The sequence below is a fragment of the Mobula hypostoma genome (assembly GCF_963921235.1).
Source record: "Mobula hypostoma chromosome 22 unlocalized genomic scaffold, sMobHyp1.1 SUPER_22_unloc_1, whole genome shotgun sequence".
NCBI classification, from domain to species: Eukaryota; Metazoa; Chordata; class Chondrichthyes; order Myliobatiformes; family Myliobatidae; genus Mobula; species Mobula hypostoma.
The window spans coordinates 13,145-157,323 of record NW_026948152.1 but is presented as its reverse complement, the minus strand read 5'-3'; the positions used below and the strand labels follow the sequence as shown (position 1 = coordinate 157,323).

The following is a 144,179-nucleotide window of genomic DNA, read 5'->3' as shown; positions in this document are numbered from 1 at the left end:
AATTGGAGCAGGGGCAGGGATTCTGAATTCTGGATAATTGGGACCTCTACTGGGGCAGGTGGGACCTGTACGAAAGGGATGGGTTGGACTTGAGTCCGAGGGGAACAAATATTCTTGTGGGCAGGTTTACAAGAGCTGTTGGGAGTGGTTTAAACTAATATGGTGAGGGATGGGAACCAGTATGATGGAGCTGAGGGTGAGCCAGCAGATTTACAAGTAGATAATGGGTGTGACATGAATGTAAGGAAGGACAAGCCATTGATTGGGTACAAATGCAGCCAGAGCAAAGAGTTAAATTGTACCACAGAGGCAAAGTTCGAAAGGACGAAGAATGTGGGACTGAAGGTGCTGTATTTAAATGCATGTAGCATTCAGAAGAAGGTGGACGAAATTGTGGCACAATGAGGGATTAGTTGAAATGACATAGTGGGCATCACTGATTCATGGCTGAAAAAAGAATGTGGTGAGGAGCTTAACCTCAAATGATAGACTTTGTATTGAAAGGACAGGCAGGAATGCATAGGCGGTAGTGTGGCTCTGTTGGTAAGGACATAGAACATAGAAAACCTACAGCACAATACAGGCCCTTCAGCCCACAATGCTGTACCAAACATGTACTTACTTTAGAAACTACCTAGGGTTACCCATAGTCCTCCATTTTTCTAAGCTCCATGTACCTATCCAGGAATCTCTTAAAATACCCTATCGTATCCACCTCCACCACCGTCACCAGCAGCCCATTCCATGCACTCACCAGTCTGCATAAAATAGTTACCCCTGACAGCTCCTCTGGATCTACTTCCAAGCACGTTAAAACTGTGCCCTCTCATGCTAGCCATTTCAGCCCTGGGAAAAAGCCTCTGACTGTCCACATGATCCATGTCTCTCACCATCTTACACACCTCTATCAGATCACCTCTCATCTTCCGTCGCTCCAAGGAGAAAAGGCCAAGTTCACTCAATCTATTTTCTTACGGCATGCTCCCCAATCCGGGCAACATCCTTGTAAATCTCCTCTGCACGCTATCTATAGTTTCCACATCCTTCCTGTAGCGAAGTGACCAGAAATGAGCACAGTACTCCAAGTGGGGTCTGACCAGGATCCTATATAGCTGCAACATTACCTCTCGGTTCTTAAACTCAATCCCACGATTAATGAAGGCCAATGCACCGTATGCCTTCTTAGCCACACAGTCAACCTGCACAGCAGCTTTGAGTGTCCTATGGACTCGGATCCCAAGATCCCTCTGATCCTCGACACTGCCAAGAGTCATACCATTAATTCTATATCCTGCCATTATATTTGACCAACCAAAATGAACCACCTCACACTTATCTGGGTTGAACTCCATCTGCCACTTCTCAGCCCAGTTTTGCACCCTACCGATGTCCCGCTGTAACCTGTGACAGCCCTCCACACTATCCACAACACCCCCAAACTTTGTGTCATCAGCAAATTTACTAACCCATCCCTCCACTTCCTCATCCAGGTCATTTATAAAACTCATGAACAGAAGAGGTCCCAGAACAGATCCCTGAGGCACACCACTGGTCACCGACCTCCATGCAAAACTACAACCACTCTTTGCCTTCTGTGGGCAAGCCAGTTCTGGATCCACAAAGCAAGGTCCGCTTGTATCCCATGCCTCCTTACTTTCTCAATAAGCCTTGCATGGGGTATCTTATCAAATGCCTTGCTGAAATCCATATACACTACATCTACAGCTCTACCTTCATCAGTGTGTTTAGTCACATCCTCAAAAAATTCAATCAGGCTCGTAAGCCACAACCTGCCTTTGACAAAGTCATGCTGAGTATTCCTAATCATATTATGCCTCTCCAAATGTTCATAAATCCTGCCTCTCAGGATCTTCTCCATTAACTTACCAACCACTGAAGTAAGACTCACTGGTCTATAATTTCCAGGGCTAACTCTGCTCCCTTTCTTGAATAAGGGAACAACATCCGCAACCCTCCAGTCCTCTGGAACCTTTCCTATCCCCATTGATGATGCAAAGATCATCACAAGAGGCTCAGCAATTTCCTCCCTCACCTCCCATGGTAGCCTGGGGAACATCTCGTCCAGTCCCGGTGACATCCAACTTGATGCTCCGGCACATCCTCTTTCTTAACATGTATATGTTCAAGCTTTTCTGTCTGCTGTAAGTCATCAATTGCCAAGATCTTTTTCCGTAGTGAGTACTGAAGCAAAGTACTCATGAAGTATTTCTGCTATCTCCTCCGGTTCCATGCACACTTTTCCAGTGTCACACTTGATTGGTCCTATTCTCCCACGTCTTATCCTCTTGATCTTCACATGCTTGTAGAATGCATTGGGGTTTTCCTTAATCCTGTCCGCCAAGGCCTTCTCATGGCCCCTTCTGGCTCTCCTAGTTTCATTCTTAAACTCCCTCCTGCTAGCCTTATACTCTTCTAGACCTCTATTATTACCTAGTTTTTTGAACCTTTTGTAAGCTTTTCTTTTCTCCTTGACTAGATTTACAACAGCCTTTGTACACCACAGTTCCTGCACCCTGCATGCAAATATCCCCTGAACATTTGCCACATTTCTTTCGTACATTTCCCTGAGAATATCTGTTCCCAATTTATGTTTCCAAATTCCTGCCTGATAGCCTCTTATTTCCCCTTACTCCAATTAAAAGCTTTCCAAACTTGTCTGTTCCTATCCCTCTCCAATGTTATGGTAAAGGAGGTGGAATTGTGATCACTATCTCCAAAATGCTCTCCCACTGAGAAACCTGACCAGGTTCATTTCCCAATACCAGATCAAGTACAGCCACTTGTCTTGTAGGCTTATCTACATATTGTGTCAAGAACCTTCCTGAACACACCTAACACACTCCACACCTTCTAAACCCCTTGCTCTAAGGAGATGCCAATCAATATTTGGAAAATTAAAATCTTCCACCATGTCAACCCTGTTATTATTATACCTTTCCAGAATCTGTCTCTCCATCTGCTCCTTGATGTCCCTGTTACTATTGGAAGGTCTATAAAAAAAACACCCAGTAGAGTTATGGACTCCTTCCTGTTCCTAACTTCCTCCCGCAGAGACTCTGTAGACAACACCTCCATGATTTCCTCCTTTTCTGCAACCGTGACACTATCTCTGATCAACAGTGCCACACCCCCACCTCTTCTGCCTCCCTCCCTGTCCTTTCTGAAACATCTAAAGCCTGGCTCTCAAAGTAACCACTCCTGCTTCTGAGACATCCAAGTCTCTGTAATGGCCACAACATCATAGCTCTAAGTACTGATCCAGGCTTTAAGCTCATCTGCTTTGCTCATAATGCTCCTTGCATTAAAATAGACACATCTAAAACCATTGGTCTGAGTGCGTCCCTTCTCTATCACCTGCCTATCCTCCCTCTCGCACTGTCTCCAAGCTTTCTCTATTTGTGAGCCAATCATCTCTTCCTCCGCCTCTTCAGTTCAGTTCCCACCCCCCAGCAATTCTAGTTTAAACTCTCCCCAATAGCCTTAGCAAACCTCCCCGCCAGGATATTGGTCCCCCTCAGATTCAAGTGAAAACCCGTCCTTTTTGTACAGGGCACACTGCCCCAGAAGAGGTCCCAATGATCCAGAAATCTGAATCCCTGCCCCCCGCTCCAATCCATCAGCCACACATTTATCCTCCACCTCACTCTATTCCTATACTCACTGTCACGTGGCACAGGCAGTAATCCTGAGATGACTGCCTTTGAGGTCCTGCTTCTCAATGTCCTTCCTAACTCCCTGTAGTCTGTTTTCAGGACCTCCTCCCTTTTTCTACCCATGTCGTTGGCACCAATATGGACCACGACCTCTGGCTGTTCTCCTTCCTACTTCAGGATATCGTGGACGCGATCAGAAACATCATGGACCCTGGCACCTGGGAGGCAAACTGCCATCTGTGTTTATTTCCTGCGTCCACAGGATCACCTGTCTGACCCCCTAACTATAGAGTCCCCTATTACTGCTGCCATCCTTTTCCTTTCCCTACCCTTCTGAGCCACAGAGCCGGACTCTGTGCCGGAGGCACGACCACTGTTGCTTCCCCCAGGTAGGCCGTCTCCCCCCAGCAGTACTAAAACAGGAGTACTTATTGTTCAGGGGGATAGCCACAGGGGTACTCTCTAGTATCTGACTCTTGCCCTTCCATCTCCTGACTGTTACCCACTTGTCTGTCTCCTGAGGCCCTGGTGTGACCACCTGCCTATAGCTCCTCTCTATCACCTCCTCAGTCTCCCTGACCAGATGAAGGTCATCGAGCTGCATCTCCAGTTCCCTAATGCGGTCCCTAAGGAGCTGCAGCTTGAAGCACCTGGCACAGATGTGGCCGTCCGGGAGGCTGGGAGTCTCCAGGACTTCCCACATCTGACACCGAGTACAGAATACCGGCCTCACATACATTCTTCCTGTCTGTATTCTACACAGGCAACCTACCTGCCTCAAATCGTTATCGCCGAAGCCCCGTTGAGCCAAAGCCCTCCTACTCTGTCTCCCGCTACCCTTTCACCCGCTCTATAAAGCTGCCTCCTTTAAACTCTTTTCGCTGCTCTAACTGGCTGACATCCCTGCACTTGTACAGTCGTGCCTCAAACAAACCGCTGAATTAAATACCCTGTGCATTGGAGTTTCCATACTAGACTGCAATGGAACCAGTCAAAATGCTTTCTATTGTATATCTGTAGAAGTTCATCAGTGTTTGATGACCTGTCAAATCTCCTTAAACTTCTAAGATAGCAGAAACACTGGTGCATTTTCTTCATGGTTTCATTGATGTGTCAGGCCCAGAACAGATCTTCAGAGATGATGATACGCAGGAACTTGAAACTGCTCAATCTTTGATGAGACTTGGTAGGTGTTCACTCGACTTTCCCTATTGACCCTCACTCAGATTTGATGCTTCCTTCCACATACATACGTTGGAGACCCTGCGCGCATACACCCACACACACACAGAAGATCCTGCATTTGTCTTTAGAGTATCATGGCAACGAGTGAAAGGAACCCAGCAGTTGTCACATACACACACCCCCACCCCAAACAAACAAACAAACAAACACACACACACACACACAATTCCATCACCAGTTTCTGGTTCCTGAGGAAAAGGAACATGATTCTACCTGCCTATTGTAGTCATGAGCGCCTTCCCAAAGAGCCTCAGAACATGTGTTCTCATAAAACCCCTGGCTTACCTCATTGTCAGACTGTTTCGATGATCGCAGCTTTGTCTGGACACTCATTGTTCTCTGGAACGTGGACAATGCAGGATGAAGTTAATATTCAGCACACATGCTCCAAACAGGGAAAAGCTGAGAACATACCCTACAGGAACAAACTGAGCCTGGGTTGGCTTTCGTGTCTCACACAGAGCAGGAAACTGAAGAACATGCTTCCCCCAGAAGCGACTAGAAAGATAAGGGAATCCAAAGAGGAAGTTTGCCACAGCTGACAAGCTTCCGGCAGTGACAGATCACCAGCTGAAAGCAACAGTAAGTCCCCAGGTCGTGCTGCTCTACCATCAGTCCACCAGAGCACCTGCTGAACCACGTGGACTCCAGACACTCCCATCTCTAGCAGACACCCTACAACTAAGCAGTGAGCAACATTGGGACCCAGGACTGAGTACCTACACCTGGGAATTTTAAAAAGATGTTGATTGAACCAAGTTCTTCCCTGACTTTCTCCATCCACCAAGTTCATTAGCCAGCACTAACATTACACTGAAGTGACTGGAAAGATCCTCCATCCCAGGGGCAGTGGTCCTCAGTCACAGGATATCACAACCCACACTCTGAGGTCAGGCTAGCATTGTCCTCAGGGAAAGCAAAACTCACTGCATCAACTCCAGAGCAAATGGCCACAGGAGGAGTCTAAGAGAACACTTCTTTCCTGAGCACTCTCCACCCAACTCTTCTTACTCAACTCTGCTGTTGCTGTTCACAAAGGAAGTTACAGCATCAGAACTTTCAACAGAATCTACATTGCCCAACACATCCAGTGGCCCACAGTTCATTCACCCTTTGATACCTCTAATCAGGTTTGTTGAGCTGGAAGAGGCTGTTACTGGACTGTATCTCTAAATAACAGGGTTGTCAGAAGTTACAGCGGGACACTGATAGGATGCAAGACTGGACTGAGAAGTGGCAGATGGAGTTCAACCCAGTTAAGTGTGAGGTGGTTCATTTTGGTAGGTCAAATATGATGGCAGAATATAGTATTAATGGTATGACTCTTGGCAGTGTCAAGGATCAGAGGTATCTTGGGGTCCGAGTCCATAGGATACTCAAAGCTGCTGCGCAGGTTGACTCTATGGTTAAGAAGGCATACGGTGCATTGGCCTTTATCAACCGTGGAATTGAGATTAAGAACCAATAGGTAATGTTGGAGCTATATAGGACCCTGGTCAGACCCCACTTGGAGTACTGTGCTCAGTTCTGGTCACCTCACTACAGGAAGGATATGGAAACCATAGAAAGAGTGCAGAGGAGATTTACATGGATGTTGCCTGTATTGGGGAGCACACCTTATGAGAATAGGTTGAGTGAACTTGGCCTTTTTTCCCTTGGGGCAACAGAGGATGAGAGGCGACCTGATAGAGGTGTACAAGATGATGAGAGGCATTGATCATGTGGATAGAACGTAGAATAGTACAGCACAGTACAGGCCCTTTGGCCCACAATGTTGTGCCAACCCTTAAACCCTGCCTCCCATATAACCCCCCACCTTAAATTCCTCTATAAATCTGTCTAGTAGTCTCTTAAATTTCACTAGTGTATCTGCCTCCACCACTGACTCAGGCCAAACTTCCCTGGATCCCATGCCTTCTGGCTTTCTGAATAAGCCTACCATGTGGAACCTTGTCAAATGCCTTACTAAAATCCATGTAGATCATATCCACTACACTACCCTCATCTATATGCCTGGTCACCTCCTCAAAGAACTCTGTCTGGCTTGTTAGACATGATCTGCCCTTCACAAAGCCATGCTGACTGTCCCTGATCAGTCAGAGGCTTTTTTCCCGGGGCTGAGATGGCTAGCACGAGAGGGCACAGTTTTGAGGTGCTTGGAAGTAGGTACAGAGGAAATGTCAGGGGTAATTTTTTTTATGCAGAGAGTGGTGAGTGCGTGGAATGGGCTGCCGGTGACGGTGGTGGAGGAGGATATGATAGGGTCTTTTAAGAGACTCCTGGATAGGTACATGGAGCTCGGAAAAATAGAGGGCTATGGGTAAGCCGAGGTAATTTCTAAGGTAAGGACATGTTCAACACAGCTTTGTGGGCCGAAGAGCCTGTATTGTGCAAACAACAGGAATTCTGCAGATGCTGGAAATTCAAGCAACACACCTGTATTGTGCTGTAGGTTTTCTGTGTTTCTATGTTTCTAACATTTTGGAAAATAAATAAATGTTCATATGATTCTCTGGGTCTACTTAGCATTGCAATCCAACTTCAAAGCTATCTTCACAATAACTAAACAAGAACCTGAATGATCAATGCAATGGAATGGACGTTCCTTAGATTAATACTAACTATTAGAAAGCGTTGGGAATGGCCAGTCCTCCAACTCTTTCTCCATTTCAGCGCTCATTCTCTCCTCATTTTGATATTCAATATAATCAGATCAATAGTAATCATGGAATTAAAGTTTTCAATTATTCAGGTGAGGGAGAGCAAGAAGAGGCAAAGGGAGGAAAACAAGTCCAACTGCCCAACTACAAGGAAATTTTCTAATATCAGCCTCAAACAAGAGGGAAGCGATTCTGAAAACCTGCTTCCTTCAAACAGAGGAAACACAGGTACTATTCTATACACTGAGATTAAACATACTGTTCCCATATAAGCATTGTTCTCAGCAACAAGCGAGGCTAGGGTTGATTTTCCCTCCTTTCTACCACTTGAGAAGGTTCAAAGCTAATTTATTATCATACACAACCCTGAGATTCACTTTCTTGCAGGCATACTCAATAAATCCAAGAAACACAATAGAATCAATGAAACCCCACACCCGACAGCACAATCAGTGTGCAAAAGGCAAAAAACAGTGCAAATACAAAAGGAAAAATGAAAAATAATGATAATAATAATAAATATTGAGAACATGAGATGAAGAATCCTTGAAAGTGAGTCCATTGGTCGTGGGAACAGTTCAGTGATGGTGTGAGTGAAATTGAATGAAGTTATCCTCTCTGGTTTAAGAGCCTGATGGTAGAGGGATAATAACTGTTCCTGAATCAAGTAGTTTGGGTCCTGAAGCTCCTGTACCTACTTCCTGATTACAGCAGTGAGACAAGAGCATGTCCTGGCTGGTCCTTGATGAAGGTGGTCAACTTCCTCCTTGATGTGCTAATTTTATCCTAAGCACCTGATTAAGATGCTCCCATCTGGTCCTTCAGCTTCACTCCTCTGTTGGAACATGCAGCAGGACAGCACTCACCGGCACTTAAGACATAGGAGCAGATTTAGGCTATTCGGCCTACATTGAGCCTACACCTCCAATCCATCATGGCTGATTTATCAGAAACATGAGAAAAACTGCAGTTTCTGGAGATGCAAAGGAACACACAAAATGCTGGATGAACAGGCAGCATCTATGGAAAAAGAGTATAAACAGTTGACCTTTCAGACAGAGATTCTTCATCAGGACTGGAAAGGATCGGGTTAAGGTGGGAAGAAATTAGAATAAGAAGGTGGGGGAGGGGAGATGTACGAGGCAATGAGTGAAACCAGGAGAGGGGGAAGGGTGAAATAAAGAGCTGGGAAGTTGATTGGTGAAAGAGATAAAGTAAGCTGCATAGGGAGAAATCCCTGCAGAAAGGGGACAGTGGGGGAGGAGGGAAAGATGTGCATGGTGTTGGGACTCCGCCGGAGATGGTGGAAATTATGGAGAATTATGCACTGGATGCGGAGGCTAATGGGGTGGTAGGTGAGACAAGAGAAATCCTTTCCTTAGTTTGGCGGCGGAAGGATGGGGTGAGGGCAGATTTGCGCAAAATGGAAGGAATGCAGGTGAGAGCAGTGTTGATGGTGGAGGAAGGGAAACTCCTTCATTTGAAGGAGGAAGACACCTCCTTAGTTCTGAAATGAAAAGCCTTATCCTGAGAATGGAGGTGGCGCAGATGGAGGATCTAAGGGAAAAGGATGGCATTTTCACAAGTGACGGGGTAGGAAGAGATATAGTCCAGATAGCTGTGAGAATCAGTGGGTTTATAAAAGATATTAGCAGGTAGACTGTCTCCATCTCTGGAGACAGAAACATCAAGAAAGGGGAGAGAAACGTCGGAAAAGGACCAAGTAAATTTGAGAGCAGGGTGGAAGTTGGAGGCAAAGTGGATGAAATCAATGAGCTCACCATGGGTGCAGGAAGCAGGACCAATGCCGTCGTTGATGTAGCGTAGGAAGAGTTGGGGAGCAATGCCAGTGTAGGCTTGGAACATGACTGTTTCACGCAGCCAGTGGAAAGGCAGGCATAGCTGGGACCCATGTGAGTGATCTTTTGTTTGAAGTAGGAGGAGCGAAAGGAGAAAATATTGAGAGTGAGAACAAGTTCCACCAGATGGAGGAGAAAGATGGTGGAGGGAACTGGTTGGGTCTGGTGTCCAGAAAGAAATGGAAAGCTTTGAAGCCTTCCTGGTGGGGGATGACGGTGTAGAGAGACCGAACATCCATAATGAAAATGAGATGATTGGGGCCAGGAAACTTTTAAAGTCATTGAAAAGATCAAGAGCATGTGAAGTGTCACAGATGTAGGTAGGAAAAGACTGAACCAGAGGGAGTAACACAGAGTTAAGGTCTGCAGACTCAAATTCAGTGGGGCAGGAGCAGGCAGAAACAAGGTCTATCTGGACAGGCAAATTTATGAATCTTGGATAGGAGGTAGAAACAAGAGCTGTGGGTTCAGGGAACTATGGGGTTGGTGGCAGTGGATGGGAGATCCCCAGAGTTAATAAGGTCATTGATGGTGTGGGAGACAATGGCCTGGTGCTCCTCAGTGGGATCCTGTACAAGGGGCAAGTAAGAAGAGGTGGCTTGAGAGTTGCCGCCTGGCCTCAGCAAGGTAGAGGTCAGTCCGTCAGACTACTACATCACCCCCTCTTATCTGCTGGTCTGTTGGTGAGGCTAGGATTAGTGTGGAGAGAGTGGAGAGCACTGCATCTGGGGGGGTGGGGGATGAGCTTAGAATTGGAGAGAGGAGTAGTAAAGTCGAGAAGGTTGAGTCAGCTGTTAGTGATAAAAAGATCCACGGCAGGTAGAAGACCAGAGTAGGTTGTCCAGGAAGAGGAGGAGGTTTGAAGATGGGAGAAAGGGGTCATCGGTGTGGGTTGGAGAGTTCTTACCAAAGAAGTAGGCTGGGAGATGGGGCGACAGAAGAAGAGCTTGGTGTCATGGTGGGTGTGGAACTCACTGAGGTGTGGGCAAAGCGGTGCAGGATTTATTATCTCCCTCAAACCCATTCTCCCCATAACCTTGGATGCCCTGATAAATCAAGAGCTTATCAACCTCTGCCTTAAACATATCCAATGGCTTGGCCTGTACAGTTGTCTGTGGCAATGAATTCCACAGATTTACCACCCTCTAGCTAAAGAAATAATTCTTCATCTCTGTTCTAAGTGATGTCCCTCAATTCTGAGGCTGTGCTCTCTGGTGCTAGACTCCCCCAATTTAGGAAACATCCACTCTATCTGTATAGGCCTTTCCATTTCGACGGGTTCCCCTCATTCTTCTAAACTCCAGCAAGTACAGGCCCAAAGACATCAAATAGTGAAGAAGGTGAATGCAATGTTGGCATTCATTTCTAGAGGAATAGAGTATAGGAGCAGGGATGTGATGTTGAGGCTCTATAAGGTGCTGGTGAGACCTCACTTGGAGTACTGTGGGCAGTTTTGGTCTCCTTATGTAAGAAAGGATGTGCTGACGTTGGAGAGGGTACAGAGAAGATTCACTAGAATGATTCCGGGAATGAAAGGGTTAACATATGAGGAACGTTTGTCCGCTCTTGGACTGTATTCCTTGGAGTTTAGAAGAATGAGGGGAGACCTCAGAAACATTTCGAATGTTAAAAGGCATGGACAGATTGGATGTGGCAAAGTTGTTTCCCATGATGGGGGAGTCTAGTACGAGAGGGCATGACTTCAGGATTGAAGGGCGCCCTTTCAGAACAGAAATGCGAAAAAATTTTTTTAGTCAGAGGGTGGTGAATCTATGGAATTTGTTGCCACGGGCAGCAGTGGAGGCCAAGTCATTGGGTGTCTTTAAGGCAGAGATTGATAGGTATCTGAGTAGCCAGGGCATCAAAGGTTATGGTGAGAAGGCGGGGCAGTGGGACTAAATAGGATAAAATGGATCAGCTCATGATAAAATGGCGGAGCAGACTCGATGGGCCGAATGGCCTACTTCTGCTCCTTTGTCTTATGGTCTTATGGTCTAAATGTTTCTCACATGTTAACCCCTTTATTCCTGGGATCATTCTCGTGAACTTCCTTTGAACCCTCTCCAATGCCAGCACATCTTTTCTTACATAAGGGGCCCAAACCTGCTCACAATACTCTAAGTGTAGTGTGACAAATGCCTTGCGAAGCCTCAGCATTATATCCTTGCTCTTGTATTCTAGCCCTCTCAAAATAAATGCTAACATTGTATTTGTCTTCCGTACTTGCAAATTAACCTTTAGGGAATCCTGCACAAGGGCTCCTTTTTGCTCACAACATCTGGAACCCAGGTGATTTCTACCTTGTCCTCGTTTTCCTACATTATCACCACACAAGGGACTTCGGAGTCCTCATGCAGGATTCCCTAAAGGTTACTTTGCAAGTTGAGTCGGGTGAGGAAGACAAATGTAATGTTAGCATTAATTTTGAGAGGACTAGAATATAAAAGCAAGGATGTAATGTTGAGGCTTGATAAGGCATTGGTTAGGCACTTAGAATGTTGTGAGCAGTTTAAGGCCTCTTATCTAAGAAAGGATGTGCTGACATTCGAGAGGGTCCAAAGGAAGTTCACAAAAATGATTCCGGGATTGAAAAGCTTATTTTATGAGGAGCATTTGATGGTTCTGGGCCTGTACTCACTGGAATTCAGAAGAATGAGGGGCGATCTCATTGAAACCTATTGAATGGTGAAAGGCCTGGATAAAGTGGATGTGGAGAGGATGTTTCCTATGGTGGGGAAGTCTGGACCAGAGGACACAACTTCAGACTAGAGAGATCTCTATTTAAAATGGAGTTGAGGAGGAATTTCTTTAGCCAGGAAGTGGTGAATTCATGGAATTCGTTCCCATAGGCAGCTGTGAAGGCTAAATCATTGGGCACATTTAATGCAGAGATTGATAGATTCTTGATTGGTCAGGACATGAAGGGATTTGGGGAGATTGTGGCTGAGAGGGAAATGGATCAGCCATGATGAAATGGCGGAGCAGACTAGATGGGCCAAATGGCCTAATTTGGCTCCTATCTCTTATAGTCTTATACCTGATTAAATATTACAGTCTTATACCTGATTAAATATTATTACAGGAAGGTTTTGTTTAACTAACAATTGAATTATTTGAGAAGGTGACAAAATAAGTTAATTAGAGCATTTTATTGGACAAAATCTATAGATGTCAGCATGGTCCCATGGGGGAGGGGGAGGGTCAAAAAGTGAAAGTGCACGGGATCTTACAGAGAGCAGGATATGGGATCCTAAACTATTCTGTGGGAATATTTGATGGGTGTTTCTGCAACTGGGATCCTCAGGCCTTAGCTCCTAGCCTCTCATTTCTTGTGAAAAAGTTTGAGCTGGATTTTGTGAACATAATACGGAAGTTTGTTGATCATGCAAAAATTGTCTGACTGGTTGACAGTGAATTGCACTGGATTTGCTACAGGGAGGTATTGATGGCTTTGGACAGTTGGGTAAATATAGAATTTGAACAAGAGACATGCAAGGTTTGGAGAGGTGAAGCAAGGCACAAACAAGAGATGTTGAGAGGTGTGAAGGGACACAGCATGTCCACAGATCCAGGACAAGCTACCGGGTGACAGAAAGTTACTTGAGATACTTCCCTCTAATAATCAAACCACAGAGCACAGGGGCAGGGAGGTTATACAGGAAGTCTACACAACACTAGGTAGACCACAGATTGAACACCGTGTATAGCTCTGGTCACCTCATTATAGGAGAGATGTGTCTGCACTGGGCAGGATAAAGTTGTAATTTATAGAGAATCATTATTGACATGTATAAAATAATTAGGGGCCCAAAAAGATATTTTTATTAACAAAGCAATCCAAAACCAGGAGAAATACATTTCAAGTAAAAACAGAAAAGTCTGGAAATACTGAACGTCATCTACAGCAGGACCATCAAACTAAACCCAACCCTGACCCTAATGCTAATACAAACCATAGAATGTGTGTTGTAATGAAGGATCTTCAGACTCCCCATCTCTATTCTAAAAGGACTTCCTTCTGTTCTGAGACAGTGCCCTCTGGTCCTAGATTCTCCCACTATCAAAAACATTCTCTCCATGTCCACTCCATCTAGGCTTTTCAACATTCAATAGGTTTCAATGAGATTCCCTCCATCTCATTCTCCTGAACTGCAGCGGGTACAGGAAGGCATACAAGGGCAAGATATAACAGCTAGTTAAGTGGTGTCACAACAACTTTGCATTCAACATCAGTAAGACTAAAGAACTGATTGTGGACTTCAGAAAGGGTAAGGTGAGGGAACATACAGCAGTCCTCACAGAGGGAACAGAAGTGGAAAGGGTGAGCAATTTCAAGACCCTGTGTGTTAACATCTCTAAGGATCTATCCTGGGCCCAAAATATTGATGCAATTACATAGAAGGCATGACAGTGGCTATACTGCATTAGGAATTTGATGAAATTTGGTATATCACCAAGGACACTCAAGTTTCTACAGATGTACTGTTAGAGAGCATTTTGTATGGGGGGGGCACTACACAGGGTCAAAATGAACTGCAGAAAGTTGTAAACTCCACAGCATCCAGGTCATCTTCAAGCAGTGATGTCTCAAAAAGCCACCATCGATCCTTAAGGACCCCCATCACTCAGGACATGTCCTTGTTTCATTGCTACTATCAAGGAGGTACAAGAGCCTGAAGGCACACACTCAACAATTCAGAAATAGCTTCTTCCTCTCTGCCATCAGATTTCTGAATGGACATTGAACCCGTGAACACTACCTCACTATTCTTTCTCTTTTTGCACTACTTATTTAAGTTTTTAAATAAATATAGAGTATATATACTTCCTGCTGTAATTTCATTTTCTCTATGTATTGCAAAGCACTGCTGCTACAAAACAACACATTTCACATTTACCAGTGACATCAAACCCGATTCTGAATACAAAAAAAAACTCCCCAGATGTTAACCTTTCATTTCCAGCATTATTTTCTTAGTCTTTTTCATCGCAGCATATCCTTTCTGGGGACCTAAAACTGCTCACAATACTCCAATTGTGGTCTGGCCAATGCCTTATAAAGCCTCAGCATTACATCTTTGCTTTTATATTCAAGTGCCAACATCACATTTGCCTTCCTTACTACCAACTCGACCTTTAGGGCATTAGGGCACACAGTCCTAACATGTCCAGATATGCCACAGCATTATTCCACACCAGCCCCCTCACCCAGAATACCAAATTGTATTCATCCAGTTTTTGGTCAGATTATCTTAAAATGCAAATGTTTGTCTACATATTTCTTATTCGTAAAATCAGAAAGCATCAAGTGCTTCTGAAGGCAAATGGAAATTCAGCCTTCATTGCAAGAGGTGGAGATTATAAAAGAGGAGGAATCTGATGAAGGTGTACAGGTCACCATGGAGGTAACAGGGAGATGGGCTAAGGAATGGCAAATGGATTTCAATTTGGCTGAGTGTGATGTGATGCACGCTGGACAGCCAAATCAGGCTAGGATGTATATAGAGAATGGAAAGGCACTGATAAGTGTTGTGAAATAGAAGGATCTGCAATACAAATGCACACTTTGCTAAAAGCAATTGTACCAGTATACAGTATGGTGAAGATGACATTTATCATTTTGGTCTTCATCAGTCGGGGCTTTGAGATTAGGAGCAGGGAGATTACACCAGTCGTTGGAGTATTTTGTACAGATATGATCACCCTGTTATAAGCTACAGTATTATGTATCAACTGACTGGACTGTTGGCAACGCTGTTTCCTTATTCCCTGGTGTGCAGGAGAAAGACAGGTGTCTTCACAGAAGGTTATAAAATCATGAGGGCTATAGATAGGGTGAATAGTCGTAGTTTTTTTCCCAGGGTTGGAGAGTCCAAAACTCAAGAGCACAGATACAAGAAGAAGGAGATTTAGAGGAGCCTCGAGAGGTTTTTTTACACTGAGGGCAATGAGTACCTGGAATGTGCTACTAAAGAAGTGCTTGGAAAGTTATGAGCTGAACATGGAGGGCAAGTAGGACGAGCAGGGAAGATGCTGTGGTCAGCATGGAGCAGTTGGGCCAATAGAGCTGCTGCCATGCTGCATTACTGTGACCTGCTCTGGTCTCCACACGTCATTTCACATCAGTTGACAGAGATATCACCGGATGTGGGTGTGTGTTCTGTGTGTCACTGGGTCTTTCTGGTTGTCACTGAGTATCGCTGGGTGTCTAAAGCTGTTCCGGACATGACTGATATGACTGGTTATCAGCGAGCACCGTCAGGTACCTCCAGGGTTGCAGATGTTACAAGGTGTTGTAGGGTGGTCCCATGTTTCACTTGGCAATGCTTCGGAGGCTGCCTTGACTCGTTTTCTTTTTAAATCGGCCTTTATCCCTGGAGCTTGTTTTGCTTTAAACTTAAAATTTAATCAATTTTTTTGCTTTAAATTTAAAATTTAATCAATTTTAAAGTTTAACAATTTGAAACATTATACTGGTGTTCATGACGCACTCCAGTCTCTGAATGCTGAGAACAATGTGTTTAGAACATAAAACAGTATAGCACAGGAACAGGACATTCGGCCCACAATGTCATACTGAACCAGTTAGAAAGGAAATCAAAACACCCAAACGCTAATCCCTCTACTGACACCATGTCCCTATCCCTCCATCGTCCTTACATCCATGTGCCTATCCAAACGTCTCTTAAAACTCTCCAATGTATTTGCCTCCACCACTGCACCAGGCAGCACATTCCAGGCATCCACAACTCTCTGAGTAAAAAACTTATCCCTCACATCCCCCTTGAACCTACCCCTCTCACTTTCAATGCGTGCCCTCTGGTATTAGACATTTCAACCCTGGGAGACAGAAACTCTCTGTCCACTTGATCTATGCCTCTCATAATCTTGTAAACTCTCAGGACAGTGCAGCAGGGATCCAATCGCAGACCGAGTACTGTGATGTTTACTGAGTAGCAAATCCAGAGGGGCAACAAAGTCAGTGTCAAAGTTCAGGCGGAGATCAAAAATTCCAGAGAAATCCAAAAATCAGAATCAGGAAACAGGCAGAGTGGATATTCGGACGGACAGAGTTCAGATATAAATGCTGGAAAGGCTCAGGAAAATTCACTGGCACAATCTGGCAACAAACAGGTGGAAACACAGGACTGAAATACACTGAGCAATTAACAGAGAGGCAGATGATAGGGGGAGCACAATGAGACAGAAGTGGCAGTAAAACAGGAAATAATGAGAAACAGGCGAGGGGCAGAGTACTCAGTAATACAGGGGCTGGAGTAGAGCAGGAGCGGGGACAGAGGCCGGAGTAGAGCAGGAGCACGTGGGGCATGAAAACAAACAACAGCACATGGCAATACAAAACCACAGAATGACGGCTTGGGGAAAACACACACAAAAAGACAAAGTTCAACTGGAGGTACTGACAATACCCCACCCCCATCCCACGGACGCCTTCCGGTGTCACGGCAGGTAGAGCTGGGTGCTGGCAATGAAAGTCCCTGATGAGAGAGGGGTGCAAGATATTACGGGCAGGGAGCCAGCATCTCTCCTCAGGACCGTAGCCCTCCCAGTCCACAGGGTACTGGAGGCCACGGCCCTGGTGACGAACGTCCAGCAGTTGCAGTTGACGCACCGTGAAGGCCTCTGACCCATTGATGAGCTGTGGAGGAGGGGGGTTTTGGGGACAGGACACAGGGGGTGGCTCATGAAAGGCTTGATGCTGGACACATGGAAGGTGGGATGAAAGTGGCAGAGAGCTGAGGGGAGCTTGAGATGAACGGCAGCAGGGCTGATGACTTTAGCAATGGGAAAGGGGCCAATAAAACGGGGGGGGCGAGCTTGCGAGAATCCACCTTGAGGGGCAGGTCTCGTATTGAAAGCCACGCACGCTGTCACTGGCGGTCACGTGGAGCCTTGGAGCGATGGTGGTCAGCTTGACGCTTGATCCTAGCAGAGGCACGGAGAAGAACAGAGCGAGTCCGCCTCCACGTCCGTTGACAACGGCAGGTGGAACACTAGCCTCCTCCTCCTGGGCAGGAAACAGTGGAGGTTGATAGCCAAGGCAGCACTCGAAGTGGGACAGACCGGTGGACGAGAATTTATGGCGTACTTGGCCCAGGGTAGCTGCTGACTCCACACGGAGGGGTTCTGGGAGACCGGACACCGCAATACAGTCTCTAGCCATTAGTTGGCCCGCTCGGTCTGGCCATTGGTCTGTGGGTGCAATCCTGAAGACAGACTCATAGAGGCACCCAGAAGACTACAGAATACCCTCCAGAAGTTGGATGTGATTTGACAGCCCCTGTCTGTCGCAACATCAACAGGTAAACCATGTAATTTAAAAACATGCAGTACTAGTAATTTGGCTGTTTCTTTGGCTGAGGGGAGTTTAGGTAAAGGAATGAAGTGTACAGACTTGAAGAAACGATCAACTACTGTGAGAATGGTGGTATTACCATCTGATGGGGGAAGACCGGTGACAAAATCCAAGGCAATGTGGGACCAGGGTCTCTTGGGAATAGACAGGGGTTGTAACAGACCAGCGGGTGACCAGTTAGAGTTCTTGCCTGAGTACAGACCAAGCAGGCTGAGATGAAGTTGCGGATGTCATCTCCCATGGAGGGCCACCAGAACCGCCGACTGATGAAGGCCTGAGTATGCTTGGTTCCAGGGTGACAGGATAACTGGGAAGAATGACCCCACTGCAATACCTGTGAGCGGACAGAGTTGGGAACATAAACACGGTTACTGGGGCATTGACCGGGGGCTGCCTCGCTCTGTTGAGCAGCTTGCACAATGGATTCAATGTCCCATTGCGCTGCACCCACGACACAGTGAGCAGGGAGGATGACATCGGGGACCTCAGGGGTCTCAGAGGAGGAAAATCTTCAGGAGAGGGCATCAGGTTTTCTATTCTTGGAACTGGGACAGAAGGACAGAGTAAAATTGAATCTTGAGAAAAACAGGGACCAACGACTGGGACGGGAGCTGAGATGCTTGGCAGTACGGATATATTCCAGATTCTTGTGATCTGTCCAGACTAAGAATGGCACCTTTGCTCCCTCCAGCCAGTGCCTCCACTCCTCCAAAGCTAGCTTCACAGCCAGCAGCTCCCAGTTTCCAGCATCGTAATTCCATTCTGTGGGAGTGAGGCAGCGAGAGAAGGCAGCACAGGGGTGTACCTTCTCATCCTTGGCCAAGTGCTGAGAGAGGACAGTTCCTACGCCAATGTCAGATGCATCCGCCTCCACAATGAACTGCCAGTCCGTGTCGGGTTGAATCAGGATGGGGGCAGAGGTGAAACATTCCTTCGGGTCAGAGAATGCTTTTTCAGCAGCAGGGGACCAGAAGAATATGACAGCAGATGAGGTGAGAGCAGTGAGTGGTGCAGCCAGTGTACTGTAATTGCTGATGAAGGGGTGATAGAATTTAGCAAAGCCCACGAAGCGTTACAACTCCTGACAAGTCAAAGGTTGGGGCCATTCGACCACCGCCTGGACCTTCTGTTGGTCCATCTGAATGGAATCGCCCGAAATTACATACCCCAAGAAAGAGACTGTATTGCAATGAAACTCATATTTCTCAACCTTCACAAAGAGCTGGTTCTCCAGAAGGTGCTGAAGAACTCTGCGGACGTGACCTGTGCGTTCAGCAAGGGACTTGGAAAAAAAAATCAAAATGTCATCAAGATACACAAAAACAAATTGGTTCAGCATGTCCCTGAGAACGTCATTTACCGGGGCTTGGAAGACAGCGGGGGCATTGGTGAGACTGAAGGGCATGACCAGATACTCATAATGGCCTGAGGTGGTGTTGACGATGGAAGCTTGAGGAGAGTCAATAACAAAGGGTTAACTGTTCATGATGGTTGCTGGATAAACTGAGATTCACTGGGTCCGTGACATGGGTGATGTTAGCCAGTCTCTGACCATGCAAGGCATTGGCCAACAATGGTGACTGGAGAGCAGATGAGGGTAATCCCCACTGGGCAGTCAAGCCGGAATCGATAAAACACCACTCCGCACCAGAATCGACCAAGACAGAGACTGCTCACCGTTGGACGCCCCACTCCAGAGAAGCAGGTATGAGAGTGAGTGGTGTCGAGGAGGGCCAGACAGGGGTCATGCTCACCAGTACCCCTCGTCCTACTGGTGAGCGCTTGGCTTTTACTGGGCAGGTGGGGATGAAGTGGTCTGGTTGGCCACAGTACAGACAGGAACGGGTGCTGATTCTCCTTTATCTTTCAGTTGGCGTCAGGCAGGTACAGTCAACCTTCAGAGCTTTGGGCTCTGGAACTGGAACTGTAGATGGGGGCAAACGGCAGGGCAATGTAGACTGACGAGGAGCTTGGAACTCACCCAGTGCTCCCAGGGACCCTCTGGAACCCCTCCCTCTGCGGCGCTGCTGAAGGCGAGCATCAATACAGATGGCCAAATCCACCAGGGCTTCAAAGGTGGCAGGAAGGCCCTGGGTGACCAGCTCATCTTTGATGTCCTTGGAGAGGCCGTTCAGGAAGGTGTTGTACTGTGCCCCCGAGTTCCGGCTGCTGGAGGTGCCTAGGGTCTAGAACTCTATGGCGTAACTTGATACAGATCTGCACCCCTGGTGCACGGGCAACATTTCAAGGGCAGCCTCTCTCCCGTGTTTGGAGCGAACAAACACTTTTCTCACCTCCTCAGAAAATAACTGAAAACTACTGCAGAAAGGTGAACCTGCCTCCCAGACGGCTGTTCCCCATTCTCTCACCCAACCGGACAGTTCAGTGATGACGTAGGCCACCTTGGCTCAATCAGTCAGAAAGGTTGTTGGTTGTAAATCAAAAATGAGGGTGCACTGGGAAACAAAAGAGCGGCAGGTACCGGGCTCACCTGAGTACTTTTCTGGAGGAAGCAGACGGGTCTCTCGGACTGGAGGAGCAAGTGAGAACGCAGAGGGTGGGGCGGAAGATGCAGTCGCAGAACGTTGATGGGCGCTCTGGGACAGCTGGAGTGACCGAGTCTGGGCCACCAAGATCGACTCCATTGGTAGAAAGCCACTCCACTGCCCTGTACATGGAGCTCAGCTGGTTCTGGTGTCTCCCCAGCATCACTCCCTGTCGTTCCAGGGCAGCTCTCAGACAACCAGGGTCTGCTGGATCCATTTTGGCCAGATTGTACTGTCAGGACACTGAAGCAAGGATCCAATCACAGACCGAGTACTGTGTGCACTGTGATATTTACTGAGTAGCAAATCCAGAGAGGCAACAAAGTCGGCGTCAAGGTTCAGGCAGGGATCAAAAATTCCAGAGAAATCCAAAAACCAGTATCGGGAAACAGGCAGAGTCGATATTCGGACGGACAGAGTTCAGATATGAAAGCTCGAAAGGCTCCAGAAAACTCACTGGCACAATCTGTCTGCCTGTCCCCATTCCAACCTCACTCCTTCGGAACGCTCTGCTCTCCACTCCCTCCGCACTAATCCTAACCTTATTATTAAACCCGCCGATAAGGGGGGTGCTGTTGTAGTCTGGCGTACTGACCTCTACCTTGCCGAGGCACAGCGACAACTCGCGGATACCTCCTCTTATTTACCCCTCGATCGTGACCCCACTAAGGAGCACCAGGCCATTGTCTCCCACACCATCACCGACTTTATCCGTTCAGGGGATCTCCCATCCACTGCTACCAACCTTATAGTTCACACACCTCGCACTTCCCGTTTCTACCTCCTACCTAACATCCACAAACCTGCCTGTCCTGGCCGACCTATTGTCTCAGCTTGCTCCTGCCCCACCGAACTCGTTTCTGCATACCTCGACACGGTTTTATCCCCCCTTGTTCAATCCCTTCCGACCTATGTTCGTGACACTTCTCACGCTCTTAAACTTTTCGATGATTTTAAGTTCCCTGGCCCCCACCGCTTTATTTTCACCATGGATGTCCAGTCCCTATATACTTCCATCCCCCATCAGGAAGGTCTCAAAGCTCTCCGCTTCTTTTTGGATTCCAGACCTAATCAGTTCCCCTCTACCACCACTCTGCTCCGTCTAGCGGAATTAGTCCTTACTCTTAATAATTTCTCCTTTGGCTCCTCCCACTTCCTCCAAACTAAAGGTGTAGCCATGGGCACCCGTATGGGTCCTAGCTATGCCTGCCTTTTTGTTGGCTTTGTGGAACAATCTATGTTCCGTGCCTATTCTGGTATCTGTCCCCCACTTTTCCTTCGCTACATCGACGACTGCATTGGCGCTGCTTCCTGCACGCATGCAGAGCTCGTTGACTTTATTAACTTTGCCTCCAACTTTCACCCTGCCCTCAAGTTTACCTGGTCCATTTCCGACACCTTCCTCCCCTTTCTAGATCTTTCTGTCTCTGTCTCTGGAGACAGCTTATCCACTGATGTCTACTATAAGCCCACTGACTCTCACAGCTATCTGGACTATTCCTCTTCTCACCCTGTCTCTTGCAAAAACGCCACCCCCTTCTCGCAATTCCTCCGTCTCCGCCGCATCTGCTCTCAGGATGAAGCTTTTCATTCTAGGACGAGGGAGATGTGTTCTTTTTTTAAAGAAAGGGGCTTCCCTTCCTCCACTATCAACTCTGCTCTTAAACGCATCTCCCCCATTTCACGTACATCTGCTCTCACTCCATCCTCCCGCCAACCCACTAGGAATAGGGTTCCCCTGGTCCTCACCTACCACCCCACCAGCCTCCGGGTCCAACATATTATTCTCCGTAACTTCCGCCACCTCCAACGGGATCCCACAACTAAGCACATCCTTCCCTCCCCCCCCCCCTGCATTCCGCAGGGATCGCTCCCTACGCAACTCCCTTGTCCATTCGTCCCCCCCCATCCCTCCCCACTGATCTCCCTCCTGGCACTTATCCGTGTAAGCGGAACAAGTGCTACACATGCCCTTACAATTCCTCCCTTACCACCATTCAGGGTCCCAAACAGTCCTTACAGGTGAGGCGACACTTCACCTGTGAGTCGACTGGGGTGATATACTGCGTCCGGTGCTCCCGATGTGGCCTTTTATATATTGGCGAGACCCGACGCAGACTGGGAGACCGCTTTGCTGAACACCTACGCTCTGTCCGCCAGACAAAGCAGGATCTCCCAGCGGCCACACATTTTAATTCCACATCCCATTCCCATTCTGACATGTCTATCCACGGCCTCCTCTACTGTAAAGGTGAAGCCACACTCAGGTTGGAGGAACAACACCTTATATTCCATCTGGGTAGCCTCCAACCTGATGGCATGAACATCGACTTCTCTAACTTCCGCTAAGGCCCCACCTCCCCTTCGTACCCCATCTGTTACTTATTTTTATACACACATTCTTTCTCTCACTCTCCTTTTTCTCCCTTTGTCCCTCTGAATATACCCCTTGCCCATCCTCTGGGTCCCCCCGCCCCTGTCTTTCTTCCCAAACCTCCTGTCCCATGATCGTCTCATATCCCTTTTGCCTATCACCTGTCCAGCTCTTGGCTCCATCCCTCCCCCTCCTGTCTTCTCCTATCATTTTGGATCTCCCCCTCCCCCTCCAACTTTCAAATCCCTTACTCACTCTTCCTTCAGTTAGTCCTGACGAAGGGTCTCGGCCTGAAACGTCGACTGCACCTCTTCCTACAGATGCTGCCTGGCCAGCTGCATTCACCAGCAACTTTTATGTGTGTTGCTGTCTGTCTGTGTCTTGTTTTACGGCGGTTGGCACCCAGCTTAATGGTGCATTACCACCACCTTCTGCTCCAGAATGTGCAATAGACGTACATTCTAAATCCCTTCATCCAATCACACACACACACCCTAACCTACACTTTACCCTCCCATCTTTGGCCATCCTAGTACCCTATTCCTGTTTATCTGTCATATTCTATAAAAACCCCTGTACCCCTTAAGAAAGCTAAAAATACCCTGACCTGTGCACTGGCACAATCTGGCAACAAGCAGGACTAAAATACACTGAGCAATAAACAGAGAGGCAGATGATAGGTGGAGCACAATGAGACAGAAATGGCAGCAAAACAAGTAATACATAATGAGAAACAGGCGAGAGGCAGAGTACTCAATAATACAAGGGCCAGAGTAGAGCAGGAGCGGGGACAGGGGCCAGAGTAGAGCAGGAGCACGTGGGGCATGGAAACAAACAACAGCACATGGCAATACTAAACCACAGACTGATGGCTAGGGGGAAAACACACAAAAAGACAAAGTTCAACTGGAGGTACTGACATAAACCTCGATCAGATCTCCCCACAGACTCCGACACTCCAGTGAAAACAACACAAGTTTATCCAACCTCTCATGAAAGCACATGCCCCTCAAACCAGGCAGCATCCTGGTGAACCTCTCCTGCACCTTCTCCAAAGCCTAGAGCAGAGCTATCAGAACTGTGTGTAATACTCTAGATGTGGCCTAACTAGAGCTTTATAAAGTTGCAACAAAACTTCTTGACTTTTGAACTCAATGCATTAATTTTTTTTTATTAAAGTATAAATGACAATCATAAAGTTATTTTAAAACATGTTCTGCTACATGTCACTGGGCATCACGGGACAGTGTAGGATGTCACAAGGAGTTGTAACTGGGCATCACCTTGAACTCCTGTGCCACGGAACTGCCTGCCTAGAGCATTGAGATATCTCCCAGCTAGCCAAGCCTCAGCGCACCTGCTGTGGAAGGTCCTGTACGGTCCCTCTGGACCTGACTAAAGGTAGACCATTCTCAGAAATTGTGCCACACGAGGGCTCAGTCACTCCCCCCACCCCCAGCCTGGTGAGCAACGTTCAAGCTCCACAGATTGCTTTGAATGCTCCCCTGGCACTTCCACTCGATCTCTGTAGGTCTGTTGCACTCCCTCCCTCATTCTCACGTGCCCTCCCTTCCCCCCCAGCTCCTCACATGCCAGTTCTTCCCATCCCCTCACGTGCCCTCCTTTCCCCCTCCTGTCCCTCACATGCCCTCCCTTCCCCACCGTCCCCTCACTTGCCCTCCCTCCTCACGTGACCCCTCCCCCCCCCCACCCCCGGCCTTGTCTGCCTCTCTTCCCCTCCCTTTCTGTCTCTGGTGTCATTAACTGGATTTGGATCCACTAAGATGTCATTAAGTGCACTTCTGCCTGGAATAGAAAGCATTAGCTTGTAATCCAATGCATCACGGCATCAGTTCAGAGGAAATCACACCAGGGTCACCTTCATTCTCTTTAGAACAACACTGAACATCATTCAGAACCAGGTGAAGAGCAGCTAGAGTCTGAGGCTGACAATCCAGGACCCTGCATAAGATTATCAGACATAGGAGCAGAATTAGGCCATTCAGCCCATTAAGTCTGCTCCGCTATTCTATTATGGCTGATCTCAGATCCCATTCTGCCCCATACACCTGCCTTCTTGCCGTATCCTTTGATGCCCTGAACGATCAGGAACCTATGAACTTCTGCCTTATATATACCCACGGACTTGGCCTCCACCACAGTCTGTGGCAGAGCATTCCACAGATTCACTGCTCTCTGGCTAAAAAAAATTCTCATTACCTCTGTTCTAAAAGGTTGCCTTCAATTCTGAGGCTGTGCCCTCTAGTTCTGGATACCCCCAACATAGGAAACACCCTCTCCACATCCACCCTATCAAGTCCTTTCAACATTCGGTAGCTTTCAATGAGTTTCCCCCCTCCCCCCGCATTCTTCTAAATTCCTGTAGTACAAGCCCAAAGCTGTCAAATGCTCCTCATATGTTAAACCCTTCATCCCCAGAATCATCCTCATTAACCTCCTCCCGACTCTCTCCAATGAGAGTACATCCTTTCTGAGATACGAGGCCCAAAACTGTTGACAGTAGTCCAAGTGCAGCTTGACCAATGTCTTATAAAGGCTCAGCATTATCTTCTTGCTTATATATTCAATTCCCTTCAAAATAAATGCCAACATTGCATTTGCCTTCTTTACCACAGACTCAACCTGTGAATTAACCTTCTGGGAGTCTTGCACAAGTCCCTCTGCACCTTTGATCTTTGAACCTTCTCCCAACTTAGATAATAGTCTGCACTATTGTTTCTTTTATCAAAATGCATGATGTACATTTTCCAACAATGCATTCCATCTGCCACATTTTTGCCCATTCTTTCAATTTGTCTAAGTCCTGTTGCAATCGCATTGCTTCCTCAGCACTACCTACCCCTCCACCTATCTTCATATCATCCGCAAACTTTGCCTCAAAGCCATCAGTTCCATTAACCAAATCACTGACAAACAATGTGAAAAGTAGCAGTTCTGATACTGACCCCTGGGAACACCACTAGTCACAGACAGCCAACCAGGAAAGGCCCCCTTTATTCCCACTCACTACCTCCTGCCTGTCAGCCATTCCTCTATCCATGTATCTTTCCTGTGCTATAGGATTTTATCTTGTTAACAGCTTCGTGTTAACACCTTATCAAATCCCTTCTGAAAATCCAAGTAATGACATCCACTGCCTCTCCTTTGTCCACCTCGTCTGTTACTTCCTCGAATAACAGAATTGTCAGGCAAGATTTCTTTTGCCTTCCTCCCTTCTTAAAGAAGAGAGTGACACTTGCAATCTTCCAGTCTTCCGAAACCATGCCAGAATCAAGAGATTCTTGAAAGATCATGACCAATGCATCCGTTATCTCTTCAGCAACCTCTCTCAGGACTCTGGGATGTAGTCCATCTGGTCTTAGTGACTTCTTCACCTTAAGATCTTTGAACTTACCTGGAACATTTTTCTTTGTAATAGCAATGGCACTCACTCCTGCTCCCTGACACTCATAGACCTCTGACACTACTAGTGTCTTCCACAGTGAAGAGTGATGCAAAGTACCCATTAAGTTCGTCTGCCATTTTTTTGACTGCCATTACTACCTCACCAGCATCCTTTTCCAGTGGTGCAATATCAACTCTCATGTCCCTTTTATTCTTTATATAACTGAAAAAATGTTTAGTATTCTACTTTATATTATTGGCTAGTTTGCCCTCATATTTCATCTTTTCCTTTCTTATGGCTTTTTTTTAGTTGCCTTCTACCCAATCATCCAACTTTCCACTCACTTTTGCTACCTTATATGCCCTTTCCTTGGCTTTTATGCAGTTCTTAACTTCCATTCTTAGCCATGCTTGCCTACTCCTGCCATTTGAGAACTATTTCCTCTGTGGGACACATCTATCCTGCGTCTTGTGTACTATTCCCAGAAACTTCAGCCATCTCTGCTGTGCCATCATCCCCCACCAGTATCCACCTGGGCAAGCTCCTCTCTCATGCCTCTGTAATTCCCTTTATTGCATTGCAATACTGATACATGTGACTTTAACCATTTCCCCCCAGGATCAATAAAGTATGACTATGACTATTATGCTTCTCCCTCTCAAACTGCAGTATGAATTTAATTTTTTATAAACCCAACCCACCCCTCACCCATGGTAGGTTGCAGACAGATCTGTCCACATTAACAATGGCGGAAGTAACACCAGCACAATCCCAGTGACAGCCAAGTCCAGGGTGTCAGAACACAGTACAGGCCCTTCTGTCCATTATATCTGCATCAACCATTGTCACGAATATTAGTTTTTTATTCTCACAGGTACCGAGATACAGTCAAAGCTTGTGTTACATACTGTTTATACTGATCAAATCATTTCACAGTGCATTGAGCTAGAATAAGGCAAACCAATAAAGTGTAAAAGCTAAAGAGAAAGTGCAGTGCAGGTAAACTATGAAGTGCAAGATCCTAGATTGTGAGGCCCAATCCATTTTATCATACAGTAAGTCTGTTCAAGAATCTGATTACAGTGCCATAGAAGTGCCTTGACCAGGAAGCCAATCCAATCTAACCTACTGCCACGTGCCTGCACATGGTCCAAATCACACGTTCCCTGCCTGTTCACATCTCTGGAAATGCTTATTAGATGTTGTTATTGTAATACAGTGTGAAGATCATGCGACATGAGACGGATACTGCACAGAGCTGGCAGCTGAGAACTGAGTGTCCACATAGGCCAGCAGCAATGTCCACTGCCATGAACAGAGTCTGTGACCCCCCTCACTGGAACGCTGGCCAGGCCGCCAACTACTCAACTGCCAAGGGTGAGTGGAGTCAACCTATCATCTGGATCCACCCACAGCTGAGAAATTCCACAAGCCACAACTCCCACAAAGTTCTAGAACCTTCCCACATCTAATCATAAATGGTCCTCACATTTAAATGGCTAATACAATACAGGTACATGAGTATCCTCATCCTTATCAAGGATTACAAAGGGAAATAGAAAAGCTGTATCAAAAGGCAATGTTATGATAGTCGTAGGGGAGTTCAACATGCAAGTCAATTGGGAAAATCAGGTTGGTAATGGATCTCAAGAGGGTGAATTTGTTGAATGCCTACAAGATGTCTTTTTAGAGCAGTTTGATGTTTATCAGCTATACTGAATTGGGTGTTATGTAATGAACCTGAGGTGATTAAGGTAAAAGAACCCTTAGGAGACAGTGATCACAATATGATTGAATTCAACTTGAAATTTGATAAGGAGGAAGTAAAGTCTGATGTAGCAGTATTTCAGTGGAGTAAAGGAAATTACAGTGGTATGAGAGAGGAGCTGGCCAAAGTAAATTGGAAGGAGCTACTGGCAGGGATGTCAGCAGAGCAGCAATGGTGTGTGTTTCTGGGAAAATTGAGGAAGGTGCAGGATAGATGTATTCCAGAATCAAAAAGATACTCAAATAGCAAAAAAGTACAACTGTGGCTGAGAAGGGAAGTCAAGGCTAATGTAAATGTAAAAGCAAAAGAGCACAAAAGAGCAAAAAAGCAAAATACGGCAAAGCAAACAGTAGTGGTAAGACAGAGGATTGGGAAGCTTTTAAAAACCTAGAGAGCAATCAATAGGAGGGATAAGATGAAATATGAAAGCAAGCTAGCAAATATCAAAGAGGATAGTAAAAGCCTGTTCAAGAATGTAAAAAAATAAAAGAATGATGAGAGTGGATATAGGACCGCTAGAAAATTAGCTGGAGAAATAATAATGGGGACAAGGAGACGGCAGATTAACTAAATTATTTTTCTTCAGTCTTCATTGTGGAAGACACTAGCAGTGTGCCAGATGTTGAAAGGTGTGAGGGAAGAGAAGTAAATGCAGTTACTGTTACAAAGGAGAAGGTGCTCAAAATGCTGAAAGACTTAAGGGCACATAGGTCACCCAGACCAGACGAACTGCAGCCTAGGGTTCTGAAAGAGGTACTGGTAGAAATTGTGGAGGTATTCGTAACGATCTTTCAGAAATCAGTGGACTCTGGCATGGTGCCAGAGGATTGGAAAATTACAAATGTCACTCCACTATTTAAGAAAGGAGGAAAGTAGCAGAAAGGAAATTATAGACCAGTTAGCCTGACCTCAGCGGTTGGGAAGATGTTGGAGTCAATTATTAAGGATGAGGTTATGGAGTACTTGGTGACACAGGACAAGATAGGGCAAAGGTAACATGGTTTCATTAAGGGAAAATCTTGCCTGACAAACCTGTTGGAATTCTTTGAGATTGACAGAGTTGTTGTGATGGGAGATTTTAATTTCCCAAATATCGATTGGCATCTCCTGAGAGAAAGGGGTTTAGATGGGGTGGAGTTTGTTAGGTGTGTTCAGGAAGGTTTCCTGACACAATATGTAGATAAGCCTACAAGAGGAGAGACTGTACTTGATTTGGTATTGGGAAATGAACCTGGTCAGGTGTCAGATCTCTCAGTGGGAGAGCATTTTGGAGAATATCATAATTCTATCTCCTTTACAATAGCATTGGAGAGAGATAGGAACAGACAAGTTAGAAAAGCGTTTAATTGGAGTAAGGGGAATTATGAGCCTATCAGGCAGGAAATTGGAAGCTTAAATTGGGAACAGATGTTCTCAGGGAAAAGTACAGAAGAAATGTGGCAAATGTTCAGGGGATATTTGTGAGGAGTTCTGCACAGGTACGTTCCAATGAGACAGGGAAGTTATGGTAGGATACAGGAATGGTGGTGTACAGAGGCTGTAATAAATCTAGTCAAGAAGAAAAGCTTACAAAAGATTCAAAGAGCTAGGTAATGTTAGAGATCTAGAAGATTATAAGGCTAACAGGAAGGAGATCAAAAGGAAATTAGGAGAGCCAGAAGGGGCCATGAGAAGGCCTTGGCAGGCAGGATTAAGGAAAACCCCAAAGCATTCTACAAGTATGTGAAGAGCAAGAGGATAAGATGTGAAAGAATAAGACCTATCAAGTGTGATAGTGGGAAAGTGTGCATGGAACCAGAGGAAATAGCAGAGGTACTTAATGAATACTTTGCTTCAGTATTCACTATGGAAAAGGATCTTGGTGATTGTGGTGCTAACTTGCAGCGGACTGAAAAGCTTGAGCATGTAGATATTAAGAAAGAGATGTGCTTGAGCTTTTGGAAAGCATCAAGTTGGATAAGTCTGGACTGGATGAGATGTACCCCAGGTTACTGTGGGAGGCGAGGGAGGAGATTGCTGAGCCTCTGGTGATGATCTTTGAATCATCAATGGGGACAGGAGAAGTTCCGGAGGATGGTTGGGTTGCAGATGTTGTTCCTTTATTCAAGAAAGGGAGTACAGATAGCCCAGGAAATTATAGACCAGTGAATCTTACTTCAGTGGTTGGTAAGCTGATGGAGAAGATCCTGAGAGGCTGGATTTATGAACATTTGGAGAGGTATAATATGATTAGGAGTAGTCAGTATGGCTTTGTCAAGGGCAGGTTGTGCCTTACGAGCCTGATTGAATTTTTTGAGGATGTGACTAAACACATTTGTGAAGGAAGAGCAGTAGATGTAGTGTATATGGATTTCAGCAGGCATTTGATAAGGTACCCTATGCAAGGCTTATTGAGAAAGTAAGGAGGCATGGGATCCAAGGGGACATTGCTTTGTGGATCCAGAACTGGCTTGCCCATGGAAAGCAAAGAGTGGTTGTAAATGGGTCATATTCTGCATGGAGGTTGGTGACCAGTGGTGTGCCTCAGAGATCTGTTCTGGGAGCCTTACTCTTCATGATTTTTATAAATGACCTGGATGAAGAAGTGGAGGGATGGGTTAGTAAGTTTGTTGATAACACAAACGTTGGAGGTGTTGTGGATAGTGTGGAGGGCTGTCAGGGGTTACAGTGGGACATTGATAGGATGCAAAACTGGGCTGAGAAGTGGCAGATGGAGTTCAACCCAGATAAGTCTGAAGTGGTTCATTTTGGTCTGTCAAATATGATGACAGATATAGTATTAATGGTAAGATTCTTGGCAATGTGGAGGATCAGAGGGATCTTGGGGTCCGAGTCCATAGAATACTCAAAGCAGCTACGCAGGTTGACTCTGGTTTAGAAGGCATACAGTATATTGGCCTTCAACCGTGGGATTGAGTTTAGGAGCCGAGAGGTAATGTTGCAGCTATATAGGACCCTGGTCAGACCCCACTTGGAGTACTGTGCTCAGTTCTGGTCACCTCACTACAGGAAGGTTGTGGAAGCCATAGAAAGGGTGCAGAGGAGATTTACAAGAATGTTGCCTGGATTGGGGAGCATGCCTTATGAAAACAGGTTGAGTGAACTCTGCCTTGTCTCCTTGGAGTGACGGAGGAAGAGAGGTGACCTGATAGAGGTGTATAAGATGATAAGAGGCATTGATCGTGTGGATCATCAGAGGCTTTTCCCAGGACTGGAATGGCTGCCACAAGAGGGCACAGGTTTAAGGTGCTTGGGAGTAGGTACAGAGGAGAGTCAGGGTAAGTTTTTTTATGCAGAGAGTGGTGAGTGCGTGGAATGGGCTCCCGGCAACGGTGGTGGAGGTGAATACGATACGGTCTTTTAAGAGACTTTTTGATAGGTACGTGGAGCTTAGAAAAATAGAGGGCTATGGGTAATCCTAGTAATTTCTAAGGTAGGGACAAGTTCGGCACAACTTTGTGGGCCAAAGGGCCTGTATTGTGCTGCAAGTTTTCTATGTTGCTATGAGATTATAAGTAGGATAGATAAAGGGGATGCAGTGGATGTTGTACATTTGGACTTTCAGAAGTCCCTTGACAAGGTGCCACTCAAGAGGCTGCTTACCAAGTTAAGAGCCCATTGTATTACTGGAAAGTTATTGGCATGGTTACAGCACTGGAAATAAAAGGATCCTTTTCTGGTTGGCTTCCAATGACTAGTGATGTTCGGCAAGGGTCGGTGTTGGGATTGCTTCTTTTTATGTTGTATATCAATGACTTAGATGATGCAATAGATGGCTTTGTTGCAAGTTTGCAGGTGATACGATGATTGGTGGAGGGACAGGTAGTGTTGAGGAAACAGGCAGGATGCAGAAGGACTTAGACAGATTAGGAGAATGGGCAAGAAAATGGCGAATGAAATACTATGCTGGAAAATGCACGGTCATGCACTTTGGTGGAAGAAATAAATGTGCAGGCAATTTTCTAAATGGGGAGAAAAACAAACATCTGAGATGCAAAGGGACTTGGGAACCCTTGTGCAGAAACCCTAAAGGTTAACTTGCAGGTAGAGCTGGTGGTGAGGAAGGCAAATGCAATGTTAGCATTCATTTCCAAGAGGTCTAGAATACAAGACCAGGTTTGTGATGCTGAGGCTTTATAAGGCACTGGTGAAGACTCACCTGGAGTATTGCAAAGAATTCTACGCTCCTCATCCAAGAATAGACATGCTGTGATTGGACAGGGTTCACAGGAGCTTCACAAGGATGATTTCGAGAATGAGAGGGTCATCATATGAGGAACTTTTGATAGATCTGGGTCTGTACTCACTGGAATTTAGAAGGATGAAACATTGAAACCTTTCAAATGTTGAAAGGCCAAGACAGGTTAAATGTGGAAAGGATGCTTCCATGGTGGGGAAGTCTTGGACAAAAGGGCACAGCCTCAGGATAGAGGGCTGTCCATTTAAAACAGGGATGTGGAGAAATTTCTTTAACTAGAGGGTGGTGAATTTGTGGAACTTATTAACACAGCCAGCTGTAGAGGCCAGGTCATTGGGTGTATTTAAGACAGAGCTTGATAGATTCTTGATTGGATATGGCATCGAAGGTTACAGGGTGAAGGCCAGGGAGGGAAAAAATAGGATCAGCCATGATTGAATGGTGGAGCAGACTCGATGGGCCAAATGGCCTAATTCTGCTCCTATGTCTTATGGAGTCACTTTACCATCATAGACAGCAACACCACCACCACAATTATTCTCAACTCTGATGCTGCTCAAAGCTGAATCCCCAGCATCCTACTCTTATTACCTGCACATTCATGACGATGTGTCCAGATTCTAAGACCATAACACATCGGAGCAGATTTAAGCCATTTGGCCCATAGAGTCTGCTCCTCCATTTCATCACAAGTGACCAATTTCCGTCTCAGCCCTAATCTCCTGCCTTCTCCCCGTATCCCTTCATGCTCTGACAAATCAAGAACCTATCAACCTCTACTTTAAATATGTATCCAATGACTTGGCCTCCATAGCCGCCTGTAGAAAAGAATTCTACGGATTCACCATTCTCTAGCTAAAGAAATTCCTCCTCACCTCCTTTCTAAATGGACATCACTCTATTCCGAGGCTGCCATCTCGTCCTAGACTCACCCACCATGGGAAACGTCCTCTCCACATCCACTCTATCAAGGCCTTTCAACATTTTTCTGGATTCCAGTGAGTAGAAGCCCAGAAGCACCAATGCTCTTCATACGATACGCCTTTCAATCACGGAATCATTTTTGTGAACGTCCTTTGAACCGTTTCCAATATCAGCACATCCTTTCTTAGATCAGGTGCCCAAAACTGCAATCAATATTCCAAGTGCGGCCACTCTAGTGTCTTATTAAGCCTCAACATTACATTGTTGATTTTATATTCTAGTTCTCTTGAAATGAATGCATTGCATTTGCCTTCCTCACCATCAACTCAACCTGCAAATTAACCTTTAGGGAGTCCTCATGCAGGCTTCCCAAGTCCTTTTGCACCTCAGAGTTTTGTATTCTCTCTCAATTTAAAAAATAGTCTATGCTTTTATTTCTTATACCGAAGTGCATGACCATACATTTCCCGACACTATTCCATCCGTCATTTCTTTGCCCATTCCTAATCTGTCCAAATCCTTCTTTAGCCTCACTTCTTCTAACTCCATCTACAATTTTGCAGAAGGTACCTCTATGGTGAATTGCATCACAAATAACAATGAGTCGGAGTACAGAAAGCAGATAGAGAGCTAAGTGAAATGGTGAAATGACAAAAAACCTTTCCAAGGTTAGCAAGAGAGTTGCTGATTGACTTCAGGAATGGGGGCTAGTGCACATACAGTACTCCTGTTTACATCAATAGTGTTAAGGTTCAAAGGGTTGAGAGCTTCAAGTTCTTAGGAATGAACATCACCAATAATCTGTCCTAGATATGATGGCCAAGCAAGCTAATCATTGCCTCTACATCCACAGATGGTTAAAGAAATTTGGCATGTCTCTGTTGACCCTTACCATTTTTGTATCAATGCACCATAGAACGGCATCTGCTCTGCACGTGTCCATGAGGAACTGCACATCATGGAAACCAGCCTCCCCTCCATGGACTCTATCTAACTTCTTGCTGCCTCGGTAAAGCCAACAGCAGATTCAAATATCCTAGACATTCTCTTGTCTTCTCTCTTCCATCAGACAAAATATACTAAAGCCTGAATGCACGTTCCACCGGGCTCAAGGACAGCTTCTGCCCCACTGTTATAAGACTATTGCATTGTTCTCTGGTACAATTAGATGGACTCTTGACCTCACAATCTACCTTGTTATGATCTTGCACCTTATTGTCTATCTGCACTACACTTCCTCTGTCACTGTTATACCTTATTCTGCATTGTTATTGTTTTACCTTGCTCGTACTCAATATACTGTGTAATGATCTGATCTGGATGAGCAGTATGCAAGACAAGCTTCTCATTCTATCGCAGTACATGTGACAATAATAAAGCCAAACACGAGGAAATCTGCAGATGCTGGAAATTCAAGCAACACACATCAAAGTTGCTGGTGAACGCAGCAGGCCAGGCATCCTGATAAAAGGTCTCGGCCCGAAAAGTCGACTGTACCTCTTCCTTGAGATGCTGCCTGGCCTGCTGCGTTCACCAGCAACTTTGATAATAAAGCCAGTTCTATTCACTCCACAATGAACAAATGGTTGAAAGTGCTGTATATAGTAAAGGTCACAGAACATAGCAACACACAGCAGTAGTACTGATGACCTGCACTTCAGAGTTAGTTCTGGCTCATGCCAAGATGTTCAAGGTCAGTTACAAAACTAGCATCTACCCGATACTGGGGAAAATTGCCCTGGCATACCCTGTCCATCTGCCCAATTATCCAAGTCCCTGGACATCACTGCAGGAATTTCTCAGGGCTGTGTCCTGGTCTGTCATTTGATCATAGATCTTCATAAGGACAGAAGCTGGAATGTTCTGTACAATATTCAATGTAATCTGTGATTCCTCGGTAAATGCAGCAGCAAAACAGCTTTGTGCAAGTCAGACACATCTGCCACCCAACTGCCAAGCAATGAGGGAGCCATGAGCCATCGTTCACATTCAACGGCATCACCATCAACATCTGGGAACAAAATCTGACCACAAACCTGAGTGAAGCAGCCACAGAAATTCAGACAATGAGGAAGAGGCAAAAGAGACAGGTGGCTGAATGTGAAGACAGAAAATACTGGAAACATTCAGCAGGTGAGGCCACAATTTGGGGGAAGTGAAAGAGTTGACAAAGTGCTTTCAACCTGCAACATGAACTTTGTCTCGCTTCCCATCCAGTGTTTCCGGCATTTTAGGATTTTATTTTCATTCATGCACTGGAGTTTGTATACGTGACGATAGGACCAAGCTGGACAACACAGTTGGGGTGAACATTAAGTAAGGGAATCACCGAGTGTACAATTAACGAAAATGTAGAAAACCACAATGGCTGCCTTTACCTGAAGCATAGAACCAGATATGCAAATTTGTCAACTGCAGCATGCAGGGAAGCAGATGCTGATTAAAAACCTTCTGAAATCCACTCAAGGGAGCTTAAAGGATAAAGAATTATGAAATGCAAGTTAGTAATGGGAGAGATTGATGCACTGTTTCTGACCTCAGAGTTAGCCTGCAGAGGGGAAAAAAGTTGAGCCTGTGAGGTTTAAATAGATGTGGGACTGATGTGTACCATTAAACTGGGTGAGATCTGTGGGGGGAGCGAATACTTCCCCAGTTGCACCAATGGAATTCTGCGTTTCTGATGCACATAATTATAGATTGTTGTCAACTGCTGAGAGCTTCCTCCACGGATATCGTTAATAGACATCTTTGAGTCCAGTTTAATGCGGAACAATGGCATTAAGAGGGTCCAGGAAAAGAGTCGTAGCAACAGCACTGATTGAAACCCAGGCCGTGCACACTCCACCTTCAGGATCACAACCGCACAAAGTCAATGAAGATGTATTAAATGGAGCAAAGCATTTAATTCACAGCATTGTTATTAGACAAGGAGAACATACTAGGTTTTGAGAAATTAATTGTAGAGAAATTCATTTCCCAGAGCAAGATGTGATAACTTAAGAAACCATCCTGTGTGGAGCTTCAGTCCAGATCAGTGAGGGCCACGAGGTTCTAGTCCAACTCTAGCTCTGACTCCTGATCTTTCCAGTGGCCTTCTTGGACTCAGTCAGGTTTCCGGTAGCAATTTGAAAGTTGTTCTGTAACATGAATAATATTCCTAGGATTACCTCATATGCAGCGGAGTCAAGCTTGTAATATCAACCCCTCCTGTTTCCTTTGTCTTTTACGAAAGAGATTTATTCAGTGATTCTAGCATCACTTTATTACAATACATCAGAAGGCCCGCCACTAGGCAGGGTAACAGACTATGGTCAATATTCCACGATTCACACTATTTACAGCCAAAAGCTTCAAACTACAACAGATTTATCTCCATCCCGAGTACATTCAACCCCCCTGTGGCACCCAGCAGACCCACAAAGCCTCCAGTGTAGCCGTAGGAAGCCCTCCCCCACCGGTACACATTATACAATTGTAGAATTACATAGTAGAGAAACATGGCCTTTCAGCCCAGCTAGTCTATCCTGTTCCCAATACCCATCTGCACTAATTCCATTTGCCTGCTTGAGCAGTATCACTGCACACCTTTCCAGCTCAGGCTCATGCCAATGAGCAGCATTGTCATCAACTTTATTCCATCTGCCTTGATCCATCCACGTCCATTCTCTGTCCCACCTACCCGCACACCCCATCCCACACACGCTCACGCCCATGTTATGTCATTGCCAGCCCCATTTATCTACAACTGGATCAGAACATTGCAAGTCCCAGCAATAACTTTAATGTATTGATAGGACAGAACTTTGCCCCTCAAACTAACCGAAGGTCTGACTCAGAGTTAATCCCACAAGTCAGTAATTACCATCAGCTGGTTATATCAGTGATTGTAAGTGACTAACTGTTCAGATATTAACATCGAAAACTTAGCTCAATATATTCACTCATCCGCTTCACCCTCAAACTTCTGCACACAGTCACTTAGAGAGAGGGGGTGGTGGCAAACAGCACTCGACATTAACATACTGTTCAAAATCCATGGGCAACACGGTGATGCAGACACAGCACAGCACGGCGACCCAGTTCAAAGCTGACCTCAGCAACTGGCTGTGTGGAGCTTCCCCACTTCTCTGTGGCTCGTTGGGTTTCGGAATCCCACACATATTGCAGATTGGGAGGCTAACGGCCACTGAGACAGTATAGGGGAGGGGTGGAATCTCATGGGGAATGAGGGAAGAATAAAATAGGCTGGCATTGGATTGGTCAGGGAAAGGTAGGGTGGGGCCATGTTAGCCAGGATGGATTGATGGTGTGGGTGTGACAGAGTGGCGCCTGTCAGTGGGCTGAAAAGTCTGTCTCTCTGCTATTTGAAGCTGCAACTCTCTTTTCAACATCAAGCTGTTCAACACCATTTCATTTTGGATAACTTCTATCAATACTGCCTCGGAGACAGGCTCGACCGGCTGCGATACTGTACTGGATCCTCAAAGGGAGAGGTGATACTGACCCTGGAAATTGGAGGGTGATCTCTCAGAGAGCTGAACGGTTGCTTCTGTGCTGCATGGGTGTCGGACGGCGTAGGTCACCTTCCATCCTGATCAAAGCATGCTATGGCCTAGTCCACCCCGACAGATCACAACCACCAACTTCTCAGTGTCCTCCTGAAAAAAATGCAAGAGTGTGAAATATTCCAAGTTATTTGAAAATGAGAAAACTAAGTTCCTGTCCTCTAGGTGGGTCTTAAAAAGACCATCTCCTTCAGAGTGAGGCACAAGAGAATGAAAATCCGTGGTAGTGAAGGGTGGGCTGCTTGGCACAGAACAGCACTGGGATGGGATGGCGCGGTAGGATCCGGAAAATCAATTTAAAGGTCATAGGTGAAGCCAGGTGGGTAATTTCCAAATGCAAGGAGCACCAGTGACAAGTGTCTCCCAGCGTGAGGGGCACTGCTGACAAGTTCATTTCGAAAGGTCCAGGATATTAGAGCAGGGATGTGATGCTCAGACTTTATGAGGCATTGGTGATGCTTCACCTTGAGTACTGTGAACAGTTTTGGACTCCTCATCTAAGAAAAGATATGCTGATAGTGGAGAGGGTTCGGAGGAGGTTCACAGGGATAATTCCGGGAATGAAAGGATTATCATACGAGGAACGTTTGATGGCTCCGGGGTCTGTACTCACTGGAATTTAGAAGGATGAGGGGAACTCTCATTGAAACCTTTTGAATGTTGAAAGGCTGAGACAGAGTAGATGTGAAAAGGGTGTTTCCCATGGTGGGGGAATCTAGGATAAGACAGCACAGCCTCAGAATAGAGGGCATCCATTTAAAACAGAGATGAGGAGAAATTTCTTTAGTTTGAGGGTGGTGAATCCGTGGAATTTATTACCACAGACAGCTGTGCAGAGCAGGTTGCCAAGTGTATTTAAGGCACAGCTTGATAGGGTCTCGATTGGACGCAGCATCAAATGTTACACGGAGAAGGCCGAGGAGGGGAGAAAAGGATCAGCCCTGATTGAATGGCAGAGCAGACTTAACGGGCCAGATGGCCTGGTCCTGCTCCCTTGTCTTGTGGTCTTAAGCACCTCCGAGCGCAAGGGGCAGACACCGCCGACAGGCACCTCTGAGCGCAAGGGGCAGACACCGCCGACAGGCGTCTCCGAGCGCAAAGGGCAGACACCGCCGACAGGCGTCTCTGAGCGCAAGGGGCAGACACCGCCGACAGGCGTCTCCGAGCGCAAGGGGCAGACACCGCCGACAGGCGTCTCCGAGCGCAAGGGGCAGACACCGCCAAGCGTCTCCGAGCGCAAGGGGCAGACACCGCCAAGCGTCTCCGAGCGCAAGGGGCAGACACTGCCAAGCGTCTCCGAGCGCAAGGGGCAGACACCGCCGACAGGCAGCTCCGAGCGCAAGGGGCAGACACCGCCAAGCGTCTCCGAGCACAAGGAGCAGACACCGCCGACAGGCAGCTCCGAGCGCAAGGGGCAGACACCGCCGACAGGCGTCTCCGAGCGCAAGGGGCAGACACCGCCGACAGGCAGCTCCGAGCGCAAGGGGCAGACACCGCCGACAGGCAGCTCCGAGCGCAAGGGGCAGACACCGCCGACAGGCGTCTCCGAGCGCAAGGGGCAGACACCGCCGACAGGCAGCTCCGAGCGCAAGGGGCAGACACCGCCGACAGGCGTCTCCGAGCGCAAGGGGCAGACACCGCCGACAGGCAGCTCCGAGCGCAAGGGGCAGACACCGCCGACAGGCAGCTCCGAGCGCAAGGGGCAGACACCGCCGACAGGCGTCTCCGAGCGCAAGGGGCAGACACCGCCGACAGGCGTCTCCGAGCGCAAGGGGCAGACACCGCCGACAGGCGTCTCCGAGCGCAAGGGGCAGACACCGCCGAAGCGTCTCCGAGCGCAAGGGGCAGACACCGCCAAGCGTCTCCGAGCGCAAGGGGCAGACACCGCCGACAGGCGTCTCCGAGCGCAAGGGGCAGACACCGCCGACAGGCAGCTCCGAGCGCAAGGGGCAGACACCGCCGACAGGCGTCTCCGAGCGCAAGGGGCAGACACCGCCGACAGGCGTCTCCGAGCGCAAGGGGCAGACACCGCCGACAGGCGTCTCCGAGCGCAAGGGGCAGACACCGCCGACAGGCGTCTCCGAGTGCAAGGGGCAGACACTGCCGACAGGCATCTCCAAGCGCAAGGGGCAGACACCGCCGACAGGCACCTCCGAGCGCAAGGGGCAGACACCGCCAACAGGCACCTCCGAGCGCAAGGGACACTGGTGGTAAGATGGTGTATTAATGTAGAGATGCACAGAATTGGAATTATGGAGACATAGCTGCAGCTGGGGTCAAGGGAGGGAAAGGAAGATCTGGGAATACTCCGTATTTATATTCTGGGAATATAAAGTGTTGTTCCTCCAACCTAGGTGTGGCCTCATCACAACGGAGGCCATGGATAGACATATCAGAATGGGAATGGGAAGTGGAATTAAAATGGGTGGCCACTGGGAGCCACCTTATATCCTGCTTGCATTTCATTTGAGTAGCCTCCAACCTGATGGCATAAACATCGATTTCTCGAACTTCCAATAATCCCCCCACCCCTCCATCTCCTTTACCGCTTCCCATCCCCTTTTCCCCCTCTCACCTATCTCCTTGCCCACCCATCACCTCCCTCTGGTGCGCCTCCCCTCTTTTTCTTTCTTCCATGGCTTTCTGCCTCTTTAACCAATTTATTTCCCAGCTCTTTACTTCATCCCCTCCCCCTTCAGGTTTATCTATCACTCTGCGTTTTTCTCTCTCCCCTCCTCCCACCTTTTAAATCTACTCCTCGGCTTGTTTTTTGGTCCAGTCCTGCTGAAGTGTTTCAGCCAGAAACATTGTCTGTACTCTTTTTCCTAGATGCTGCCTGGCCTGCTAAGTTCCTCCAGCATTTTGTATGTGTTGCTCGGATTTCTAGCATTTGCAGATTTTCTCGTTTGTCACAAGGGCATCTTAGACTGGGAAGGAACTAATTAGTAAACCTTCTTCCTCACTTTGGAAAGAAGCACCCACGTTATAGTTGCTCAGCAGGACTGAGAGTGGCATAGTGGGATCTGAGACTAGAATCCTGAATCTCAGTGAAGGAACACACGATGGAATGAGGAAACAGGTAGCTCAGAGATTAGGAAACATCAAAGTACTTCAGGATTGATGGTGGATCAGCAGTGGCAAACATTTCAGACCCATGTAAGACCTATAATTGTTGACCTCCAGCCAGCACAACAACTAAATGGGAAGACTGGCACCATGATGACTGATCAAATAGAGATAGTATTAGATCCAGGGAGAAGTCATAGATTAGCTCCAAACCGAATGCAAGAGTGAACGTGCAGGGAATATACTATTCATTGTATAAGCTTCTATTAAATGTGAAGAAAGAAAGATTGATGGTGAATGCAAGTCCTCACAGTCAGAACAGGGGAAGTTAAACTGACACACAAAGAATCTGAGTATTTGTAGTCTGTCTTCACAAAGGAGGAACTAAAGTGTTTGTGAAAAGGTCTAGTAGGAGGCTTGACAAGTTTGCAGATAAGAAATATGATAATGAAGATTCTTTAAGGCTATAGCATATTCTAAATCAGCTGGCTGGAGTAATAGCAAATTGAATTTAATTCGAGGCAATGCACTTTAATGGAAACAAAGGTAAATAGTCACAGTAAATGGTAGGGTCTGAAAGAACAGGGAACCCTTGGGATACAAGTCCACAGATCCCAAACAGTGGAGAAGGTAGAGTTGGTGGCATATGTGATGCCTGACACCAATGGACATCAAGGAGTAGATATGATCAGGAATGAGATTGGTTACACCACACTTGGAGTAATGTGGTTCTACACCAATGTCTGGTTGCCTCACTCTCCTAACATGAGACAGCAATGGACAGGGTGCAGAGGATGTTGCCTGGATTAGAGCAATTCAGATTGCAGATACTGGATAGGATAGTTTGTTTTTTCTTCCTGGAGAGGCGAAGAGCAAGGCATGACCTAGTAGAGGGAGGAAGATGATAGAAATCTTTTGCCCCTTGATGGGGCTGTCTAACACAAGGCGAGTCAGGTCTACAGATGTTAATTCCAGGCAATACTGTGGTGAATCTCTGCTGCATTCTCTCTACTGCTAGCACATCATTTCAGTAGTGTGGCAATAACAAATAGTTCTTCAAGTATGCCGCAACTAATGTTTTCTACAGCTCCAACACATACTTAATGCCTCATCCTACAAAGGCAAACAGAGCAAATGCTCATTTCACTACCTTATCCATCAGAGTCACCATTTTCAGACAGCTATTACCTTGCATCCCAAACTCTCTCTGTACATCAAAACGTCCAAGGTTCCTGTGGCTTGCTCTACACACCTTACCAGGATTTATTTTCCAGAAATATATTACCCACAGCTGTCTGTATTAAATGCCATCTGCCACTGCTCATCTCATCTTTCCAGCTGGACATTGTCGATAAAGAACTAGCTAACCTACCAGAAACGGAGGGTGGCAATACATGGGTATTTCTTAGGGTGGCAGGGATCAGTGCTGGCATCCAGCTACTTACAATGGATTTCAGGTGAGGGAATTAAATGCTGAAACCAGTCAATTTGCATAGATGCACCTTCATCAACGTCCAATGTTCTATTCTTGTGTTCAGTAACCAAATACAGTCCAGACCCAACCTACACATTTATTCAAATTTTGCCATTATTTTCACACCCTGAGCTGACAGATACCATCTGACCAAAGCACAGACTCATTCATGTGCCCTTTGATGTATTAGCATGGATAGAGGATTGGTTAGCTAATAGGAAACAGAGTTGGGATACATGGGTGTTACTCTGGTTGGCAATCAGCAGTGAGTGGTGTGCTGAGGGGCCGGTGCTAGGCCCGCAACTGATCACGATACACGTTAACAATCTGGAAGAGGGGACTGCGTATAGTGTATCTTGTTTTGCTGATGATATTAAATTGAGTGGAAAAGCAAATTGTGCAGAAGATACAGAGAGTCTTCAGAGAGATATAGATAGACTAAGTGAGTGGGCAAGGGTCTGGCAGATGGAGTACAATGTTGATAAAAGCAAGGTCATCCAATTTGGAAGGAAAAATGATTTAAATAGTAAAAAATTACAGCATGCCGCTGTACAGAGGGACTTGGGAGTGCTTGTGCATGAATCAGAAAAGGTTGGTATGCAGGTGCAGCAGACTATCAAGAACACAAATGGGATGTTGCCCTTCATTACTAGAGGGATTGAATTTAAGAGCAGGGAGGTTACGCTGCAACTACATGGGGTACTGGTGAGACGGCATCTGGAGTACTGTGTGCAGTTCTGGTCTCCATACTGGAGGAAGGATATACTGGCTTTGGAGGCAGAGCAGAGGAGGTTCACCAGGTTGATTGCTGAGATGAAGGAGAGAGACTATGAGGAGAGAGTGAGTCGCCTGGGATTGTACTCGCTGGAATTCAGAAGAAAGAGAGGAGATCTTATAGAAACATAAAAGGGATAGATAAGATAGAGGCAGGAAAGTTGTTTCCACTATTAAGTGAGACTAGAACTTAATGAACATAGCCTTAAGATTCGGGGAGTAGATTCAGTACGGAGATGCTTTTCCCAGAGAGTGGTGAATCTGTGGAATTCTGTCGATTGAAGCTACCCCAGTAAATATAGCTAAAACAAGGTTGGATAGATTTTTGCATAGTAAAGGAATTAAGGGTCATGGGGGAAAAGCAGATTGGTGGAGATGAGTCCATGGCCAGGTCAGCCAGTATCCTATTGAATGGCGACTCCTGTTCCTATTTGTTATGTTCTTGCCCCCCCCCACCCACCTGTCCTATCCTGCACCCTACCACACCCACCCAACCCTACAATGACCCCAAGTCAGCCCACCCAGCTCAGACTCCAGCCACCACTTACCACACAGCACCCAGCACCCAGCACCCAACCCTCAGCCCAGACGCAGGGGGTTACCTGCTCGTTGAAGACCCTGTTGTACTCCCCTCTGTGCCTCGGTCGCAGTTCTCTCGACATCATCGGCGAACCTGCAGAGAATCAGCAAACCCCGTCAGGAACGGGCGCGATAGGAGGACCGTAGGGGACGGGGTGCGTGCGCGGAGAGTCGGAGGGCCGGGATCGTTGTGACACGCTGTGAATCTGGGGTTAGAGGAGAGATGGGGGTGAGAATCTCCTTACACCGGCTGCACCCGATTGAAGAAGCGCCTCCGCAGCAGGACGGCGAGCGTACCGAGCACCACCACCGTCGTGCACATCCCGCTCTGGCCGGATTAGCAAATCACAGAGCCTCAAACCGGGGAGGCGGGACCAAGCGGCAGCCAATCACAGTCCGCGCCCGCCACATGGCCACCAATCCCGTTGCTCGCCTCTTCTCCAGTGCCGACATGGGGTTGGGGACCTTTAATCTAGACTGCCCGGTTGAGTTCAGTTTCAAGGTTAGTATATCGAGGAACCTGCCAAGAAACTGGTTCCTTTAGATCTGGAGACACAGGAGATTCTGCAGATGCTGGAAATCCAGAGCAACACACCCAAAGTGCTGGAGAAACACAGCAGGTCAGGTAGCATCCATGGATGAAGAAGCTTCAATGGATCCCTTCATAGATGCTGCCTGACTCACTGAGTTCCCAGGTTGATTGCAGAGATGAAGGAGTGAGACTATGAGGAGAGAGTGAGTCACTGAGTTCCCCCAGCAATCCACCTGTTCTGGAGGCAAACAATGAAAAAGGATTAATCAATAATCATCTTGTAAAGGGCACCTGGGAAGATAGAAACTATGATCATAAAATGATAGAATTTCATTTGAAGATTGAAAGTGACTTATTTCAACTGGAAACCAGGGTCCAGACAAGGCAAATGTGAAGAATGGGGGCTGGTGGGAGGAGATAGACTGCGAAATGACATTAAAGAGTTTGACAGTGGTTAGGCATTAGTGCTATGTAAACAAAAAAACAAAATATGGCATGCAACAAAGATACATTTCTTTATGGATTAATGGCACATCAGGAAAATTGTCCAACACACATTATGGGAGAAATTAGAGGTAGTGCCACATCTGAGGAAAAAGGCTAAATAGTTGTTGAGACAGTAAGTAATCTGCAGTTTGGGAACATTTTAGAAATCAGAACAGTGAAATGAAGAGATGGAACTATCAGGTGGAAATAAGTCTTTAAGACCATCAGGTAGAACTATCAGGTGGAAATGATTCTCTCAGACCTTTCACAGATGTGTAAAATGGAAAGGAACAGAGACAAATATTGTGCCCCTCAGAGACAGGAAAATTAATAATTCAGAAAATAAGAAGATTTCAACAAATACTGGTAAGACACTATGCAAATTGGGGAACCACTTTGTTGAGCGCTTCTGTCCCATCTGTCAAAAGCATAAATTCCTGGTGGCCCGCCATTCTCATTCCTGTTCTGACATGTGGCCATGCAACACCTTATCTGGGTAGCCTCTAACCTGATGGCATGAACATGGATTCCTCCTTTGCTAATTTTTTCCTCCCCCTTCCTTCTTCTTCTATTCTCCACTCTAGCTCCTTACCTCTTTCCCCTCACCTGCCTATCACCTCCTCCTGTTGCCCTTCCTTCTTCCCTTTCTCCCTCGGTACACTCTCCTTTCCTAACAGATTTCTCCCTCTCGAGCACTTTACCTTTTCCACCCACCTGGCTTCACCCATCACCTTCCAGCTGGTCCTCCTTCCCCTCCCCTATGTTTTTATTCTGGCATCTTCCCCCTTCCTTTCCAGTCCTAAAGAAAGGTCTCAGCCTTTTACTCCTCTCCATAGATGCTGCCTGACCTGCTGAGTTCCTCCAGCATTTTGTGTGTGTTACTGTGTGTCAGTCTTCACAGAGGCACAAAAACATTTCCAGAGGTGATAGAAAGCCAAGGATCCATGTCAAATGAAAAAGAGAAAGATTAGTAAAAGTATATGTTAATGAGCCTGGAAACTGATAAATCCCAAAGACCTAATAATCCACATCTAAACTGTTTTGAGTCATATTCTCTTAGAACACTACAGCACAGAAACAGGCATTATAGCCCATCTAGTCTGTACAGAACTAGTCCCATCAACCTGTACTTAGACCACAGCCCTCCTTACCCCTCCCATCCACGTTTCTATCCAAATTTCTCTTAAATGTTGAAACCCACATTCACCACTTCTGCTGACAGCTCATTCAACACTCTCAAAACCCTCTCAGTGAAGAAGTTCCTTCTCATATTCCCTTTAAACATTTTACCTTTCCCCCTTAACCTATGACCTCTATTTCGTGGTCACACCCAGCCTCGGTGGACAAAGCCTGCTTGCATTTACTCTAACTATACCCCTCATAATTTTGTATATCGCTATCAAATCTCCCCTCATTCTTCTACATTCTAGGGAATAAAGTCCCAACCTATTCAATCTTTCTCATGTCAAGTCCTACCCAGACACCACACGACACTCCCATACCGGGCGCGAAGCAAACACATGAGGGATTACCAATGCCTAACGAGCTGGCACCTCAAGTCAGGCCGGAGCCAGCACAACCGCCATCGCCGGTGCAGTCACCACTGGTGCTACGTAGATCACAGCGACGGACTCGACCGCCTGATAGACTTAACCTGTAAATATACTTCTTGTAAATATTGTCAGTCACTTCACCCCGCGGGACTCTTTTTTAAAAAAAAGGAGGGGTGAATGTGGTAAACCATATATATATATGTTGTAATTGGGTTAACTGTCTGGACACGCCCCTCTGCTGACTGCCCCTGTGGCTCCTCCCACAGACCCCTGAATAAAGGTGTTCGCCTTGCCCCTCCCCCTCAGTCCAGGGGCAGACACTCACCGTGGAAGTCGTATTGTACGGCAAATAAAAGCCTTTCAGTATTCTACCAAACCTCAGTCTTTTGGAGTTATTGAAGGTACTTCAATTTTATTCGCTGTACAATACAACCTCCACGGTGAGTGTCTGCCCCCGGACTGAGGGGGAGGGGCAAGGTGAAACACTTTTATACAGGACTCTGTGGGAGGAGCCACAGGGGCAGTCAGCAGAGGGGCGTGTCCAGACAGTTAACCCAGTTACAACATATATATATGGTTTACCACAGAGTCCCAAAATTCGTTTGATGGGGAGAAGTCCGTCATAATCTTCACAAATAGCACAGCATTTCAAAGGGCTGATTGGCCTACTCCAATTTCATACTTACATCAGAACTGGGAAGAGTTAGGCTGCTGGGTGAGCTGTTAGATAGAGAACTTTGTAAAACCTTGGTGGTCTCTTTCCTGTTCTTTGATGGGTTAGTTTTGTTACAGCACAGAACTCCCTAATTCCAGCTTCTGGCATGTTCTCTGCAGCCTTGCAAATTTTCTTCACCATATTTATCCAATTTACTTTTGAAGTCCACAGTGCACATTTTCCTCCTCCACATATGAAGGGAATGCATTGCACATTCCAACTATTCTATGTAAAAAGGTTATTCCTCATGTTTATCTTAAGCTTAGTGCTTGGTATGAAATCTTGATCTTCAAACATTGCCCGTACACTGGAGGCAGTGTGAATTCCGTAATCTTGAGGAGAGTAGTGGTAACAGATATGTTTTTGTTGAGAAGAATGGTAAATTATTGACTCAACACACACAGAATGCTGGAGGAACTCAGCAGGCCAGGCAGCATCTATGGAAAAGAGCGAGCAGTCAACGTTTCAGTCCGAGACCCTTCATCAGAACTGGTTGAAATTCTGATGAAGGGTCTCAGCCCAAAACATCCATTATACTCTTTTCCATAGGTGCTGCCTGGCCTGCTGAATTCCTCCAGCATTGTGTGTGTGTCACTTGGATTTCCAGCATCTGCGGATTTTCTCGTTTGTAAATTATTGACTTTTTATTTAGGTAGCGTGGTAGAGATTAGTATAGATCTGGGTGGGATTTATGACAAAAATTCCTGGGAATAAGGGATGACAGTTACAAAAATACAGGCTGGAAATGATAGATGGGAGATTTGATAAATGTGCCTAATATAATGTGGGGTTTTGAACAGAATGGATATTGATAACTGTTCCCTTTCGAAAAGTAGTTCCCAACCTTTTTTTATACCATGGACCCCTACCATTAATAGAGAGGTCCTTGGACCCCAGGTTGGGAACTCCTGCTTTATAGAGTCTAGTATTAGAAGTCACAGGTATATTAGATTAGATTAGATTAGATTATGAGGACACGCAGTCCTCTTTTATTGTCATTTAGTAATGCATGCATTAAGCATATAGAAAAGGAAGCGACTTAAGAGTGATATAAAGATTCTTTTTATTTTAAAGTGCAGTGTGTAGTTGTAATCCAAAATACACTGCCCGCAGATGTACCAAAGACATTCCAATGTGACCTTCGCTAATTATATTGTGAAGAAAAAACCACTGGTGTGCCATGGGGATCGGTGGTGAATCCTTTGTTGTACAAACAATTTAACAAGAACTTAGGTGTCAGGATTGGTATATCCACAATGATACAAAATTGGTGATAGAATGGACAGTGAAGGAGGTTGTCTAAAGTTACAACAGGATCTCTATCAATTGGGAAAATGGTCATGGGAATGGTCGATGTAATTAAACTCAGACACATGCAAAGTGAAGCATTTTAGGAAGTTAAATATGGCCAGAACACACATAGTGAGTAGCAGAGTCCTGGAAAGTATAATTGAACTGTGAGACCTTGGCGGAAGAGTCAGAGCATTACAGCACAGAAACAGGTCCTTCAGCCCGTGCCGCTTCCGGACCATGGCCATCCATACCCCCTCCCCTCGCATCCACCAACGTACAGTTTCTTGAAAGTGACAATACAGGTAGAGAGGGCTTGAAGAAGATTCGGCCTGAAACGTTGAATGTTTAAACCACTCCACAGACGCTGCCTGATCATCCAGCATTTTCTATGTGTAACTCTGCACTGCAATCAATATATGACTCAAAGGGAGTAGACTATTGAATGTTATCATAAATTATATATTACAGCTTATTCAGCGGTGTGTGGTTTCCAAAACTAATTACATCAGGCGTCTGTTGCTCCAAATCCCAAACAACAACAGAATTTCTCCATTTTTAGCCACTGCGGTTCGCATTCACACCGGAAGCAGACCGCGAGAGGAAGTGTCGTCACCAGCCTTTCCGCGGCGAGTCCAGATGCTCATTGGTTCCATTTGCTGCCACTCAGGGAAGACGGGCTGCTGGGTCGGTCATCGGTGGAGCGACTGACGGAGCGGAGACGGAGGTGGGTCCGGGGTGGAGAGAGAGGGAGAGGGGGGGATCCCGGGGGTGTGAGGGGTAGAGGGGAGGGTGAGATCCCGGAGGGGGTGAGGGTAGAGGGGAGGGTGAGATCCCGGAGGGGGTGAGGGTAGAGGGGAGGGAGGGTGGGATCCCGGGGGTGTGAGGGGTAGAGGGGAGGGTGGGATCCGGGGGGGCGTGAGGGGTAGAGGGGAGGGAGGGTGGGATCCCGGGGGTGTGAGGGGTAGAGGGGAGGGTGAGATCCCGGAGGGGGTGAGGGTAGAGGGGAGGGAGGGTGGGATCCCGGGGGTGTGAGGGGTAGAGGGGAGGGTGGGATCCCGGGGGTGTGAGGGGTAGAGGGGAGGGTGGGATCCGGGGGGGGCGTGAGGGGTAGAGGGGAGGGTGGGATCCCGGGGGGGAGGAATCAGAGGAGAGAGAAGGGTTGGGAGGGGAGAGAGGAGGGGAATCAAAGTGGAGAGAGGTGGGTGATCCGGGGTCTGGAACCCAAGGCAAGGGAGGGGAGGTGATAGGAGAGGGGAACCGGGATCCAGAGCTTGGGAGAGGATGGGAAGTACAGGAGTGTGAAAAAGTTCGGGGACCCAGGAGAGGGTCCGGGCCCGGGGACTTGGTGCCCAGGGCCAGGGAGAGGGTTGGGTAGTAGGGGTATGTTTGCATTTCTGCCCCCACCGTTTCCCCTCCGGCCCCAAACTCCTGCCCATTGATCAGCCCTCAGCTCGGTCTTCTCCTTGGCCCTCATGCCCATATATCAGCCTCTAGGCTCACCTGCCCATATATCGGCCCACGTGCCCACGTCTGCCCCCTTGGCCCACCTGCCCATTGATCCTTCCCATTGGGCTAAATTCCCCATCTCAAAATGGCTAACTCTCTTTTTTCCCGCAGGATTAAATTTCAAAATGAATGTGGCAAAGGGTGGCTACCGCGTATTCTCGGCAAATTCAAATGCTGCTTGCACAGAGTTAGCCAAACGCATCACTGAGTAAGTGTCCCTGATGATATTGGGGTTGTTGTCACAAAGTTAATTCACATTTAGCAGCTTCTGAGCTTTCAACTGGCCGAGCTGCTTTTCTGTGTGTTGTGACAGTGTCTTACTTCACAGTCACTAAAGATCAATTGTTGTAGTTGTGGTTTGGAAGTTGAAGGGAGTTTAGTTTGAATTTTCCTGAGTGCAATGTGTACTCAACATGGAAAGTGATAGTTTATTTTATGTTGAACAGAATGTTCACTACGCTTTATAAAATTCAGAGGTAAGATATGGGCATTTAACAACATAAGAAATTTCAAACAATTGATTTTCCTCCCGAATAATATTTGCTGAATTAATTGTAGATCGGTGACCTGCAACTTGCCTAACCAGATGCCAATCAAAGTGCCCACACCAAACCCACAGTGATGAAATCTTTCCTGACACAACCTGAAGGCATCTCAGAAACTGCCCATAATGTAAATACTTTACCACTGATCAAGAACAACATAGTGTTTGGCAACTAATCATAACACAGATAACCTTCTGAGCAGGCATGACCTGATTTGGGGAAATGGGACTGAGACTGATCTGGCATAAACTCATTGTGTGTGCAAAACTGCAGTCATTTCCAAGGGGTTTAAAACCTTTGGAATTCTTTACCTTAGGGATCTATGACTGGTGATTCCACATCTGTAGATTTTCGACCTGAAAAGAATTAAGAGCCATGGGCTCAGACACACAACAGGGCAGCTCAATTTTCTTATGGGAGCATTCCCACCTCCTGAAGGATCCATTCAATTTCATTACATTTGCTTTCCCTGCAGCTTTTTTTAATATATTTTTCTGCTTCAAGGAGTTCTACATTTGCTTTGAAATATCATGAAGTGAACTGACCCTTCTGGATCATGAATGACACAGGCTGAAACTTCCTCTGTACTGTATCATCAGAGGGATTTTCCCTCCTCTTTTTGCTTGGTTAATGTCTTTGGTTAATAAACAGTAAGAGATATCTTTATGACACACCCTTCTTTGTTTGTACTCTGACACATGGTACCATCTCACAACAATAAATTTCCGTCTGCCAGTTTCTCGATTCTTTGTTTTTTCACAACACTGATGCTGCTATGATTTCATTCCTATTTCGTCCCTCTCTACCTACCTACCCAGAGTGATGATAGGATTCCGGTTGCCCTCAGCTTCCAGCCACCAGCCTCCCCATTCAATGGATCACCCTCCTTCACTAACGGCACCTTCAGTATAATGGCACCACCAGACATCCTCTTGCCGTCTTCCCCTAGTACTGTTAAAACATGAGTGATTTAGTTACACTAGGTGCTTTGTTCTTTTTAACTCTGTAAGTTAAAATGTTTGACTCCAAATTTTCCTTTTTATGATAGGATCATGACCCTAAAACACTAGTCCAGTTTGTCTGTAGATTTCAATAATTTTCTGCTTTTAATGTTTGTCATTTCTCCCGTTCATTCCTGAGTTTCAAAATAACAAAAAACTGTAGATGCTAGAAATCTAAACTTAAAACATAACACATTGAAAAGCACTGCAGATCAGGCAGTACGGACAAAAAGAGAAACAGGTGCAAGATCTTCCATCGGGTCTAACATATTTTCAGATTTCACACACACTGTCTGGCCAGCTGAGTATTTTCAGCACTGATGTTGTGTGTCAGTGGCCAAGCAAAGCAAGTTTTTGTGCAAGGGGAATAAATAATGAATTCTAGAGCTCTTCCTTGTCCAGTGTATAACACGGTGGTGTCTGAAAAGAGGATGCTGTCCAAGTTGCATGCCATCTTGGACACTGTCTCCCATCCACTACATAATGTACTGGGTGGGCACAGGAGTACATTCAGCCAGAGACTCATTCCACTGAGATGCAGCACAGAGCGTCATAGGAAGTCATTCCTGCCTGTGGCCATCAAACTTTACAACTCCTCCCTGGGAGGGTCAGACACCCTGAGCCAATAGGCTGGTCCTGGACTTATTTCCTGGCATAATGTACATATTACTATTTAACTATTTATGGTTTTATTACTATTTATTATTTATGGTGCAACTGTAACGAAAGCCAATTTCCCCCGGGATCAATAAAGTGTGGCTATGACTGTGAAGCCTCTCTTTACATTGTTTGGGTACATACCACTACAGGGCTGTGCCCTTGTTGATTCCACACTGCAGAGAATCGCAGGCTGTCAATGATCAACTTCAGTTGCTCTGTTACGTAGATCTCACCCACTGGTGTGTTCATATCTTTAGAGCAATTAAACCTTTCAACAAATATGACTGAACAGTGGAAAATCATTTCTGTTAGCAAGACAACACAGAAACAGGCTATTAAGCCCACCTATCCTATTAATCTGCCGAATCCTATTGACCTGAATCCAGAATATAGCCATCCATACGCCCCCCCATACACTGTTAATTCAGTGCAATTGACTCTGTAAAGGAAAATGTGCAACTTTATCCACTTGTGCACACTCAAAACTTAATGTAGCCATTACCTGGAAGTTGATTTGAAAGAGCTGTTTGTTCTTGTAGCTGGGATTTTCTGCTTGCCTTTAATCAACTGCTGAGTTACAGTGGATTGCCTATTGAGGTAATTATGTACATGTGGCAACTTTGAGGCAGTATTTTACATTCATTAGCATCCATTCCTCTTTCTTCAGGCGTCTTGGAGTTGAACTTGGGAAAGCTGTGGTTTACCAGGAACCAAACCGTGGTAAGTGACTGCATCAGAGTTGTAAATTGGGATGAAGGTCCATGTTCGGAGTATGTGACAGTGGATAGGCGTTACCATTCTGAGATAAGGGTCTATGCCTGGAGTATGTGACAGTGGGACAGGTGTTGTGAATGCGGGAAGGGAGATGCATTTCGAAATAGCGTGCTGCTTGTGATTATGAAAATAATGTTTACTAAATTTTTGGATATTGGTGCAAGCAATTATCCAGGAAAGGGAGTTCCTCAGCTGGAATTGAATTCCTCTTCCCTCCCCTCCCATCACTGATAATGAGCGTCTTCTAGACCTTTAGCTACACACACACACACACACACACACACACACACACAAGCAAATGTACGTAGAATCTTGATGCAGGGTCTGGATTTAAGGTATCACCCATTCCTTTGACTACACATACCCTGCCTGACCTGCAGAGTTTGTGTCTGGCCCTAGAAACCTGTTGATACCAGCAGTGGAGGCTTGTGATGCTGGCAGGAAACACTTGACCGTCAGGTGCTGACTGTCTGTGACAAAATTCCCTGTAAGATGCTTGCAGCAGACTGATCCGGGCACAACTTCCTGTCCACTTTGTGCATCCACTCACCAAAGGAAGCCCCAGGTCCCTGGAGATAAATGGAAGAGTTCAGTGTGGACACTTTCAATGGGTAAAGTTTGTTGATTAACAAAGTTGGCCAAGGAATGGCAGGTGGAATTTAATGATCAAAGTTCAAAGTAAATTTTATTATCAAAATACATATATGTCACCATGTATAACTCTGAGATACATTTTCTTGTGGGCACGCTCAGCAAATCTAAAGAATTGTAACTATAGAAGGGTAAATGAAAAATCAACCAGGGTGCAGGAGACAACTAACTGTGCAAATGCAAATATAAATAAATACTACTAGATAATGAGAACATGAGATATGGAGTCCTTGTAAGTGAGTTCATTGGTTGTGGGGACATTTCAATGATGGGGAAGTAAAGTTTAGTGTAGTTATCCCCTTTTATTCTGAAGAGCCTGATGGTTGAATAAAGACACTGCTTGAACCTGCTGGTGCAAGTCCTGAGGCTCTTGTACCTCCTACCTGATGGCAGCAGTGAGAAGAGAGCATGGCCTGGGTGCTGAGAATTGCTGATGATGGGTACTGCTTTACTGTTGCAGCATTTCATGGTTGGGAGGGTTTTACCCATGGTGTACTGGCAAATCCACTGCCTTTTATAGGATTTAACTCAGACAAGTGTAAAGTGATACAATTTTGTCAGTTAAACCAGGGCAAGACTTGCACAGTAAATGACGGGGCCCTGGAGTTGTGTTGTAGAGCAGAGAGACCTAGGAGTACAAGGACATAATTCCCTGAAAACGGTGACACTGGCATCCAGGATGGCAGAGAAGATGTTTGCCATGCTGGCCTTCATCCATCGGGTATCGAGTACAGGATGTGGTACTCGCCTTACAGTTCAGGAGACCACATCTGCTGGTTAATCTGCAGTTCTGGTGGACTCGCTTCAAGCAGAATGTTACTCAGCTCAAAAGGGTGCAAAAAAGATGCACAAGATATTATGGGGACTGAAGAGCTTGGTTATAAGAAGAGGCCAGGAGTGTAGGAAGCCGAGGGGTGACCATTTAGATGTTTATAAAATTGAGGGGTTTAGACTGTGACCATTCACCTTGTTTTGTTTTCCCAAAGTACAGGAATCTGAAACTCATTGGTTTAAGGTACATGGATAGAAAAGAATTTGAGGAATATGGGTGAAACAGGGTTAACTTAGATGGAGCATCTTGGTTGAGGTGGACCAGTTGGACCAAAGGCCTGTTTCTGTGGTGAGAGCGGAAGGATTTAAAGAGGATCGGTTCGGGGAGGGCAAATTTTTCCAGAGTATTGTGGGTTCATGGAGTGAGCTGCCAGAGGAAGTGGTAGATATGGATACGATTACAACATTGAACAAATAGGTGTGTGGATGGTAATAGTTTTTAGGGACATGGGCCAAAGACAGACAAATGGGACAAGTTCAGCTGTGATACTTGGTTCTCATGGATGAGTTGAACTGAACGGCTGGTTTCTGTTAATGAAAACAATCGCTGTTTTGGGGTGGAATTGTTGAGGGCAGATTGGTGCGGTAGTGGGGGAGATATGGTTATTGTTAGAAGCTCTGAGGGATCGACAGTGATGGTGGGCACGGGTGGGACTGGAGTGAAACTCTGCGATGCCTGCACCATTTGGTATTTGGGCATAAGTATGAGGAAGCCCTACATTGTGGAGAGGGGAGGATCTGAGGTGTCGGTGAGAGGCCCTGCTTGGGTGGTATGAGTGGTGGAAAAGTGGGTGGCCTCATGTTGGGGGAATAGGGCAGAAAGGATCCCAGGGATTTGTTATGGGGGAAGGGGGTTTGGTGGTGATAGCCAACATGTTGCCTTAATAAAGTGTTTAAATTCTAATCTGCAGATTCGGACACTCAACTAAAATTAAACTGTTGAATTTTTGATCCTCTCCTTGTTCGGCCTGTGCTTTTGAAACACTTGATGAGGTGACCCTGTATACAGTGTGCACGAGGGTTGATTTTGTTTATTCCCAGAGCCTGTTCTCTCCCCTTCTCCTTCCCAATGTGCTTCCCTGCCCTGACTCCAGTCTGCCTTCAACTTTGAGCCCTTCATATTAATTCAGCCAAATATATTGCAGGACATAAACAGTGCAATAAGCAGCCATTCACCCGTCATGGCTTCTGATTGGCACATGTTCTTGGAGTTGCTTCTTATTCTGGTACTGATAACCACAGTGAGGTTTTACTCATTACCAATGGCCAGAGAGCTGGGGTTATTGCCCCTGCTCCCCAAGGTAGTGTCATGGGAGGTGTTCCACTCTAATGTTTCATTTGAAATATGTCACCCACTCTACTCGATGCCAGAGCCTTTAGATTTAAACAAATTCTGCTGCTATGATTGCTGGCACACTGTTTGGTATTTTACATTAAAATTCTCTATAACTTGCTGGCATCTTGCCTCTGAATAGTAATTAGTAAGTAAGGTTCCAGAGTTTCTCCTCTTGTACTACTGGTTGTCATTTGAGAGAGTTTTGCCGGGTTCCCTGGGGGCTCACTGTGTCAGAGGTGGATCAGCAGGAATACAGCCTTGTGATATCCTCAGTTCAGCTCTGTTGTGTTGTGCCGGATCCGCTGAAAGTGTGCAGACTGGTGATCCACATCAGGAAACAAGCACCAACAGTTTGTTACTTCTCACCAAGTTCTCAAAACATCAAATCTGAGGCCCATCCTAGCTTTAACTTTAGTAAAATAGACTGGTCCTGGACTTATTTCCAGGCATAATTTACATATTACTATTTAACTATTTATGGTTTTATTACTATTATTATTTATGGTGCAACTGTAACAAAAACCAATTTCCCCCGGGATCAATAAAGTGTGGCTATGACTGTGAAATATGTGAGTTTACTGTAAGCATTGTGACTGATTGTTGAAATACTAGTTTTCTGTGGGAGCTGCCCATTTTGAGCATTGCAAGATTCAGTGGCTGGGCTGAGGGCTAAGTTGGGAGAAACTGCTGGCAGGGTGGGTGTGTTGTTGGAGCACAGGATGGCTGTGAGCTATTGGGTAGATCCAGGCAATTGTTTCTCAGTCGACTTACCACCATCTCTGCTGTTTCAATGTTTATCTCCAATCATGGATGAATCGATCTTGACATCTGATTTTGGCCTTGTGTCTCACAGAAACACGAGTGGAAATAAAAGAATCTGTCCGTGGCCAGGATATTTTTATCATTCAGACCATCTCACGGTGAGTGAACCCAAAATAGCCAAAATTTCAGAGGAGATGTTTCGTGGTCTCTGGGTGTTTAGTGGGTCAGGGTGGGACTTTTTCAGGGTGTTGGTGTAGACTTTGTGTGTAGTAGCCAGTGCAAACCTTTTGTATCACTTGGGGTAGATGCCAAGTCACTGAGAGGTGTTGCAAACAAAGCTAATGGGCTGAGAGTGTGCAGTATCTCATCTCTTGAATTGTACTGATAGTTGTATTCCTGCCTGCTTCTGGCCTCCATACTTTAAAAATAAATACCTAGCCACAGTACCTAGTTCACAGGATTAGTAATGGCTGTTTTGGTGGCTTGCTTTTCCTTTATGAAACTACAAAAATTTATTTACAAAAAAATATACAAAGTACAAACGTTAAGTATTTACAAGACAGTACTTTGCCCAGGGTACACTTTACGAACAGCACTGGCAGTCGCATCTGGGCAGCAGTTCCTAGCACATCCGGCATTCTTGCAACAAGCGTGTTCGTGGGTTTGCAGATGATACTAAGACTGGTGGTATTATGCACAGCGTAGAAGATTGCCAAAGGGTACAATGGGATATAGATTGGTCATAGATATGGGTGGAGAAATGATGAATGGAGTTTAACTTGGCAAAATGTGAATTGTTGTATTTTAGGAGATTAAATGTAAAGAGGCGGTACACTGTTAATAGCAAGACTCTTAACAGTGTTGAAGAGCAGAGCGATCTTGGGCTCCACGTTTATAGTAAGCTGAAAGTGGCTGGTGAAGCAGGTGCGTGGCATATTTGCCTTAGTTAGTCAAGGGACTGAGTTCTAGAGTTGAAGTTATGTTGCAGCTTTGCAAAACTTTAGTTTGATTGCATCTGAAGAACTGCTTTTAGTTCTGGTCACTTCTTTATAGGAAGGACGTGGAGGCTTTGCAGAAGGTTTAGAAGTGGTTTAGCAGGACATTGTGTAGATTAAAGGGCATGTACTATAATGAAAGATTGGACAAACTTGGGTTGTTTTCTCTGGAGCAGCTAAGGCTCCAGGGAGACCTGACGGAGCTTTATATGATTATGGGAGGCATAGATCGAGTAGACAGTCAGTGTCTTTTTTTCCCAATATTAGAAGGTATTCATTTAAGATGAGAGTGGTTAAGTTCAAACCGAATGTGAGGAAAGTTGTTTTACTCAGAGGGTAGTGGGTGCCTGGGGTGGTATTGGTGCAAATAGAATGGAGCTGTTTCAGGGGCTCTTAGATAGGCATAGGAATATGCAGGGAAAGGAGGGATTTAAACAGAATGTTGGAGCAAGTGATTAGTTAACGTGTTTAATCACGAGTTTAATTAGTTCAGCAGAACTTTATAGGCTGAAGGGCCTGGTCCTGTGCTGTACTGTTCTATGTTACAAGGATAAATTTTGAGAGAGTGGACTGTTTCCTTTTGGGGGGGGTGGTGGTGCTGAGGAGAAATCTGATGTATAAAGTATTAATGGGATCAAGCTAGAGTGCTTAAAGAGAGGTTGTTGCCACGGATGGTGGAAACAACTGCTTCCAGTAAGTTGGTGGTGCGCTTGTACTCTGCAGCTTCTATGGTGCCAACCAAAGATGTTATTGTCTTTTTTAAATGTATTTGTTATGATTGCAAGATCCTGCTGGACATTAAGAACTTAAAGTACTGCAGGTCTCCCCATCAGCAAGTTGCTCACTGCAGAGAAACTGAAGGAGCTGGACTTGGTGCGGATCGTGCTGCTACCGGCATCAGAGCGGCGTCGGTGTGTGAGAGCAGTTTGCAGTCTTAACAGTGAGTGATGGTCCCAGTCACTTTTCTTGTAATCACAAGACCCTGTTGGAAATTGGTAATGTGGAAAGCTGCAAGTCTAATTCACTGTTTCATTGGCGAAAGGTGGGTACGGACAGTGGGGAAGCTGTATGGCCTCGGTCATAGTGAGGACTGGGCCTCAAATTGTCACGTCACCTGTTTGCAACTGCCAGAAGAGAGATGTCGGAGTCAGCGCTGTCTGCCTGAGGCAGAGTGGCACTGCGTCCGTGCTGGAATTGGTGCTGCTCTCCAGTGTTCGCTCCGCAGAAGACAAGGTTGACCGCAGGCTGCTGCAGTATTCATGGACTCAGGGGCTTGAACTATTTTTTTTAGTATGACTGTATTTTACTGCTCTCTTATATGTGCTGTGTATACCTTGTGTATGACTGTTATTACTGTGTTTTCACCTTGGCCCCACAGTAACACTGATTGGTTTGGCTGTATTCATGGGTATTCATGTATGGCTGGATAATAATTAAACTTGAACTTGGATAGAGAGATTGGGGACCAGTGATCAGAAACTAAAGGGAAGAACAAGGTAGAATGACGAGAGGACAAAATGTTTTGTGGTGTGCAGTTGGAATCTGCAGACGTGATGGGCCATGTTCCGTTGTGGCTGTGGATATATGGTGGGGAATAATTTGCATGGCCACAGAGAAAGGTTCGGTAAAGAGTGAGCATAGACAGAGAGTTGAATGGCCTGTGATCCTATATAGTTCCAGGTCACGTCCCCTTACACTTTCTCTGCTCTCAGACAGGTCAATAAGACTGATCTTTGGCCTCTACGCTTACTGCACGTCTTTTTATTCCTTTACTACCCAGACATTGGTTGACCACATGTCAAACACAACTTCTCTTTAATAGATCAAATGTTATTTTCCATGTGCCTATTTCCTTAGTTATAATCTCTGGCATTTTGATGACCAGTGATTGCATCTGTAGCTCCTCCATTTTCTTTCTCCCTCCTAAATTGGGGTTAATTTTGCTATCTTCCATTCTGAGAACTATTCAAGACTATATGGCATTGTGGAAGATAACACAATGCATCCACCATCTCTGTGGGATATAGTAAGGGAAGGATTGGAAACCATCTGAAACACATGATATAGGAAACTCTCTGCCTCCCAGTGAGCCTCAGTGACACTCAACTTGAACTGAAGTAACTGGGCCCTCGTAGGGCAGATATGGTTTTCAGAACCCGGGAGTCCTCAGCATAGAATAGCAAGTGCAGGTACCAGGCACAAGGTGTTCATCCATGACCAGAACATCCTCTCGGGATCAGAATCAGGATTAATATCACTAGTATACAGTTGAAAGAAAAAGTTTGTGACCCCTTTGCAATTACCTGGTTTTCTGCATTAATTACTCCTAAAACATGGTCTGATCATCTAAGTCAAAATAGTAGACAAATACAATCTGCCTAAACTAATAACACACAAACAGTTGTACTTCTTCTCATCAATACTCAGTACACCTTTTAAATAATCACAGTCTAGGTTCAAAAAAGTATGTGAACCTCTGGGGTAATGCCTTCTACAAAAGCTAGTTGGAGTCCAACAAGGAGATGTGATTGTGTTGTAGAGGTGCCCTGCTCGATGTATAAAAAAAAGGCACACAAAGTCAGGTAACTGACAGAGCCTGCCCTTCTTAAGAAAAGAAAAACAACAACAACAACAGGAATTCTGCAGATGCTGGAAATTCAAGCAACACACATCAAAGTTGCTGGTGAATGCAGCAGGCCAGGCAGCATCTCTAGGAAGAGGTACAGTCGACATTTCGGGCTGAGACCCTTCGTCAGGACTCACTCTTCCTTCAGTTAGTCCTGACGAAGGGTCTCAGCCTGAAACGTTGACTGCACCTCTTCCTAGAGATGCTGCCTGGCCTGCTGCGTTCACCAGCAACTTTGATGTGTGTTGCTCTTCTGAAGAAAGATCTGTTTATGGGCACCGTGCCTCAATCAAAACAGCCTTCAGACGACCTCAGGAGGAGAATTGTAGAGATGCATGAAGCTGGAAAAGGGAAGAAACATTTTTAAGGACCTGAGTATTCATCAGTCCACAGTAAGAGAAATTGTCTACAACTGGAAGAAACTCAGTACTGTTGCTACTCTCCCCAGGAGTGGGCATCCTGCAAAGATCACACCAAGAGCACAACATTCAATACTGATGGAGGTGAAAAAGAACCCAAGGGTAACAGCAAAAGACTGTAAACCTGATCAGCAGCTACAGGAAACATTTGGTGGAGGTAACTCCTGCTAAAGAAGGTTCTACCAGTTATTAATTACAAGAGTTCACATACTTTTTCTCAGCCTGGACTGTGAATGATCAAACAATGTGTTCAGTAAAGACATAAGAAGTACAATTCTTTGTGTTACTAGTTTAGGCAGATTGTTTTTGTTTATTATTGTGACTTGGATGAAGATCAGACCACATCTTATGAGTAAATTAATGCAGAAAACCAGGTAACTGCAAAGGGTTCACAAACTTTTTCTCACAACTGTTTGCTGTGAAACTTGTTAACTTTGCAGCAGCAGTACAATGCAATACTTGATAACTATAGGAAAAAATGAATTACAGTAATTATATGAAACACGCCTTGGTTTCCTTGGCTGCGTAAGTCTAGGGAAGATAACCTCCTGCCCCGCCAAACTCGTGAGATTGAAGCGTGAAAAAACCCCGGTTTGTGTGGATGCTTTGTCAAATTAATGCCAAGAATAACAGGCAGCACACTGCATACAATTAAAGGAATTATATTTATGAATCTCAACTGAAGGGTTAGTAAAGAATAACCAAAAGAAAAGGGCCTGTTCTAATTAAACAGTCAAATGTGCACAAGTTGGAGCTCATTTTGAACTTCTCTGTCACATTCGGGCTGGGCCTTCGGTCCATGTGAAAGCACACACCATCCTGCCGAACCTCGCTCGCAATCCATTTTGAGCAAGCTGGTCTCCCACTGATCGTATGCTACGACCTGTTCTCCCCAGTGTCTTCTCTCTTCACCTTCTCTCGAACAAAAAAAATCCAAACTCATCCTATTGTCCCTCACCAAGAAAACCTCCCACTAATTGAATGGCACACATTCCACATTATCCCTTATCTTCAACAGTAACTCAAACACGCAGAAAGCAGAACAGCAGCTCTTACAGCTGCTAAATGAAATACCTACAGCATAATTGTAGTAAGGGGAAATATGAAGCTATCAGGCAGGAACTTGGAAGCATAAATTAGGAACAGATGTTCTCAGGGAAATGTATGGAAGAATTGTGGCAAATGTTCAGGGGATATTTGCGTGGAGTTCTGCATAGGAACATTCCAATGAGACAGGGAAAGGATGGTAGGGTACAGGAACTGTGGTGTACAAAGGCTGTTGTAAATCTAGTCAAAAAGAAAAGAAGAGCTTACGAAAGGTACAAAAAAACTAGATAATGATAGAGATCTAGAAGATTACAAAGCTAGCAGGAAGGAGCTTAAGAAAGAAATTAGGAGAGCCAGAAGGGGCCATGAGAAGGCCTTGGTGGACAGGACTAAGGAGAACCCCAAGGCATTTTACAGGTATGTGACGAGCAAGAGGATAAGATGTAAGAGAGTAGGACCAATCAAATGTGACAGTGGAAAAGTGTGTATGGAACTGGACGAGATAGCAGAGGTACTTAATGACTACTTTGCTTCAGCATTCACTATGGAAAAGGATCTTGGCGATTGCACAGAGGACTTATAGTAAACTGAACAGCTTGAGCATGTAGATATTAAGGAAGAGAATGTGCTGGAGCTTTTGGAAAGCATCAAGTTGGATAAGTCACCAGGACCGGATGAGATGTTCCCCCAGGCTAATCTGGGAGGCGAGGGAGGAGATTACTGAGCCTCTGGCAATGATCTTTGCATTATCAATGGGAGTGGGAGAGGTTCCAGAGGATTGGAGGGTTGCAGATGTTGTTCCCTTATTCAAGAAAGGGAGTAGAGATAGCCCAGGAAATTATTGACCAGTGAGTCTTACTTCAGTGGTTGGTAAGTTGATGGAGAAGATCCTGAGAGGCAGGATTTATGAACATTTGGAGAGCCATAACATGATTAGGAATAGTCAGCATGGCTTTGTGAAAGACAGGTCATGCCTTACGAGCCTGATTGAATTTTTTGAGGAAGTGACTAAACATATTGATGAAGGTAGAGCCGTAGATGTCGTGTATATGTATTTCAGCAAGGCATTTGATCAGGTACCCCATGCAAGGCTTATTGAGAAAGTAAGGAGGCATGGGATCCAAGGGGACATTGCTTTGTGGATCCAGAATTGGCTTCCCACAGAAGGCAAAGAATGGTTGTAGATGGGTCATATTCTGCATGGAGGTTGGTGACTGGTGGTGTGCTGCAGGGATCTGTTCTGGGACCCCTACTCTTCGTGATTTTTATAAATGACCTGAATGAAGAAGTAGAAGGATGGGTCAGTAAATTTGCTGATGATACAAAGGTTGGAAGTGTTGTAGATAGTGTGGAGGGCTGTCAGAGGTTACAGTGGGACATTGCTGGGATGCAAAACTGGGCTGAGAAGTGGCAGATGGAGTTCAACCTAAATAGGTGTGAGGTGGTTCATTTTGGTAGGTCAAATATGATGGCAGAATATAGTATTAATGGTAAGACTTGACAGTGTGGAGGATCAGAGGGATCTTGGGGTCCGAGTCCATAGGACACTCAAAGCTGCTGCACAGGTTGACTCTGGTTAAGAAAGTATATGGTGTATTGGCCTTCTTCAATCGTGGAATTGAGTTTAGGAGCCAAGAGGTAATGTTGCAGCTATATAGGATCCTGGTCAGACCCCACTTGGAGTACTGTGCTCAGTTCTGGTCGCCTCACTACGGGAAGGATGTGGAAACCATAGAAAGGGTGCAGAGGAGATTTACAAGAATGTTGCCTGGATTGGGGAGCATGCCTTATGAAAACAGGTCGAGTGAACTTGGCCTTTTTTCCTTGGGGCATTGGAGGATGAGAGGTGACCTGATAGAGGTGTATAAGATGATGAGAGGCATTGATCATGTGGATAATCAGAGGCTTTTTCCCAGAGCTGAAATGGCTAGCAAGAAAGGGCACAGTTTTAAGGTGTTTGGAAGTAGGTGCAGGGGAGATGTCAGGGGTAAGTTTTTTACGCAGAGAGTGGTGAGTTTGTGGGATGGGCTGCCGGCGACGGTGGTGGAGGCAGATGTGATGGGGTCTTTTAAGAGCCTCCTGAACAGGTACATGGAGCTCAGAAAAATAGAGGGCTATGGGTAAGACTAGGTAATTTCAAACGTAAGGACATGTTTGGCACAGCTTTGTGGGCTGAAGGGCCTGTATTGTGCTGTAGAATTTTCTATGTTTCTAATTTTCTATAACAGTAAAGATGTGAATTAGAGCATTACCCTCTCCCCCACCACAAGTTGTCATGTCCTCATGACTGAAATAATTTGTCATCCCGTCATTAATAACATCATTTTCAAAGGAATTTCGTGATGTCAAAATCTCCAATCCATTTTAAAATGGTAGTGACATATCTCACTCGGGGGGTAGTTGCAACCTTCTGTTTTCCCAGTGCTACAGAGGCCAGCTTATCATGGGGTCTCCTGACTGTTTGAGACCTCCTTATCCCATCATCTACATCTTCAGTTTTAGACACTCCTTAGAATACTTCTGGTCTGTTCCCCAACCATATCGCAGCCACCACCCTGCAACCAGACATTGTCTTGGTGTCTAAGTCTACTAAGCAAGTGGTGCTGCTGGAGCTGACAGTCCCATGGGAAGATAGCTTGGAAGAAGCCTTTGAAAGGAAGCTCTCCAAGTACGCAGGACTGGAGCGCAACTGTCAGCAGGCTGGATAGAGAGCGAGGTGTCTCCCAGTGGAGGTTGGTTGTAGGGGATTTGCAGCCCGTTCCTTAGTTACAGCCTTCAGCATTTTGGGCATCGAGGGAGAGAGGAAGAGGAGAGCCATCCGCAGTACCACCGATGCGGCAGAGAGAGCCTCAAGATGGCTATGGCTCAAAAGAGGGGAGCCATGGAGTCATAAGTAGCTAGCCATCTGGACACAAGCTGGGGTCTGATCAGCCCCGCTGGGTCACCTAGAGGAGATTGGTGTTGAAAGACCTGAAACACCCAATGATTCCAGGAACATCACTGAAGATGTGTCCAGAAGCATCAGTAGATGTATGTACACAGTGGTCTGTACGGCGAGGCCTTCACCCCTGGTCTGTCGCTCGCGCCTTCCTGTAACTTGGATCCGTCCGCCACTTGGCTGAGCTCAGCTTCATCCCAGTTATTTTAGAGCCCAGCCCCACCTCATGGTCCAGCTGCAAGCCTGCCTAAGCACTGCTAATTCCCCCCATTTCACCTTCTTCACCGTGAGAAAGGTTGGGAATCTCTTCCTCAATTACTGGGGAGTTGGTGAAAAGCAGCATATACCACACTCCCCATTTCCTCATCCTCCGAGTCCGTATCCCATTCAGGGGTAGGCGCCAGTTTAATCCTTCCTGCTGCTGGTCCTTCAGTCTCCCCACATTGCCGCAAAGTCCTCTTACTTGGTGTAGGGCCCAAGTCAGACTCTGGGGCAACACGCACCTTTTGTCTTAGAGGTAGAAGGTGGTTCTGATGGATAATCTTGACAGGCCCATTCCCATTCTCTGGTTTCACCCAGAAAACTGGTACATTTGGCATCTGACTCTCCACTACATCAGGTGTAGCCACCCAGCTGTCAGCCAGCTTGTGCTTCCCAGGTAACCCCAAATTCTTGATGAGGATTTAGTCTCCAGGCATGAGTTGGGAGAACCTAATCTTTTGATCATACCTCCTCTTATTTCCTTGATTCTGCTTGGTAGCCAAGACCTCAGCTAATTCATAAGCCTTTTTCAGCTCCCTTCTCATATCAGGCACATACTTCAGATAAGTCTTCTGTTTATCAGCCTCACTCATGGATATCTGGTAATATCCACTCGAGTCCAGTACACCGAACCGCGTCGCACCATTCAGGTAGGCCAGCGCATCCTCGATTCTCAGGAATTTATACTGGTTGGGGCCTGTATTCCTGTTCAGAGTCTGATAGTCCACACATCTGTACCTTCCTGATCTTCTTCCTGGCCACTACTATTGGAGACGCATAAGGGCGTCTGGACTCAGTGCCCTTGAGCCCAACCCTCTCGAACAAAAAAAAACTTTAAGCCCTACCTCATTGCCCCTCACCAAGAAAACATCTGCTAATTGGATGGCACCCATTCCACATAATCCCTTATCTTCAACAATAACTCAAACAGGCTAAAAGCAGAACAGTGAAGTTCTCTTCTCTTCTGCCACTTTTCTTACACCCTTCAACAGCTTTTCAAGTATGAAATGATGAGAAGAGGGCATGTCCTATGTGGTGGGGGTCCTTATGATTGATGCTGCCTTTCTGAGGCACCGCTCCATGAAGATGTCTTGGATTCTACAGAGGCTAGCACCCAGGAAGGAGATGACTAATTTTACCTCTCTTTGCAGTTTACTTCAATCCTGTGCAGTAGTCTCTCTCCTCATACCAGACGGTGATGCAGCCTGTCCAAATGCCCTCCGTGGCACATTTGTAGAAGTTTTTGTGTGTTTTAGGTGACAAATCAAATCTCCTCAAACTCCTAATGAATATGCCTGCTGTCTTGCCTTCTTTATAGCTGCATTGATATGTTGGGACCAGGTTAGATCCTCAGAGATATTGACATCCAGGAGCTTGAAATTTCTCTTTCTCTTTCTTTCTCTCTCTCTCTCTCTCTCTCCCCCCCCCTTCTAATCCCTCGATGATTGGTTTGTATTTCCTTGTTTTACTCTTTCTGAAGTTCACAATCAGCTCTTTCGTCTTACTGATATAAGTACAAGGTTGTTGCTGTGACACCACTCAATTAGCTGGTATATCTCGCTCCTGCATGCCCTCTTGTCACCATCTGAGATTTTGCCAACGTTGCTTGTATCCTCAGCATTTGAGCCATGCCTAGCCATACAGTCATGGGTGTAGAGAGAGTGGAGCTAAGCACACATACCTTAGGTGTGTCAGTGTTGATTGTCAGCAAGATAGGGATGTTACTTCCAACGCACACAGACTGTGGTCTTCCAGTTAGGAAGCTAAGGATCCAGTTGCAGAGGGAGGTACAGAGGCCCAGGTTCTGTAGTTTTTCGATCAGGATTGTAGGAATGATGGTGTTAAATGTTGAGTAATAATCATTGAATAGCATCCTGACATACCTATTTGCATTGTTCAGGTGATCCAAGGCAGCATGGAGAGCCATTGAGATCGTCCCATCCCCCCGCCCCCACCTCCACCCTGTAGACATACTGTGGCGATAGGCAAATGGCAGTGGGTCCAGATCCTTACTACAGCTGGAGCTGACTCGAGCCATGACCAGCCTCACAAAGCACTTCATTGTAGATGTGAGTGTTACTAGATGATAGCTTCCCTTGGAATCTGGGAAACATTTTGTTTAAACGACTCATCTTGTATGCCCTTGGTTGTCACAATTCACCATCCTTGGTTCTTTCAGACAGCTTGTTGAGTACTAGGATGCCATCTCTTAACTCACTATACCCCAACTTAGGAAGTTATGGATTTAGCATTATGTTGTCTTGGGCACTTTGTGACTAATTAAGCACAAAGGAATGGGCAATGTAGCTTCTACTGATGGTTTTGCTGAAATTGAATGATAATGCCCTTGATGATATCCTGATCAGGCCAATGTATTTCTGTTTGGCAGAGATGTTAATACAGCTGTGATGGAATTACTGATCATGGCCTACGCCTGCAAGACTTCGTGTGCCCGGAACATTATTGGAGTAATTCCTTACTTCCCCTACAGTAAGCAGTGTAAGATGAGGAAGAGGGGCTCCATCGTTTGCAAACTGCTGGCATGCATGTTGGCCAAAGCAGGTGAGCAGCTTCTGGAGCTGTGTCTGAGTGAAGTATGGGGTGTCTGTGGTGTCTTGGAAGAAATATGGGGAGTTTGTGGTGTCTGGAGTGAAGTATGAGGAGTCTGGGTGAAGTATGGAGTGCCTGGAACTGGGTCTGGGTGAAGAATGGGGTGTTTGTGGTGTCTGGGATGAAATATGGAGTGTCTGTGGTGTCTGGAGTGTTGTGCTGTTGGTAACAAATGAAATCAAATCTTAGAGGTGACATTAGGTTGGAAGGTGTTGAATAATTGTGGATAGAGCTAAGGAACTGCAAGGGTAAAAAGACCCTGATGGGAGTTGTATACAGACTCCCAAGCAGTAGTAAGGATGTGACCTATAAATTACAACGGGAGATGGAAAATGCATTCCAAAAGGTCAATGTTAACAAAAGTCATGGGGGAGTTCAGTATGCAGGTCGATTGGGAAAATCAGGTTGGTGCTGGGTTACAGGAGGGGGAGTTTCTCAAGTACCACCGAGATGGCTTTTTAGAGCAGCTTATGGCTGAGCCTGCTAGAGGATCAGCTATTCTGGTTTGGGTGTTGTTCAATGAACCAGAATTGATTAGAGAATTTAAGGTAATAGAACCCTTAGGGGCAAGTGACCATAGTATGATCGAATTCACCCTGAAATTTGAGGAGGAGAAGTTAAAGTCAGATGTATTTGTATTGCAGTGGAGTAAAGGGAATTGCCTTGATCATTGAAGGAAAATATCGCCTACATCCACTCAACCACATTATTTTACTCTCCTTTAGGGTTCATAGACTAATAGGGTACTACAGCACAGAAACAGATCCTTTGAGCCATCTAGTCCATGCTGAACTGTCATTCTGCCTAGTCCTGTACCTATAGCCCTCCATTCCCCTCCCATCCAAATTCCAATTAAACATTGAACCAAACCTGCATCCACCACATCTACTGGTAGTGCTCACCACTCTTTGAGTGAAGTTGTTCCCCCTCATGTACCCCTTAAACATTTCACCTTTCACCCTTGGCTCATGACCTCTAGTCTCACTTTAGTCTCACCCAGCCTCAGTGGAAAAAAATCTGTATGCATTTACCTATGTATCTGAGTTTTGTCTGAGGCTTCTGTCGGTCAGAGTTGACCATGGATATTCCGTCCTAGCTGTCTAGATACGCAAGATTGGGCAGTACAATATGGAGAGCAAGCTTTTGCCAATGTAGCAAGCTCCCCTTCTCCACACATCTGATGAACCCAAAGGAACGGCAGAGACTGATACAGTTTGGTACCAGCAGTGTCTCAGGAGTTGCCAATGAACTCAATGTAGGACTGCTTTAGGAACTCCAGTTCTAGATTTTTCCCTCAGGGTTTACTCCCGAATTCTTCCCCGTGGGTGGGTATAGCTGCAATGCAGTGGAGGTTTGAAATCAGCCTTCCTCCTCCTGGATGAGCTGCCAACCATGGTTGCTGAGACCCATCTGCCCGAAGTGACTGCTTTTAAGGTGCCATTAACCCCTGCCCTTGCCCCTTCTCCTGTCTGTAGAAACGGTTCTGCTGGACCTAGTAGCTAAGCCACATGTGAAGGTCAGGAGCTGGACTTGGTTGTCATTGGCTATTTGATGTGCATGCCATTGTCAGCATGTAATAGGTAATGGGAGCTTGAACCCATTACCACCCTCAGTTATGTATAGCCCTCATAATTTTGTATACCTCTACCAAACCTTCCCTTGTTTTCCTACACTCGGGGAATCCTAACTTCAACCTTTCTCAATAACTCAGGTCCTCAAGTCCTGGTAACGGCCTTGTAAATTTTGTCTGCACTCTTTTCAATTTTATTCGACCAGCTCATGGTTGAGCCTACTAGCTATTCTGGACTGGGTGTTGTGCAATGAACCGGAATTGATTAAAGAGCTTAAGGTAACAGGAGAAAGTGATCATAATATGATCGAATTCACCCTGAAATTTGAGGAGGGGAAATTAAAGTCAAATGTATCAATGGAGTAAAGGGAATTACAGAGGCATGAGAAAGGAGTTGGCCAGAATTGATGGAAAAGAACACTGGCAAGGATGATGGCAGAGCAGCAATGGCTGGAATTTCTGGAAGCAATTCAGGAGGCACAGAATAGATACATCCCAAAGAGGAAGAAGTAATCCAAAGGCAAGAAGACCTAACCATAGCTAACGAGAAGTCAAAGCCAACATAAAAGCCAAACAGAGGGCATATAACAGCAAAAATTAGTGGGAAGTTAGAGGATTAGGAAGTTTTTAAAAACCAACAGAAGGCAACCAAAAGTCATTAAAAAGGTAAAGATGGAATACAAAAGTAAGCTACCCAATGATATTAAAGAAGATAACAAAAGTCTCTTCAGATCCATAAAGTGTAAAAGAGAGGTGAGAGCAGATATCAGACTGCTGGAAAACAGTGCTGGAGAGGTAGCAATGGAGGACAATGAAAACGCAGACAGAATGAACAAGTATTTTGCATCAGTCTTCCCTGTGGAAGACACTAGCAACATGGTGGAAGTTCCAGATGTCAGGGGGCATGAAGTGTGTGATGTTACCATAACTAGAGAGAAGGTTCTTTGGAAACTGGAAGGTCTGAAGGTAGATAAGTCACCTGGACCAGATGGTTCTGAAAGAGGTAGCTGAAGAGATTGTGGAAGTATTAATAATGATTTTTTAAGAATCACTATATTCTGGAATGGTTGCAAAAGACTGGAAAATTGCAAATGTCGTTCCACACTTCAAGAAACACGAGAGAGGCAGAAGAAAAGAAACTATAGGCCAATTAGTCTGACCTCAGTGGGAAGATGTTAGAGTCGATGATTAAGGATGAGGTACTTGGAGGCACATGACAAAAGAGGCGGTAGTTAGCAAGGAGAACTCTTGCCTGACAACTCTGTAGAAATTCTTTGAAGAAGTAAGAAACAGGATAGACAAAGGAAAATTGGTTGTTGTCTACTTGGATTTTCAGAAAGACTTTGACAAGGTGCCACACATGAGACTGCTTAACAAGCGAAGAGCCCATGCAATTACAGGAAAGATTCTAGCATGGATAAAGTAGTGGCTGATTGGCAGGAGGCAAAGAGTGTGAATAAAGGGAACCTATTTTGACTGGCTGCCGGTGACTACTGGTATTCCACAGGGGTCTGTTTTTGGACTGATTCTTTTAAGTCATATGTTAATGATTTGGATGATAGAATTGATGGCTTTGTTGCAATTTGAATGATATGAATATAGGTAGAGAGGCAGGTAGTTTTGAGGAAGTAGAGAGGCTACAGAAGGTTGTAGATAGATTAGGAGAATGGGCAAAGAAATGACAGATGGAATACACTGTTGGGAAGTGTATGCTCCTGCATTTTGGTAGAAGAAATTAAAGGGCTGATTATTTTCTAAATGGAGAGAAAATACAAAAAAATTCAGACACCAACAGACTGGGGAGTCCTTGTGCAGGATTCCCAAAAAAGTTAATTTGCCTGTTGAGTCTGTGGTGAGGAAGGCAAATGCAATGTTAGCATTCATTTCAAGAGGAGTAGAATATAAAAGCAAGGATGTAATGTTGAGACTTTATAAAGCACTGGTGACTCCTTGCTTGGAGTATTGTGAGCAGTTTTGGGCCCCTTATCTTAGAAAGGATGTACTGACATTGGAGAGGGTTCAAAGGAGATTCACAGAAATGATTCCAGGATTGAATGGCTTGTCATTACAAGAGCACTTGATAGTTCTGGGCCTGTATTTGCTGGAAATCAGAAGAATGAGGGGTGATCTCATTGAAACCTATCAAATAGCGGAAGACCTTGATGGAGTGGATGTGGAGAGGATATTTCCAATGGTGGGAGGGTCGAAGACCACAGTCTCAGAATAGAGGGGTGTCCTTTTACAATGGAGATGAGGAGGAATTTCTTTAGCCAGAGAGGGGTAAATCTGTGGAATACTTTGCAACAGGCAGCTGTGGAGGCCCAAGTCTTTTTGTATATTTAAGGCAGAGGTTGATATATCCTTGATCAGTCAGGGCATGAAAGGATACGGGGAGAAGCCAGGAGATTGGCGCTGAGAAGAAAATTGAATCAGCCGTGATGAAATGGTGGAGCAGATTTTATGGGCCAAATGGCCTATTTCTGCACCTATAGCTTATGGTCTTATTTTATGGGGTGCCTGAAGCCATGTCTGGAGTGAAGTATGGGGTGTCTAGAGCAGTGTCTGGGATGAAATATGGGGTGTCTATGGTGTCTGGAGCCGTGTCTGGGGTGAAGCATGGGGTGCCTGGAGCCATGTCTGGAATGAAATATGGGGTGTCTATGGTGTCTGGGGTGAAGAATGGGGTGGCTGGTGCTATGTCTGGGTGAAGTGTAGGATGTCTGGATGAACTATGCTGGTCCTAGGGTTGCAGTGTTTGTATTGCATATAAGAGGTAGAATCTAGTGCACAACCTTGGGTGAACTCAGCAGGTTATGCTGAAGCAGATTTAATCCCGCTGTCAGTTGACTCGCCAATGCTTGTTGGTGGCTGTGTGTTGTGTTTCCAGGATTAACCCACATTATCACAATGGACCTTCATCAGAAGGAAATTCAAGGTTTCTTCAACATTCCTGTGGACAACCTCCGAGCATCACCATTTCTACTGCAGTACATTCAGGATGAGGTGAGATTTTGTATTTTGTTCATCGAGTATAGAAACAGAACTGTTGTCTCTACCTACAGTTCATCTGTGTACAGAAATGGTGCTGTTGTCTCTGTCTACATAAATAGTGCTGTTGTCTCTATAGTTCAGCTACAGAATTGGTGCTGTTGTCTCTATTTACAAGATATTAAGAGGAATAGATAGAGTGGACAGCCAGCGCCTCTTCCCCAGGGCACCACTGCTCAATACAAGAGGACATGGCTTTAAAGTAAGGGGTGGGAAGTTCAAGGGAGATACTAGAGAAAGGTTTTTTACTCAGAGAGTAGTTGGTGCGTGGAATGCACTGCCTGAGTCAATGGTGGAGGCAGATACATTCGTGAAATTTAAGAGACTACTAGACAGGTATATGGAGGAATTTAAGGTGGGGGGGTTATATGGGAGGCAGGGTTTAAGGGTCGGCAGAACATTGTGGACCAAAGGGCCTGTACTGTGCTGTACTGTTCTATGTTCTGTTTACAGTTCAGAATCAGAATCTGAATCAGGTTTATTATCACTGGCATGTGTCGTGAAATTTGTTAACTTAGCAGCAGTTCATTGAAATACATAATATAGAAGAAGAGAAGAATAAATAAAAATAATAATGAATAAATAAGTAAATCAGTTATAGCATACGTATATTGAATAGATTAAAATCATGCAAAAGTAGAAATAATATATATTTTTAAAAGTGAGGTAGTGTTCAATGTCCATTTAGGAATCGGATGGCAGAAGGGAAGAAGCTGTTCTTGAGTTACTGAGTGTGTGCCTTCAGGCTTCTGTACCTCCTACCGATGGTAACAGTGAGGAAAGGACATGCCCTGGGTGCTGGGGGTCCTTAATAATGGACACTGCCTTTCTAAGACACCGCTCCTTGAAGATGTCCCAGCTACTTTGTAGGCTAATACCCAAGATGGAGCCGACTAAATTTACAACCCTCTGCAGCTTCTTTCAGTCCTGTGCAGCAGCCACCCCCCACCCCTGTACCAGACAGTGATGCAGCCTGTCAGAATGCTCTCCATAGTACATCAATAGAAGTTTTGGAGTGTTTTTGTTGACAGACCAAATCTCTTCAAACTCCTTGTGAAGTATAGTTGCTGTCTTGCCTTCTTTATAGCTGCATCAATATGTTGGGACCAGGTTAGATCCTCAGAGAACTTGACACCCAGGAACTTGAAACTGCTCACTCTCTCCACTTCTGATCCCTCTAAGAGGATTGGTATGTGTTCCTTCATCTTACCCTTCCTGAAGTCCACAATCAGCTCTTTCATCTTACTGACGTTGAGTGCCAGGTCATTGCTGCAACACCACTCCACTAGTTGGCATATCTCACTCCTGTACGCCCTCTCGTCACCATCTGAGATTCTACCAACAATGGTTGTATTGTCAGCAAATTAATAGATGGTATTTGAGCTATGCCTAGCCACACAGTCATGGGTATATAGAGAGTAGAGCAGTGGGCTAAGTACACACCCCTGAGGTACAGCAGTGTTTATCGTCAGCGAGGAGGAGATATTGTTACCAGTCCACACAGATGTGGTCTTCTGGTTAGGAAGTCGAGGATCCAATTGCAGAGGGAGGTAAAGAGGCCCAGGTTCAGTAACTTCTCAATCAGGATTGTGGGAATGATGGTGTTAAATGCTGAGCTACAGTCATCTGGGTACAGCAACAGTGTTGTTGTCTCTGTCTACAGTTCATCTGGGTGCAGAAACGGTGCTGTTGTCTCTGTCTACAGTTCATCTGGGTGCAGAAACGGTGCTGTTGTCTCTACCTACAGTTCATCTGGATGCAGAAACGGTGCTGTTGTCTCTACCTACAGTTCGGGTGCAGGAACGGTGCTGTTGTCTCTGTCTACAGTTCAGGTGCAGAAATGGTGCTGTTATCCCTGTCTACAGTTCATCTGGGTGCAGAAACGGTGTTGTTGTCTCTGTCTACAGTTTGGGTACAGAAACAGTGTTGTTGTCTTTGTCTGTAGTTCAGGTGCAGAAATGGTGGTGTTGTCCCTGTCTACAGTTCATCTGGGTGCAGAAACGGTGCTGTTGTCTCTACCTACAGTTCGGGTGCAGGAACGGTGCTGTTGTCCCTGTCTACAGTTCAGGTGCAGGAACGGTGTTGTTGTCCCTGTCTACAGTTCGGGTGCAGGAACGGTGTTGTTGTCCCTGTCTACAGTTCAGGTGCAGGAACGGTGCTGTTGTCCCTGTCTACAGTTCGGGTACAGAAACGGTGTTGTTGTCTCTGTCTACAGTTCAGGTGCAGGAACGGTGTTGTTGTCTCTGTCTACAGTTCGGGTACAGAAATGGTGTTGTCTCTGTCTACAGTTCAGGTGCAGGAACGGTGTTGTTGTCTCTGTCTACAGTTCGGGTACAGAAACGGTGTTGTTGTCTCTGTCTACAGTTCGGGTGCAGAAACGGTGTTGTTGTCTCTGTCTACAGTTCGGGTACAGAAACGGTGTTGTTGTCTCTGTCTACAGTTCGGGTGCAGGAACGGTGTTGTTGTTCCTGTCTACAGTTCAGGTGCAGGAACGGTGCTGTTGTCCCTGTCTACAGTTCGGGTGCAGAAACGGTGTTGTTGTCCCTGTCTACAGTTCAGGTGCAGGAACGGTGTTGTTGTCTCTGTCTACAGTTCGGGTGCAGAAACGGTGTTGTTGTCCCTGTCTACAGTTCAGGTGCAGGAACGGTGTTGTTGTTCCTGTCTACAGTTCAGGTGCAGGAACGGTGCTGTTGTCCCTGTCTACAGTTCGGGTGCAGAAACGGTGTTGTTGTCCCTGTCTACAGTTCAGGTGCAGGAACGGTGCTGTTGTCCCTGTCTACAGTTCGGGTGCAGAAACGGTGTTGTTGTCTCTGTCTACAGTTCGGGTGCAGGAACGGTGCTGTTGTCTCTGTCTACAGTTCGGGTGCAGGAACGGTGTTGTCTCTGTCTACAGTTCGGGTACAGAAACAGTGCTGTTGTCTCTGTCTACAGTTTGGGTGCAGGAACAGTGCTGTTATCTCTGTCTACAGTTCGGGTGCAGGAACGGTGTTGTTGTCTCTGTCTACAGTTCGGGTGCAGGAACGGTGTTGTTGTCTCTGTCTACAGTTCAGGTGCAGGAACGGTGTTGTTGTCTATAGTTCAGGTGCAGGAACAGTGTTGTTGTCTCTGTCTACAGTTCAGGTGCAGGAACGGTGTTGTCTCTGTCTACAGTTCGGGTACAGAAACGGTGTTGTTGTCTCTGTCTATAGTTCAGGTGCAGGAACGGTGTTGTCTCTGTCTACAGTTCGGGTACAGAAACGGTGTTGTTGTCTCTGTCTATAGTTCAGGTGCAGGAACGGTGCTGTTGCTCTCTGTCTACAACACTAATGTGGATTATTTGCAACTTGGATCATTAGTAGTGGTTCACAGAGGTAGGCCATAAGGCCTGTCATGCCCATGTTGACGTTGTTGTACAGCTGCACTAATTGCATTTGCCCAAATCTTTCTCTGCCTTGCCTATTAAAGTGTCTGTATAAACATCTCTGAAATATAGTCACTCTAACAGCCTCCTCTGGCAGTAAGTTCCAGATATTAACCATTGTGTTAAAATAAAAATCCTCATTCCCTATAAACCACCCTCGTCTCATCGAAAACTAATTCTTCTATTTTAACACTCTTAATATGGGAAAAAGATTATAACTATCTGTATATTATGTTTTATAGAACATAGAAAGCCTACAGCACAATGCAGGCCTTTCGGTCCACAATGCTGTGGCAAACACGTACTTACTTTAGAAATTACCTAGGGTTACCCACAGCTCTCTATTTTCCTAAGCTCCATGTACCTATCCAGGAGTCTCTTAAAAGACCCTATCATATCCGCCTCCACCACCTATGCTGGCAGCCCATTCCACACACTCATCACTCTCTGCGTAAAAAAACTTACCCCTGACATCTCCTCTGTACCTACTTCCAAGCACCTTAAAACTGTGCCCCCTCTTGCTAGCCATTTCAGCACTGGGAAAAAGCCTCTGACTATCCACATGATCAATGCCTCTCATCATCTTATACACCTCTATCAGGTCACCTCTCATCCTCCCAACGCTCCAAGGAAAAAAGGCCGAGTTCACTCAGACTGTTCTCATAAGGCATGCTCCCCAATCTAGGCAACATCCTTGTAAATCTCCTCTGCACCCTTTCTACGGTTTCCACATCCTTCCTGTAGTGAGGCAACTAGAACTGAGCACAGTACTCCAAGAGGGGTCTGATCTGGGTCCTATATAGCTGTAACATTACCTCTTGGCTCCTACCCTCAATTCCACGATTAATGAAGGCCAATGCACCATATACTTTCTTAACCACAGAGTCAACCTGTGCAGCAGCTTTGAGTGTCCTATGGACTCGGACCCCAAGATCCCTCTGATCCTCCACACTGCCAAGTCTTACCATTAATACTATATTCTGCCATCATATTTGACCTACCAAAATGAACCACCTCACACCTATCTGGGTTGAACTCCATCTGCCACTTCTCAGCCCAGTTTTGCATCCCAGCAATGTCCTTTTGTAACCTCTGACAGCCCTCCACACTATCTACAACACCTCCAACCTTTGTGCCATCAGCAAATTTACTGACCCATCCCTCCACTTCTTCATCCAGGTCATTTATAAAAATCACGAAGAGTAGGGGTCCCAGAACAGATCCCTGAGGCACACCACCAGACACCGACCTCCATGCAGAATATGACCCATCTACAACCATTCTTTGCCTTCTGTGGGAAGCCAATTCTGGATCCACAAAGCAATGTCCCCTTGGATCCCATGTCTCATTACTTTCTCAATAAGCCTTGCATAGGGTACCTTATCAAATGCCTTGCTGAAATCCATATAACGACATCTACGGCTCTACCTTCATCAATGTGTTCAGTCACATCCTCAAAAAATTCAATCAGGCTCGTAAGGCACGACCTGTCTTTCACAAAGCCATGCTGACTATTCCTAATCATGTTATGGCTCTCCAAATATTCATAAATCCTGCCTCTCAGGATCTCCATCAACTTACCAACCACTGAAGTAAGACTCATTGGTCAATAATTTCCTGGGCTATCTCTACTCCCTTTCTTGAATAAGGGAACAACATCTGCAACCCTCCAATCCTCTGGAACCTCTCCCACTCCCATTGATAATGCAAAGATCATCGCCAGAGGCTCAGTAATCTCCTCCCTCACTTCCCAGATTAGCCTGGGGAACATCTCATCCTGTCCCGGTGACTTAGCCAACTTGATGCTTTCCAAAAGCTCCAGCACATTCTCTTCCTTAATATCTACATGCTCAAGTTTTTCAGTTCACTGTAAGTCCTCTGTACAATCGCCAAGATCCTTTTCTGTAGTGAATGCTGAAGCAAAGTAGTCATTTCAGTATTTCTGCTATCTCCTTCAGTTCCATACACACTTTTCCACTGTCACACTTGATTGGTCCTATTCTCTCACGTCTTATCCTCTTGCTCTTCACATACCTGTAGAATGCCTTAGGATTTTCCTTAATCCTGCTCACTAAGGCCTCATGGTCCCTTCTGGCTCTCCTAATTCATTCTTAAGCTCCTTCCTGCCAACCTTATAATCTTATAGATCTGGCAACACACATCAAAGTTGCTGGTGAATGCAGCAGGCCAGGCAGCATCTCTAGGAAGTGGTACAGTCAACGTTTCAGGCCGAGACCCTTCGTCAGGACGAGTTAGTACCTGCAGATACACGGTGTACATTAACTGGAATGTTCTCTTGCAGATAGCTTTTATTGCTGCACAGCTGGAATTTTCTTTAATATAATGTTAATTTAAAGTTCTGCACAGTTTTCAGGCCTTGTAAAAGTTTTCTGCTCAGAGCAATGATTGGTCCACACAGTTGTAAAGAAAAGATTAGTGCCGACCTATACAAACCTACTCCATGATCCATCTGACTATCCCCTCCCACGTATCCCATAGCTCTTCATTTTTCTTGTATCCATGTGCCTCTCTTAAGAGTCTCTTAAATGTCTCTCTTGTTTCAGTTTCTACCACAAACCCTGGCAGTGCTTTCTAGGCACTTAGCACTCTGAGTATGTAAAAAAAAATACTCAAAGTTCATATATGTCACCATATACAATGGTGCTAGAAAGTTTGTGAACCCTGTAGAATTTTCTGTATATTTCTACATAAGTATGACCTAAAATGTGATCAGATCTTCATTTAAGTCCTAAAACTAGATCAATTTAATAAACAACACAAAATATTATACTTGTTCGTTTACTTATTGAGAAAATGGTCCAGTATTGCATGTATTTGTTGGAAAAAGTATGTGAACCTCTGGGGAAACGCCTTCTACAAAAGTTATTTGGAGTCAATGAGATGAGATTGGTGGTGTGGGTTGTTGAGGTACCCTGCCCTATGAAAAAGACACATAAAGTCAGGTGATTGACAAAGCCTGCTCAACCAGTGTGCAAAAGACAACAAACTGCAAATACAAAAAAAACAATAATGATTAATAAATAAGCAATAAATACCATGAACATGAAATGAAGAATCCTTGAAAGTGAGTGTACGCAAGTCCTTGAAAATTGTGGAAACATTTTAATGGTGGGGCGCGAAGTCGAGTGTGGCTATCCCCTTTGGTTCAAGAGCCTGATGCTTGGGGGGTAATAACTGTTCCTGAACCTGGTGGTGAGAGTCATGAGACTCCTGTGCCTTCTTCCTGATGGCAGCAGTGATAAGAGAGCATGGCCTGGCTATGGGGGGTCCTTAATGATGGATGCTGCTTTTGTGCAACTACGCTCTGTGTAGATATGCTCAATGGTTGGGAGGACTTTACCCATGATGTACTGGGTCATATCTGCTACTTTTTGAGGGATATTCTGTTCAAGGGCATTGGTGTTTCCATACCAGGCTGTGATGCAGACAGTCGATATACTCTCCTTTACACATCTATATAGAAATTTGTCAAAGTTTTAGATGTCATGGTAAATCTTTGCAAAATTCTAAGGATGTAGAGGCGTTGCGTGCTGTCTTTGTGATTGCACTTATATGCTGGGCGCAGGATAGGTCCTCTAAGATAATAACACCAAGGAAGCTAAAGTTGCTGACTTTCTCCATCTCTGATCATCTGGTGAGGACTGGTTCTCGGACCTCTGGTTTCCTCCTCCTGAAGTCAATAACCAGCTCCTTGGTCTTGCTGACATTGAATAAGAGGTCACAAACAAGAGAAAATCTGCAGATGCTGGAAATCCAAAAAACACCCCAATTGCTGGAGGAAAGCAGGCCAGACAGCATCTATGGAAAATTTGGGGTCGTTTAGATTTTTTCTCATTTGTCCCTCTATCATGTTTAATTATATTTAGAGTTTGGGATACTTTATACATCTATTATTACCAATGCTATTTTTGTAATGTCAATTATTAATAACGTAATCCCAATCTTTGTTCATTAATATTGCTGTTATGTTTATAATTTTGAAAATTAATAGAAAGATTGGAAAAGAAATGAAAGGAAAAGAGTAAACAGTTGACATCTTGGGCCAAGACTCATCAGTTCTGCTGAAGGGTCTCGACCCAAAACATCAACTTTTTGCTCTTTTTTAGTGCTGCTGCCTGACCTACTGAGTTCCTCCAGCATTTTGTGCGTGTTCTATTGGGTAAGAAGTTGTTGCTCTGGCACCACTCAGCCAGATTTTCAGTCTCCCTTCCATATGCCCATTCGTCACGACCTTTGATTCGGCCCAGTTTGCGGACAGTAGTGTCGTCAGCAAATTTAAATATGGCATAGTCATAAGTATATAGTGAGTAGAGCAGGGGGCTAAGCACACAGCCTTGTGGTGTGCCTGTGCTGATGGAGATTGTGGAGGAGATGCTGTTGCCAATCTGAACTGAGTGGGGTCAGCAAGTGAGAAAATCAAGGATCTAATTGCACATTGAGGTATTGAGACAAAGGTCTTGAAGCTTATTGATTAGTTTTGAGGTGGTATTGAGTGCCGAGCAGTGGTCAATAACGAGCATCCTGATGTATGGATTTTTGCTGTCCCGATGATCCGATGTTGAGTGAAGAACCAATAAAATGGCATCTGCCATGAACCTGTTGCTCTGTCAGGCAAAGTGGAGCAGGTCCAAGTTGCCTCTCAGACAGGAGTTGATATATTTCATCTGCAGTCTCTCAAAACACTTCATCACTGTGGACATAAGTGCTACTGGACAATGATCATTGAGACAGGTTATCACATTCTGCTTCGACACTGGTATAAGTGAAGTGAAGTCTGCTTGAAGCAGGTGGGTACCTCAGACTGCCGAAGTGAGAGGTTAAAGATCTCAATGAACACTCCAGCCAGTTGATGAGCATGGGGCTTAAGTACTTGGTCAGGTACCCTGTCTGGGCCGGATGCTTTCTGTGGTTTCACCCTCCTGAAGGATGCAGACACATCAGCCTCCGATCCTGAAACCATAAGATCATCGGGAGCTGTAGGAGTTTGTGATGGCTCCTCCATGTTTTGACGGTCAAAATGAGCATAGAAGGCATTGAGCTCATCTGGAAATGAAGTCCTGTTGTTGCCCATGTCACTTGATTTAACTTTATAAGAGGTGATAGTGTTCAAGCCCTGCCACAACTGATTCAGGTTTAGTCTGGAGTTGCCTCTTTGCCTGTGAGATGACTTTCCAGAGATCGCACCTAGACCTCTTGTAACTTTCTTGCTTGCCAAACTTGAATGCCTCTGATGTGGCAGATTGTGGATCACTTGGTTTATCTAGGGCTTCTGGTTGGGAAGATGGGAAGTTTGAATGATTTTGTGGGAACACATTCACCTCCAACTGTTTTAATAACGTCCGTGACGACCATGATATATTCGTTCAGAGTCACAGATGAGTTCTTGAACATGGCTCAGTCCACCAACTTGAAGCAATCCCATCGCCACTCCTCTGCCTCCTGCAACCACTGTTTTGTTGTGCTAATTGCTGGAACTTTGTTCTTTAGCTTGGTCACAACACTCCCAGCCTTTGACACTACCCACAACACCTTCAACTTCGACACTATCCACAACACCATCAACCTTCGACACTATCCACAACACCATCAACCTTCGACACTATCCACAACACCATCAACCTTCGACACTATCCACAACACCTTCAACTTCGACACCATCCACAACACCATCAACCTTCGACACTATCCACAACACCATCAACCTTCGACACTATCCACAACACCATCAACCTTCGACACTATCCACAACACCATCAACCTTCGACACTATCCACAACACCTTCAACTTCGACACCATCCACAACACCATCAACCTTCGACACTATCCACAACACCATCAACCTTCGACACTATCCACAACACCTTCAACCTTCGACACTATCCACAACACCATCAACCTTCGACACTATCCACAACACCTTCAACTTCGACACCATCCAACACCATCAACCTTCGACGCCATCCACACCATCAACCTTCGACACTATCCACACCATCAACCTTCGACACTATCCACAACACCATCAACCTTCGACACTATCCACAACACCATCAACCTTCGACACTATCCTCAACACCATCAACCTTCGACACCATCCACAACACCATCAACCTTCGACACTATCCACAACACCTTCAACTTCGACACCATCCACAACACCATCAACCTTCGACACTATCCTCAACACCATCAACCTTCGACACTATCCACAACACCATCAACCTTCGACACTATCCACACCATCAACCTTCGACACCATCCACAACACCATCAACCTTCGACGCCATCCACAACACCATCAACCTTCGACGCTATCCACAACACCATCAACCTTCGACACTATCCACAACACCATCAACCTTCGACACTATCCACACCATCAACCTTCGACGCCATCCACAACACCGTCAACCTTCGACGCTATCCACACCATCAACCTTCGACGCTATCCACAACACCATCAACCTTCGACGCTATCCACAACACCATCAACCTTCGACGCTATCCACAACACCATCAACCTTCGACGCCATCCACAACACCATCAACCTTCGACGCCATCCACAACACCGTCAACCTTCGACGCCATCCACAACACCGTCAACCTTCGACGCCATCCACAACACCGTCAACCTTCGACGCCATCCACAACACCGTCAACCTTCGACGCCATCCACAACACCGTCAACCTTCGACGCCATCCACAACACCGTCAACCTTCGACGCCATCCACAACACCGTCAACCTTCGACGCCATCCACAACACCGTCAACCTTCGACGCCATCCACAACACCGTCAACCTTCGACGCCATCCACAACACCGTCAACCTTCGACGCCATCCACAACACCGTCAACCTTCGACGCCATCCACAACACCGTCAACCTTCGACGCTATCCACAACACCGTCAACCTTCGACGCTATCTACAACACCGTCAACCTTCGACACCATCCACAACACCATCAACCTTCGACACTATCCACAACACCATCAACCTTCGACGCTATCCACAACACCATCAACCTTCGACGCTATCCACAACACCGTCAACCTTCGACGCTATCTACAACACCGTCAACCTTCGACACCATCCACAACACCGTCAACCTTCGACACCATCCACAACACCGTCAACCTTCGACACCATCCACAACACCATCAACCTTCATGCCATCCAAGGCAAATCTGACCTCCCAGAGTTCCTGCCCTCATGCTTGATGGGAATAAACTCCATCTGCCACTGCTCAGCTCAACTTTCTAGTTGATCGATGTCCCATCCTACTTTTCAACAACTGAAATCAGATTGATTTTTCAGTGGAAAGGGGATCGGGGGCCAGAATACTGTTGAATTGTTAAGCAGCGTTGTGACCATGTGGCTGCATTCTGCTTTCACTTGTGTTATTGTGCCGTCTGTCCATTGCTGTATTCAGAGGTTTCCTACAGGGGTGTTCTGCAGCCCCATCCCCCACCCCCACCCTTGTCCGTACATCTGTTGTACTCTCTCCTCTCTCTGGCTACTCTTTTACAGATCCAGGATTACAGGAATGCAATCATTGTTGCAAAGTCGCCCGCTGCTGCCAAGAGGTAAGGAGATCGTGGGAGTGGTGTGATGGTGCCGATGGGAGGAGAGGCTAGTGTGGATGTCATGCCTTGGTCTCTGTTAACTTCTGCTTACCACCCCAGTGTTGTGTATCGCTCAGAACTTAAGACTCTCGAAGACATTGGAGCAGAATTAGGCCATTCAGCCCATCGAGTGTGCTCTGCCATTCTATCATGGCTGATCCATTTCCCTCTCAACCCCATTCTCTTGCCTCCTTGTTCTTCAAATATGCTCCATAACTTAATCTCTACAGCTGTCTGTGCAAATGTAAATCCACAGATTCACGAACATCTGGCTAAAGGAATGCCTCCCCATCACTGTTCTAAATGGACAGTACTGAGGTTGTGCCCTCTGGTCCTAGGCTCTGCACTATTGGAAACACTCTCTGTGCATTCACTCTACCGAGGTCTTTCAATATTCAATAGATTTCAATGGGATCCTCCCTCATTATTCTAAACTCCAGTGAGTACAAGCCCAGAACCATCAAAGGCTCCTCCTATGTTAACCCTATTATTCCTGAAATAATTCTCGTGAACCTGCCCTGGACCCTCACCAACGTCAGCACACCTTTCTTAGAAAAGGGTCCCAGAACTGCTCAGAATACTCCAAGTGTGGCTTGACCAATGCCATTTAAGCCTCAGCACAACATTCTTGCCCTTATAAGACTATAAGACGTAGGAGTAGAATTAGGCTGTTCAGCTCATCGAGTCTGCTCCACTGTTCCATCATGGCTGATCCCAGATCCCACTGAACCCCATACACTTGTCTTCTCGCCATATCCTTTGACGCCCTGGTGGATCAGGAAACAATCAACTTCTGTCTTAAATATACCCACAGACTTGGCCTCCACCACAGGCTGTGGCAGAGCATTCCACAGACTCACTACTGTGTCGCTAAAAACATCACCCCTCAATTTTGAGGCTGTGCCTTCTAGTTCTAGATACCCCTACCATAGGAAACATCCTCTCCACATTCACCCTATCTAGTCCTTTCAACATTCGGTAGGTTTCAATGACACACCCCCCCCATTCTTCTAAATTCTGGTGAATATAAGCTCAAAGCTGCCAAATGCTCCTCATATGTTAACCATTCCCAGAATCATCCTCGTGAACCTCCTCTGGATTCTCTCCAATGACAACACATCCTTTCTGAGATATGGGGCCCAAAACTATTGACAGTACTCCAAGTGCGGCCTGACTAGTGTCTTATAAAGCCTCAGCATTATCTTCTTGCTTTTATATTCTATTCTCCCTGAAATAAATGCCTTCTTTACCACAGAATCAACCTGTAAATTAACCTTCTGGAAGTCTTGCATGAGGACTCCTAAGTCCCTCTGCACCTCTGATCTTTGAACTTTCTCTCCATTTAGATAATAGTCTGCATTATTGTTCCTTTTACCAAAATGCATTATCATACATTTCCCAACACTGTATTCCATCTGCCATTTTTTTGCCCATTCTTCCAATTTTTTTAAGTTCTGCTGCAATCGCATTGCTTCCTCAGCACTACCTACCCCTCCTCCTTTCTTCGTATCATCAGCAAACTTTGCCACAAAGCCATCTATTCCATTATCCAAATCAGTGACAAACAATGTGAAAAGTAGTTATCCCAATACTGATCCCTGAGGAACACCACTAGTCACTGACAGCCAAACAGAAAAGGCCTCCTTTATTCCAAATTGTTGCCTCCCTCCTGTCAGCCATTCCCCTATCCATGTCAGTATCTTTCCCATAATGCCATAGAATTTTGTCTTGTTAAGCCGCTTCATGTGTGTTACCTTGTCTTTCGAAAATCCAAGTAAGTGATATCCACTGCCTCTCTTTTGTCCACCCTGCTTGTTACTTCCTCATTGAACTCTTAACAGATTTGTCAGACAAGAATTCCCTTCACAGAAACCATGCTGAATTTAGTTCATTAGTCTCCAAGTACCTCAAAACCTCATCCTTAATAATAGACACCAAAACTTTCCCAACCACTGAGCTTAGGCTAACCGGCCTATAATTTCCTTTCTTTTACTTTCCTTCCTTCTTAAAGAGTGGAGTGACATTTGCAATCTTCCAGTCCTCCAGGACCATGCCAGAATCAAGTGATTTTTGAAAGAACATGACCAATGCATCTGTTATCTCTTCGGCAACCTCTCTCTGGACTCTCGGATGTAGTCCATCTGGTCCAGGTGACTTATCCACTTTAAGACTTTGAGTTTGCCTAGCACTGTTCCTTTGTAATAGCAATGGCACTCACTCCTGCTTCGTGACACTCACCGACCTTTGGGACACTGCTAGTGTCTTCCACAGTGAAGACTGATGCAAAGTACCCATTAAGTTCATCTGCCATTTCTTTGCCCCTACTTTATATCCTACTTTATATTATGGGCTAGTTTGACCTCGTATTTCATCTTTTCCCTTCTTATAGCTTTTTTTTGTTGCCTTTTGTTGGATTTTAAAAGCTTCCCAATCATCCAACTTCCCACTCACTTTAGCTACCTTATATGCCCTTTCCTTGGCGTTTCTGCCGTCCTTAACTTCCCTTGTCAGCCACAGTTCCCTACCCCTGCCATTTGAGAACTTCTGTGGACATATCTAACTTGCGCCTTGTGAACTATTCTCAGGAACTTCAACCACCTCTGCTCTGCTGTCATCCTCGCCAGAATCCTCCTCCAATCCATCCGGGCAAGCTCCTGTCTCATGCCACTGTAATTCTTATACACTAGTTCTTTCCAAACGAATGCTAACATTGCATTTGCTTTGCTTGCCGCTGACTCAACCTGCAAGTTAACCTTTAGGGAATCCTGCACAAGAATCCCAACTCAACATGCACTATGGATTTTTTGAATTTTCTCCCTGTTCAGAAAATAATCTATGGCTTTATTCCTTCTCCCAAAGTGCATGACCATATGCTTCTTGACACTATATTTCATCTGCCACTTCTTTACCGATTCTCCCAATCTGTCTTGAGTCCTTCTGAAAACACCCTGTTTCCTCAACACTACCTGCCCCTCCACTTATTTTCATATTGTCCACAAACCTGGCCACAAGGCCCTTCAATTCCATCATCCAAATCATTTACATATAACGTGAAAAGAAGCAGTCCCAACACTGACTCCTGTAGCACACCACTAGTCACCAGCAGCCAACCAGTATAGGCCCTGTTTTTCCACAGTGACTATTTCACTCCCCCTCCCTCCGTGACTGTCTCACTCCATTGGACCCCTCCTTTTGCGACTGTCTCGCTCCCCCTCCCTCTGTGACAATTTCACTCCCCCCACTATTGGCCCGCTTCCTCTGTGACTCTCACTTGCCTCTCCTCTGTCAACTCTTTGCTGCATGCACAATGTGATCATTCATTCTTGTCTGATCAATCAAACACTGTTAGCACCACCCAGTCACGGTACCATGACAGGGACTGATTTAGTTTCCCTCAGTTGGCTGAACAAAAGTAACTGAGCATGTTTGGGTAAAGAGAAGCATGACAACTTGCAGATATGTATCACACATTTACAAACAGGGTATCATGAACAAAATGGCACAGGTCTGAGGTGAGAAGGAAAAATTTGAAAGGGATTGGTGTAGGTGGGTTAGCAGGTAGATGCAGGCCAAATGGCCTGTGTCTGTTGTGCAGCTCAGCTGCTGTAAAATCATCTCGCTGCTGATTGTGTCAGTTGTTGGACGGATGGGTCAGTGACTGGGCATCACGTACAGGTGTTGGACTGATGATTCAGTGACTGGGCATCACGTGTCTGGTGTTGGACGGATGGGTCAGTGACTGGGCATCACATGTCTGGTGTTAGACGGATGGGTCAGTGACTGGACATCATGTGTCAGGTGTTGGACGGATGGGTCAGTGACTGGGCATCACGTGTCAGGTGTTGGACCAGTGGGTCAGTGACTGGGCATCACGTGTCTGGTGTTGGACGGATGGGTCAGTGACTGGGCATCACATGTCTGGTGTTAGACGGATGGGTCAGTGACTGGGCATCACGTGTCTGGTGTTGGACGGATGGGTCAGTGACTGGGCATCACATGTCTGGTGTTGGATGGATGGGTCAGTGACTGGGCATCACGTGTCAGGTGTTGGACTGATGGGTCAGTGACTGGGCATCACGTGTCTGGTGTTGGACGGATGGGTCAGTGACTGGGCATCACATGTCTGGTGTTAGACGGATGGGTCAGTGACTGGGCATCACATGTCTGGTGTTAGACGGATGGGTCAGTGACTGGGCATCACGTGTCTGGTGTTGGACGGATGGGTCAGTGACTCAGCATCACGTGTCTGGTGTTGGACAAATGGGTCAGTGACTGGGCATCATGTGCAGTGGGTCAGTGACTGGGCATCACGAGTCTGGTGTAGGACCAGTGGGTCAGTGACTGGGCATCACGTGTCTGGTGTTGAACCAGTGGGTCAGTGACTGGGCATCACGTGTCAGGTGTTGGACGGGTGGGTCAGTGACTGGGCATCACGTGTCTAGTGTTGGACGGATGGGTCAGTGACTGGGCATCATGTGTCTGGTGTTGGACGGATGGGTCAGTGACTGGGCATCACATGTCAGGTGTTGGACGGATGGGTCAGTGACTGGGTATTACGTGTCTGGTGTTGAACCAGTGGGTCAGTGACTGGGCATCACGTGTCAGGTGTTGGACGGGTGGGTCAGTGACTGGGCATCACGTGTCTGGTGTTGGACCAGTGGGTCAGTGACTGGGCATCACGTGTCTGGTCTTGGACAGATGGGTCAGTGACTGGGCATCACGTGTCAGGTGTTGGACGGATGGGTCAGTGACTGGGCATCATGTGTCTAGTGTTGGACGGATGGGTCAGTGACTGGGCATCATGTGTCTAGTGTTGGACGGATGGGTCAGTGACTGGACATCACGTGTCTGGTGTTGGACCAGTGGGTCAGAGACTGGGCGTCACGTGTCTGGTCTTGGACGGATGGGTCAGTGACTGGGCATCACGTGTCTGGTGTTGGACGGATGGGTCAGTGACTGGGCATCACATGTCTGGTGTTGGATGGAGGGGTCAGTGACTGGGCATCACGTGTCAGGTGTTGGACTGATGGGTCAGTGACTGGGCATCACGTGTCTAGTGTTGGACGGATGGGTCAGTGACTGGGCATCACATGTCTGGTGTTAGACGGATGGGTCAGTGACTGGGCATCACATGTCAGGTGTTGGACGGATGGGTCAGTGACTGGGCATCATGTGTCTGGTGTTGGACAGATGGGTCAGTGACTGGGCATCACGTGTCAGGTGTTGGACGGATGGGTCAGTGACTGGGCATCACATGTCTGGTGTTAGACGGATGGGTCAGTGACTGGACATCATGTGTCAGGTGTTGGACGGATGGTTCAGTGACTGGGCATCACGTGTCTGGTGTTGGACGGATGGGTCAGTGACTGGGCATCACATGTCTGGTGTTAGACGGATGGGTCAGTGACTGGGCATCACGTGTCTGGTGTTGGACGGATGGGTCAGTGACTGGGCATCACATGTCTGGTGTTGGATGGATGGGTCAGTGACTGGGCATCACGTGTCAGGTGTTGGACTGATGGGTCAGTGACTGGGCATCACGTGTCTGGTGTTGGATGGATGGGTCAGTGACTGGGCATCACATGTCTGGTGTTAGACGGATGGGTCAGTGACTGGGTATCACATGTCTGGTGTTAGACGGATGGGTCAGTGACTGGGCATCACATGTCTGGTGTTAGACGGATGGGTCAGTGACTGGGCATCACATGTCTGGTGTTAGACAAATGGGTCAGTGACTGGGCATCACGTGTCTGGTGTTGGACGGATGGGTCAGTGACTCAGCATCACGTGTCTGGTGTTGGACAAATGGGTCAGTGACTGGGCATCATGTGCAGTGGGTCAGTGACTGGGCATCACGAGTCTGGTGTAGGACCAGTGGGTCAGTGACTGGGCATCATGTGTCTGGTGTTGAACCAGTGGGTCAGTGACTGGGCATCACGTGTCAGGTGTTGGACGGGTGGGTCAGTGACTGGGCATCACGTGTCTAGTGTTGGACGGATGGGTCAGTGACTGGGCATCATGTGTCTGGTGTTGGACGGATGGGTCAGTGACTGGGCATCACATGTCAGGTGTTGGACGGATGGGTCAGTGACTGGGTATTACGTGTCTGGTGTTGAACCAGTGGGTCAGTGACTGAGCATCACGTGTCAGGTGTTGGACGGGTGGGTCAGTGACTGGGCATCACGTGTCTGGTGTTGGACCAGTGGGTCAGTGACTGGGCATCACGTGTCTGGTCTTGGACAGATGGGTCAGTGACTGGGCATCACGTGTCAGGTGTTGGACGGATGGGTCAGTGACTGGGCATCATCTGTCTAGTGTTGGACGGATGGGTCAGTGACTGGGCATCATGTGTCTAGTGTTGGACGGATGGGTCAGTGACTGGGCATCACGTGTCTGGTGTTGGACGGATGGGTCAGTGACTGGGCATCACGTGTCTGGTGTTGGACGGATGGGTCAGTGACTGGGCATCACGTGTCTGGTGTTGGACTGATGGGTCAGTGACTGGGCATCACGTGTCTGGTGTTGGACGGATGGGTCAGTGACTGGGCATCACATGTCTGGTGTTAGACGGATGGGTCAGTGACTGGGCATCACGTGTCAGGTGTTGGACGGATGGGTCAGTGACTGGGCATCACGTGTCTGGTGTTGGACAGATGGGTCAGTGACTGGGCATCACGTGTCAGGTGTTGGACGGATGGGTCAGTGACTGGGCATCACTTGTCTGGTGTTAGACGGATGGGTCAGTGACTGGACATCATGTGTCAGGTGTTGGACGGATGGGTCAGTGACTGGGCATCACGTGTCTGGTGTTGGACGGATGGGTCAGTGACTGGGCATCACATGTCTGGTGTTAGACGGATGGGTCAGTGACTGGGCATCACGTGTCTGGTGTTGGACGGATGGGTCAGTGACTGGGCATCACATGTCTGGTGTTGGATGGATGGGTCAGTGACTGGGCATCACGTGTCAGGTGTTGGACTGATGGGTCAGTGACTGGGCATCACGTGTCTGGTGTTGGACGGATGGGTCAGTGACTGGGCATCACATGTCTGGTGTTAGACGGATGGGTCAGTGACTGGGTATCACATGTCTGGTGTTAGACGGATGGGTCAGTGACTGGGCATCACATGTCTGGTGTTAGACGGATGGGTCAGTGACTGGGCATCACATGTCTGGTGTTGGACGGATGGGTCAGTGACTGGGCATCACGTGTCTGGTGTTGGACGGATGGGTCAGTGACTGGGCATCACGTGTCAGGTGTTGGACTGATGGGTCAGTGACTGGGCATCACGTGTCTGGTGTTGGACGGATGGGTCAGTGACTGGGCATCACATGTCTGGTGTTAGACGGATGGGTCAGTGACTGGGCATCACGTGTCAGGTGTTGGACGGATGGGTCAGTGACTGGGCATCACGTGTCTGGTGTTGGACAGATGGGTCAGTGACTGGGCATCACGTGTCAGGTGTTGGACGGATGGGTCAGTGACTGGGCATCACATGTCTGGTGTTGGACGGATGGGTCAGTGACTGGGCATCATGTGTCTGGTGTTGGACAGATGGGTCAGTGACTGGGCATCACGTGTCTGGTGTTGGACGGATGGGTCAGTGACTGGGCATCACGTGTCTGGTGTTGGACGGATGGGTCAGTGACTGGGCATCATGTGTCTAGTGTTGGACGGATGGGTCAGTGACTGGGCATCACATGTCTGGTGTTGGATGGATGGGTCAGTGACTGGGCATCACGTGTCAGGTGTTGGACTGATGGGTCAGTGACTGGGCATCACGTGTCTGGTGTTGGATGGATGGGTCAGTGACTGGGCATCACGTGTCTGGTGTTGGACGGATGGGTCAGTGACTGGGCATCACATGTCTGGTGTTAGACGGATGGGTCAGTGACTGGGCATCACATGTCTGGTGTTAGACGGATGGGTCAGTGACTGGGCATCACATGTCTGGTGTTGGACGGATGGGTCAGTGACTGGGCATCACGTGTCTGGTGTTGGACGGATGGGTCAGTGACTGGGCATCACGTGTCTGGTGTTGGACGGATGGGTCAGTGACTGGGCATCACGTGTCTGGTGTTGGACGGATGGGTCAGTGACTGGGCATCACATGTCTGGTGTTGGATGGATGGGTCAGTGACTGGGCATCACGTGTCAGGTGTTGGACTGATGGGTCAGTGACTGGGCATCACGTGTCTGGTGTTGGATGGATGGGTCAGTGACTGGGCATCACATGTCTGGTGTTAGACGGATGGGTCAGTGACTGGGTATCACATGTCTGGTGTTAGACGGATGGGTCAGTGACTGGGCATCACATGTCTGGTGTTAGACGGATGGGTCAGTGACTGGGCATCACCTGTCTGGTGTTAGACGGATGGGTCAGTGACTGGGCATCACGTGTCTGGTGTTGGACGGATGGGTCAGTGACTCAGCATCACGTGTCTGGTGTTGGACAAATGGGTCAGTGACTGGGCATCACGTGTCAGGTGTTGGACGGATGGGTCAGTGACTGGGCATCACGTGTCTAGTGTTGGACGGATGGGTCAGTGACTGGGCATCATGTGTCTGGTGTTGGACCAGTGGGTCAGTGACTGGGCATCACGTGTCTGGTGTTGGACTGATGGGTCAGTGACTGGGCATCACGTGTCAGGTGTTGGACGGATGGGTCAGTGACTGGGCATCATGTTTCTAGTGTTGGACGGATGGGTCAGTGACTGGGCATCATGTGTCTAGTGTTGGACGGATGGGTCAGTGACTGGGCATCACATGTCTGGTGTTAGACGGATGGGTCAGTGACTGGGCATCACTTGTCTGGTGTTAGACGGATGGGTCAGTGACTGGGCATCACATGTCTGGTGTTAGACGGATGGGTCAGTGACTGGGCATCACATGTCTGGTGTTAGACAAATGGGTCAGTGACTGGGCATCACGTGTCTGGTGTTGGACGGATGGGTCAGTGACTCAGCATCACGTGTCTGGTGTTGGACAAATGGGTCAGTGACTGGGCATCATGTGCAGTGGGTCAGTGACTGGGCATCACGAGTCTGGTGTAGGACCAGTGGGTCAGTGACTGGGCATCATGTGTATGGTGTTGAACCAGTGGGTCAGTGACTGGGCATCACGTGTCAGGTGTTGGACGGGTGGGTCAGTGACTGGGCATCACGTGTCTAGTGTTGGACGGATGGGTCAGTGACTGGGCATCATGTGTCTGGTGTTGGACGGATGGGTCAGTGACTGGGCATCACATGTCAGGTGTTGGACGGATGGGTCAGTGACTGGGTATCACGTGTCTGGTGTTGAACCAGTGGGTCAGTGACTGGGCATCACGTGTCAGGTGTTGGACGGGTGGGTCAGTGACTGGGCATCACGTGTCTGGTGTTGGACCAGTGGGTCAGTGACTGGGCATCACGTGTCTGGTCTTGGACAGATGGGTCAGTGACTGGGCATCACGTGTCAGGTGTTGGACGGATGGGTCAGTGACTGGGCATCATGTGTCTAGTGTTGGACGGATGGGTCAGTGACTGGGCATCATGTGTCTAGTGTTGGACGGATGGGTCAGTGACTGGACATCACGTGTCTGGTGTTGGACCAGTGGGTCAGAGACTGGGCATCACGTGTCTGGTCTTGGACGGATGGGTCAGACTGGGCATCACGTGTCTGGTGTTGAACCAGTGGGTCAGTGACTGGGCATCAAGTGTCAGGTGTTGGACGGGTGGGTCAGTGACTGGGCATCACGTGTCTAGTGTTGGACGGATGGGTCAGTGACTGGGCATCATGTGTCTGGTGTTGGACCAGTGGGTCAGTGACTGGGCATCACGTGTCTGGTCTTGGACAGATGGGTCAGTGACTGGGCATCACGTGTCAGGTGTTGGACGGATGGGTCAGTGACTGGGCATCATGTGTCTAGTGTTGGACGGATGGGTCAGTGACTGGGCATCATGTGTCTTGTGTTGGACGGATGGGTCAGTGACTGGACATCACGTGTCTGGTGTTGGACCAGTGGGTCAGTGACTGGGCATCACATGTCTGGTGTTGGATGGAGGGGTCAGTGACTGGGCATCACGTGTCAGGTGTTGGACTGATGGGTCAGTGACTGGGCATCACGTGTCTGGTGTTGGACGGATGGGTCAGTGACTGGGCATCACATGTCTGGTGTTAGACGGATGGGTCAGTGACTGGGCATCACGTGTCAGGTGTTGGACGGATGGGTCAGTGACTGGGCATCACGTGTCTGGTGTTGGACGGATGGGTCAGTGACTGGGCATCACATGTCTGGTGTTAGACGGATGGGTCAGTGACTGGGCATCACGTGTCTGGTGTTGGACGGATGGGTCAGTGACTGGGCATCACATGTCTGGTGTTGGATGGATGGGTCAGTGACTGGGCATCACGTGTCAGGTGTTGGACTGATGGGTCAGTGACTGGGCATCACGTGTCTGGTGTTGGATGGATGGGTCAGTGACTGGGCATCACATGTCTGGTGTTAGACGGATGGGTCAGTGACTGGGTATCACATGTCTGGTGTTAGACGGATGGGTCAGTGACTGGGCATCACATGTCTGGTGTTAGACGGATGGGTCAGTGACTGGGCATCACATGTCTGGTGTTAGACGGATGGGTCAGTGACTGGGCATCACGTGTCTGGTGTTGGACGGATGGGTCAGTGACTCAGCATCACGTGTCTGGTGTTGGACAAATGGGTCAGTGACTGGGCATCACGTGTCAGGTGTTGGACGGATGGGTCAGTGACTGGGCATCACGTGTCTAGTGTTGGACGGATGGGTCAGTGACTGGGCATCATGTGTCTGGTGTTGGACCAGTGGGTCAGTGACTGGGCATCACGTGTCTGGTCTTGGACAGATGGGTCAGTGACTGGGCATCACGTGTCAGGTGTTGGACGGATGGGTCAGTGACTGGGCATCATGTGTCTAGTGTTGGACGGATGGGTCAGTGACTGGGCATCATGTGTCTAGTGTTGGACGGATGGGTCAGTGACTGGGCATCACATGTCTGGTGTTAGACGGATGGGTCAGTGACTGGGTATCACATGTCTGGTGTTAGACGGATGGGTCAGTGACTGGGCATCACATGTCTGGTGTTAGACGGATGGGTCAGTGACTGGGCATCACATGTCTGGTGTTAGACAAATGGGTCAGTGACTGGGCATCACGTGTCTGGTGTTGGACGGATGGGTCAGTGACTCAGCATCACGTGTCTGGTGTTGGACAAATGGGTCAGTGACTGGGCATCATGTGCAGTGGGTCAGTGACTGGGCATCACGAGTCTGGTGTAGGACCAGTGGGTCAGTGACTGGGCATCATGTGTATGGTGTTGAACCAGTGGGTCAGTGACTGGGCATCACGTGTCAGGTGTTGGACGGGTGGGTCAGTGACTGGGCATCACGTGTCTAGTGTTGGACGGATGGGTCAGTGACTGGGCATCATGTGTCTGGTGTTGGACGGATGGGTCAGTGACTGGGCATCACATGTCAGGTGTTGGACGGATGGGTCAGTGACTGGGTATTACGTGTCTGGTGTTGAACCAGTGGGTCAGTGACTGGGCATCACGTGTCAGGTGTTGGACGGGTGGGTCAGTGACTGGGCATCACGTGTCTGGTGTTGGACCAGTGGGTCAGTGACTGGGCATCACGTGTCTGGTCTTGGACAGATGGGTCAGTGACTGGGCATCACGTGTCAGGTGTTGGACGGATGGGTCAGTGACTGGGCATCATGTGTCTAGTGTTGGACGGATGGGTCAGTGACTGGGCATCATGTGTCTAGTGTTGGACGGATGGGTCAGTGACTGGACATCACGTGTCTGGTGTTGGACCAGTGGGTCAGAGACTGGGCATCACGTGTCTGGTCTTGGACGGATGGGTCAGACTGGGCATCACGTGTCTGGTGTTGGACGGATGGGTCAGTGACTGGGCATCACGTGTCAGGTGTTGGACTGATGGGTCAGTGACTGGGCATCACGTGTCTGGTGTTGGACGGATGGGTCAGTGACTGGGCATCACATGTCTGGTGTTGGATGGAGGGGTCAGTGACTGGGCATCACGTGTCAGGTGTTGGACTGATGGGTCAGTGACTGGGCATCACGTGTCTGGTGTTGGACGGATGGGTCAGTGACTGGGCATCACATGTCTGGTGTTAGACGGATGGGTCAGTGACTGGGCATCACGTGTCAGGTGTTGGACGGATGGGTCAGTGACTGGGCATCACGTGTCTGGTGTTGGACGGATGGGTCAGTGACTGGGCATCACATGTCTGGTGTTAGACGGATGGGTCAGTGACTGGGCATCACGTGTCTGGTGTTGGACGGATGGGTCAGTGACTGGGCATCACATGTCTGGTGTTGGATGGATGGGTCAGTGACTGGGCATCACGTGTCAGGTGTTGGACTGATGGGTCAGTGACTGGGCATCACGTGTCTGGTGTTGGATGGATGGGTCAGTGACTGGGCATCACATGTCTGGTGTTAGACGGATGGGTCAGTGACTGGGTATCACATGTCTGGTGTTAGACGGATGGGTCAGTGACTGGGCATCACATGTCTGGTGTTAGACGGATGGGTCAGTGACTGGGCATCACATGTCTGGTGTTAGACGGATGGGTCAGTGACTGGGCATCACGTGTCTGGTGTTGGACGGATGGGTCAGTGACTCAGCATCACGTGTCTGGTGTTGGACAAATGGGTCAGTGACTGGGCATCATGTGCAGTGGGTCAGTGACTGGGCATCACGAGTCTGGTGTAGGACCAGTGGGTCAGTGACTGGGCATCACGTGTCTGGTGTTGAACCAGTGGGTCAGTGACTGGGCATCACGTGTCAGGTGTTGGACGGGTGGGTCAGTGACTGGGCATCACGTGTCTAGTGTTGGACGGATGGGTCAGTGACTGGGCATCATGTGTCTGGTGTTGGACCAGTGGGTCAGTGACTGGGCATCACGTGTCTGGTCTTGGACAGATGGGTCAGTGACTGGGCATCACGTGTCAGGTGTTGGACGGATGGGTCAGTGACTGGGCATCATGTGTCTAGTGTTGGACGGATGGGTCAGTGACTGGGCATCATGTGTCTAGTGTTGGACGGATGGGTCAGTGACTGGACATCACGTGTCTGGTGTTGGACCAGTGGGTCAGAGACTGGGCGTCACGTGTCTGGTCTTGGACGGATGGGTCAGTGACTGGGCATCACGTGTCTGGTGTTGGACGGATGGGTCAGTGACTGGGCATCACATGTCTGGTGTTGGATGGAGGGGTCAGTGACTGGGCATCACGTGTCAGGTGTTGGACTGATGGGTCAGTGACTGGGCATCACGTGTCTGGTGTTGGACGGATGGGTCAGTGACTGGGCATCACATGTCTGGTGTTAGACGGATGGGTCAGTGACTGGGCATCACATGTCTGGTGTTGGACGGATGGGTCAGTGACTGGGCATCACGTGTCTGGTGTTGGACAGATGGGTCAGTGACTGGGCATCACGTGTCAGGTGTTGGACGGATGGGTCAGTGACTGGGCATCACGTGTCTGGTGTTGAACCAGTGGGTCAGTGACTGGGCATCACGTGTCAGGTGTTGGACGGATGGGACAGTGACTGGGCATCACGTGTCAGGTGTTGGACGGATGGGTTAGTGACTGGGCATCACATGTCTGGTGTTAGACGGATGGGTCAGTGACTGGGCATCACGTGTCTGGTGTTGGACGGATGGGTCAGTGACTCAGCATCACGTGTCTGGTGTTGGACAAATGGGTCAGTGACTGGGCATCATGTGCAGTGGGTCAGTGACTGGGCATCACGAGTCTGGTGTTGGACCAGTGGGTCAGTGACTGGGCATCACGTGTCTGGTGTTGAACCAGTGGGTCAGTGACTGGGCATCACGTGTCAGGTGTTGGACGGGTGGGTCAGTGACTGGACATCACGTGTCTGGTGTTGGACCAGTGGGTCAGTGACTGGGCATCACGTGTCTAGTCTTGGATGGATGGGTCAGTGACTGGGCATCACGTGTCTGGTGTTGAACCAGTGGTTCAGTGACTGGGCATCACGTGTCAGGTGTTGGACGGATGGGTCAGTGACTGGGCATCACGTGTCAGGTGTTGGACGGATGGGTCAGTGACTGGGCATCACGTGTCAGGTGTTGGACGGATGGGTCAGTGACTGGGCATCACGTGTCTGGTCTTGGATGGATGGGTCAGTGACTGGGCATCACGTGTCAGGTGTTGGACGGATGGGTCAGTGACTGGGCATCACGTGTCAGGTGTTGGACGGATGGGTCAGTGACTGGGCATCATGTGTCTGGTGTTAGACGGATGGGTCAGTGACTGGGCATCACGTGTCTAGTGTTGGACGGATGGGTCAGTGACTGGGCATCATGTGTCTGGTGTTGAACCAGTGGCTCAGTGACTGGGCATCACGAGTCTGGTGTTGGACCAGTGGGTCAGTGACTGGGCATCACGTGTCTGGTGTTGGACCAGTGGGTCAGTGACTGGGCATCACGTGTTTGGTGTTGGACCAGTGGGTCAGTGACTGGACATCACGTGTCCGGTGTTGGACGGATGGGTCACTGACATGGGCAAGGCTTCCTTCCCAGTGCTGTGGTTTCTGCTATCACATGTGATGCCTGGGCATGCACTCATAAAGCAGCTGCATACTCTGGATATAGTTCTGTGTGTTGGTTAGAAACAGGGAAGTTTTCAAACTGTATACTATGACGAAATATATAACAATGCTAATAATGCCGCTGTAACCCTTTCAGAGCACAGTCCTATGCAGAGAGACTGCGGCTGGGGCTGGCAGTGATACATGGAGAGGCTCAGTATGCAGAGTATGACTTGGTGGATGGGCGTCACTCTCCTCCAGCAGTGAAGAACACAATGATACATTCTGGTCTGGAGTTACCATGTAAGTAATATACTGGGCTCTGCTTCTTCAAAGGGGAGAGACTGATATCCAACCTGTGCTGATATCAGTAGTGTGCCATGCTGGCAGGCTGTTCCTCTGTTCGGCTGTTACCATAACTGAATTTCGTTTGTTATCTTTGAAGATTAATGAAGGCTTTTACGTAACAGTCGGGAGAATTTTATTTTTAAACAGCTTACAAATAGTTACTGCTCTATAAATTATTCAGGCCAAAGGTGCTGTGCTGTCATCTCCCATTGCCTGAATCTGTGTGCTATAACATGTCAATCTGGTTCTAGCCCATTTGTCCTTGAACCTTTTCTGTGTACTATGTGTAGCTTTCCTCCTGCTCTCACGTGTTTCCAATGAACCCTTTCCTGAATGCACTACCAGTACACACGCTTTGTTTATCAGTCACCCTGTCGCTCAATCACTGTTTTGGGACCATCCCCCCACCCTCGTGTACAAATGCCTGGTCTCCAACACTACTGCTTTCCACAGTCTTGTACTGTCGTCCTTTCCCCTCTCTGCTTCCCCTCTTGCCGAAGGAATGAGCTCTGAGTGTGCCGTGTCTCACAGCCTCACAACTTTGAGCCTTACAGACTTCCTTAGCCACTTAAATGCTGGGAGAATACAATGTAAGCAAGCATCCAGTGACTCCATTTGCGGGAGTCACTGTCCCTGAATCTGGAGTAATTGTGCTGGAGACTGACATTGACTGCTCTGACAATGTACGCAGTAATGAGACTCCTCCGCAGACTGAGCTGACGATCCTGCAGTTACAGAGATGTTGCTTGAAACTGCACAGAGCTGCGGGGTGTGACGTCACCCTCATCCCTGGTTATGGCAGCAGGCTCTGAGCAACACCCACTGCCTGTAGTCCTCGGGTTGTACTGTTGTCTGCTTTGCTCTCTTATGTTTTATTAATTTATTCTGCCTTTGTACATTTTATGCTTTTAGCTGTACATAGGCTGCAAGTTCCGTTTCCTGGTATTGAGCTTCCAAGTACGAGAGTATAATTTTCCCTTTTACTGATTCTGGGATACTCAAGGCTGTTTGAGTTTGTGGCTTGTTAACTGCATGTGTGAATGGAGGATTCCCCCCCCAGGGGCTTGAGTACCAGCCTGGGGGTGAATGAAGCAGAGCCTCTCTCTCTCTCTCTCTCTCTCTCTCTCTCTCACTCTAAATGTATGGAAGGACCATGGTGCGAAGTCTCAATTTCCCAACTATCCCGCAGCCCTCTGGCTTCTGTACAGTTAGTGTGCAGATGACAGGCCGTGTTGCTGATGCTGTGCAGAGTGAGACTACAGTTCGTAAGAGCTCAGGGAGAGTTGGGAAAGCATTGGCAGATGGAAGTTATGTGCAATGATGCATTCTGTGAAGGCAAATCAGGGCAGATGTACAGAGCAAATGATAGGGCACTAAGGAGAGAGGTGTCTTGGGTTCAGGTGCATAATTCCTAAACGTGGCAGCATAGGCAGTGTGGTGAAGAAGACATACAGCATGTTCCTCTTTATAGTTCAGCGCAGAGAATTTTACAAAGCACTGGTTATACTGCACTTGGACCACTCGGTGCAGTTCTGATGCTGGGTGCAGGAAGAATGGAACAGCACTAGAGATTATGCAGAAGAGTTTCACCAGGATGTTGTCTGGATTGGCAGGCTTTAGTTATGGGAAGAGATTGGACAGGCTGGGCATGTTTCCGTGGCGTGAAGGAGGCTGAGGGGTGACTTGACATGTACATGTGACTTCTGCCCCAGTTACTCCTTCCTGATACAGACATGCTCCAGAATATTGGTGAACCCCATCCCTCCCTGTATAACAGCAGTTTAGGGAATGAGAATCAATTCTCAAATCATTATCAAAACATCTGGGAATAGCATAAAAACACGCACTTAGAGAAGTGTTATGGAAGGTGCTGAGGAATAATCAAATAACTCACATTTCTTGACACATGCATAGATGGAGTAGCTTTGCATTGTGGAAAATCAAGATAGGGAGCACTTGTGGGAACAGAATTCCCCCCACCCATAGAGAGGGCAGAATCCCCCCCCCCATAGAGAGGGCAGAATCCGCCCCCCACCATAGAGAGGGCAGAATCCCCCCCCCCACCATAGAGAGGGCAGAATCCCCCCCCCCCACCATAGAGAGGGCAGAATCCCCCCCCTGCCATAGAGAGGGCAGAATCCCCCCCCCCCTGTATTTCAAGCATAGAGAGGACAGCTGGTCAGAATCTTTTACCCATGGTAGAGGTATCAAAAGTGTGGGGCCATGAATTTCAGTGAGGAACAAGGTTTAATGGTCAATTTTTTTTAAAGTTATTAATATTTGGAACTTGCCAAAACAAAAACAGGTAGTGCAGTTAGGTAAAGTCTCTACATTTAAGAGAATTTTAGATGAGCATTTGATTAGTCAAAGCATAGGAGGAGATTGACATAAATCAGAATGAATAGAATTAAATTGGCATAAAGGTCAGCATAGAGTGATGGGCTGAAGGGCTTATTTCTGTGCTGTACCACCGTAAATGTATGACTCCAAGCCCTAACTAATTCTCTAATGTTTCTGGTGATGAACACGGTCTAGCAGTGGTAGAGTAGCCAGCTCTGTCTGCTGTTTGGAGGACCAGCCTGGGTAGGGTGCCTGAGAACTCTACAGTAGAGTCTCGAGTTTTCTCTGACCTGTGGTCTTTTGCACACATTTTGCTCTGCTTTCCTGGTGCTGTGATTGGTCATCTATTGCATGTTTCAAACACTGTGCAGGACTAGAGTACTTCACTTCCACGGCTGTTGGCTGTAATTTCACCGCTGGTATCTGAAGCAAATGAAAATTAATCCAAGTGTCTTAAAGCTGAGGACATGGGGTTTCAGCTTTGGAAGGCGGTAGAGAAACAGCAGAGGGACTTGCATTCCAGTGCTGCACAGTTTCTGAACTCATTGTTACAAAGTCTAGCCTGTTCCAGAGAGATGTTGCCAAGCAGGTTTCCATCTCCCGGTCTTGCTGGGCTTTGCAGTAATGAAGCTTGACCATGTGTGCCCCACACACCAAACACTGGAGCAGTCCCAGAGTGATTGCTGGGTGTCGAATGCTTGCTGGTTTTGAGGTGGTGAGAGCTTTAGGGGAACCGAAACTAGTTTCTGGAATTTGTGCCACATAAGTAACAAATGCGTTGGCAGGAGAGTAACCAGGAGCAAGTTGGCCTCTTGTTGCCAGAGTAGAAGCTGGACTCCAGTGTTTCTGCCTCATCAGTGCATTGGGTGGTGTTGGATGTAGAATCTTTGGTTGGATCTCGGATAATGCATGCTGTGTTCTAGCACTCTGGCAGTGAAAGAAATGCATGTCCTACAACAGGCACTTCTCTGGGCGCTACATGTCCTTTCATGTTTATATCCCTCCCTCTCCTTGACTTACAGACTACTGGGTATAAAGTACAGAAGAGTTTAAGAAATTGGGAGGAGTAAAAGAGGCCGTGAAATATCCCTGGCAAGTAGGATTAAGAAGAATCCGAAGACATGGGAGAAAAGGGGTAGTCCACTCAAGGACAAATGAATTGTACGCTTGGAGTCAGGAAGCGGGCAAAGTACTGAATGAGTATTTCATCAGTATTCACCAAGAAGGACCTGGATGATGGTGAGATAAGGGAGGGTTATGTTGATATTAAGGAAGAGGTGATGTTGGATGTCTTGAAAAACAAGAGAGACAAGTTTTCAGAGCCTGATGGAATTCATCCCAATATACTGAAGGAGACAAGGGATGAGATTGCTGAGGCCTTGACAGAGATCTTTGTATTCTGTTTAGCCACAGACAAGATTCCAAAGGACTGCAGAGATGCCAGTATTGTTCCTCCATTTGATAAGTGTATCAGGGATATTTCCAGAAATTATCAGCCAGTGATCCTTGCTTCAGGTTAGGGAATTTATTGGAGTAGATTCTTGAACAGGATTTATTCACATTTGGAAAAGCATCAACTTGGTCTGTGAAAGTGCTGTCTCACAAATTTGATAGAAGTTTTTGAGGAAGTGACAGAGATGACTGAGGATAGGAGAGTGAATGTTATCTACACGGATTTTACTGAAGCTTCTGTCTGTGATGTATGTAAACTATTTGGATGAACATGTGGCTTGTCTAACTATATGACAGGAAAATTGGTGGTGTGGGTGGTGAGGAATGTTGTCAAAGGAAGCAGTTGAATACAGCTCAGTTGGAAATTTCGGCAGATAAATAGCAGATGGAGTTTAATCCAGATAACTGAGGTGTTGCACTTAGAGAGGTGAAATGCAGTAGGAAAGTTTACAGTAAACAGCAGGACCCTGAGGAGCAACACACACAAAATGCTGGAGGAACTCAGCAGGCCAGGCAGCATCTAGGGAAGAGAGTTCAGTCAACGTATCATGCCAATCCCATGAGCTATAAGAAGTGGCTGGACAAAGTTAGACTGTTTTCTCTGGAGTACCTGAGACTGAGGAGCATCATGATAGAAGTGTGTCAAATTTTGAGAGGCTTAGATAGGGAGGTAACCAGTATTTTCCTATAATGAAAATGTTAAGTACTAGATAGGGGGTGTAGTTTTAAGGTGAGATAGGGAAAATTAAAAGGAGACGTGTGAGGTATGTTTTACATAGTGCAACAGTTCCCAACCTGGGGTTCATGGACCCCCTTGGTTAATGGTAGGGATCCATGGCATAAGAAAGATTGGGTGCCCCTGAAACCCTGACATAATGGTAGACACTGGAAACACACTCCTGGGGAGATTGTCGAATCAGACACAGTAGCATTAAGAGACAGTTAGATAGACACAAAAACAGATAAGGAATGGCGGGAGCGGGGAAGAGGGAGATCATTTGCAAGTGGATGGGATTAGGTGGACTGAGCATGGACTGCACAGACTAGATGGGCCAAAAGGTCTGTTCCTGTGCTGTACTGTTGAGTTCAGTCTGCCAGCTTTCACCCTGAGCGATCAGTCAACTGGATGTTGGGCTTCTCCAGTTGAGCAGCTCAATGTCCTGTTTTTCCATCCTTTATTAAACAGAGGGGATCAAGAATTGGGCTGATCTCTGGTGCTCTCTACCTAGGAGAGCTATGAAGGCAGTAACTGAGCTCATTCAGGGTCTGAGGTAGGAATTAAAGAGAGTGTGTGCTGAGACAGCGTGATGGCACTGAGGCCCAAATTGTATTGTCCAGTTTTCATTGAATTGACAGAGTAGGTTCCAGGGTAAGTTTGTGTTAATGTTCCTATGGAGAAACAACATGGTCCATCTGAAAAGCTGGCACTGCATCCATGAATTGTGGCCAACCTTCAAGTCGGCAATTTTACCGTAGTGATTGTTAACAGCTGGACAGAGAGGAAGGGCTCAGACACTGCCATGTGTGCGGACTTTTGCACTGTCCCAGAAAGCAGCCAGCCTCTTCCTCAAGAGGGATCTCTCACCTTCCCTATTCCTCACCAAACACTGCCACTCATCTGGCATGCTTCTTAAATGATGTCCATACGAAGTGCCTGTGTGCAACGTGCCTTTCGTTTCACTTGAGACACAAACAGTCACTAGTGTTCTTGTATCTCAAAATGAGCAAAATGCCTGATTGTAAGTAACTGATCTCTTTCCGTTGCACAGTGATGATGCCAAAGGAAAAGCCACCCATCACTGTGGTTGGAGATGTTGGTGGAAGAATAGCCATCATTGTGGTAAGGAGCAGATCATGCACGTTTCCTTTCTACAGTTTGAGATGCGCTTGCTACTCGATGCCAAGTCATTTAACTAAATTTCTCCAGTTGTCCTCTCAAGATTAATTGGCTGGGAAGTTTTGTGTATAAGCTGTGCTGTCTTTTAATTTGAAACCAATCTACCTTGGTCTTAAAGCCCTTTTTCAGTAGTTGCTGAGTGATGGTCTGCTTTTCTGTCGCACCACTCATTATCTTGGAGATCCCAATGTGCTTAGTAGCAGATGTATTGTTTGTATAGTCACTGGTTGTGATGAGAAGGCAGATGGTGCATAGTTCAACTGTTGGGTGATATTGATTGAGAAATAAATATCTTAATAAAGATAGACACAGGAGAACACAGACGCTGGAATATACAGCAACAAGCAAAGGAGATTCTGCAAATGCTGGAAATCTTAAACACCAAACACAAAATGCTGCAGCATCAACGAGAGAGAATAAATAAGTTTCAGGCAAAGAACCTTCATCAGGACTGGAAAGGAAGGGGGGGAGAAACAAGAATAATGAGGTTGGGAGGGGGAAGGAGTACAAGCTGGCAAGAGATAGGTGAGATCAGGTGAGGGGGAAGTGGGTGGGTGGGAGAGGATGAAGTGAGAAATTGGAGGGTGATAGGTGGAAGAGGTAGAGGGCTGAAGATAAAGGGTCTTGTAGGAGAGGAGAGTGGACCATGGAAGAAAGGGAAGGAGGGGAACCAGGAGGAGGTGATGGGCAGGTGAGGAGAAAGGAGTAAGAGGGTAACCGTAATGGGGAATGGAAAAATGAAGAGGAGGAAGGGAGAGAAGTTACTGGAACTTAGAGAAATTGATGCTCATGCCATAAGTTTGAGATTACCCAGGTTCAGCAGCTTCTGTGATGGAGAGTATACAGGATTCTTTGAGGAAATAACAGGCAGGATAAAAAAGGAGAATCAGTGGATGGTGTTTACTTGGATTTTCAAAAGGCCTTTGACAAGGTGCCACACATGAGAATGCTTAACAAGCTAAGAATTCCTGGGTGACAGGAAAGATACTAGCAATGATAGAAGAGTGGCTGACTAGCAGGAGCCAAAGAGTAGTAATAAAGGGGCCTTTTCTGGTTGGCTGCCGGTGACTAGTGGTGTACCGCAGGAGTCAGTGTTGATTTGGATGAAGGAATTGATAGCTTTGTGGACGAGTTTGCAAACGATATAAAGATAGGTGGAAGGGCAGGTAGTGTTGAGGAAGCAGGGTATTTGCAGAAGGGCTTGGACAGATTAGGAAAATAGGCAGAGAAATGGCAGATGGAATATAATGCAGAAAATGCATGGTCAGGTACTTTGACAGAAGGAATAAATGCATGGACTGTTTTGTAAATGGGGAATGAATTCACAAATCAGAGGTGGAAAGGGATTTTGTACAGGATTTCCTAAATGTTAATTTGCAGGTTGAGTCGATGGTGAGGAAGGCGCGTGCAATGTTAGCATTTATTTGAGAAGACTAGAATATAAAGACACTGCCCAGAAGAATGAAATGGCAAACCACTTCTGTAGAAAAATTTGCGAAAAACATTCATGGTCAAAGACCATGATTGCCCACATCAGACAACATGGCAAATAATGATGATGAGTATATAAAAGCAAGGATGTAATGTTGAAGGTTTATATGGCATTAGTCACACCTCACGGGGTATTGTGAGCAATCTTGGATCTCTTATTGAATAAAAGATATACTGGCATTGGAGAGAGTCCAGAGGAGGTTCACAAGAATGATCCCAGGATTGAAAGGGTTAACAAATGAGCGTTTGATGGCTCTGGGCCTGTACTTGCTGGAGTTTAGGAGAATGAAATCTATTGAATATTGATAGACCTAGACAGAGTGGCTGCAGTGAAGATGTTTCCTATAGTGGGGGAATCAGAGGATACAGGCTCAGAATTGAGGGACGTCCATTTAGAATAGAGATGAGGAGGAATTTTGTAAGCCAGAGGGTGGTGAGGCCGTGTAATTCTTTGCCACAGACAGCTGTACAGGACAAGTCATTGGGTATATTTAAAGTGGCAGCTGATAGGTTCTTGATTAATATGGGCATCAAAGGTTACAGGCAGAAGGCAGGAGAATGGAGTTGAGGCGGATAATAGATCAGTCATGATGGCATGGTGGAGCAGACTCAATGGGCTAAATGACAAAATTCTGCTTTTCGGTCTGACGGATTTTAATGCAGGGTCGTAACCTGAAGCATCAATAATTCCTATTCTCCCCCCATATTTACAGATGCTGAGCTCCTCAAGCAGTTTGTTGTATAACCTTTAAAAAGACATTGGAACTGGTAGAGTGAGAGGGAAGTACGTGAAGAGTGGAACCGCTGGTCTCAGCTGACGCCTGTTGTTTCTGTCCACAGGATGACATTATTGATGACGTCGATAGCTTTGTGGCAGCTGCGGAGATTCTGAAGGAGAGGGGAGCCTACAAGATCTATGTCATGGCCACTCATGGCCTCCTCTCTGCTGATGCCCCGAGTTTGATAGAGGAGTCAGCCATTAATGAGGTATTGACGTTCCCAGCTCTGCTGTTTAAATAAACGGATCCTGCTTTATGTGGGGTTGGTGCACACATGGTCAAAGCAACCAAAATAGTGAAGTCATAAAGTACACCCGGCCAATGGTCACAAAAACCTACTCTGCTTCATCCCAGTGCCCAGCTTTCTCCTTCACCATGTGGGTCCCTGTCTGTTAAACCCTCATCCACTGGCATCATCAGTATGCCCACAGTTTCTTCCTGTAAAGACTTCCCACACCCACTGCTCACCTTCTGCCCAGAACACTGAACCAATATTTCCAATTCCTGATCTGCCCAAGAGGAGTGAACCCTCCTGCCTGACTGCACCTCAGAGCTGAAAGCTTTCTAAATAGTGAAGGAATTGAAGAGAAGGGAAGTAAGACAAAGTTGAATTCATCCCAGTAGCATCCTGAGTGTAGTTGTTGGTGCTTTGTGCCATTCCAACATCAGCTCCTTGCTCATTGCCTTGATCATGAAGGAAAATATCTCATATATCCTCTCAACCACATTGTCTTATTCTCCTTCAGGGTTCATAGACTCATAGGGCACTACAGCACAGAAACAGATCTTTTGGCTCATTGAGTTCATGCCGACCTGTGCACATAGCCCTCCATTCTCCTCCCATTCATGTACCTATTCAAATTCCTCTTAAACATTGAATCAAACCGGCATCCACCACGTCTACTGATAGTCCGTTCTGCACTCTCACCACTTTTTGAGTGAAGTTATTCTTCATCATGTATCCTTTAAATATTTCACTTACACCCTTAGCTCATGACCTCCAGATTTACTCTCACCCAACTCCAGTAGAAAAAGCCTGCATGCATTTACCTAGGTATGGCCCTCATAATTTTGTATACCTCTATCTAATCCCCTCTCGTTCCCCTACACTTCGGGGAATCCTAGCCTATTCAACCTTTCCCTATACCTCAGGTCCTCAAGTCTTGGCAACATCCTTGTAAATTTTGTCTGCACTCTTTCAATCTTATTCGACCAGTTGAGCCTACTGTCTTCTGGATTGGGTGTTGTGCAATGAACCGGAATTGATAAGAGAGCTTAAGGTAACAGAACCCTTAGGGGAAAGTGATCATAATGTGATCAAATCCCCCTGGAATTTGAGAAGGAGAAGCTAAAGTCAGATGTATCAGTATTACAATGGAGTAAAGGGAATTACAGAGGTACGAGAGAGGAGTTGGCCAGAATTGATGGAAAAGAACACTGGCAGGGATGATGGCAGAGCAGCAGTGGCTGGAATTTCTGGAATCGATTCAGAAGGCACAGGCTATATACATCCCAAAGAGGAAAGATTATTTTAAATGCAAGATGACACAACCGTGGCTAACCAGAGAAGTCAAAACCAACGTAAAAGCCGAAGAGAGGGCATATAACAGCAAAAATTAGTGGGAAATTACAGGATTGGGAAGCTTTTAAAAAACAACAGAAGGCAACTAAAAGTCATTGAGAAGATAAAGATGGAATACGAAAGTGAGCTACCCAATATTATGAGGATACCAAAAGTCTCTTCAGATACATAAAGTGTAAACGAGAGGTCAGAGTGGATATTGGATCGCTGGGAAACAGCGCTGGAGAGGTAGCAATGGGGGACAACAAAATGGTGGACAAACTGAATAAGTACTTTGCATCAGACTTCACTGTGGAAGACACTAGCAGTATGGTGGAAATTCCAGGTGTCAGGGGGCATGAAGTGTGTGAAGTTACCATAACTGGAGAAAAGGTTCTTGGGAAATGAAAGGTCTGAAGGTGGATAAGTCATTTGGGCCAGATGGTGTACACCCCAGAGTTCTGAAAGAGGTAGCTGAAGAGATCATGGAGGCATTAGTAATGATCTTTCAAGAATCACTAGATTCTGGAATGGTTCTGGAGGGCTGGAAAGTTGCAAATGTCACTCCACTCTTCAAGAAGGGAGAAAGACTGAAGAAAGGAAACTATTGTCCAGTTAAAAAAGGATCTTGTGCTTTCCCGGCATGTATGATGAGTAATGGCATAGAATTGACTTCGACTGCAAAAAACTACAGTGCTGTGGCAATAGCTTTTGGGACCACCTGGTAAAGAAAACTATTGAAATACAGTAAAACTAGAAGAAAAGGATTTTAATAAAGACCAAGTTCACCCTCGAAGTAAGAACAGGAATTCGATTGTAAACAAGATGTGAGAGTGGAAGCGTAATTGGATGAGGACTAACCAAACAGGAGGGATTGAATACAGAGGTACAAATACCACCAGAGTAGACATGCCTAGGCATCAGCCCTGAAGAAGATGGCACAGTTTTTCATAGTTATAATCGATACCTGTTCTCAGCTTGAAGCCCAAGAAGAGTTTATAGGCCAGTTAGTTTGATCTCAGTGGTTAAGATGTTGGAATCAATTATTAAGGATGAGGTCTCAGGGTACTTGGAGATTCATGGTAAAATAGGCTGCAGTCAGTATGGTTTCCTCAAGGAAAATCTTGCCTGACAAATCTGTTGGAATTCTTTGAAGAAATAACAAGCAGGATAGACAAAGGAGAATGAATTGAATTGAATTGATTTTATTTCTTACATCCTTCACAAACATGAGGAGAAAAAATCTTTACATTACATCTCTGAATGTGCAAATTATAGTAATTTGTAATAAATGGTATGTGCAGTCAGATGTGCAACAGAACAGTCAATATAGCTGAGAACTACAGTTGTGTCAACGTGAATTGATCAGTCTGATGACCTGGTGGAAGAAGTTGTCCCAAAGCCTGTTGGTCCTGGCTTTAATGCTGCGGTACCATTTCCCGGATGGTAGCAGCTGAAACAGTTTGTGGTTGTAGTGACTCGCAACCCCAATGATCCTTCGGGCCCTTTTTACATACCTGTCACTGTAAATGTCCTGAATTGTGGGAAGTTCAAATCCACAAAGGCGCTGGGCTGTCCGCACCACTCTCTGCAGAGTCCTGCGATTGAGGGAAGTACAATTCCCATACCATAATCCCATAATCAGTTGATGCTGTGTACTTAGATTTTCAGAAGGTGCCGCACATGAGGCAGCTTAGCAAGTTAAGAGCCATGGTTTTACAGGAAAGATTCTAGTATGGATAAAGCATTGGCTGACTGGCAGGAGACAAAGGGTGGGAATAAAGGGAGCATTTTCTAGTTGGCAGCCAGTAACTAGTGGTGTTCCACAGGGGTCTGTGTTTGGACAGATTCTTTTTACGTTATATGTCAGTGATTTGGATGATAAAATTGATGGCCTTGTAGCAAAGTTTGCTGACGATATGAAGGTAAGGTGGAGGGGCAGGTAGTTTTGAGGAAGTAGAGGGGCTATAGGTGGACTTAGACAGAGTAGGAGAATGGGCAAAGAAGTGGCAGATGGAATGCATTGTCAGGAAGTGTATGGTCATGCACTTTGGTAGAAGAAATGAAAGGGTTGACTGCAAAATGCAAAAAACGGAGGCACAAATGGACTTGGGAGTCCTTGTACAGCATTCCCGAAAGGTTAATTTGCAGGCTGAGTCTGTGGTAGAAACATAGAAAACCAACAGCACAATACAGGCCCTCCAGCCCCCAATGCTGTGCCAAACATGTACTTATTTTAGAAATTACCTAGGGTTACACAAAGACCCCTAGCCCTTTATTGTTCTGAGCTCCATGTACCTGCCCAGGAGTCTTTTTTTTTTAAATATAATTTTTATTAAATTTTCAAAAAGAATACATGAAAAGATAAAATCTACCCAACCCCCCTCCCCTTAACCCTCCCCCCCCCCCATATATAGTCCTACCTAAAAAGAAAGAAAGAGAAAAAAAAAGAGCCACCTGGGTATTGGAAGGTTTCCACATGCTCCATGGGATTCAAAATAAATTTGGTATAATTATTCGTTACTTTCCCCATCCTATCTTTTGTAAATAAGGGTGCCAAATATTCAAAAATGTTACATATTTATCTCTCAAATTATAAGTAATTTTTTCAAGTGGAATAGAACTAGCCATTTCATTATTCCAACGATCCATACTTAAATACGAATCAGATTCCCAAGTAACTGCTATAGTCTTCTTAGCTACTGCCAATGCAATTTTTATAAATTCTTTCTGATATTTATTCAATTTAAGTTTCGGTTTTATCCCTTCAATATCACCTAATAGAAATAATACAGGGTTATGTGGAAGTTGAATTCCAGTAATTTGTTCCAATAAGACTCTTAAATTTATCCAAAAGGGTTGAATTTTAAAACAAGACCAAGTAGAATGTAAAAAAGTACCAATTTCTTGATTACACCGAAAACATTTATCAGATAGATTTGAAGTTAATCTATTTATTTTTTGTGGTGTAATATATAATTGGTGTAAAAAATTATATTGTACTAATCTAAGTCGAACATTTATTGTATTTGTCATACTGTCAAGACAAAGTCTTGACCAATTTGTTTCATCAATATTAATATTCAAATCTGTTTCCCATTTTTGCTTTGACTTATGGGTTCCTTGTTTAATTGTCTGTTCTTGAATCAAATTATACATACAAGAAATAAATTTTTTAATTTTCCCTTTTTGAATTAAAATTTCAATTTCATTAGGCTTTGGCAAAAACATTGTTTGACCCAGCTTACCTATTAAGTAAGCCTTTAATTGAAAGTAACAAAAGAAAGTATTATTAGATATTTTATATTTATCCTTTAATTGTTCAAATGACATCAATATACCTCACTCAAAACAATCTCCTATAAATTTAATCCCTTTTTGGTACCAATTATTTAAAAGTTGATTGTCCATTGTTTTGGAACAAAGGTCTCCTTGCTAATAGAGATTTCTGTGTTTCTTTCTTTTCCCGTATCCATTTAGATTCCCATTTATATATAAAATCTTCAGGTTTATTTTCTCCTATCTTGTCTAGTTCTATTTTAATCCATGCTGATTTTTGATCATCGAAAAAAGATGCAATAAATCTAAGTTGATTTGCTTTATAGTAGTTTTTAAAGTTTGGAAGTTGTAACCCTCCTAACCCAAATTTACATGTCAGTTTTTCCAATGATATTCTTGACATTTTACCTTTCCAAAGAAATTTTCTCTCACATTTATTTAACTCTTGAAAAAATTTCTGTGGCAATTGATTTGGTAATGTTTGAAACAAATACTGTAATCTAGGAAATATATTCATTTTTACAACATTGACTACCTACTAATGTTATTGGTAGTATCATCCATTTGTCAAGATCTTCTTGAATTTTTTTCAATAGTGGTAAATAATTAAATTTATATAAATTCTTTACATCATTATCAAGTCTTATACCTAAATACTTTATACCATTTACCGGCCATCTAAATTGGGTTACTAATCGACATTGACTATAGTCTCCTTTAGTAAGAGGTAAAATTTCACTTTTATCCCAGTTTATTTTGTAACCTGATACCTTCCCATATTCATCCAATCTAGAAGATAATTTATGTAACGAATGTTGTGGGTTTGTTAAATAGATCAAAACATCATCGGCAAAAAGATTAATTTTATATTCCTCTTGGTTAATTCTAAAACCCATAATATCTGGATCAATTCTAATTAGTTCTGCTAATGGCTCTATCGCCAATACAAATAAAGTAGGTGATAGTGGACAACCTTGTCTAGTTGACCTTTTTAACTGGAATGGTGTTGAAATTTGAGAGTTTGTCACTACTTTAGCTTTAGGGTTAGAATTTAAAGTTTTAATCCAATTTATAAAAGATGTTCCTAACCCATATTTTTCTAATACTTTAAATAAAAAATCCCATTTTAATCTATCAAATGCTTTTTCTGCATCCAAAGCTACTACTATACTCTTTTCATCCCTTTTTTGTGCCAAATGAATTATACTGAGTAGCCGAGTTACATTATCTGCCAATTGTCTATTTTTAATAAATCCTGTTTGATCCATGTGTATTAATTTTGGTAAATATTTAGATAATCTATTCGATAAAGTTTTTGCTATTATTTTATAATCCGTATTCAATAAAGAAATAGGCCTGTATGATGTTGGTTTCATAGGATCTCTGTCCTTTTTTGGCAATACTATTACAATCGCTGTTGAAAAAGATTCTGGAAGTTTATGTATTTTTTCTGCTTGACGTATTAGTTCCATAAAAAGAGGAAATAATAAATCTTTAAATTTTTTATAAAATTCAGGTGGAAAACCATCTTCTCCTGGAGATTTATTACTTTGGAGTGATCCTAAAGCTTCTTCAACTTCTTTTAACGTAAAAGGCATATCTAATCCCCTCTGTTCTTCCAAATTCAATTTTGGAAGAGAAACTTGTGATAAAAACCTTTCTATCTCATTAACATCATTTTGGGATTCTGATTGATATAATTCAGAATAAAAATTTTTAAAGGTTTCATTTATTTCAAGAGGTTTATAAGATATTTTATTTGCCCTTGTTCTAATTGCATTTATTGTTTTGGAAGCTTGTTCTGTTTTCAACTGCCAGGCAAGAATTTTATGTGCTCTCTCACCTAACTCATAATACCTTTGTTTAGTTCTTATAATTGCTTTTTCCGTTCTATATGTCTGAAGCGCATTATATTGTAACTTCTTATTGACAAGTTGTCTTCGTTTTTCTTCTGACATATATCTTTGAGATTCTTTTTCTATTCTTGTAATCTCTTTTTCCAATTGATCTAGTTCTGCCATATATTCTTTCTTAATTTTAGACGTATAACTTATTATCTGGCCCCTAAGATATGCTTTCATCGCATCCCATAATATAAATTTATCCTCCACTGAATGAAAATTTGTATCCAAAAAAAATTGAATCTGCTTTTTCATAAAATCACAAAAATCTTGACGTTTTAATAATGTTGAATTAAATCTCCATCTATAAGCCACTTCTTCCTTATCAGCCATTATTATTGTCATTAATAAAGGAGAATGATCTGATAATATTCTTGCTTTATATTCCATATTTTTCACTCTGTGTTGAATATGCATTGATAATAGAAAAAAATCTATCCGTGAGTAAGTTTTATGTCTATGGGAATAGAACGAATATTCTCTTTCTTTAGGATTGATTCTTCTCCATATATCAATCAAATTTAAATCTTTCATCAATGATAAAGTTAAATTTACTACCTTCGATTTTATAACAGCCTTGGTTGATCTATCTAAGACTGGGTCTAAGCAAAAATTAAAGTCTCCTCCAATTAATATTTTTTCATGTGCATCCGCCAAATTCAAAAAAGCTTCTTGTATGAATTTTGCATCATTTTCGTTTGGTGCATAAATATTCATAAAAGTCCATAGTTCGGAAAAAAGTTGACAATGTATAATCACATATCTCCCCGCAGAATCAGTTATTACATTTTGTATTCTAATTGGTAACATTTTATTGATCAAAATTGCTACTCCCCTTGCTTTTGAATTAAATAAAGCTGCAACAACACTACCCACCCAATCTCTCTTTAGTTTCTGATGTTCTGTTTCTGTTAGGTGCGTTTCCTGTAAAAAAGCTAAATCTATCTTCATTTTTTTAATATATGTTAAGATTCTTTTTCTTTTCACTGGTCCATTAAGCCCATTAACATTAAAACTCAAAAAATTCAATAAATTAGTCATTGTTCTTAACAAAGTTACTCCAATCTAAAACATTACTTATCTTCTCAACTCTCATAGTTCCTTGGGGAATCTCTTTAAACTTCACCATGTTGCTATGTGTTCACCCCCCCCCCCCAACCTTCCAGGCAAAAAGAAAAAAAGATAGAAAAAAAAAGAAAAAACAAAATACCCCCCCACTAATGTTGTGAATGAAAGGATACACAACACTACCCCCCTCCATTTTACGGGTCGCGGCAAAAGCCACGCTTGCACACATGATTAACATAGCAATCGATCAATGCTTCTTCCAGCTCCCCCGCAACAAAAAAAGTTATATATATATATATAGACAAAATTAGTATTACTATTCCCAACTAATTTCCTCCAGTATTAACCTTTCTTACCCCCCTCATATAATTAATAATATATTTATACATTCATCCAGCTTCAAAAATCCAACAAGTCCATTCTTTAACCCAATCTTCATCTTCAATCTATCTTGCTCTCCTGAGTTTGTTCTTGTATCTGGTGAATATTCAGAGAATCTCGCACAAACTGCTCTGCTTTCTGGTAGTCATCAAAAAATCTTTTTTCTCCACCAGGCAAAAAAATCTTCAAAGTTGCAGGATAACGCAGTATAAATTGATAACCATGATCCCATAGGGTTTTTTTCACTGGATTAAACTTCTTCCTTTTCTTCAAAAGTTCGTAACTTATATCAGGGTAGAAAAAAACTTTGTTCCCTTTAATTATCAATGGCCCTTTTCTATCTTTGGCAGCTCGAGCAGCTGCCTGTAGAATCCTTTCCTTGTCTTGAAATCTTAAGAATTTTATTAAAATCGATCGTGGATATTGGTCAACTTTTGGTTTTGGTCTTAGAGCTCTATGTGCCCGCTCAATTTCAATTGGTCGAACCTCCTCTCCCATTTGCAAAACATCCGGGATCCATCTTTGAAAAAATTCTATTGGCTTTTCTCCCTCCATACCTTCTGTAAGACCAACAATTTTAATATTATTACGTCTACTGAAATTTTCCAACATGTCCACTTTCTCCAAGAGTTGGTTTCTTTCCGAGTTCCAGACAAGCAAATCATTTTCTGTTTTTTCCACTCTATCATTCATAAACCCCATTTCTCTTTCCATCTTCTGAAGCTTCTTTTCCATTTTGTCCTGTCTTTCCATAACTTTATTATAGCACCTCTTCGTATCTCTAAGCTCTTCTCTTACTTTTCTTAATTCAGCCGTTGATTGCAATATAGCCTCTCTTATGTCTCTATCATCTCCTTTATTCCACTCACTTCCAATTCTTCCTCCTCTTCTTCATCTGTGTTCTCTGCAGAATCCAGTTCTGAATCTGAGTCATTTTCAATTGCAGTGGGTGTCGGTTCTTGTAGTTTGCGTTGTGTCGATTTGCGCATGCGCTCTTCTTCGCGCATGCGCATTTCCGCTGTCTTCTTCAGAGAAACCGTTGCCACCGCCATTGCTCCCTGTTCTACCAAAGGAGATCCAACCTGAGTCCGAGGCTCCATCGTTGCAGTAGGCCCTTTTTTCTTCCCGTCTCGCGGCTGCTTCGCAACAGCAGACTTCTTTTGTTGCAGTTTAGGAGGCATATCGTAAAGTAGTCTTACGAAGTTTATAAATAGTTTTCAGAAAATATTTACCAACTTTGTTTTATTTAAACAGTACTTTACTGATTTGTTGCGGGAGAGCTGGATTTACACGTCTCAATCCCATGTCATCACGTGACGCCCCCCCCCAGGAGTCTTTTAAAAGACCCTATCGTATCTGATTTGCCTCCACCACTGTCGCCATTCCACGCACTCAACACTCTCTATGTAAAAAAAACTGGCTCCTGACATCTCCTCTTTACCTACTTCCAAGCACCTTAAAACTATGCCCTCTTGTGTTAGCCATTTCAGCTCTGGGAAAAAGCCTCTGACTATCCACAGGATCAAAGCCTCTCATCATCTTGTACACCTCTATCAGGTCACCTCTCATCTTCCACCGCTCCAAGGAGGAAAGGCCGAGTTCACGCAACCTATTCTCATAAGGCATGCTCCCCAATCCAGGCAACATCCTTGTAAATCTCCTCTGCACCCTTTCTATAGTTTCCACATCCTTTCTGTAGTGAGGTGACCAGAACTGAGCACAGTACTCCTAGTGGGGTCTGACCAGGATCCTATATAGCTGCAACATTACCTCTCGGCTCTTAAACTCAATCTAACAGTTGACGAAGGCCAATGCACCGTATGCCTTCTTAGCCACAGAGTCAACCTGCACAGCAGCTTTGAGTGTCCTATGGACTTGGAACACCGCCCCCCCCACCCCGTCACCGATCCTCCGCACTTCCAAGTGTCTTACCATTACTACTATATTCTGCCATCATATTTGATCTACCAAAATGAACCACCTCACACTTATCTGGGTTGAAGTCCATCTGCCACCTGCATCCTATCGATGTTCCACTGTAACCTCCGACAGCCCTCCACACTATCCACACACCCCCAACCTTTGTGTCAACAGCAAATTTACTAACCCATCCCTCCACTTCCTCATCCAGGTCATTTATAAAAATCACGAAGAGAAGGGGTCCCAGAACAGATCCCTGAGGCACCCACTGGCCACTGGCCATCGATCTCCATGCAGAATATGACCCGTCTACAACACTCTTTGCCTTCTGTGGGCAAGCCAATTCTGGATCCACAAAGCAAGGTGCCCTTGGATCCCATGCCTCCTTACTTTCTCAATAAGCCTTGCATGGAGTACTTTGTCAAGTGCCTTGCTGAAATCCATATACACATCTACTGCTCTACCTTCATCGATGTGTTTAGTCACATCCTCAAAAAAATTCAATCAGGCTCGAAAGGCATGACTTGCCTTTGCCAAATCCATGCTGACTATTCCTAATCATATTATGCCTCTCCAAATGTTCATAATTCCTGTCTCTCAGGATCTTTTCCATCAGCTTACCAACCACTGAATTAAGACTCACTGGTCTATAATTTTCTGGGCTATCTCTACTTCCTTTCTTGAATAAGGGAAGAATATCTGCAGCCCTCCAGTCCTCTGGAACCTCTCCCATCTCCATTGATGATGCAAAGATCATTGCCAAAGGCACGGCAGTCTCCTCCCTCACATCCCACAGTAGCCTAGGGTACATCTTGTCCGGTCCTGGTGAGGAAGGTAAATGCGATATTGGAATTCTTTCCAAGAACACTGGAATTTAGGAGCAAATATGTAATGTTGAGAGTTTATAGAGCACTGGTGAAGCCTCACTTTGTGTATTGTGAGCAGTTTTGGGCCCCTTATTATAGAAAGGAGAGGGTTGGAGAGGGTTGAAAGGAAGTTCTCAAAAATGAGTCCAGGATTGAATGGCTTATTATATGAAGAGCATTTGATGGCTCTGGGCCTGTACTCTCTAGAATTCAGAAGAATGAGGGGTGACCTCATTGAAACCTATCGAACAGTGAAAGGAGTGGTTGTGGAGAGGATGTTTCCTATGGTGAGACAGTCTGAAACCACAGGACTTAGAATAGAGGCTGTCCTTTTAGAACAGAGATGAGGGGGAATTTCCTTAGCCAAAGGGTGGGTGAATCTGTGGAATTCTTTGCCACAAACAGCTGTGGAGACCAAGTTTATGTACATTTAAGGCAGAGGTTGATGGATTCTTGATTAGTCCGGGCATGGAGTGTAATGGGAGAAGGCATCAGGTTGGGGCTGAGAAGAAAATTGGATCAGCCATGATGAAATGGTGGAGCAGGCTCAATGAGTCAAATGGCTAATTCTGCTCCAATATCTTATAGTCTTTTTGATATTGTTCCTGTAGGTAAGTGACCAAAACTGCACACAATACTCCAAATTAAGCTTCAGCAACTTCTTACATATCTTCAACATAACATCCCATATCCTGTACTCAGTACATTGTTTTATAAAAACCACTGGGCCAAAAGCTGTCTTTATTACCCTGTGATGCCACTTTCAATGGACTATGGATCTATATTCCAGGTATGTTTGTTCTTCTGCATTCCTCAGTGTTCACTGTGTATGACCTATCCTGCTATCCTTCCAAAGTGCAACAAACTTGTCACATTTGTCCACATTATATTCCATCTGCCATTTTCTAACTGGTCCAGATCCTGCTGCAAGCTTTGATAGTCTTCCTTGTTGTCAACTACAACGTAATCTTGGTGCCATCTGCAAATTTGCCAATCTCGTTAACCACATTATCATCCATATCATTGATATAGATGGCAAACGACAAAGGACCCAGCACTGATCCCTGTGGCACTCCACTAGTTGCAAGCCTCCAGTCAGAGAGGCAACCATCTACTATCACTGTCTGGCTTCTCCCACAGAGCTAATGTCTAGCCAGCTTACTACCTCTTCTTGAATGTTGAGCGAATGAATGTTCTTGTCCAGCCTGCTGTGCAGGACGTTGTCAAATACTACGGTCCATGTAGACAGCATTGACTGCCTTTCCTTCATCAACTGTCCAGGTAACTTTCTTGAAAAACTCTATAAGGTTGATTAGACAGACATGACCTACCTCATACAAAAGCCATGATAACTATTCCTGTCTATCGAAATACTTATATATATGGTCCCTTAGAATACCTTCTAGTAATTTATCCACTACTGACTTCAGGCTCACCTGCCTTTAATTTCCTGGTTTATTCTTACAGCCTCTTTTATTCAACAGAACAATATTAGCTATCCTCCAATCCTCCAGTACTGCACCTGTCGCTAAGGATGGTCTAAATATCTGCACTAGGGCCCCTGCAATTTCTGCACTTGCCTCCCACAGGGTCCATGGGAACACCTTGTCAGGTTCTGGGGATTTATCCACCCTCAAGACAGCAAATACCTTCTCTGTAATCCATATACGGTCCATGTCCTTACTGGTGTTTTGCCTCACTTTTATTGACTTTGTGACTGTCTCCTGAGTGCATACAGATGCAAAGAGTTCATTTAAGAACTCCCCCATTTCCATTTCCATTTCCGGATTGATTTGGGGTCTGTCTTCGAGTCATTCTCATTGAGTTATCCAGCACAAAACGCCCTTCTGCTGAACTTGTCCATGTTGACCAAGCTGCCCGTTTCAGTTTGAAGTGCAAAGTAAATTCATTATTAAAGTAGATATATGTCACCATGTACAATTCCGAGATTTCTTTTCTTATTGGAAATCCCAATAAATTCAAGAAACACAATAGAATCAATGAAAAGAAAGAATAGAATTAATGAAAGACTGCACCCAACAGAATAGACAACAACAAATTTAGTCCTTCTAAATCTTTCTTATCCATCTACATATCCAGCTGCTTTAAATGATGAGCAGTGACAGACCCAGCACCAACCCCTGAGGCATACCATTAGTCAATGTCTTCCAGTCTGAGCAACAGCCTTCTATTGCACCCCCTGCTTTCTACCATTGTTGCCTGTTGTCTGCCTCTTACTGTGGCAGCTGTTCGAGCAAAGTGATTCTAACACTTTGATCAGAGATACTTAAGTACAAATGTGTTCCGTCACAACTCGAGATATTTTAGAATTGTAAGCATGTCACTGGATGCATCATATTGCTCTGTTTTGAGCTGATCCTCGGTGATGGCTGGTTTCACCCTTGTTGGTGCCTGTTTTTATGGCTTTTCCATGGATTGTGGCCAGTCTTCATGTTGGCTTTTTGCTGGAAACTTAATCTTTCTGTCCCTGGAGCCGAGCCCAATCCTGACTTAGGGTGATATGTAATTGGACTTTTGAGTGATCTTGAAGATTATGCACCCTTTCTTCCCCTCTCTAGGTGGTTGTAACAAATACTATTCCTCACGAAGTTCAGAAGCTACAGTGTCCCAAGATCAAAACTGTCGATGTCAGCATGATTCTTTCTGAAGCCATTCGACGCATCCACAATGGGGAATCCATGTCGTACCTGTTCCGTAACATTACCGTCGATGACTAACCCGAATCTTTGTGAAGCGGTAAAGTGCGTAAGCAGAGGTGATGCAGGGCATGGTGTGATGTCAGGAGCTGTTTCAGTGGTTGCCAATTGTTGCCTTCATTCCTGGTACAGAATGTCTCTCTCAGGAAGAAAGCCCTGCCTTTTAAATGGTTCCTGCAATGTCATTTAATTCTGAAAATAACAACTGCAGTCTTTTGGAAATCACTGCTGAATGGCTGTTTGAAAGCTGTAAATTGTTAACAGTGCAATTAAGTCACACTCTTCCTGTACAGACTGCTGTCAGTAAAGGACTGAATACCGGGGTGGGAGTGAAACTCCCACACTGCAGTGAACTTTATTTTTCTGTGAATTGTTAGACAGCATTATCAGTGATGCCAGACGTCTGTGACGGCTTGGTTGTTATGTCACTAATTAAACTACCATGATTACCCAAGAATTGTCTGAAAGTTTGGTTGTTTTGACACAAATAAGAGATGGAAATAATTTGGAAGATGCATTGCTCGGGTGGTTGATGGCTGGCTTGAGTTGTTCTTTCAAGTAAATAGCCAAGGTTAGAGAACAACTCAACCCAACAGATAAGAGTTATCTATGGGTGTTCTGCAGCAGGTTCCAGAATGTCTCTGGAGTGAAATCCAGTTTAATAATCTGTCATCAGAGACATGACAACTTTATATAAGCGAAGTGAAGTGTCAGTGCAAATCACCAGCTTTTCAACACCCCAGGCTTGGTGCTGCCATTGCTAGTTTCTTCATGGCCTTCGGGTTTTTTTTAAAGAATTGATCATTGTTGTGAGAGTTGTACATCACAGCAACAGGCCCTTCAGCCCATTGCTGACTTGTCCATGTACTGCTATCCCATTTGCCCACATTATGTTCATATCCTTTTAGCACAAGTCTAAGTGTCTCGGTGATTTCATCACCCCTGGCAGTGAGGTCTAGTTATCAGTCTGTCTCTGCATGTAAATGATGTAAGGTTCACCAACCCTAATGCTACCAGACTTATCCCTGCTGTCCTTCTTAAATAAAGGATCAACATTAAATATCTACCAGTCTTCTGCCTCCTCACCTTGGTTAACATGAATCTCTAACAGAACCTGAGTTTTCTGGAGCATCCCACGATAGATCTCTTCTCTTCATGAGCATTAACCAACTGTTAAATATGCTTTATTTTTTCTTCTTGACTAAATTCACCACCTATCACATTAAACGTTAACGATCTGGAAGAGGGGGCCGAGTGTAGAGTATCTACGTTTGCTGTTGCTACTAACTTGAGTGGAACAGCAAACGGTGCAGAAGATATGGAGAGTCTGCAGAGAGATATAGATAGGTTAAGTGAGTGGGCAGGGGTCTGGCAGATGAAATACAATGTTGGTAAATGCGAGCTCATCCAGTTTGGAAGGAAAATGAAAGAACATTATTATTGAAATGGTAAAAAATGGCAGCATGCTGCTGTGCGGAGGGACTTGGGAGTGCTTGTGCATGAATCACAAAGGGTTGGTTTGCAGGTGCAACAGGCTATCAAGAAGGCAAATAGGATGTTGCCCTTCATTGCTAGAGGGATTAAATTTAAGAGCAGGGAGGTTATACAGGGTACTGGTGAGGCCACACCTGGAGTATTGCGTGCAGTTCTCCCCATATCCATGTACTCATCATCAATAGTAACGGAGCAGTGCAGGCTTAATCTTCCTAAAGACCATTACCATCTCCTTTGTCTTACTGAAGTGTATTCAGCTTGCACCATTTGACTAAGTCCTCCACCTAGGCCCTGTATTCATCCTCCCGTCCTCCCTTTATACACCCAACTATTGCTGAGTCATTAGAGAATTTCTGCAGATGACATGACTCAGTGTTGTATCTAAAGTCCGAGGTGTACAGGGTAAACAGGAAGGGAGCCAATACAGCTCTGAAGCCACACAAACTGTGCTCTGCCAGTCAGTTAGTCCATTATTCAGGATACAATGGAAGTGCCAACCTGCATTGAACAGAGCTTTTCCCCAGCAATGAGGGCAGTATGGCATTGAAGACACTTGAGAAATCAAAAAAAACATAATCCTCACAGTGCTGCCCTGCTTATTCAAACAGTGAATTCTGTTCAGTAGATAGATGACAGCTTCGTCAACTCCCATGTGCCCCTGGTAGGCAAACTGCAGCGTATTGAGGGTTGATCGGACCAGGGGTGGGAGGTGTTCCAGAACCAGCCTCTCTAGGGTCTTCATGATGCGTTAGTTAGTGCCACTGGACAGTAGTCGTACAAGACTTTTGGTTGGCCCTTGTGTACTGGGTCCACACATTTGGGACCCCTTCCAGGCTGAGACTCATAGAAAATGTGCTGGAGAACTCCCACACAGCTGCTCAGCACACTCCTTCAGGATCTTGGGGTTCACACCATCCAGTCCCCATGCTTTGCCGTGTCTGAGTTTCCCCAGAACCCTTTTCACTTGCTCAGTAGTGAAGGTGAGTCCATGATGACTGGGGAGTTGGTCGAAGGTGGGGGCTGGAGAAGGTGAAGATCGGGACGATAGCAGTCGGTACGTGGAGGTGCTGTGCAAGGAGGGGTTGTATACAGTTATAAGAACATAAGAATTAGGAGCAGGATTAGGCCATCCGGCGTGCAATAAGATCATGGCTGATCTGTCCATAAACTCAGCTCCATCTACCTGCCTTTTCCCCATAACCCTTAATTCCCTTACTATGTAAAAAATCTATCTAACTGTTTCTTAAATATATTTAGTGAAGAAGCCTCAACTGTTTCCCTGGGCAGATTCACCACTCTCTGGGAAAAACAGTTTCTCCTCATCGCTGTCCTAAATCTTCTCCCCTGAATCTTGAGGCAATGACCCCTAGTTCTTGTCTCACCTACCAATGGAAATAACTTTCCTACTTCTATCTTATCTATCCCTTTCAAAATTTTGTATGTTTCTATAAGATCCCCTCTCAATCTTCTGAATTCCAGCGAGTACAGTCCCAGGCGACTCACTCTCTCCTCATAGGTTAACCCCTTCATCCCTGGAATCAACCTGGTGAACCTCCTCTGCACTGCCTCCAAAGCCAGTATATCCTTCCTCAAGTATGGAGACCAGAACTGCACGCAGTACTCCAGGTGCGGCCTCACCAGTACCCTGTACAGTTGCAGCATGACCTCCCTGCTCTTGAATTCAATCCCTCTAGAAATGAAGGCCAACATTCTGTTTGCCTTCTTAATAACCTGTTGTACCAGCAAGCCAACATTTTGCGATTCATGAACACGCACTCCCAAGTTCCTCTGCACAACAGCATGCTGCAATCTTTCACCATTTAAGTAATAATCTGCTCTTTCATTTTCCTTCCAAACTGGATGACCCCCCATTTACCAATGTTATATTCCATCTGCCAGACCTTGGCCCACTCACTTACCTATCTATGTCCCTCTGCAGATTCTCCACATCCTCTGTACAATTTGCTTTTCCACTCAGTTTAGTGTCATTAGCAAATTTTGCCACGCTACACTCAGTCCCCTCTTCCAAATCATCAATGTAAATGGTAAACAGCTGCGGGCCCAGCACCGACCCCTGCGGCACCCCACTCACCACTGACCGCCAACCAGAGAAACACCCATTTATACCAACGCTCTGCCTTCTATTGGTTAACCAATCCACTATCCATGCCAATACACTTCCTCCGACTCCATGCATCCATATCTTACGTACCTCGTTCTGTGTGAAAAACTTGCCTCTCTGAAATCGTTTAAGCATTGCTCCTCTTACCTTAAACCTGTCCTCTAGTTTTACATTTCTCTACCCTTGAAAAAGGTGTGAATATCTCTCCTTTCAATGTGTCTTGTACTTTTATAAGCCCTGTAGGGTCACCCATCAGCGAGGAGAGCTAAGTCTCTTGTGCAGCACCTTATCAAATGCCTTCTGGAAATCTAAGTATACAACATCCACCTGTTCTCCTCTATTCACTGCACTCATTATGTCCTCAAAGAACTCCAGTAAGTTTGTCAAACAGGACCTGCCCTTTCTGAATCCATGCTGCGTCTGTCTAATGGAACCACTCCTTTCTAAATGTTTTGCTATTTCTTCCTTAATGACAGCTTCAAGCATTTTCCTGACTACAGATGTTAAGCTAACTGTCCTTTAGTTGCCCGTCTTTCGCCTACATCCTTTTTTAAAAAGTGACGTGACATTTGTTGTCTTCCAGTCTGCCGGAATCTGCCCGGAGTTTAAAGAATTTTGGTAAATGATTACCAATGCGTCTACTATAACCTCTGCCAGTTCCCTCAGTACCCTGGGATGCATCCCATCAGGACCAGGGGACATATCTACCTTTAGGCCCTCTAGTTTGCTCATCACTGTCTCTTGAGCTCCTCACCTCCCATTTCATCCATAACATTATGGAGCGAAATACATGTTAGTAGGGAAGTGGTGTTAGGTAAATTGAAGGGATTGAAGGCAGATAAATCCCCAGGGCCAGATGGTCTGCATCCCAGAGTGCTTAAGTAAGTGGCCCAAGAAATAGTGGATGCATTAGTGATAATTTTTCAAAACTCGTTAGATTCTGGACTAGTTCCTGAGGATTGGAGGGTGGCTAATGTAACCCCACTTTTTAAAAAAGGAGGGAGAGAGAAACCGGGGAATTATAGGCCGGTTAGCCTAACGTCGGTGGTGGGGAAACTGCTGGAGTCAGTTATCAAGGATGTGATAACAGCACATTTGGAAAGCGGTGAAATGATCGGACAAAGTCAGCATGGATTTGTGAAAGGAAAATCATGTCTGACGAATCTCATAGAATTTTTTGAGGATGTAACTAGTAGAGTGGATAGGGGAGAACCAGTGGATGTGGTATATTTGGATTTTCAAAAGGCTTTTGACAAGGTCCCACACAGGAGATTAGTGTGCAAACTTAAAGCACACGGTATTGGGGGTAAGGTATTGGTGTGGGTGGAGAATTGGTTAGCAGACAGGAAGCAAAGAGTGGGAATAAACGGGACCTTTTCAGAATGGCAGGCGGTGACTAGTGGGGTACCGCAAGGCTCAGTGCTGGGACCCCAGTTGTTTACAATATATATTAATGACTTGGATGAGGGAATTAAATGCAGCATCTCCAAGTTTGCGGATGACACGAAGCTGGGTGGCAGTGTTAGCAGTGAGGAGGATGCTAAGAGGATGCAGGGTGACTTGGATAGGTTGGGTGAGTGGGCAAACTCATGGCAGATGCAATTTAATGTGGATAAATGTGAAGTTATCCACTTTGGTGGCAAAAATAGGAAAACACATTATTATCTGAATGGTGGCCGATTAGGAAAAGGGGAGGTGCAACGAGACCTGGGTGTCATTATACACCAGTCATTGAAAGTGGGCATGCAGGTACAGCAGGCGGTGAAAAAGGCGAACGATATGCTGGCATTTATAGCGAGAGGATTCGAGTACAGGAGCAGGGAGGTACTACTGCAGTTGTACAAGGCCTTGGTGAGACCACACCTGGAGTATTGTGTGCAGTTTTGGTCCCCTAATCTGAGGAAAGACATCCTTGCCATAGAGGGAGTACAAAGAAGGTTCACCAGATTGATTCCTGGGATGGCAGGTCTTTCATATGAAGAAAGACTGGATGAACTGGGCTTGTACTCGTTGGAATTTAGAAGATTGAGGGGGGATCTGATTGAAACGTATAAGATCCTAAAGGGATTGGACAGGCTAGATGCGGGAAGATTGTTCCCGATGTTGGGGAGGTCTAGAACGAGGGGTCACAGTTTGAGGATAGAGGGGAAGCCTTTTAGGACCGAGGTTAGGAAAAACTTCTTCACACAGAGAGTGGTGAATCTGTGGAATTCTCTGCCACAGCAAACTGTTGAGGCCAGTTCATTAGCTATGTTTAAAAGGAAGTTAGATATGGCCCTTGTGGCTACAGGGGTCAGGGGGTATGGAGGGAAGGCTGGGTTCTGAGTTGGATGATCAGCCATGATCATAATAAATGGCGGTGCAGGCTCGAAGGGCCGAATGGCCTACTCCTGCACCTATTTTCTATGTTTCTATTATTCTTTGGCATATTAGACGTGTCCTCCACCGTGGAGACCGACACAAAACAGTTGTTGATGCCTCAGCTATTTCTTTATCACCCAATATCAATTTCCCCTTCTCGTCTTCCAAGGGACCTACATTGACTTTAGCCACCCTCTTCCGCTTTATATATTTATAAAGGCTTTTACTATCTGTTTCTATATTTTGTGCGAATTTACTTCCATACTCTATCTTCCCTTATTTCGTATCTAGTTGTTCTTTGTTGCTTTTTAAAGTTTTCCCAATCCTCCAGTCTCCCACTACTCTTTGCGACTTTGTACACATGAGCTTTTAGTTTGATACTATCTTTTATTTCATTAGTTATCCAAGGTTGGCTCTCCTCACACTTACTGTCCTTACTTTTGACTGGAATATATTTTTGTTGAGCACTGTGAAAAATGTCTTCGAAAGTATTCCACTGTTCCTCAAGTGTCCTACCATCTATAGCTGGTGTTGTTGATCCACATGAAGAACAAGGGGGGAGGAGGGAAGGCATTGGTGCTGAGGGACCATTGGGTGCCTCGGCACCTTGATTGGTGTGCTGGGGGCTGGGGGGGGGGCGGTGAACAGGAAGGCAACTGTCAAACCTATCGAAGAATTAGGTTAACTCATTAGCCCATTCATGGCTGCATTCCGAAGTCCTACAGCTAGGCTGATTGAAGCCAATGATGTTCTTCATCTCCCAGGAGCTACCCTGCCCAAGCACACATCCCTGAGGTTCTGTAGCTTTTTGATCAGGACTGTAGGAGTGATGGTATAAAAACATTGAGCTATAGTCAATAAACAGCATCCTAACATAGTAATTTGTATTGTTCAGGTAATCCAAGGCCACATGAAGAGACAATGAGATCACATCCACTGTAGACCTATTGTGGTGATGGGCAAATTGCAGTGGGTCCAGGTCCTTGTTGAGGCAGGAGTTGATTCTAGCCATGACCAACCTCTCAAAGCATTTCATCACAGTAGATGTGATTGCTACTGGACGATGGTCATTAAGTCAGCTCACACGATTCTTGGGCACTGGTACCATTGTTGCCCTTTGGAAGCATGTGGAAACTTTGGAATGTAGCAGTGAGAAATTGAAAATGTCTGAATGTCCCCATTATTTGTTGGCACAGGTTTTCAGAGCCTTACCAGATACTACATCAGGGCCTACCACCTTGCGAGGGTTAACCCTCCTGAAAGACAGCCTGACATCAGCCTCCGAGACAGAGATCACTGGGTCACCAGATGCTGCAGGGATCCTCATAGCTGTAGTTTTATTCTCCCTTTCAAAGTGGGCATAAAAAGCTTTGAACTTGTTTGGGAATGCCGTTCATGATGTTGGGTTTTGCTTTGTAAGAATCCTGCCAGAGTTTATGTGCATCTGATGTCACTGGGAATTGTTCCTTTGCTCTGGAATTAGCCCTCGCAAGTCATACCTGGTTTCCTTGTACAGGCCTGGGTCGTCAGATTTGAATGCCACACATCTAGCCCTCAACAGACCACGAACCTCCTGGTTCATCCGCAGCTTTTGATTTGGGTACGTACAGTAAGTTTTCGTAGGCACCCACTCATCCACACAGGTTTTAATGATGTAAGTGACAACTGTGGTATACTCATTCAGAGTCTATGATGAATCCCTGAATACAGTGCAGTCTGTCAATTTGAAGCACTCTTGTGAGCGTTCCTGTGCCTCCCTTGTACATATCTTCTTCACCCTCTCTACCTGTGCAGCAGTCTTAAGTCTCTGCCTATGTTTGGAGTAGAAATAATCAGACTTCCGAAAGTGTGGGCATGGGATAGCACGGTAAACGCTCTTGATGTATAACATTGGCCCAGTCTGCTGTTTCTTTAGGTACTACAAGCGATTTGTTGGTAATAACTATTTAGAGATTTTTTTCAGGGTGGCCTAGTTAAAATCCCCCAAAATGACAGGGGAGGCATCAGGATGTGCTGTTCCATTCCTGTTGATCACATAGCACAGTTCATCTAGACTTCTTGACTCGAGCCTGCTTGACATTGGCCTATGGTGGGATGTACACCACTAACAAAATGATCACTGAAATCACCCACAACAAGTAAGATAGACGGCACTTGATCGCAAGCTATTCCAGGTCAGGTGAACAGGACTGGGACAGAACCGCCATGTTTGTACACCACGAGGAGTTGATCACGAAGCATTCTTCACCTCCTCTGGCTTTGAAAGACTCATCTCTCTCTCTGCCATTGTGCCAGACCAGCCTGAGTCAGTGAGTGGGAATATTGGAAAGGTTGACGTATCTAAACGAGGGTTACAGTGTTACAGCATTAGACTAGATACGAGTAGAGATGTCACACAATAGACAGAGCCAGGCTCTGCAGTCCAAGTTGTCAATGACAGAGGCTGATGAAGGAGCTGACGGAATGTCCCCTTCACCTGAGCACCGAAGCGTTAGTTACCTAGTGAAGCCTTCTCACCAGGTCGCAGCCAAAGTGCCCAGTGGACCTGACGACCTCATTGCCACCCACACGCAGATATGCTCCCCGCTACACGTGACATGTGTATCTATAGACAATAGGTGCAGGAGTAGGCCATTCAGTCCTTCGAGCCAGCACCACCATTCACTGTGATCACGGCTGATCATCCACAACCAGTACCCTTTTCCTGCCTTCTCCCCATATCCCTTCACTCCGCTATCTTTAAGAGTTCTATCTAACTCTTTTTTGAAAGAATCCAGAGAATTGGCCTCCACTGCCTTCTGAGGCAGAGCACTCCACAGATCCACAACCCTCTGTGTGAAAAAGTTTTTCCTCAACTCTATTCTAAATGGCCTACCCCTTATTCTTAAACTGTGGCCTCTGGTTCTGATCTCCCCCAACATCGGGAACATGTTTCCTGCCTCTAGTGTGTCCAATCCCTTAATAATCTTTTATGTTTCAATCAGATCCCCTCTCATCCTTCTAAATTCCAGTGTACACAAGCCCAGTCGCTCCAATCTTTCAACATATGACAGTCCCGCCATCTTGGGAATTAACCTTGTGAACCTACGCTGCACTCCCTCAATAGCAAGAATGTCCTTCCTCAAGATTGGAGAGCAAAACTACACAAGATTCCAGGTGGGGTCTCACCAGGGCCCTGTACAGCTGCAGAAGGACCTCTGAGCCCATCTCCCACTGCAGACCTGGTTCACGGGAGTATATCTGGGGACATCCCACACTACATGCCGGACACATGTATGCTCCTGCTCTCCAGAGCTCAGCCCCCACTGCATATGTGACCCTATCATGGCCTGTCCCTTTGTTCACACTGAACAGGGTCTCACTGCTGGCTGTGTTTGAGACAGAACAGAGTGGGGGGGGGGGGTAGTTGTGCTTATTACTACTTGGGTTGTGGTTAATCCAACTGCACATCACGAAATGAAGGTGGAACGTGTATGGCCTTGTAATGATTAATGACAGGCATGTGACCGAGCAACCAACTAATTTCCCAAATTTCAAAGCATCTTGTGACTCTCCCCCACTCATTACTGAGGCTGCAACTATGGTGGTGGGTGGGTAGCTGACAGGAAACGATTGCTGTGGTAAGAGTGGGAGGATGAGAGGAATGATCAGGAGTCTGTGTCAGGAACAGACAGAGTGATAATAATATTAATAATAATAACTGTTGCTCTATCCCTATGACCCTGTAGATCAGTCACAGACTTCAGTGACCCTCAGTGAACACAATGCCTTTAGCTGCCAACATCTGAAGCTTTAAATTCAATTTCTGACTCTCTCCCCTTGGTTCATGTTTCCTTGACGTCTGCCTTGCCAACGAAGCTTTTGATCCTCTGACCGCACCTAGCACCTCCCCCTACCTCTCCCCCAACCCCCCTCCGCTCTTCCCCCCACCCCCTGCTCCTCTTCCCACGACTCCCCTCTGCCCCTCTTCCCCTGACCCCCCTTCCGTCCTTCTTCCCCTCACCCCCCTCCGCCCTTCTTCCCCCACCCCTCCTCTGCCCCTCTTCCCACCACACCTCTCTCCCCCTCTCCCCCGCACCTCTCCCCCCACCTACCCCGCACCTCCCCCCGCACCTCCCCCCGCACCTCTCCCCCAACCCCCCTCCGCTCCTCTTTCCCCACCCCTGCTCCTCTTTCCCCACCCCCTGCTCCTCTTCCCCGACCCCATCTGCCCCTCTCCCCCCACCCCCCCTCTGCCCCTCTTCCCCCACCCCTCCGCCCCTCTTCCCCTCTTCCCCCACCCCTCCGCCCCTCTTCCCCCCACTTCCCCCCACACCTCTCCCCCCACCTCCCCCGCACCTCTCCTCCCACCTCCCCCCGCACCTCTCCCCCAACCCCCCTCCGCGCCTCTTCCCCCACCTCCTGCTCCTCTTCCCCCCACCCCCTGCTCCTCTTCCCCCGACCCCCCTCCGCCCCCTTCCCCCGACCCCACTTCCGCCCTTCTTCCCCTCACCCCCCTCCCCTCCCGCCTTTCTTCCCCTCACCCCTCCCCTCCCGCCTTTCTTCCCCTCACCCCCCTCCCGCTTCCCCCCACGCCCCCCTCCCGCTTCCCCCCCACCGCCCCTCCCGCTTCCCCCCGCCCCTCCCGCCCCCCTCCCCCTCCCGCTCCCCCCCACGCCCCCCACACCCTCTCCCTCCCCTCCCCCTCCCTCCCCTCCCCTCCCCTCCCCCCTCCCCCCTCCCTCCCCCTCCCTCCCCCGCCTCCCGCTGCCCCTCCCCCTCCCACCCCCCCGCTCCCCTCCCCCCCGCTCCCCCTCCCCCCTCCCGCTTCCCCCCCTCCCCCCCGCTCCCCCTCCCCCCTCCCGCTCCCCCCCCTCCCCCCTCCCGCTTCCCCCCTCTCCCTCTCCCCCCTCCCCCCTCTCCCTCTCCCCCCTCCCCCCTCTCCCTCTCCCCCTCCCCCTCCCCCCCTCCACCTCCCTCCCCCTCCACCCCCTCCCCGTTCCCCCTCCACCCCCTCCCCGTTCCCCCTCCACCCCCTCCCCGTTCTCCCTCCACCCCCCTCCCCCTTCCCCCTCCACCCCCCACCCCCTCCCCTTCCCCCCTCCCCCCACCCCCTCCCCTTCCCCCTCCCCCCACCCCCTCCCCCTCCCCTCCCCCTCCCCTCCCCCTCCCCTCCCCCCTCCCCTCCCCCTTCACCCCCTCCCCCCCTCCCCCTCCCCCCTTCAACCCCTCCCCCCCTTCAACCCCCTCCCCTCTCCCCCTCCTCCTCCCCCTCCTCCCCCCCATCTCCCCTCCTCCCCCCCATCTCCCCTCCTCCCCCCTCCTCCCCCCTTCCCCCTCCTCCCCCCTTCCCCCTCCTCCCCCCTTCCCCCTCCTCCCCCCCTTCCCCCTCCTCCCCCTTCCCCCCTTCCCCCTCCTCCCCCTTCCCCCCTTCCCCCTCCTCCCCCTTCCCCCCTTCCCCCTCCTCCCCCCTTCCTCCCCCTCCCTCCCCCCTCCCCCCCTTCCTCCCTCCTCCCTCCCCCCTTCCTCCCTCCTCCCTCCCCCCCCCCCCCCCCTCCCCCCCCTCCTCCCCCCTCCCCCCCCCCTCCCCCCTCCCCCTCCCCCTCCCCCCTCCCCCTCCCCTCCCCCTCCCCCTCCCCTCCCCCCCCCCCCTCCCCCCTCCCCCCTTCCCCCTCCCCCCTTCCCCCCTCCCCCTCCCCCTCCCCTCCCCCCCTCCCCCTACCCCCCTCCCCCTTCCCCCTCCTCCCCTTCCCCCTCCCCCCTCCTCCCCTTCCCCCTCCCCCCTCCTCCCCTTCCCCCTCCCCCCTCCTCCCCTTCCCCCTCCCCTCCCCCTTCCCCCTCCCCTCCCCCCTCCCCCTCCCCCCCTCCCCCCTCCTCCCCCTTCCCCCTCCCCCCTCCTCCCCCTTCCCCCTCCCCTTCCCCCTCCACCCCCCACCCCCTCCCCTTCCCCCTCCCCCCACCCCCTCCCCCTCCCCTCCCCCCCTCCCCTCCCCCCTCCCCCTCCCCTCCCCCCCCCCCCCCCCCCCCCCCCCCCCCCCCCCCCCCCCCCTCCCCCTCCCCCCTTCAACCCCCTCCCCCTCCCTCCCCCTCTCCCTCCCCCTCCCCCCCCTCCTCCCTCCCCTCCCCCTCCCCCCTCCCTCCCCCCTCCCCTCCCCTCCCTCCCCCCTCCCCTCCCCTCCCTCCCCCTCCCCCCACCCTCTCCCCTCCCCCCTCCCCCCACCCTCTCCCCTCCCCCCTCCCCCCTCCCTTCCCCTCCCCCCTCCCCCCTCCCCCCCTCCCTTCCCCTCCCCCCTCCCCCCCTCCCTTCCCCTCCCCCCTCCCTTCCCCTCCCTCCCCCTCCCTCCCCCTCCCCCCTCCCCCCTCCACCCTCCCCTCCCCCCTCCCCCCTCCACCCTCCCCTCCCCCCTCCACCCTCCCCTCCCCCTTCCCCCTCTCCCCTCCCCCTTCCCCCCTCCCCCCTCCACCCTCCCCCACCCCCCTCCACCCTCCACCCCCCCCCACCCTCCACCCTCCCCCCCACCCCCCTCCCCCCTCCCCTCCCCTTCTCCCCTCCCCTCCCCCTTCCCCCCTCCCCCCCTCCTCCCCCCCCCCTCCCCTCCCCCCTCCCCCCTCCCCCTTCCCCCCTCCCCTCCCCCTTCCCCCCTCCCCTCCCCCTCCCCCTTCCCCCCTCCCCTCCCCCTTCCCCCCACCCCTCCCCCCTCCCCTCCCCCTTCCCCCCCACCCCCCTCCCCCTTCCCCCCCACCCCCTCCCCCCTCCCCTCCCCCCTCCCCCCCTCCCCTCCCCCTTCCACCCCTCCCCTCCCCCCCTCCCCCTTCCACCCCTCCCCTCCCCCTTCCCCCCCCCCCCCTCCCCCCTCCCCCCCCCCTTCCCCCCCTCCCCTCCCCCTTCCCCCCCACCCCCTCCCCCCTCCCCCTTCCCCCCACCCCCCTCCCCCCTTCCCCCCCACCCCCTCCCCCCTTCCCCCCACCCCCTCCCCCCTCCCCTCCCCCCACCCCCCTCCCCCCTCCCCTCCCCCCACCCCCCTCCCCTCCCCCCACCCCCCTCCACACCCCCCCCCCCCCCCCCCCCCCCCCCCCCCCCCCCCCCCCCCCCACCCCCCCCCACCCCCCCCACCCCCCACCCCCCCCCCCCCCCCCCCCCCCCCCCCCCCCCCCCCCCCCCCCCCCCCACACCCCCCCACCCCCCACCCCCCTCCACACCCCCCCACCCCCCTCCACCCCGCTCCACCCTCCCCCCACCCCCCTCCACCCTCCCCCCCCACCCCCACCCCCACCCCCCTCCCCCACCCCCACCCCCACCCCCTCCCCCCCCACCCCCACCCCCACCCCCCTCCCCACCCCCCTCCACACCCCCCCACCCCCCCCCCACCCCCCCCCACCCCCCCCCCCCCCCCCCCCCCCCCCCCCACACCCCCCCCACCCCCCCCCACACCCCCCCCCCCCCCCCCCCCCCCCCCACACCCCCCCCACCCCCCCCCCCCCCCCACCCCCCCCCCCCCCCCCCCCCCCCACACCCCCCCCACACCCCCACCCCCCCCCCCCACCCCCCCCCCCCCCCGCCCCCCTCCACACCCCCCCCACCCCCCTCCACACCTCCCCAGAGACCGCCTCCTGTTTCCGACATTTTCGCGTCCTTTGTTGCGTGGCAACAGACGGCCACTCTGTTTAATTGGTCGACGGGTTGTGACCGACAGTTGGACCCATCAGTGGACGAGTGCGAGACGGGGATGCGCGACGCTGATTGGTGCAGGTGCGGTTAACAAAGGCGGGTGGCCATGGTGACGGGATTTGGGTGAAGCCGGCGCGGGTGCGTGGTTTCGGGCTGCTGGGAGCGCGCAGCGATCGGATGGCGGCCACTATCAGCCTGTTCGATTTGGTCAATCTGAGCATCGGGCACCCCGGGCCCGGTGCAGTGAATTTCACGGCCCTGCACTCGTTATTGCACGCCGTGTTGCAGCACCTGGGCATCCAGCAGGTGCTGACAGAGCGGCAACCCGAGTTGCTCGGCGCCGAGCCCGCGCCCGCGCCCTCTGCCTCTCCCTACCGCCAGCTGGAGCAGCAGCTGCTGCGGATGGAGCGGCAGGTGGAGGAGCTGACACGCCTGCCCAGCGCCCTGGAGCTGCTGCAGCGCAGCCGGCAGGACGGCAAGGCCGTGAGCGACGTCTGGAACCTACTTCAGCTCCGCAAGAGCACTGAGCTCAACCGGGAAGGTGTGGACAAGGTAGGGGCGCGGGCGCGGTAGAGAGGGTTCCTGTCGGAGTGAGGGGCGGGCGAGTCTGACTGGTCAGTTTAGCAAGAGGAGGAGGCGTGCGTCCGGTACAGGCAGCTGAGAGCAACCGAATTCACTGAGTTCTGAAGACCGGTCAGGCTGCTGGGAAGATTTCCCAGGAGGGAAGGAGCTGAAAGGTGACATGAGTGAAATTTAAAAAGTCCTGGGAGATGAAGGCTGGCCAGAGTCTGGTTCTGAGAGTAGGACCGTATAAAATAAGAGTTGAAGGTGAGAGGGAGGTGGGTTATGGGGGATTTGTAGGTAATTCCTTCACACAGAGTAACTGCCTTTTGGAATGAGCTGCCAGACGAGGTGGTGAAAACAGGAACAGTTAAAGTTCACAGTAAATTTACTATCTAAGTAAATATATGTCACCATAAACAACCCTGAGATTCATTGTCCTGTGGGCATTGACAATATATACAATAGATTCAATAAAACAGAACGGAAAAACAACCAATGTGCAAAAGACAAACTGCAAATACAAAGAGAAAATAATAAATGTATATCCTATGTAGATAAGTGAGGCTAGTTTGAATGGGACTCATTCCATAAGTCATAGGAGCAGAATTAGGCCATTCAGCCCATCGAGTCTGCTCTGCCATTCTATCATGGCTGATCCTGGATCCCACTCAACCTCACAGCTGCCTTCTCGCCATCACCTTTGATGCCCTGACCGATCAGGAAACAATCAACTTCCACCTTAAATATGCCCACAAACTGGGCCTCCACTGCAGTCTGTAGCAGAACATTCCACAGATTTACTACTCTCCAGCTAAAAAATTCCTCCTTAATTCTATTCTAAAGGGTCACCCCTCAATTTTGAGGCTGTGCCCTCTAGTTCTGAATACCCCCACCATAGGAAACATCCTCTCCACATCCACCCCATCTAGTCCTTCAATATTTAGTAGGTTTCAATGAAATCCCCACACATTCTTCTAAATTCCAGTGAGTACAGACCCAAAGCTGCCAAACGCTCCTCATTTGTTAACTCCCTGTTCCCTCAATCATCCTCATGAACCTCCTCTGAACTCTCCAATGACAACACATCCTTTCTGAGATATGGGGCCCAAAACTATTGACAAAATACTCCAAGTGCAGTCTGACTAGTGTCTTATAAAGGCTCGGCATCATCTCCTTGTTTTTATAATCTATTTTCCTTGAAATAAATGCCAACATTGCATTTGTCTTCTTCACCACAGACTCAACCTGTAAATTAACTTTCTGTGACTTTTGCACGAGGACTCCCAAGTCCCTCTGCACCTCTGATGTTTAAACCTTCTCCTCATTTAGGTAATAGTCTACACTACTGTTCCTTTTACCAAAATGCATTATCGTACATTTCCCAACACTGTATTCCATCTACCACTTTTTTGCCCATTCTTCCAAATTGTCTAATTCCTGCTGCAACCACATTGCTTCCTCAGCACTACCTACCCCTCCACCTATCTTCATATCATCCACAAACTTTGCCACAAAGCCATCAATTCCATTATCCAAATCATTGATAAACAATATGGAAAAATAGCGGTCCTAATACCCCCCAGCAACACCACTAGTCACCGCCAGCCAACCAGAAAAAGCCCCTTTTATTCCCATTCTCTGCCTCCTGCCTGTCAGACATTCCTCTACCCATGCCAGTATATTTCCTGTAACACCAAAGGATTTTATCCTGTTAAGCAGCCTCATGTGTGGCACCTTATCAAATACCTTCTGAAAATCCAAGTAAATGACATCCACTGCCTCTCCTTTGTCCACCCTGCTTGTCACTTCCTCAAAGAACTCTAACAGATTTGTCAGGCAATATTTCCCTTTACAGAAACCACACTGACTTTGGCTTATTTTATCATTAGTCATTTTATCATTGTGGTATAATTAGTACCACAAAACCTCATCCTTAATAATAGACTCCGACACTTCCTCACAACATCAAGGGCTGCAGGACCTGCGCTGTCCGATGTTCCCCAAGGGGCCTGTTCCCTGCGCTGTCCAATGTTCCCCAAGGGGCCCGTTCCTGCACTGTACAGTGTTCCCTGAGGGGCCTGTTCCTGCACTGTACAGTGTCCCCCCGAGGGGCCTGTTCCTGCACTGTACAGTGCCCCCCCCCCAAGGGGCCTGTTCCTGCACTGTACAGTGTTCCCCGAGGTGCCTGTCCCTGCACTGTCCAATGTTCCCCCGAGGGGCCCGTCCCTGCACTGTCCGATGTTCCCCCGAGGGGCCCATCCCTGCACTGTCCGATGTTCTCCGAGGGGCCCGTTCCTGCACAGTACAGTGTTCCCCGAGGTGCCTGTTCCTGCACTGCCTGATGATACCTCGAGGGGCCTGTCCCTGTACTGTACAGTGTTCCCCGAGGGGCCTGTCACTGCACTGTCCGATGTTCCCTGAGGGGCCCGTTCCTGCACTGTACAGTGTTCCCCGAGGTGCCTGTTCCTGCACTGCCTGATGTTTCCCGAGGGGCCCGTTCCTGCACTGTATAGTGTCCCCGAGGGGCCTGTCACTGCACTGTACAGTGTTCCCCGAGGGGCCCGTTCCTGCACTGTCCGATGTTCCCCGAGGGGCCTGTCACTGCACTGTACAGTGTTCCCCGAGGGGCCTGTCCCTGCACTGTCCGATGTTCCCCGAGGGGCCTGCCCCTGCACTGTACAGTGTTCCCCGAGGGGCCCGTTCCTGCACTGTCCGATGTTCTCCGAGGGGCCCGTTCCTGCACTGTACAGTGTTCCCCGAGGTGCCTGTTCCTGCACTGCCTGATGTCACCTCGAGGGGCCTGTCCCTGTACTGTACTGTGTTCCATGAGGGGCCTGTCACTGCACTGTACAGTGTTCCCCGAGGGGCCTGTCCCTGCACTGTCCGATGTTCCCCGAGGGGCCTGTCACTGCACTGTACAGTGTTCCCCCGAGGGGCCTGTCCCTGCACTGTACAGTGTTCCCCGAGGGGCCTGTCCCTGCACTGTCCGATGTTCCCCGAGGGGCCTGTCACTGCACTGTACATTGTTCCCCCGAGGGGCCTGCCCCTGCACTGTACAGTGTTCCCCGAGGTGCCTGTTCCTGCACTGCCTGATGTCACCTCGAGCGGCCTGTCCCTGTACTGTACTGTGTTCCATGAGGGGCCTGTCACTGCACTGTACAGTGTTCCCCGAGGGGCCTGTAACTGCACTGTCCAATGTTTCCCGAGGGGCCCGTTCCTGCACTGTATAGTGTCCCCGAGGGGCCTGCCCCTGCACTGTACAGTGTTCCCCGAGGGGCCCGTTCCTGCACTGTCTGATGTTCTCCGAGGGGCCCGTTCCTGCACTGTACAGTGTTCCCCGAGGTGCCTGTTCCTGCACTGCCTGATGTCACCTCGAGGGGCCTGTCCCTGTACTGTACTGTGTTCCATGAGGGGCCTGTCACTGCACTGTACAGTGTTCCCCGAGGGGCCTGTAACTGCACTGTCCGATGTTTCCCGAGGGGCCCGTTCCTGCACTGTATAGTGTCCCCGAGGGGCCTGTCCCTGCACTGTCCGATGTTCCCCGAGGGGCCTGTCACTGCACTGTACATTGTTCCCCCGAGGGGCCTGCCCCTGCACTGTACAGTGTTCCCCGAGGGGCCCGTTCCTGCACTGTCCGATGTTCCCCGAGGGGCCTGTCACTGCACTGTACAGTGTCCCCGAGGGGCCTGTCCCTGCACTGTACAGTGTTCCCCGAGGGGCCCGTTCCCGCACTGTCCGATGTTCCCTGAGGGGCCCGTTCCTGCACTGTACAGTGTCCCTGAGGGGCCTGTCACTGCACTGTACAGTGTTCCCCCGAGGGGCCTGTCACTGCACTGTACAGTGTTCCCCCGAGGGGCCCGTTCCTGCACTGTACAGTGTCCCCGAGGGGCCCGTTCCTGCACGGTCTGATGTTCCCTGAGGGGCCTGTTCCTGCACTGTGCTGTATGGTGTTCCCTGCAGTGAAGACCACCTGCTTTTCTAGTCATTGCTCAGGAGCACTGGAATTTTGTGAGCAAACTGAGAAAGCAGGTGGTGGCATTGGAGAGGATCCGAAGAAATTCACAGTAGTGATTCCAGGAATAAAAAGGTTAATGTATGAGGAGCCTTTGATGGCTCTGTTACTGTATTCAGATGTGGTTAAGAAGAATGAATTGAATTGACTTTATATCTTACATCCTTCACATGCATGAGGAGAAAAATTCTTTACATTACGTCTCCATCTAAATGTGCAATGTGCAATCATAGTAATTTTGTAATAATTTATAATAAATAGAACAATCCATGTAATATAGAGTACATTCAAATCAGCATGAGTTCATCAGTCTGATGGCCTGGTGGAAAAAGCTGTCCCAGAGCCTGTTGGTCCTGGCTTTTATGCTGCGGTTCTGTTTCCCGGATGATAGCAGCTGGAATAGATTGTGGTTGGGATGACTCGGGTCCCCAATGATCCCACAGGCCCTTTTTCCACACCTGTCCTTGTGAATGTCCTGAATCATGGGAAGTTCACAACTACAGATGTGCTGAACTGTCCGCACCACTCTTTGTAGAGTCCTGCGATTAAGGGAGGTACAGTTCCCGTACCAGGCAGGATGCTCTCAATTGTGTCCCTGTAGAAAGCATTTAGGGGCCCATACCAAACTTCCTCAACTGTCTGAGGTGAAAAGGCACACAGAAGAATGAGGGGGTCCTCATTTAAACCTATTGAATGTTAAAAGGCCTTGATAAAGAGGATGTGGAGAGGATGTTTCTGATGGTGGGGGAGTCTGGGACCAGAGGGCATACCCTCAGAATGAGGAATGCCTTCAGCTGGAGGGTGGGGAATCTGTGGAATTAGTTGCCACAGAGGGCTTTGCAGGCTGTTATTGTGCGTATTTAAGGCAGAGACTGATGTTCTTGATTTGTACGATGGTTAGGGATTACAGAGAGAAGGCAGGACAATGGGGTTGAAAAATTAATCATCCATGATCGAATGATTAACCCTAACCCTTGTGCAGAACTGTTGGGCCAAATGCTCCTTTGTCTTATGGTCTGTGGTGCAAGACAGCGCAATGGAAATGTAATCAGTGTAGATGATAGAACCGTAGCAAACCTGCCTCACAGGGTGACCATTGGAAGCATTGTGTCTACTGATTGACCAGTGCGGACACGACCCGGTCCTGCTGAAGCTGCCACGCAGAGGACATTCTGTGACCTCTCTACTCTTAGCTCCCGCGTGTTGCTCCATGTGGAGGAGCACTGCTTCACAGCCTGAGGGAGGGCAGGTGGCTGTGCTCAGTACCCGTGTTTGACCTCATGCCATATAACTTGTAGGGCTCCCTATTCCCCACAATGCCAGCCCCTGTGATTGAATCATTCTTTCAGGCTGGCCATTAGGAAGTCTGGGGGCGGGTGCGTGGTTTGTGGTGGTGAGGGTGGCATGTGGGATCCATAAAGCCAAGATAATTTTGTGGAACTGCTCCAACCTTTGAGTCAATGCATAGGTGAAATTCGTTTTAGCTGAGCCTGTTGTCTAGGAGCCTCTGGGGTATCTGGTGGGTGTGACACTGAACCATTGTTTCATGAGCAGTCAAATGGTGCCAGCAAAGCCTGTGCCCAAGGAGGGTCTGTCTTTGTACGTCTGCACTTTCTGAGCGTGGACCAACAATGGCCAATTGGGAAGCAGCTGCAATGTCATTGTTTCTTGTACCATTTCTGGTACACAGACGGAGCTGTTCGGACTTGTTTAATGGACTTCCTGGGCCATCAGGCACAGAAGAATCTCAGTGAAATACTGCCTGTCCTACACACCAAGATAAAGATCTGACATCAGAACGTCCTGCTTCACTGCTTGTAAATCAACTTGACCGTGGCCCTTCATGCCCAGACTGTCTCTGAGTGCAGTGTGTGTTCTGCGAGCTGTTAACAAGACTTGCCTGAGCAGTTGGCTCTTTAGAAAGTTTGAGGGGTAACTCCTTTGCTGTCTGAGACTAGGTGTAAATACCAGGAACCAAGTCAAGTGAAATGATCTGTAGGGAAACTGAGGAGACAATGTTCAGATTCTCTTTTCTGACAGTTAATACTTTGGGTCAGCTGACTTTATTTAACCACGTCTCATTGGTTATCCACTTACCTGTGGGATTAAATTCTGCTTGCTTCGTGCTTGCTTTGTGTTGGGCACGTGGCCAAGTGGTTAAGGCATTCGTCTAGTCATCCCAAGGTCGTTAGTTCAAGCCTCAGCTGTGGCAGCGTGTTTGTGCCCTTGAGCAAGGTACTTAACCACACATTGCTGTAGTCTGTGCCAGGAGTGGCGCCCCACACAGACTTCCAATCTGCGGCATGAAAATACCCGATGCAGGCCTCTCATGGTCTGAGTCGACGTTCCCTCCCTCTCTCCCTCCCCTCCTCTGCTTGGTGCTGTAGGTCTGCGCAATTAGTATTGTGGGACTCAGAGAATTTAACTGCAAAACTTGCCTCCTGCCAAACAGCCACTGCTTTACCCATGCTAGAATCTTACCTGTGATACCAAGGGCTCGTAGCTTGTTAAGCACCCTCAGGTGTGGCACCTGTCAAAGACCTTCTGAAAATCCAAGTACACAACATCAGTCGATTCTCCTTTATCTATCCTGCTTGTTACTACTTCTAACAATTCCAACAGATTTGTCAGGCAAGATTTTCCCTTGAGGAAACCATGCTGACTATGGCTTATTTTAACATTGGCATCCATGTACCTTGAGTCCTCATCCCTGATAATCAACTCCAACATCTTCCCACTGAGATCAGACTAACTGGCCTGTAGTTTCCTTTCGTCTGCCTCTCTCCCTTCTTGTAGAGTTGTCACATACCCCATGATGGGTTAAAGAACCAGCAGAAATGGAAAACACTTTGGAGTCCAGTATTGCTATTAACTAATGGTATTTATTTGTAACTACACAATACAGTAAAATAAATGCAGATAAATCAAATAAGTTAGCAATGATTATATATGAGTGTGGAATATATATGAAAACCAAGCTTCTTCAAGTCTAGGGGTAAATAGATACAATCTTACGATGATGAGTAGAGTTCAGTTTAGTTCGAGGTATTGAGTTGAGTAGTGATGGAGAGAGAGAGAGATTTGAATCTTCAGGTGAGCTGATGCCGTCGATCTTCCCATTGTCCTCCGAAATCCTTTAAAAGTCACCGACTGTGACCACAACAAAGGGGATCGTTCTTCTGTGGTGGAGCTATCAACCCAGGCGAGGGTTGGACACACGATCAACTCCCCACCGGTCACTTCCTTTTCACACTGCAAGAGCCACTGATCGATCCTCTCAAAAACCCACTTTTTCTGTGGGCACAACAAAGCTCATTCAGTGTCCAAGACCATGTGCCTGAGGTCTATCATCTGACCTTCTATTTATCTCATCGTACTGAGTACCAACTGTCTCTCAAATAGCTCCTCCCTCCCTTCTCTGTCTGTGTAAGAAATGTACAAGCAAGCAATGTCCTTGTAGAAAGTATCAACAACCTGTGAGCAGTCTTCATCTGTCTCTCTCTCTCTTTTAAACAAAGTGTTTGTGTTAAATATCTATCCCTCTCTCTCTCTTTCTCTCTCTCTCTCTCACTCACTCACACACACACACACAGAACGTACAAGCAGGCAATGTCCTTGGAGAAAGTGTCAACAACCCGTGAGCAATCTTTGTTCTCTCTCTCTTTTAAACAAGATGTTTGTGTTAAATAACTCTCTTGCTCTCTCTCTCTTTTCAAAAGCACAGTTCATAGGGGTAATTCAAGACCCCGTCACAGACTGGAGTGACATTTGCAGCTTTCCAGTCTTCCGGAACCACTCCAGAATGTGATGATTCTTGAAAGATCATCACTAATGCTTCCACAACATCTTCAGTTACCTCTTTCAGAACTCTGGGATGTACACCACCTGGTCCAGGTGACTGATCTATCTTCAGACCTTTCAGTTTCCCAAGAACCTTCTCTCTAGTTATGGTAACTTCACACACTTCATGCCCCTCCCCCGACAGCCACAACTTTCACCATATTGCTAGTGTTTCCCACAGCGAAGACCAAAGCAAAACACCTTTTCAGTTCGACCACTATTTTGTTGTCCTCCATTACTATCTCTTCAGCATTGTTTTCTGGCAGTCCGACATCCACTCTCATCTCTCTCTTACACTTCATGTATCTGAAGAAGCTTTGGGTATCCTCTTTAATATCATTGACTAGCTTACCTTTCTATTGCATCTTTATCTCCTAAATGATTTCTTAAGTTGCCTTCTGTTGTTTTTTAAAGCTTCCCAATACTTTAACTTTCCACTAATTTTTGTTCTATTATGTGTCCTCTCTTTGGCTTTTATGTTGGCTTTGGCTTCTCTTGTTAGCCATGGTTGTGTCATCTTGCCTTAGAATACTTCTTTCTCTATATCCCGTGCCTTCCGAATTGCTTCCCTCTCATGCCTCTGTCATTCCCTTTGCTCCACTGTAATACTAATACATCTGACTTTAGCTTCCCCTTCTCAAATTTCAGGGGGATATATTTTATAGGCCACATCCTTACTACTGTTTGGGGGCCTGTATACAACTCCCATCAGGGTCTTTTTACCCTTGCAGTTTCTTTGCTCTATCCACAATGATTTAACACCTTCTGACCCTATGTCACCTCTTTCTAATGATTTGATTTCATCTTTTACCAACAGGGCAACACCACCACCCCCCCCACTCCCCTGCTTTCCTGCCTATTCTTTCGATATGCTGTGTATCCTTGAACATTAACCTCCCAGCGTTTTGTTTATGATACATTGTTTGCAGCTGAACACAAATATAACTTCAGTCTACTTGTATCATGTAGGAATTTGGAGAAACAAGAAATTAACTTTTATTGAATATGATGATTTAATTTTTGTTTGTACTCTGTATCTGATACTTTTTACTTAACTGTCCAACAATAATCAGCTAGCATTGATGGATTCCAATTCCCCCGATATGACTTCTTCATGATCCCAAAGTCCTGGTGAAACCTTTCACCATGCTCATCACTGTCAGTGCCAAGGTTTTGCAGGGAAGAAGTCTAAACGGGAGCACAGAAAGTGAATCTATAGTGACGTGTTGCACTTCATGGTTTTTGTATGCTTGAAGCATGTTGTCAACCAGCCTTGTGTAGTTTGTTGCTTGTAGTTGCCAATAAAATTTTCAACAACATCTTTGAATGCCTTACGTATGATTTTCTCCGGTCCCACTAGAAGTTCTTCGAATTGCCTCTCATTGATGACCTGTCTGATTTTTTGACCAACAAAAGCACCTTCCTTAATCTTGGCATCAGTTTGGGAAACACCTGTCTCAAATATCGAAATCCTTCACAGAAATTGTTGTGCCTAGTAACAGCAGATTTCATCCTTGCCGAGTAAAAGTCAAGTCATCACTTTTTATTGTCATTTCGACTATAACTGCTGGTACAGTACACAGTGAAAACGAGACAATGTTTTTCAGGACCATGGTGCTACATGAAACAATACAAAAACTACACTGAACTACGTAAAAACTACACAAACACTACACTAGACTACAGACCTACCCAAGACTGCATGAAGTGCACAAAACAGTGCAGGCATTACAATAAATAATAAACAAGACAATAGGCACAGTAGAGGGCAGTAGATTGGTGTCAGTCCAGGCTCTGGCTATTGAGGAGTGGCAGTCTTGAACCCAATAATTCTGCTTTTGTCTCTGACAAACCTAGGTCTCTGATCAGCTTATTTTAGTCAGATTGAGTTATCAGATGTGGCTCTCTTGACATAATGGGTTCAAAATCTACATCAGTGTCGGTGTCTTTTTCCATTCCTGGCTTGTGCATCATGGCATTTTTGTCTGCCTCCCCTAGACTCCATGTCTCTGGTGCCTTCAGTACTGGAAGACTGTTGTCATTCGGCACAGATCTCATGGCTGAAGGGAGATTGGGGTATTCAATGGATTTCTTGTTTTTAGCATAGAAACCAGACGCACTGGTCAGACAGGAGTAGCAGTCTGTCACATAGAAACATAGAAAACCTACAGCACAATACAGGCCTTTCGGCCCACAAAGTTGTGCCGAACATGTCCCTACCTTAGAAATTACCTAGGGTTACCCACAGCCCTCTATTTTCCTAATCTCCATGTACTTATCCAAAAGTCTCTTAAAAGACCCTATTGTATCTGCCTCCACCACCGTTGCTGGCAGCCCATTCCACGCACTCACCACTCTCTGAGTAAAAAAACTTACCCCTGACATTTCCTCTGTACCTACTCCCATGATCCTTCTGCTCGCACCATATCACTGGGGTGGTGAACAGCATTGACTTCTGAGCCAAGCTCTCAGATTTACAGTGCATGTTGTGCAATAAATGTGAGGAACCCAGGTTTTGTCTTGGCTGCCAATTTTACAACCATACAGCTCATTGGCTTTTTCAATAAGAGGAGTCACACTCCATCTTTGTTATATCTGTGATGTGTATAAACTTAAATCTCAAAGTATTGCGGCTGCTACACATTGGAAAGACCATAAGACCATAAGGCAAAGGAGCAGAAGTCGGCCATTCGGCCCATCGAGTCTGCTCCGCCATTTTATCATGAGCTGATCCATTCTTCCATTTTGTCCCACTCCCCGCCTTCTCACCATAACCTTTGATGCCCTGGCTACTCAGATACCTATCAATCTCTGCCTTAAATACACCCAATGACTTGGCCTCCACTGCC

The 144,179-nt window shown here is 46.9% G+C and overlaps 3 protein-coding genes and 1 long non-coding RNA gene across 8 annotated transcripts in view; 2 read left to right on the top strand and 2 right to left on the bottom strand.

Annotated features, from left to right (window-relative positions):
- The window catches only part of LOC134341304 (inactive rhomboid protein 2-like), a 103,440-nt gene extending 98,044 nt beyond the window's left edge, over positions 1–5,396 (bottom strand). For both annotated transcript variants that reach the window (XM_063039181.1, XM_063039182.1), the window contains exon 1: positions 5,205–5,396. In XM_063039181.1, coding sequence (XP_062895251.1) covers positions 5,205–5,252 — 48 coding nt within the window. In that variant the 5' untranslated portion in view covers positions 5,253–5,396. The remainder of the gene's footprint in view (positions 1–5,204) is intronic.
- Positions 5,397–35,899: 30,503 nt separating this feature from the next.
- Positions 35,900–52,438, bottom strand: LOC134341302 (uncharacterized). 2 transcript variants are annotated; one of them, XR_010016753.1, is made up of 4 exons: positions 52,283–52,438; positions 43,513–43,583; positions 37,536–37,689; positions 35,900–36,168 (listed from the first exon to the last, which is right to left on the bottom strand). It is a non-coding gene; the product is annotated as an uncharacterized LOC134341302 (long non-coding RNA). The 2 variants fall into 2 exon arrangements; XR_010016752.1 differs by lacking the exon at positions 52,283–52,438 and having other exon boundaries at positions 35,902–36,168; positions 43,513–43,728.
- On the top strand, positions 48,674–119,763 carry LOC134341301 (phosphoribosyl pyrophosphate synthase-associated protein 1). 2 transcript variants are annotated; one of them, XM_063039179.1, is made up of 12 exons: positions 48,674–48,792; positions 49,686–49,782; positions 52,448–52,500; positions 56,226–56,292; positions 66,810–66,982; positions 71,488–71,603; positions 82,601–82,656; positions 97,447–97,592; positions 98,550–98,594; positions 103,199–103,269; positions 105,658–105,804; positions 119,152–119,763. In XM_063039179.1, the coding sequence occupies exons 2-12, from the start codon at positions 49,700–49,702 to the stop codon at positions 119,308–119,310; spliced, it is 1,116 nt and encodes a 371-aa protein (XP_062895249.1). In that variant the 5' UTR covers positions 48,674–48,792; positions 49,686–49,699; the 3' UTR covers positions 119,311–119,763. The 2 variants fall into 2 exon arrangements, with proteins under 2 accessions (XP_062895249.1, XP_062895250.1); XM_063039180.1 differs by lacking the exon at positions 98,550–98,594 and having other exon boundaries at positions 48,677–48,792.
- A 13,315-nt stretch (positions 119,764–133,078) lies between these two features.
- Positions 133,079–142,595, top strand: LOC134341298 (uncharacterized protein C16orf96-like). Of its 2 annotated transcripts, XM_063039176.1 has the most exons (3): positions 133,079–133,466; positions 142,148–142,206; positions 142,404–142,595. In XM_063039176.1, the coding sequence occupies exons 1-3, from the start codon at positions 133,092–133,094 to the stop codon at positions 142,405–142,407; spliced, it is 438 nt and encodes a 145-aa protein (XP_062895246.1). In that variant the 5' UTR covers positions 133,079–133,091; the 3' UTR covers positions 142,408–142,595. The 2 variants fall into 2 exon arrangements, with proteins under 2 accessions (XP_062895246.1, XP_062895245.1); XM_063039175.1 differs by having other exon boundaries at positions 142,148–142,595.
- Positions 142,596–144,179: the final 1,584 nt, after the last annotated feature.

Bases quoted from the DNA above. Each gene is read 5' to 3' on its own strand.
- LOC134341301 (XM_063039179.1), top strand. From the start codon at position 49,700: ATGAATGTGGCAAAGGGTGGCTACCGCGTATTCTCGGCAAATTCAAAT. The intron at 52,501-56,225 runs GTAAGTGACTGC...TGTGTCTCACAG, and splicing joins TTACCAGGAACCAAACCGTG to AAACACGAGTGGAAATAAAA. The intron at 97,593-98,549 runs GTAAGTAATATA...TTATGCTTTTAG, and splicing joins TTCTGGTCTGGAGTTACCAT to CTGTACATAGGCTGCAAGTT.
- LOC134341298 (XM_063039175.1), top strand. From the start codon at position 133,092: ATGGCGGCCACTATCAGCCTGTTCGATTTGGTCAATCTGAGCATCGGG. The intron at 133,467-142,147 runs GTAGGGGCGCGG...TTTTACCAACAG, and splicing joins ACCGGGAAGGTGTGGACAAG to GGCAACACCACCACCCCCCC.